Genomic DNA, 144,179 nt, shown 5'->3' on the forward strand with positions numbered 1-144,179 from the left:
CCGGCCAACGTGGTTATAGGCCCGTATTTGTATACTGACATTTTCACAATAAAGGTTTTTAAAACAAAACATGGTAGTAGTATTTACATTGGTAAAGTTTTTAATTTTAGTCACTGTTTTCTAATCAGTAAAAGGCAAGTGAAATAAAGCAGTCCAATTACATGACGGATAAAAGGTATAATACGCAGGAACGCAGTAAAGATAAATGGTCAAGGGCAGTTGTGTTTTCCACTCCTGCAACATAAAGTGATCGATAAGAATCTGATAATCAGGCGTATCGGCGACTAAGACAGCAGGCCGAGCCTCTTTTACTCAACGGCTCCGTCATGGGACGAAGAAACGCCCTTTTTCTCGAAAAAGGAATATATTTTACTTGCAGGACAGTTGTAAATTTTCCGGGAAAGTACATTAGCCTGGAACATTATAACATATATGTTTAAGAAAAAATAATGTTCGAAACCAATAAAAAGCGTAATTTTTAGGTCATATAACCAAGCTTTTCATCATTCAAATAACAAAAGTAAAATGAACCAATGAAAAGTTTTATTAACAAGTCACATGACCTGTTATGCTTACGTTACGCGCTGCGCGCCGCGCCCCGGATCGCTTCCGGGAAGCTGCGCTTCGCGCACCGGAGCACTTCCGGGTGCACTAACGCGGCGTGTCATAACGCATTACGCGACAACGTAGGTCCAGAATATAGTCAAAATGTCTCCACCAACCAGCGTTCGGAACACAACCCCTTTCAGCTTTCTAAAAAGTTCTGTTAAATGACAACAGAAGGGACAGGCAACAAGAACCATCAGTCAAAGAGGGGAGGGCAAGTTCTTCTCTACCGGGTCATGTTGGGGCGCTACCGGAACTGATCGAATTGCTAGTCTACAGTGTTTCTGGATGTTTCAGAGTGAAGCTGGCATCAGCATGAGAGCACCACCATCTCGTAGCTCAGTCGTGGCCATTCCACGAGCAATCATGGCAGCCGCTCCCCACCAGAAGCCTGCGGGAGTCGGGGGCCCCCAAGACTTTTGTAGAATCTTCAAGGCTGAGGGGACGCTTTCGAGAATGGGACCCAAGCCCTATCAGGCAAGCGTCCGAGTTCCAAGGTGTCCCAGGGCCATTTTAGTGGACCACGCCCAAATCTGAAGAGCCGGCCGCCATTTTGAGAGTCCTGTGGCAGCCGCCTATCGTTGCATCGCAAGAGCGGGAGCAACTCAACTACATGGTGAGCGAGACGCTGTAGTCGCAAGAGCGGGCGGTAAACAGCTGAATGGCGGAAGAGGCACAGTGTAGCAAAAGCGGGCGGAATGGCAACTGAAATGGTAAAGGGGCACCCCACTACAGCGTGTCTTCAGGTCAAACGGATTGTGGGACAAGGTCCAGAATGGAAGAGTCATCAAAAGGCAAAAAGTTCCGCCGGACCCCGGGAGCCGGCCGCCTATGTCGGGGGCGATCTCAGGCTACACCAGTGCTATAAGACTTGGGGAGGGGGTCGGAGCCAAGCGTCTTCTCCGAGTCCGTGCCATCACACCGCCCCTCGGGGGCCTCCGTCAAGCGGTTTAGGGAGGTACCATATCACATTGTTTTCAAATTCAGTCAGGTCCACAAACGGCCCTCACTTACTTTGAGAATAGTGAAGCTGCAGTAGGTGCAAATAAGCTTCAGACAGTGTTACAAGCGCTGCTCAGAACTCTGAACTATGGCACCCAACATCCAGAACTTATGCCATTTGAGCATGGCAGTGACATCGAAGCAACTCAGGGACCAAAACCATGAACGTACACTCACGTATGAAAATCTTACTTGGGGAGGGGGCAGGAGCCATGCGCCCCCTCCCAGTCCGCGCCACCACACCGTATGTTGAAAATCTGAAGCCATCGTTCTACAAACTCAACCAGCCTTGGATGGAAAAATCTAGAAGAATGTACAAACTGAAAACCAGTTTTGGTCTGCATAGCATCAGCAGCAACGCTTGCTATCAGAGTGCATGAGTTTCATGCTCGATCGATTGAGCTAGCCGGATCGGGCAACAAAAAGTATAAAATAGTTATGCAAATAGTTATTTAATAAAATGTTTTACCCTGTTACTTTGCTGGTGTGTTGTATATATTTATAATATTTGCATAGGGTTTGCCGTTATTTTGGGTGGGGTGGGGTGGGCGGCGGAGTCGAGCTGTCTTGCAGCCATCATGGTGTGGAGCTAAGTTCATCTTACTAGTTTCGTATTTCTCATGAGGGGTTGTTCTTAATGTTTCTATTTTAGCGAGGTCAAAAACAGATCCCATTAGTGGCCTACTGATTTTGCTCGATTCCTTTTGTTTTTTTTTTACTATTTTTCACTATCTGCAAAGACTAAACAGAGTATTGCGACTCTGTGCTTGTTTGTAAATACAGAATGAACCAAAGAGAACCAATTCTAAAACAGTAAATGCTTGGATAGCAATCAAATAGAGAGAGAAGCAGGCACGACGGATTACAACGGGGGCAAAGGCCTGCGTTAACTACCCTTCACTATCTGCAAAGAGAGAGTACTGCTAAGAGAAAAGAGGGGGGGGAAGGGGGGGGCAGCGTTCAAAGCACATCAGCGTGCATAAACACGAAAATGTTTTTACCTATCATGTACTTGACATTTGACAGCATTTGATATTTGGTATTAAAAAACCATTGAAATTCACAGAAGAAACCATAGGTTTTAGGCCATATATAGTTAGGAATTAGCATTTACAAAACCTTGAAAATTCACTGAAAAAACCATAGGTTATAGACCATATATAGTTAGGAATTAGCATTTACAAAACCTTATTTTACTCACACAAAACCATTGAAATTCCATATATAGTTAGTTGCACTAACTATATATTGCGCACCCGCAATCCACTGCTGATGTCACATATTACATCATTCATGACATGGTCAGTGACATCACTGATGACATCTCAAATGGGCAGTGCATTGCAGGCGCGCAAGTTATAGTGAGTCCAACTAACTATAACGTGGGAATTTCAATGGTTTTATGTCAGTAAAATTTCCAGCTAACTATAACTGGTGTGAAACCTATGGTTTTTTCAGTGAATATATATATATATATATATATATATATATATATATATATATATTACTATTTTATGTACAGTGGGACTCCCACTTCGACGAAGGGGAATTATTCAAGCATGTGAATCTATGAAAGATACCCTAATACTGAAGAAACTTAGTATCTGGGCGTTTACTTCCAGCCTGTGTAGGACGCAAAGGGTGATAAACCTAACTAGCAGGGTTTAGAGTCACTTAGAGGATTTGGAGATAAGCAGAGTATCATCGACAAAGATCAAGGCTGGGAATCTCTCCCCAGCAAGTGCTGGGGCATTAGGTTTGCAAACAGACAAATGTATGCAATTCACTGATCGGAAAAAAAGCAGGGGCTAGTCCCTAGTTCCCCCCCCCTCCCCCATTTTTATCGGAAGACACGTGAGAGCACAGAATACTAGAACATTTGCAACCAGTGTACAGGAAAAAAAGGTGGTAAAATACTCTCTAAATCCTTTGCTAAGAGCAGGTACCAACAAATTCAGAGATGTATAAAGAACTACTGCGGCTAAATTTGATATCTTGTGTCTATTTCAGAAATGTATAGGTTTCCTTAACACCTGTTTTAACCATATGAATTGGTCTATACCCCATACACAATGGAAACAATTGTATGGTGCAGCTCAGTTGTTGGCTCTGGGTACCTTAGTTTCTTGGAGAACATACAAAGTCTATACATCTCCACAACTAGAAGGGTCTAGAGGACGTAATGATATATTGCTTTTGTAAATCAACCATTATGATAAAAAGTTACAGATGAAAACCTTGTCACAAATGCCCGTTTTTTCCTATTCTTTCTCAATATTTATTTCAACAGTTAGTTTCTTTGGGAAAACCTTGAGGGATCTACACACATGACCGATTGCTGAAATCCGAATTTTGTCTATTTTTCAGAAACCTATAGATTTCCTGGATCACAGATAAATTTCACACTAGTTTCCACCACAAACTGGAAGTAGATTGAGGGGACAAAAAAAAAAAAAAATAGGAAAATGGGCTTTCTCTTTGAAAAATGCCAAAACTGTGGTAAAAAAATAAAACATTTTTGTTCATGTTCCTGAATGCTGAGATGATAGTGACTTTAGCACAGCAAACCCTTTGCTGGTGCCATTTTCAGAAGAAAAAACATACACTTTTATCCAGAGCACATTTTTCCTATTCTTCCCCAAAACCTCAAAATCTTGTTATATTTTGTTTTCGCTGTCCCCTCCAGAGGAATCCAAACCCTGGGTATTTTTATTTTATTTATAAAGTTTAATATAGCGCGAAAAAGATCCTGAAGGATATCAGAGCTCTTTACAGTATGCAGAAGGAAAGAACAGGGGGGGTTATATAAACATCATCATCAATTGGGAAACCGCAGCAAAAAATTTAAAAAAAGGAAGATAGTACAGTATACAAGTGTCCACATGTGGGGGGAAAAAAACCCCAAAAACCCAGAGGAGATGATCCACTGCAGCTGGAGACACCAGGGTGAAAAGAACAAAGCCAGACGATTTGGATGAACCTCCTCCCCTTATGGAAAGAATTTGCTCATCAAGAATCTTTTGGCTTTCAATTTGAACGCCGTCGTCGAGGAGAGGCTGCGTACTTCAGGTGGCAGAGTTCCACATTTTTGGGGCAGCCCCGGAGAAGGGCCTGTGACAAGATGTCTTTTAGTTAAGGACGAGAGGTTTCAAGAGGAATGTAGAGGCGCTTCTTGATGCCCTCTCACCACAAGATAGTTCAAGTTTTTGCGCCAGATACGTAGGAGTATTGAGGTGAAGGGCTTTGTGTGCCAGGACTGCTATCTTAAGCTGAATTCGGGCCTCACAGGGTAGCCAGTTGAGAGATTTAAGGACTGGGGATATATGCTCATTTCTTTTGGTGCCTGTAACCAATCTAGCAGCGGTGTTCAGTGATGCCCTGAGTGGGGCCAAGGCATATTTGGGTAGGCCAGAGAGAGTAGAACTGCCATAGTCTAACCTTGGCAAAAGAAGCGCTTGGACCACCTGCTTAAAATCACTTAGAGGCAGGAAAGGTTTGATATTTCTGGGGGTTCTCAACAAGTGGTTTGCACCCTTACATACATTGCTGATATGAGACTTCATATTCAGGTGCTTGTCTAAGGTGACCCCGAGCGATTTAGCTGAGTCAACGATGATTAGAGTGCAATTGAAGGCAGTGAGGTGAGGGTACCTTTAGAATCCCCACAATGATGGGAAAAAACATAAAAAAACGGAAATTTGGCATGGGCATCTTATGTCCAAAAACAGTTATGGAGCGCTTAGCACAACTACCACCAAATAGCCAAAAAAGGGCTCAGCACACGGGACAGCAGTTAAGGGGGTAAGCTCGACTGCTCAACCAGAATCTACTAGGTGCCATTCCTCCCTTGTAGATCACTGTACCTCCCAGATCACCTGAAAAAAGTGTCCACTTAATATTTGGGGAGCACCAACGAGTAGCCAATGATTTTCAACTGAAGTGTCAGCTACCGATAATCATCTTTCTTTTAGTCGTATTCAACATCTGCAACTGTCAACCTGGCAGTTCCCGAACAATCTACCATCTATAGCAACCGAGATCATAGTCAGTCATAACACTGACAACAGCAAGGATGATAGTGTGATCAGCGAAACAATAAAAAAAGAAAAACTGTAACATACCATAAACAGCTAAGACTTCAGTTCCAAACAAAAAGGTCCAGAGAGCAGTATATTAATTTCAAGAGGTATTGTGTACTGTCGCCCGTTATGCTGTAAAACTGACAATTCTCCTTTCCCCAATACTGCTACAATAATGATTGATAAAATGGCTGGGTGTGTTAAATTTAAGTCTATCATGTGACAGCTTCGACTACAACAATGCAAATGATTTTGACACGACCCAAAACACTAATACGTACTACACACACTTAATATGCCTTCAAACGTTGATTAAAATGCAACTACAATACTATAACTCCTTCAAATTAAATTAGCCACGTTTAAAAACAAAAAATATTCATTTAATATGCAGATTTGATACCACGCGAGTCAACTCGCACTGCCAGAAGAAACCGTCTGCCAGTCTAGCGAAAGCACAATTTAAAGCTGCAACACAGGCTTGTGGCGTCGACACAAGTTTCATTTGAAATTGTGTGACATTGAAATGGCAACTTTATACAGAAAAACAGTCTATACATTGTTAACAAATTTTGCATTTTAGGGAGGTTGTTAGCACAGGTTAAGGACAAACAACCACTAGAGAAGATGAGGATTACTTCATTTTATTCCAGGTTTTTTCAAATGTATGTACAAAAACATGTAATCTGGATTGATTTAATGAAATATGTTCCTTTAAAATATCTCAAACTGTTCAATATTAGTCTGGAGTTTTAAACCTAAAGTGTAGACGACATCCTTCTGTGTTCATTGCTTATTTGGGCTACTTTTATTTATTTGTTTATTTTAAATCTTTTTTATTGGTATTTACAGTTTACATTAACATGTAATCACCAGCCATCACCACTACCTCATGTCAACACCACCCGTTCAACACTTTGCACCCACCAATGAACAGATGGATCCATACACGCTCAAACCACTCATATTCAGTAAATCACTGAGGAAAAATTAGGCATTTGGCGCAGAGTATTTGCACACCTCCACCAAAAAAAAGTAAAGGAGCACATATACTGGACTCCTTAATTCACATTACATGCCTTCAAGAACCAACCCACACCTTACATTGTAACGAAAGGCCGAAATTAACGGCAAAGTGTGGACCTGTGAACAATTAAGCTAAATTTAACAGGAGGGAAACCATTTCCAATTATTTTCTGTAGAAATATAAAGAAGACCCTATTTTAGCCAGTACCGAAACCAGATTTGCTTTGTATTATTTGCTCCAGAAAGGTTTAAATTGTTTTGTAAAAGTTAGAGATCATGGTTAGGAACAGCGCCATCTTTGCCACGTGGGTGATGCATAACAGTTTGCTTCCTTTGCTACCTCTGCGCTCCAATCAATTTCAGAGTAAGGGGTGAACTGGAAGGCCTCGTGGAATCATTAATATAAGTCTGCTCAAAGCAAGTACCAGGCAGTCGAGAAGGCAATGTAACAGTACTCACTGGATTGTCAAACACTACTACAATGCTATTAGATGTCATTCAAACTCACAAGAGGCTGGTCATGTATTAAAGCAATTAAATAACAGATAAACAAAAATGTGTTCTAGAGTGTCCTTTTATATGAAGTCCTTGGCAGAAAATCTGCATATAAAATCACAACCATCTCAAATCACTTCTGAAACCATTTTAACAGAAAGCAAACCAAGCACTTAGGGGCTGATTTACAAGCCCCTTGCGCCACCCGTACGTCATTTTTCCCATATTCAAAATGTCGCAAAAGTGCCGCAAGAGGCTTGTAAATAAGCCCCTTAATTTCCATAAACGGATCCTTCCCTATAACAAAGTTTGACGGCCATAAATAAAACAGAGAACATGTCTTTGTATATGAGCAACAGAAAACAAGGAAACCAATACCCGCATCTCTTTAAATACAGTCTTAAAGTTGAAGGGTGAAACTATTAAAATATTTCCTTATTTAATAGCATGTGTAAAAAAAAAAATATATATATATATATATAAATATATATATTAGTCCTGTCGGTGGGATCTGTACTGAAAATTAGTGGTAAAAGAAGTTAAATGTTCTTTAAAAGAAGGAGATGAATCATACTTTTTGAAGGAAGAACTGGATGAGAGCAATATACAACCTGCAATAAACACGAACCACTAGTTTGATGATAAACTTGGAATTACTGATCAGTTTTTCACATTACTGGAGATTATGGAATGGTGCTTTCCTACTTACCGGGAGCTCTCATTGAGAGCACCCAACAAGTTTGTGAATAGACTAACCAACACGGCCAGATGATAAACAGAAGTGCTCAACTGTGTTCGTAAACACAGTAGTAATAAAACTACCAACAAGCCAGGCTTATGTAGTAATGGCGGCCATTTTCCCAAAACGTATCTATGGCACAGCAGATAAAATGTAAATTAAATCTTATAAAGAAATCAAGAGCCTTGACAATTAGCATAGCCACTACAAGTGAGATTTGTATAAAAACGTAAGAAAAAAATTCAAGTCGTACCTAAAATGACATGTGAAAAAAGCCAGTGCAAAATACATTAATTTTCTTTTTTTTATGTTGCACTGATATTCATGAGAACGGAATTATCAATCTTAAAAATATGAAATTAGTTTGTCCCTCTCCCACCTCCTGAATCCTTTCTCCTCTAACAGAACACGTCACAAACCTGCAAAAGTCTAGGGCGAGTAGCTGGTTCTGCTGATTTTGCCCACTCACGATAGCAATAGGAATCAACACCCACGCGTCCCCTGCACCAACACAACCTCCTCAGTAGCCACACTGAATACCTTGGTGCATTTTAGTTGATAAATTGACCAGGCGCTCTCAATGCATATCCCAATTCAAAATGAACTTACTCCCCAAAAAATGATTACAAAATGATAAACTCAATAGAACACAATTTTACATTTTATGCACAGACCTGCAAAAGGATGTGATGTTGAAGTGGACGGGTTGTAGTTGGCAGGCTACTTTCCATATGAAAATACATTACAAATGTCAAAAATAAACAAAGATAACTACGTTCCACAGTCATAATCTCCTCGCAAAAATCAAGGACGTTTCCATTACATAATTATTCAGATGTCTTAACATTTTGGTCATCAACAATGTGTCTGGTTGTGTGTATACAGTTTGTAAACCTGTAAACCAGGATTGACTTCTCATGGCCAAAGGGAGACCTGTTTAACCGTTGCAGCCCATCCTTTACAAATGGGCACTTGTGCGCACACAAACGCTGTTCTTCGATTGGAAGGAAGGTAAGACACTTTATTTCGTTTTTTGGATAAATTATAATGGCCATAGCATCGGGCTCGCACGGAACAAATGTGTAAACATCAGAAACAGTGTCCTGTCCATGGCAGCCTTGGCTAGAGTCTCTCTGATGGCGGTTACTTCCCCAAACGCTGTTCGCAGCCGGCATAGCGACGCAGGGCAGAGTTGAAGTCATCGTAGCTGAAGCTTAGATGTGAAGGCAACGAACTGCAAGATAAAAATCAAATAATGATTAAACACAACTAACATCCTGCTACCCATCGCTGAAAACAGAATTTGCCTCCTCTCCCCATTAACATAATGTGATTTGCTCTTAACCAGCAGATGATAGCGTTCATTCCGATAGATGCACATGCTCACAGAGTTAGTCAGTAGCAACCAAACCAAAGCAGGACTTTTTTTAGATTGAGCCTGGGCAGTGCATGCGCTGCTCTGCAAAGCATGCTGTACTCTGGTATGGGCATGAAGCTACTCCCACTCTCCAACAATCTTTTCAATTGGCTCATATTGCTGTCCTTTCTAAATGGTTGCTTCAGATTCGTTTATACTTGTTAGTCACTCTTTAGTAACGCCTTGTCTGCATTTGTAACCTCCCATGAGGACTATACTTTCTACTGGTTTGGTTCAGGGTATGTTTATTTAGTCTGTGAGCACCATTTTCTTTAATTATTTTGTCCTACTGCAGACATGACATGCGTTCCGTCAACGGCTTTTCAGACGCTTTTATTTAACCACCACGGCACATACCGGGTGCCACAAAATGCTTTTCTCCTGCTTGCTGTTGCAAGTATCTGCTGTTGCAGGCAGGAAACGCGTTGTAAAAATATGTTTAACCAGCACTGTACATATCGCGCAGCATGCCTCAGTTGGATTAAAGGAGGCTGCACGTATTCTTTTGTTCCCTGCGATCCGCAAACATGCAAGCATGTGTTTTTTGTTGTTGTTGTTGAACTTAAATTAGTGGAGCAGGGGCTGGAGATAAAGTAGTTTACCATTACTGAGAGGTTTTTTTTCTTTAATTAAAAAGCACTTCACAATATGCTAATTTAAAACACACCTCCCTGTGTCTCTCTCAATCCCCTTCACCCGTCCCACAACATTTGCGGCCCGCCCCTGCCTCATCCCAAGTGAATGCGTCCAGCTGCATTGTGGCGACATCTTTTTTAGATCCCTGGAGTAAATGGTTTGTATGGAGCAAACTGTGCTCCAGGCAGCATAAAATGCTTTTCTCCTGCATCACAACGCCTTAAAAAAAAAAAATTAAACCAGAACGGCACATCCTGCTAGTCACGCCTCCGCTGGATTAAAGGTTCCTTAATAGGTCTTACATTTGCAACAGTTCGTTGGCATTGTAAATAACAATGCCTTTAATTTATCTGTTTTAAGAAACCAACACATAAATAAAAGGCATTGTCATTTATAATGCCAATAGCGGAAACCCTCGCAAATGTGAGACCTATTGCATTGCAAGTGCTTGTTTTCGGGGAGGCGTGGAAGTAGGGAACAATGTCCATTCCACCCTGCACCACAGACTGGGTGGGGAAAGTAGGCTTGGTTAATTGTTAGGCAGACTGGGACAATCAAACATAAATCAGCCCAGCCTTCTAAAGTGGGCATGATATTCAGAGGAGCACTGAGGGGTTGCCGTAACAGGAGTGTGTGTGTGTGTGCATACATACAAATGTACCCATGCTCTCCTTCCTCCTAAGAGCAATGAACCAAACTTCAGATATTGGATTTTGCTGGTGCCTCTCATTGCAGAGTAATCAGTGCTCCCTCGACCTAGTTAGTGTCTGTCACTTGACAATCAGTGCACATTTTCTCTAGCCTCTGGCAGCAGGGCCTCCATGTTAGTCTGATCGTAGAAATAACAGATACATCAGTTAATGATTAGGACAGTGAATCCTACCAAAAATCAGCACCCACACGGATACACGTCAAAAGAGCCAGCGGAAAGGAAGTCACTTCTGATTTAAACAGGAGCTCAACAGTTCTGAATGTGTTGAGGTAGGGCAGCCTTCTAATGCTTTAAGGCAGCTTGTAGACATAACCCCCGCACTGTGCCCACTCCAGTGTACATGCACACTCGCATGCTTGTATTCCCTAATAAAACAGCCAACATGCGTTGTGGTTCTAGTGGTCATTGTTGGCCCTAGTTTTATTAAGAATACGTGCATATACTTTGGGCATGATGATTTATGACCAGAGGTCAGACATCATTTGTGAACTGTCATACTTTGGGTCATAAATCATATTCTTTGCATGTCATACATATTGTTTGCCGTAAATCGTATGTACATCACAAATTCGTAAATCGCACAGACAGTTCTTTGGTTAGTTCTTTTGTAGTCTGATCTCCTTCCTTGTCCCTTCTGGGTCATACAATTGTTCAGTTGGTTTCTACACTCTTTGCATGTTGGGGGTAGCTCCTCCCTAGAGTTAGGCCCCAACTCGCTACCTTGTCTTTTGTGCCCTGCCGTCCGGCAGGGTCTGGGCTGCAAGTGCAGACTCAGTTTGCAAACCTCTTTTTGCTAGGCCAACTCACCCCTGCCTTGAGGCAACCCAAGTGAGTGGGCCAACTCCTACACACCAACCTGTCAGTGTGCATTCATACCCAACCATTGTAACATTCCTTCTCCACCATGCCGGCAGGGAGGCTGATGTCTTCCTGCGGCTCCCCCTCGCAACCTCCTTTTTTTGTTTTTTTTACTTGCAACCTGCCAGGGCCATGGCGTCCCACAGGTTGTCTCAGAAAACATGCATCCCGTCCTCAGATAGATGCACCGCATCCCGCCCATAGAGCTCTGGGCAGCCTGGGTGGATGAGCCCATGCATGATGCTTTCCAGGCAGTTGGTTTTGCAGAACTTGTTAACCACAATGTTCAGTTTTCTTCCTCGAGTTTGACTGCTTTGTGTGACGAGGCTCCCGGCCACGCCATTCTGCTGATCACTTCTGAATAAATGATGGTTGTACTCCCAAAGCACCTTCCTGCCTCTGTTGGGTTCCTCTGGTTGACTCGGAGGAGTGCCTTCCTCCCCCTTTGGGCCAGGTCGTTACCCCCCACAGCGGATGCATGTGTTGACTGGCCTTCTTGTCTGCCTATGGCCCCCCGCTGCCACCAAGCCTGCATCCCGTCTATGAAAGAGTGGCCCACTACCCACACAAGGCGGGGTGGCCTTCCTGCTGAAGCAATGGTCACAAATGTCAGACGGCCTCTTATACTGGAGGCTGCGCCCCCTCCCCATGTGGCAGCACCTATGCCTTTACCAAGGGCTTCTACAGGAGCTGAGGACTCACGTAGGTCCTGTTTGCCCGGGACCACCATCTGCCTACTGCTTGTATTCCTGCTTCGGTCATACCGTGTTTCGCTGCTTAAGTTGCTGTGCCAATACTAAATGTGTGGGAGCCAAAGGCAGCTGGGGGTAGCCCTGCTTTAGCGACGGCCTAGCACATTACTGCTGTGAACTGAAATTTGCTTAGGTGGCTCCCATCTCTATGCTTGAAAAGTGGACCCCCCCTTGCTGGTCGCGCCACCATGTATGCAAGTGGGCAGCAGACGGCGCAGTATCTGTGGCCCTTGATGCACTTTAGCTGCACCACTGCTCCCTTGCCAGCCTGATAAGTTTTCAACCGCCTCAGCAATAGCTCAACATCCGCTAATTTGGGTTTGACATTGGCTGCCTGTAAGCACCGCCCACTGGCCCATCCCTCCTGGACGCTATCAGCTCACTGAGTCGAAAAGGCCCCAAAGAATGCGGTAGAGAAGACCGCCCTAAAAAGGTGGAGCTCGAAGGTATCCCTCACTATATCCACTAATGTGTCAATCTCGTGAAGTCTATGGGTCGCCTGCTGTCTGCCCGTACACCCTCTGACCGCTTCCACCCTTTCCTCGCTGCTTTGACGTAGTGGGAGGCCGTGGGATCCTGGCCTGCGTAAATTTTTGTGAAGTGGGCAACAGCAGACAGGTGGGCCTACGCCCACGATCTAGACTTTTTGATGGTGAATGCTCACTGGATGAATCGCTTGATTGCTCTTCTGGTTTCATCCATGTTGTCCAGTGTCTGGATTCCTCCTATTTGCATCACTGTCCCTGTATATATTTTGTAGCGCCTTGCCGCTTCCAGGACAAGGGATTGGTTCACTGGCGCCGACAAGTTTGTCCCGTCAGGCCCCACAGCTGTTCTGGAATTGGCCAATTCCCTGAATCTGCTCATCTATGCTTGAGAAAGGGAGTCCACCACTGCTTTCTCCACCCCTGGTACTTGACGGGCCTTCAGGTCTACGTTCCCCTCCAACTGTATTTTAACCAATTGCCGCATTAGTCTCAGCGTATCTGGGCACATGGCTGAGCCTCTATTGATTGCCTGTACCACCCTTTGTTGTCTGACCAAAGCGTCAGCCTCTTGTTCCTCAGTTCCCGCTTCCAGACAGTTAGGGCCACTATAATGGGGAACAGCCCAAGAAATGTAATGTTGTTGGTGATGTCCTGTTTGTGCAACCTGCTCGGCCATTGACCTGCCCACCATCTGTCGCCCAGGATAGCCCCAAAGCCTGTGCTACCTGCTGCGTCTGGGAGCAGGGCTATCTGCTTGGCTGTCACCCAGCCTTCTCTCCAGATTAGAACATCATTAAAATCTGCAAGGAATGTGTCCCATATATGCAGGTCCAGCTTGACCCCTGCCCCCAGCCTGACATGGTGGTGTTTGTGAGCGAGTCCTGCTGTTAGCCGAGTTAGGTGCCCAGCGAAAACCCTTCCCACGGGGGGATGACCCGGGCAGCGAAATTGAGTTTCCCAATCAACCGTTGGAGGTCGCAGAGCATTGCCTTGTCGTGGTTGCAGAGGCTCCTTATCTCCTCCCTGAAATCCCTCACTTTCTCCTCTGGTAATCTGGATGTTCCCGCAACGGAGTCTAGTTCTATCCCCAGAAATGTGATTTTTGTTGCTGGGCTTACTGTCTTCTCAACTGCCAGCGGGATCCCTAGCTCCAACTCTTGGAATGCTGCCAGAGCGTCACGACACTCTGCTGACTAGTCATCTAGGTAGTGGAGTTTAACCCCCGCGGGGTGCCTGTCATGCAGGACCCATTCCAGAAAGGTGCTAAATTGTTCGAAGTATGCGCATGAAACTGCGCACCCCATGGGCATTGCTTTATCAATGTACAGGGCCCTTTCCCACTGAAACCCCAAGAGGTGGAAGCTTGGAGGATGCACTGGTAGGAGGCGGAAGGCTGACTATGTCTGCTTTCGCCATGAGGGCCCCTTGGCCGGAGGACCATATCAAGTCGGTGGCGTCGACAGTAGCGTAAGCCACAGAGCAAGCTTCGGCACTGATCCAGTCCTTTACTGACGTCCCATCAGGAAAGGAGAGGTAGTGAATTGGTCTGAACTGACCTGGTTCTTTCTTGGGGAACTACCCCCAGGGGCAAGATTACCAACCCCTTATGTATGTGAGGTGGCAGGAGGTCTCTATCCTACCCAAGGATTTCTCTTTTTCCAGCTTTTTGCGAACCACCTCAGGGTGGTGTAGTGCCAATTTTAGGTAGTTTGCACCACACAGCAGGAGTTGGCCCTCAAATGGTATGATAAACCCTTCCTCAAAACCTTGCATGAGGACTGCGGTTTGTCCTGTTGTGTTATTCATCGGCTAGCCTGCGGAGTTGCTGTGTATGGATGGGGGACCTGGCTAACCCGTAGTTGTGTAATCAATCTCATTGCCCCCCATCCTTCCTTGACTAAATCACTGTTTTCTTTTCTTCTCTTTCTTGTCCCCTCTATGCTCTTTCTTGCGTGGGCACCCTAGCGCTGGGTGCCTTCCGCCACACACGGAGCATATATGTTGGAATTTGCATGAAGACCTGAAAGAGCATTCATTAGAGACTTATTTCCAGCAGATTGCTGCCGGCTCATTGGGGGAGGGGGTTTCCATGCATTGAATGTTTTGGGCCAATGAAAGGACTTGCCCTTCCCTTTATAAAAGGAACCCCGAAAGGGCTGCTCGCTCTTTCGTGCATGTTTTTACTTCCTTGGCTACCATCATTTCATGTATAAAACCAGACACATCTTCCTCATTCCACTCCATTTCTGGGCGTGGCTGCACCTTTGATCTGAAACCTTAGTCATATTCTAACTATGCATCCCCAGGAAATTGCCTCTTTGCCCCATGGATGTTGGCCTCATATAACCATAGATCTACCTCGCAGCGCGTGAATTTCTCAACAATTATGCATGCCATTATTCTAAATGCGTCAAGCCAATTATCAAAATTCCTTTCTTTCCGTTCCCTTCTCCTTCATCTTTTATCGTCATATTTATTGTCACACACCATCAGGTCCGAACCATCTAACTGGATCTCTAGTAGTAAGAAAATGTCAATAAATTCCTTCCTCCACATCCTCTCCTTCACTGCCAAGGGTATATGGCTCGCTAGCCCTATGGCCCTTGTTGTCATTGATGCCAGGCCTGGCAAGGGTCTAGTGTACGCTTCTGGGGCTAAGGCTATTCTAGCTGGATCGCTTGCGCTGCCCCATGCTGCTAAGGGGGACCCTAGTTCCCCACGTGCCTCCTGTGAGACCTGCCATTGCAAGCGTTCCTGTTGCGTGCAGCCCGGATCTATCAAATGCCAGGGTAGCACGGATACTCCTCCTTTAGGTTGTGATTCTGTTGTCCCTAACCCCTGTGAGCCCAGCCCCTTAAGCAACAGAGGTGCCATTGATTTTAAGCACTCTTGTAGTATTGCACCAATATGCTCACCCCTTGTAGCAGCGTCACTGTTGGATCCTGCTGACGCCATGATGGCTACAGGCAGCATGTCATTCCTCTGGCATCCTTTTTCAGGTGCCACTGTCTGCAGTAGTTTAGGCGCCGTCCTTCGTCTCTTCCTGGGTGCTGGCATGGCGGCGTTCTCAGGAGGCAGGTTTCTTGGCCCTTCTCCCGAGTCTTGGTACAAGTGTGACTGCAGCCAGCTGGTCCCAGGGACCTCTGATACAGCCCGAACTTTCGAAGCAACTCACTCAGGTCTTCTGGCTGCCCATTTCTGCCTTGGCCCTCCTTCGGGTGTGACTTTGAGCGGGGTGCTGCCGCCCTCCTTACGCACCAAGCCTACTAAACTTCTGGGTGTTGCTGTGTATCGTTACCAGTCCTTCCACTCTTTGGAGGGGTGCTGCCGCTGTTCCTTATGCACCAACAGAAAGATTAACAGCCTAGACTGGCCACTGGAATAAGAACCTTGATCTTCGCAGCAGCGCAAGTCTCCGTCGAGCTCCCTCTGCAGATTTCGGGCCTCTGGGAAATTGACTTTGCTTGTGATTGCTTGTTACTGCCTCTCTGTTGAAGGACGCGAAAAGAAGCTGATAATTGGGAGCCCAGCAATGCTCACACCGTTCTCCAGTACCTTCTGGGAAAAATGTATAGCTTGTATCTATGGAAAGGGTGTGGTTTCCTCTCACACGCAGCACGAGTTGAGTGCTGCTACCTATTGCGCAATGTCCTTTGCGCAACAACTGCTCCTGTGCTCCCTGCCGCAACCGTAAACCAGAGCTCACCACGCAGCTGCCGCTTGATCAAATTCACCTCCCCCAAAACAGCAGGTGCCGAATCCTGCACAACTGGGATGGGCTTGCCGCTCGAAGCGGGGCACGCGCTGTTGACTTCCCCAGGAGGAGCAACCAGGAGTTTTCTGGGACCTGAGCAGCCCCCACGCCGTGCAGAGCAAAGCCCTGCACTGCGGTGAAGAGGCCGCGCCGCAGAAGAGCTGGGGGCGGCGGGAGGTAGGGGGCGACCAGCGTTCTGGGGGCAACTCTCAGGGTTGTGGTTCGCCTTCCTGCCCTTTCCACTCGGTGCAGGGCTGTTGGGCGCGGTGAGCTGGAGTCCTGGAGAAGGAGGGGGGTGCACAAAGAAAAACACCAAGCTGGGGCCAGACGCTCCTAGGGAACACTACGCTGTAACAACTCGATTGGCGAACAGACGCTTGTGTTCCTTCTTACGAGCCTGCCTAACTTCCTGCTTGGCCCCTCGCCACAAAGCCTCTGCCCTTCTGCAGCACAATCTCGACACTGCTTCAGGGCTTCGCAAGGCTGATACCTCCCGGCAAGGTTGCTCAGCGCACATGATCCTGGCCGGTACTTCCAGCAGTCCAGGCGTCCGAAGTCCCCACTGCAGAGTTTCGCCTCAGCAGGCATTGTCAGGTACAAAAAACATTGCTGCGCCACACCCCTGCCCCAAAATGATAGGAGCTGCATGAGCTGAGGAGCGATTTATATCCCCCCAACCACTTTCCCGCCTCTACCGGCGGTGTCCCCCATTGGGGGGTACCTCACCCCCCGCCCCAATTCGCTGGTGGGGGGGCTGGTGCCTCTCTGGCGCTCGTGGGGACGCTGGGCTACAACAATACCGCTTCTGGGCACTTTAGGGCACCCAGAAACGGATTCTTCCATGACACTGAGACGGTATGGCACCAGCCCTCGAGGCCCCCTTTGGGGGCGGCCTTTGCAAAATTAATCTTCTGCACGTATGAATGCCCTTCAGACAGAGAGCACTTTGTCGACTGGTGGTGAAATGCATTTCTGTGGGGGTAAATTGTGTTGTAATAAGGAACCAGTAGTAGCCCATTTACTGAGCTTGGAAAGGGGAAAACGCTGAGCTGGTAGATGCCCCAAACCAGTTTCTTGCAGGTTGCATGGTCATTGCAACGCGATATGAAACCGGCAAACTATATTTATCGTCTTTCGTGCAATGAATATTACAAAGCTTTCTTTTCAATTTCAGATTTTTATGAAAAAAGCACTTTGCGTCCTTTCTAGAAAGGACACCAAATGTTAGTTCTGAAGCGGCTGGCACAGGACATGGATCATGCTGCTGCTACAGAAACCTGTTGCAACAAGCATTTACAATGCAATGGTCTCGTCTTTGTTAAAGTTGGAGCTAGTGGCATTGCTCATGACACTTTTGTTTATGTTTTTAAAACATATAAATAAATGGCATTGTCATTTACAATGCCAACAGCTTAATCTCTCGCAAATGCGAGACCTATTGCATTTGCACCCACACAGAGAGCCCCCCACACACAGAGCCCCCCCCCCACACACACACACAGGGCCCCCCCACACACACACACACACAGAGCCCCCCCACACACACACAGAGCCCCCCCCCACACACACAGAGCCCCCCACACACACACAGAGCCCCCCACACAGACAGCGCCACACACAGACAGCGCCACACACAGACAGCGCCACACACAGACAGCGCCACACACACAGACAGAGACAGCGCCACACACACAGCCACACACACAGACAGAGACAGCGCCACACACACAGCCACACACACAGACAGAGACAGAGCCACACACACAGACAGAGCCAGAGACAGAGCCACACACACAGACAGAGACAGAGACAGAGCCACACACACAGACAGAGACAGAGACAGAGCCACACACACAGACAGAGACAGAGCCACACACACAGACAGAGACAGAGCCACACACACAGACAGAGACAGAGCCACACACACAGACAGAGACAGAGCCACACACACAGACAGAGACAGAGCCACACACACAGACAGAGACAGAGCCACACACACAGACAGAGACAGAGCCACACACACAGACAGAGACAGAGCCACACACACAGCCACACACACAGACAGAGACAGAGCCCCACACACACAGACAGAGCCAGAGCCCCACACACACAGACAGAGCCACACACACACACAGACAGACCCACACAGACAGACCCACGCAGACAGAGCCACACACAGACAGAGCCACACACAGACAGAGCCACACACAGACAGAGCCACACACAGACAGAGCCACACACAGACAGAGCCACACACAGACAGAGCCACACACAGACAGAGCCACACACAGACAGGGCCACACACAGACAGGGCCACACACAGACAGGGCCACACACAGACAGGGCCACACACAGACAGGGCCACACACAGACAGGGCCACACACAGACAGGGCCACACACAGACCGGGCCACACACAGACAGGGCCACACACAGACAGGGCCACACACAGACAGGGCCACACACAGACAGGGCCACACACAGACAGGGCCACACACAGACAGGGCCACACACAGACAGGGCCACACACAGACAGAGCCACACACAGACAGAGCCACACACACAGACAGAGCCAGAGCCACACACACACAGAGCCACACACAGACAGACAGAGCCACACACACACAGACAGAGCCACACACAGACAGAGCCACACACAGACAGAGCCACACACAGACAGAGCCACACACAGACAGAGCCACACACAGACAGAGCCACACACAGACAGAGCCACACACAGACAGAGCCACACACACACACACACAAACACACACACACACACAGACAGAACCACACACACACACACAGACAGAACCACACACACACACACACAGACAGAACCACACACACACACACACAGACAGAACCACACACACACACACACAGACAGAACCACACACACACACACAGACAGAACCACACACACACACACAGACAGAACCACACACACACACACAGACAGAACCACACACACACAGACAGAACCACACACACACACAGACAGAACCACACACACACAGACAGAACCACACACACACAGACAGAACCACACACACACAGACAGAACCACACACACACACACACACAGACAGAACCACACACACACACACAGACAGAACCACACACACAGACAGAGCCACACACACACACAGACAGAGCCACACACAGACAGAACCACACACACACACAGACAGAACCACACACAGACAGAACCACACACAGACAGAACCACAGACGCAGACAGAACCACAGACGCAGACAGAACCACAGACGCAGACAGAGCCACACAGACAGAGCCACACAGACAGAGCCACACAGACAGAGCCACACAGACAGAGCCACACAGACAGAGCCACACAGACAGAGCCACACAGACAGAGCCACACAGACAGAGCCACACAGACAGAGCCACACAGACAGAGCCACACAGACAGAGCCACACAGACAGAGCCAGCCTAATGGTACTAATAAATAACACTCTTACTACTGCTCTGAATGCATGAGTAAATGTGCTCTATTTGATGTATGTCCAGCGTTGTGCGACACGCGTGGGTCATAACAGAAAACTCAAACAGAGGCACTAAAATATTGGCCATTGCCCTGCTTTACTTACGGCAAAGAGTGATTCAATGAGTCACTCATTTGTAATTTAAGAAACAGAACAGAGGCAGCACCAAGGATGAAGTAGCCAGGACCATGTAGTATCAAAAATAAATTCTTTTATTTTCTCATTTATAGGACAGCCAACGCGTTTCGCTCCCCAACCATGGGAGCTTCGTCAGGGCAAGGGTGTTGGTCAGAACTTGAAGCGACGAAAATGACGTCAATGGAATCGTTTGATCCGAACAGTACAGATGCCTATGCCAAAATTCCGATATCCGGATAATGTTTTTAGCCACGTCAAGGGTTTATACGTAAAGGACACAATTAATCCAAGAAGATGATGTTCCAAAAATTAGTGTAAAATTTCTGGCATCCAAAGAACAGCACATGCGCAGACCATAATAAGCTGCCACCAAAAATGCTGTGGCAGCCTGTTAGTGCGGTGTCCCCATGACGGATTCGATCGAATCCGTCATGGGGACACCGCACTAACAGGACGCTTTTTAGCATTTTTGGTGGCAGCTTATTATGGTCTGCGCATGTGCTGTTCTTTGGATGCCAGAAATTTTACACTAATTTTTGGAACATCATCTTCTTGGATTAATTGTGTCCTTTACGTATAAACCAACACCCTTGCCCTGACGAAGCTCCCATGGTTGGGGAGCGAAACGCGTTGGCTGTCCTATAAATGAGAAAATAAAAGAATTTATTTTTGATACTACATGGTCCTGGCTACTTCATCCTTGGTGCTGCCTCTGTTCTGTTTCTTAAGTCTTTGTCTGGATTTCCAGTAGGACCAAACCGCAGCAGGTCCTGGAGGTTATCAGCACAACATTAAATTGGACATTAGAGGGACATCGGAAAATAGAGGTGCTGGCTGCAAGATCCGCTGTTGAACTTTTTTCTTTGGACTCATTTGTAATTTGGCTGATACTGCTGGCAAGAGCTGGTAACACCAATAGGTGCTCTATTTGATGTACGTACAGTGTTTTGTGACATGCGTGTGCCATAACAGAAAACTCACACAAAGGCACTAAAATACTTGTCATTGCCCTACTTACGGCAAAGAGTGATTCAATGTGTCAAGCATTTGCCAAAAGATTGTCACCCACTCACACTAAGGCAGCTGATAGTTCTGCCATCTTCCTTTGCTGTTGCACCCTCTACAGGCTTGCTATAGCTCCCCGGGTACCTCTTGCCTATTCTGTGCTCTTGCCTTATGTGTATCTTTCTCCTATGCCCTCATGATGCTCCTGTGCCTCTATCTGCACTTGCGCCGCGGTCCTCGCTAGAGCTGCTGTTCAAACCCTTCCCAAGCTGCATCGCGACGGTAACGGCTCTTGGGGGAAGCGAGCGTGCATCGACCACCGACCTCGCTCCCCAGCCTCTAGCACGCACCTCACCAGGTGCCTGCACCCTCAGACCTTACCACTGAGCGCGTGCTCCTCTCTCCGACCACCTGCAGTGCTCTACTACACAGTGAGAGCACAACAGCTCTCGTCTCGCCGCCCCCTCCCCCCGCCCACGAGCTCCCGTGACCCGGAAGCGCTACCGACCTGAAAGATGGCGAACTCGGATCAACAGCTACCGCCCACCCCGAGCCGGCACGAGAAGAGTCTGGGTCTCCTAACTACCAAGTTTGTGTCCCTCCTGCAGGAAGCCAAGGATGGCGTGCTGGACCTCAAAGTGGTGAGAGAGAGCGCAGCGTCAGGTTGCAGCATGAAGAGCGCAAATCATAAATGGTGAAAAGAGAGCACGGAGAGTATTGAAAGTGTTGAGGAAAGTCTTGAACGGAGACAGGTGATGAGGGGCATGAAGAAGACTAGCTCCAAGACAGTGAAAGGAAAGCAAGCAAGGACATGCGAGATACCAGAGGCTTTTGGGGCATCAGGGAGACGGGCAGAAGGAGTCTGTAAGCCCGTCCTTTTCAGACGGGGGGGGGGGGGCGTGTTTTTTTGATTGACTGAAGACGTCACAGAGAGAAAGAACCGAAAAAACACGCCCCCAATCCGAAAAAGACGGGTTTTAAATTGACAGACAAACCTCTTCTCCAATAGCTGGCCGCCGTTTAGGAAGCCAGCCAATAGAGAAGAGGGGCAGGTTTAAGCCCCACTACTAGAAAACATAAAATCTTGCCAGTGAGACTGCGCAAGCAAAGCCTACGCTAGCCGAGACCTAAAAAATAAAGCAAATAGGGTTTACCAACTAGGACTATGAATCTGTGATAGTAAATCAGACCGGGTTAGACTACGACTTGAAAAGGTCAAACGTGGCACGCAATCAATGGCATGAAAGAAAATAGCGGCACTTACTTTTCGAGCTGGTGCATGAACGGCAACACCAAGTTTAAATCAGCCAACACTGGACTAGTTATAAAACTTTTTTATATGGTTTGTGATTTATTAGGGCTAAATTCACAAACTCAATGGCCAGAGATTCTGCTGTTAGTCCGTTTATTGAATTGTAGGTTAACAACGTTTTGTTCGGTCAAATGAAACACGAGACAAGAAAGAGCCTTTGAGGACGGGCGGATATCAGTGTCTGTAGTTTCCTGCTCAGTTTTTTTTTATCACCGATCTACAAGCAGGGCTTTATACACTACTGCCTGTGCCAAGGAACAAAGTAACCATTGTAGTTCAGTCATTTTTTAAATGTAATCCTCTGGTTTATTTGCATTGCTCTAATTCTTTTTCTCAACCCCCCGGGATGTTTGCTTTAGCTACTGGTGCGCGTGGCAACAAGATGAAGACAACTATTTATTCTGATTAATATTGGTCTACAACAGAGGCTACTTTTTAAAAGCTGCAACTTATTGCTAACTGGCAGCTAAGCTAAAAAATCAGATTTATAAAAACGTGCTTTTACAGAGGCACTTCTTATCCAACTTCTGCCGTTCTTAAACGCTTAAAGAGCGAGAGAGACAGAGAGACAGAGAGAGAGAGAGAGAGAGAGAGAGAGAGAGCGTGTGCAATGGGGGCGCAGAGACATCCTTAGAGACAAAAAGAAACTGACAGCGAGAATGTGAGAGAGAGCAAGAGACGGATATGTGAGAAAGGCACTTAGATAGAAACCTTGATATACAGAGCAAGAGAGAACAAGAAAAACGAAGAGAGAAAACAAGTGTAAGTCTTTCAGAGGGCAAACACCCGAGTTCTGAAAAAGATTACCTAAACAAAGAGATCCAACTGAGAGAGCATAAAACACAGAGAGAGTATCCCAGAGATACAGAGGGAGGTGAATGATGTAATGAGCAATGATATTTCCAGGGTTTAAAGACAGCGAGTAATGGGTGCGGCACTTTAAGGCTACATATACAACTACTGCCAAGAACTGCCCGTTCAATGCAACAATGCAAAAAACAATTACATCTTGTGAACCTTGTTGCAACAAGCAATACATGAAACTATCAAACGGGAATTGGTGGCACGAGGTGAGATCTAACAAGAGAGGGAAATATGCCACGATGTACATCACAACGCTTCAGAAAGGCTTGCTTCAAGTCATAATAGATGAAAACATTTATTTCTCTACAGAAAAATATAAATTGGTTTTCATAATTAAAAGAAAAAGCACTCACACCGTACTATTACACATTTCCTTAACAAAACATTACATCGTTTTAAAACAGACAAAGCTGAACGTCATTAAACTGTTTGTAGTCAAAAACACCATTTGAGACTTCCAAACAAAATGCTTTAGGTATGTGAAAAAAGTAGAATCATTCTAGCACAAAATATTCATAGACGAAAACTATGGGGACGCTCAAGAGCGGAACAAATACACTTTCCACCATAGACTTCCTGCAGTTTAAGTAGCACCTCGGGTAACTTTGGAGCACAAACATCCAAGTTGGTTGCTTTAAACTAAATGGCACAGAATCTGCAGCAAAGAAAACAAACAGCCTTTCCCTGCCAAAGAAAACAAGCATTGGAAATGCAATAGGGCTCGCATTAGGAAAGTTTGAGCTATTGGTGTTATAAATGAATTTTTTTTATTTATGTGTTCTTTTTTTTAATAGCTAAATTAATAGCTTTGTCACTTACAATGCCAATAGTTATAACTTCCGCAAATGTGACACCTAAAGCATTTGTAATGCAACATGTTTTGTATTTACGTGACTTAGATGTATTGATATTACAAATAACAATGGCTTTTAATTTTTTTAAATAATTAATACTTAAATAATGTATTTAATTTGTAATGGCAATAGCTTAAACTTTTGTAAATATCATTTGTGAAGATTATGTTCAGTGTTTTTTATTGTGATGAAAATCCAAGAACAGAAGTGAAATATTAACATCTTTTTGTGATTTGTAATAAAGCGTGAAAGCTTGAAAACAGCTTGAAACATTGAAAGAACATATTTGAACCAGTGATGCTGTGGTGGTGCTGAGTGATGCTGTGGTTGCCCTGAGTGATGCTGTGGTTGCGCTGAGTGATGCTGTGGTTACGCTGAGTGATGCTGTGGTTGTGCTGAGTGGTGTGTGCATCGGTGGAGCTGTTTGGTGGGTGCATTGGTGGAGCATCGGTGGAGCTGTGTGGTGGGTGCATCGGCGGAGCTGTGTGGTGGGTGCATCGGCGGAGCTGTGTGGTGGGTGCATCGGCGGAGCTGTGTGGTGGATGCCTCGGCGGAGCTGTGTGGTGGGTGCCTCGGCGGAGCTGGGTGCCTCGGTGGAGCTGGGTGGTGGGTGCCTCGGTGGAGCTGGGTGGTGGGTGCCTCGGTGGAGCTGGGTGGTGGTTGCATCAGTGGAGCTGGGTGGTGGGTACATCGGTGGAGCTGTGTGGTGGGTGCATCGGTGGAGCTGTGTGGTGGGTGCATCGGTGGAGCTTAGTGGGTGCATTGGTGGAGCTGTGCGGTGGGTGCATTGGTGGAGCTTAGTTGGAGCATCGGTGGAGCTGTGTGGTGGGTGCATCGGTTGAGCTGTGTGGTGGGTGCCTCGGTGGAGCTGTGTGGTGGGTGCCTCGGTGGAGCTGTGTGGTGGGTGCCTCGGTGGAGCTGTGTGGTGGGTGCCTCGGTGGAGCTGGGTGGTGGGTGCCTCGGTGGAGCTGGGTGGTGGGTGCCTCGGTGGAGCTGGGTGGTGGGTGCCTCGGTGGAGCTGGGTGGTGGGTGCCTCAGTGGAGCTGGGTGGCGGGTGCCTCAGTGGAGCTGGGTGGTGGGTGCATCGGTGGAGCTGTGTGGTGGGTGCATCGGTGGAGCTTAGTGGGTGCATCGGTGGAGCTTAGTGGGTGCATCGGTGGAGCTTAGTGGGTGCATTGGTGGAGCTGTGTGGTGGGTGCATCGGTGGAGCTGTGTGGTGGGTGCATCGGTGGAGCTGTGTGGTGGGTGCCTCGGCGGAGCGGTGTGGTGGGTGCCTCGGCGGAGCTGTGTGGTGGGTGCCTCGGTGGAGCTGTGTGGTGGGTGCCTCGGTGGAGCTGTGTGGTGGGTGCCTCGGTGGAGCTGTGTGGTGGGTGCCTCGGTGGAGCTGTGTGGTGGGTGCCTCGGTGGAGCTGTGTGGTGGGTGCCTCGGTGGAGCTGTGTGGTGGGTGCCTCAGTGGAGCTGTGTGGTGGGTGCCTCGGTGGAGCTGTGTGGTGGGTGCCTCGGTGGAGCTGTGTGGTGGCTGCATCGGTGGAGCTGTGTGGTGGCTGCATCGGTGGAGCTGTGTGGTGGCTGCATCGGTGGAGCTGTGTGGTGGCTGCATCGGTGGAGCTGTGTGGTGGCTGCATCGGTGGAGCTGTGTGGTGGCTGCATCGGTGGAGCTGTGTGGTGGCTGCATCGGTGGAGCTGTGTGGTGGGTGCATCGGTGGTGCTGTGTGGTGGGTGCATCGGTGGAGCTGTGTGGTGGGTGCATCGGTGGAGCTGTGTAGGTGAAGCTGTGTGGTGGGTGCATAGGTGGAGCTGTGTCGGTGGAGCTGTGTGGTGGGTGCATCGGTGGAGCTGTGTGGTGGGTGCATCGGTGGAGCTGTGTGGTGGGTGCATCGGTGGAGCTGTGTGGTGGGTGCATCGGTGGAGCTGTGTGGTGGGTGCATCGGTGGAGCTGTGTGGTGGGTGCATCGGTGGAGCTGTGTGGTGGGTGCATCGGTGGAGCTGTGTGGTGGGTGCATCAGTGGAGCTGTGTAGTGGGTGCCTCGGCGGAGCTGTGTGGTGGGTGCCTCGGCGGAGCTGTGTGGTGGGTGCCTCGGCGGAGCTGTGTGGTGGGTGCCTCGGCGGAGCTGTGTGGTGGGTGCATCTGTGGAGCTGTGTGGTGGGTTCATCTGTGGAGCTGTGTGGTGGGTGCATCTGTGGAGCTGTGTGGTGGGTGCATCTGTGGAGCTGTGTGGTGGGTGCATCTGTGGAGCTGTGTGGTGGGTGCATCTGTGGAGCTGTGTGGTGGGTGCATCTGTGGAGCTGTGTGGTGGGTGCATCGGTGGAGCTGTGTGGTGGGTGCATCGGTGGAGCTGTGTGGTGGGTGCATCGGTGGAGCTGTGTAGGTGAAGCTGTGTGGTGGGTGCATAGGTGGAGCTGTGTCGGTGGAGCTGTGTGGTGGGTGCATCGGTGGAGCTGTGTGGTGGGTGCATCGGTGGAGCTGTGTGGTGGGTGCATCGGTGGAGCTGTGTGGTGGGTGCCTCGGCGGAGCTGTGTGGTGGGTGCCTCGGCGGAGCTGTGTGGTGGGTGCCTCGGCGGAGCTGTGTGGTGGGTGCCTCGGCGGAGCTGTGTGGTGGGTGCCTCGGCGGAGCTGTGTGGTGGGTGCCTCGGCGGAGCTGTGTGGTGGGTGCATCTGTGGAGCTGTGTGGTGGGTTCATCTGTGGAGCTGTGTGGTGGGTGCATCTGTGGAGCTGTGTGGTGGGTGCATCTGTGGAGCTGTGTGGTGGGTGCATCTGTGGAGCTGTGTGGTGGGTGCATCGGTGGAGCTGTGTGGTGGGTGCCTCGGTGGAGCTGTGTGGTGGGTGCCTCGGTGGAGCTGGGTGGTGGGTGCCTCGGTGGAGCTGGGTGGTGGGTGCCTCGGTGGAGCTGGGTGGTGGGTGCCTCGGTGGAGCTGGGTGGTGGGTGCCTCGGTGGAGCTGGGTGGTGGTTGCATCAGTGGAGCTGTGTGGTGGGTGTATCTGTGGAGCTGTGTGGTGGGTGTATCTGTGAGCTGTGTGGTGGGTGTATCTGTGGAGCTGTGTGGTGGGTGCCTTGGTGGAGCTGTGTGGTGGGTGCCTTGGTGGAGCTGTGTGGTGGGTGCATCGGTGGAGCTGTGTGGTGGGTGCATCGGTGGAGCTGTGTGGTGGGTGCTTCGGTGGAGCTGTGTGGTGGGTGCATCGGTGGAGCTGTGTGGTGGGTGCCTTGGTGTAGCTGAGTGGTGGGTGCATCGGTGGAGCTGTGTGGTGGGTGCATCGGTGGAGCTGTGTGGTGGGTGCATCGGTGGAGCTGTGTGGTGGGTGCATCGGTGGAGCTGTGTAGGTGAAGCTGTGTGGTGGGTGCATAGGTGGAGCTGTGTCGGTGGAGCTGTGTGGTGGGTGCATCAGTGGAGCTGTGTGGTGGGTGCATCGGTGGAGCTGTGTGGTGGGTGCCTCGGTGGATCTGTGTGGTGGGTGCATCGGTGGATCTGTGTGGTGAGTACATCAGTGGAGCTGTGTAGGTGGATCTGTGTGGTGGGTGCATCGGTGGAGCTGTGTGGTGGGTGCATCGGTGGAGCTGTGTGGTTGGTGCATCTGTGGAGCTGTGTGGTGGGTGCATCGGTGGAGCTCTGTGGTGGGTGCATCGGTGGAGCTGTGTGGTGGGTGCCTCGCTGGAGCTGTGTGGTGGGTGCATCGGTGGAGCTGTGTGGTGGGTGCATCGGTGGAGCTGTGTAGGTGAAGCTGTGTGGTGGGTGCATAGGTGGAGCTGTGTCGGTGGAGCTGTGTGGTGGGTGCCTTGGTGGAGCTGTGTGGTGGGTGCATCGGTGGAGCTGTGTGGTGGGTGCATCGGTGGAGCTGTGTGGTGGGTGCTTCGGTGGAGCTGTGTGGTGGGTGCATTGGTGGAGCTGTGTGGTGGCTGCCTTGGTGTAGCTGAGTGGTGGGTGCATCGGTGGAGCTGTGTGGTGGGTGCATCGGTGGAGCTGTGTGGTGGGTGCATCGGTGGAGCTGTGTAGGTGAAGCTGTGTGGTGGGTGCATAGGTGGAGCTGTGTCGGTGGAGCTGTGTGGTGGGTGCATCAGTGGAGCTGTGTGGTGGGTGCATCGGTGGAGCTGTGTGGTGGGTGCCTCGGTGGATCTGTGTGGTGGGTGCATCGGTGGATCTGTGTTGGTGGGTACATCAGTGGAGCTGTGTAGGTGGATCTGTGTGGTGGGTGCATCGGTGGAGCTGTGTGGTGGGTGCATCGGTGGAGCTGTGTGGTGGGTGCATCGGTGGAGCTGTGTGGTGGGTGCATCGGTGGAGCTGTGTGGTGGGTGCATCGGTGGAGCTGTGTGGTGGGTGCATCGGTGGAGCTGTGTGGTGGGTGCATCGGTGGAGCTGTGTGGTGGGTGCATCGGTGGAGCTGTGTAGGTGAAGCTGTGTGGTGGGTGCATAGGTGGAGCTGTGTCGGTGGAGCTGTGTGGTGGGTGCATCAGTGGAGCTGTGTGGTGGGTGCATCGGTGGAGCTGCGTGGTGGGTGCCTCGGTGGATCTGTGTGGTGGGTGCATCGGTGGATCTGTGTGGTGGGTACATCAGTGGAGCTGTGTAGGTGGATCTGTGTGGTGGGTGCATCGGTGGAGCTGTGTGGTGGGTGCATCGGTGGAGCTGTGTGGTGGGTGCATCTGTGGAGCTGTGTGGTGGGTGCATCGGTGGAGCTCTGTGGTGGGTGCATCGGTGGAGCTGTGTGGTGGGTGCCTCGCTGGAGCTGTGTGGTGGGTGCATCGGTGGAGCTGTGTGGTGGGTGCATCGGTGGAGCTGTGTAGGTGAAGCTGTGTGGTGGGTGCATAGGTGGAGCTGTGTCGGTGGAGCTGTGTGGTGGGTGCCTTGGTGGAGCTGTGTGGTGGGTGCCTTGGTGGAGCTGTGTGGTGGGTGCATCGGTGGAGCTGTGTGGTGGGTGCATCGGTGGAGCTGTGTGGTGGGTGCATCGGTGGAGCTGTGTGGTGGGTGCATCGGTGGAGCTGTGTGGTGGGTGCCTTGGTGTAGCTGAGTGGTGGGTGCATCGGTGGAGCTGTGTGGTGGGTGCATCGGTGGAGCTGTGTAGGTGAAGCTGTGTGGTGGGTGCATAGGTGGAGCTGTGTCGGTGGAGCTGTGTGGTGGGTGCGTCGGTGGAGCTGTGTGGTGGGTGCATCAGTGGAGCTGTGTGGTGGGTGCATCGGTGGAGCTGTGTGGTGGCTGCATCGGCGGAGCTGTGTGGTGGCTGCATCGGCGGAGCTGTGTGGTGGCTGCATCGGCGGAGCTGTGTGGTGGCTGTATCTGTGGAGCTGTGTGGTGGGTGCCTCGGTGGAGCTGTGTGGTGGGTGCCTCGTTGGAGCTGTGTGGTGGGTGCTTCGGAGGAGCTGTGTGGTGGGTGCCTCGGTGGAGCTGTGTGGTGGGTGCCTCGGTGGAGCTGTGTGGTGGGTGCATCGGTGGAGCTGTGTGGTGGGTGCATCGGTGGAGCTGTGTGGTGGGTGCATCGGTGGAGCTGTGTGGTGGGTGCATCGGTGGAGCTGTGTGGTGGGTGCCTCGTGGAGCTAAGTAGTGGGTGCCTCGGTGGAGCTGTGTGGTGGGTGCCTCGTGGAGCTGTGTGGTGGGTGCCTCAGTGGAGCTGTGTGGTGGGTGCCTCAGTGGAGCTGTGTGGTGGGTGCATCGGTGGAGCTGTGTGGTGGGTGCATCGGTGGAGCTTAGTGGGTGCATTGGTGGAGCTGTGTTGAGTGCATCGGTGGAGCTTAGTGGGTGCATTGATGGAGCTGTGTGGTGGGTGCATTGGTGAAGCTTAGTTGGTGCATCGGTAGAGCTGTGTGGTGGGTGCATTGGTGGAGCTTAGTTGGAGCATCGGTGGAGCTGTGTGGTGGGTGCATCGGTGGAGCTGTGTGGTGGGTGCCTCGGTGGAGCTGGGTGGTGGGTGCATCAGTGGAGCTGGGTGGTGGGTGCATCAGTGGAGCTGGGTGGTGGGTGCATCAGTGGAGCTGTGTGGTGGGTGCATCAGTGGAGCTGTGTGGTGGGTGCCTCAGTGGAGCTGGGTGGTGGGTGCATCAGTGGAGCTGGGTGGTGGGTGCATCAGTGGAGCTGGGTGGTGGGTGCATCAGTGGAGCTGGGTGGTGGGTGCATCAGTGGAGCTGTGTGGTGGGTGCATCAGTGGAGCTTAGTGGGTGCATCGGTGGAGCTTAGTGGGTGCATCGGTGGAGCTGTGTGGTGGGTGCCTCGGCGGATCTGTGTGGTGGGTGCCTCGGCGGAGCTGTGTGGTGGGTGCCTCGGCGGAGCTGTGTGGTGGGTGCCTCGGCGGAGCTGTGTGGTGGGTGCCTCGGCGGAGCTGTGTGGTGGGTGCCTCGGCGGAGCTAAGTAGTGGGTGCCTCGGTGGAGCTGTGTGGTGGGTGCCTCAGTGGAGCTGTGTGGTGGGTGCATCGGTGGAGCTGTGTGGTGGGTGCATCGGTGGAGCTTAGTGGGTGCATCGGTGGAGCTTAGTGGGTGCATTGGTGGAGCTGTGTGGTGGGTGCATCGGTGGAGCTTAGTGGGTGCATCGGTGGAGCTGTGTGGTGGGTGCCTCGGCGGAGCTGTGTGGTGGGTGCCTCAGCGGAGCTGTGTGGTGGGTGCCTCAGCGGAGCTGTGTGGTGGGTGCCTCGGTGGAGCTGTGTGGTGGGTGCCTCAGTGGAGCTGTGTGGTGGGTGCATCGGTGGAGCTGTGTGGTGGGTGCATCGGTGGAGCTTAGTGGGTGCATTGGTAGAGCTGTGTTGAGTGCATCGGTGGAGCTTAGTGGGTGCATTGGTGGAGCTGTGTGGTGGGTGCATTGGTGAAGCTTAGTTGGTGCATCGGTAGAGCTGTGTGGTGGGTGCATTGGTGGAGCTTAGTTGGAGCATCGGTGGAGCTGTGTGGTGGGTGCATCGGTGGAGCTGTGTGGTGGGTGACTCGGTGGAGCTGTGTGGTGGGTGCCTTGGTGGAGCTGTGTGGTGGGTGCCTCGGTGGAGCTGTGTGGTGGGTGCCTCGGTGGAGCTAGGTGGTGGGTGCCTCAGTGGAGCTGGGTGGTGGGTGCCTCAGTGGAGCTGGGTGGTGGGTGCCTCAGTGGAGCTGGGTGGTGGGTGCCTCAGTGGAGCTGGGTGGTGGGTGCCTCAGTGGAGCTGGGTGGTGGGTGCATCAGTGGAGCTGTGTGGTGGGTGCATCAGTGGAGCTGTGTGGTGGGTGCATCGGTGGAGCTTAGTGGGTGCATCGGTGGAGCTTAGTGGGTGCATTGGTGGAGCTGTGTGGTGGGTGCATCGGTGGAGCTTAGTGGGTGCATCGGTGGAGCTGTGTGGTGGGTGCCTCGGCGGAGCTGTGTGGTGGGTGCCTCAGCGGAGCTGTGTGGTGGGTGCCTCGGTGGAGCTAAGTAGTGGGTGCCTCGGTGGAGCTGTGTGGTGGGTGCCTCAGTGGAGCTGTGTGGTGGGTGCATCGGTGGAGCTGTGTGGTGGGTGCATCGGTGGAGCTTAGTGGGTGCATTGGTAGAGCTGTGTTGAGTGCATCGGTGGAGCTTAGTGGGTGCATTGGTGGAGCTGTGTGGTGGGTGCATTGGTGAAGCTTAGTTGGTGCATCGGTAGAGCTGTGTGGTGGGTGCATTGGTGGAGCTTAGTTGGAGCATCGGTGGAGCTGTGTGGTGGGTGCATCGGTGGAGCTGTGTGGTGGGTGACTCGGTGGAGCTGTGTGGTGGGTGCCTTGGTGGAGCTGTGTGGTGGGTGCCTCGGTGGAGCTGTGTGGTGGGTGCCTCGGTGGAGCTGTGTGGTGGGTGCCTCGGTGGAGCTAGGTGGTGGGTGCCTCAGTGGAGCTGGGTGGTGGGTGCCTCAGTGGAGCTGGGTGGTGGGTGCATCAGTGGAGCTGGGTGGTGGGTGCATCAGTGGAGCTGTGTGGTGGGTGCATCGGTGGAGCTTAGTGGGTGCATCGGTGGAGCTTAGTGGGTGCATTGGTGGAGCTGTGTGGTGGGTGCATCGGTGGAGCTGTGTGGTGGATGCCTCGGCGGAGCTGTGTGTTGGATGCCTCGGCGGAGCTGTGTGGTGGGTGCCTCGGCGGAGCTGTGTGGTGGGTGCCTCGGCGGAGCTGTGTGGTGGGTGCCTCGGCGGAGCTGTGTGGTGGGTGCCTCGGCGGAGCTGTGTGGTGGGTGCCTCGGCGGAGCTGTGTGGTGGGTGCCTCGGCGGAGCTGTGTGGTGGGTGCCTCGGCGGAGCTGTGTGGTGGGTGCATTGGTGGAGCTGTGTAGGTGAAGCTGTGTGGTGGGTGCATAGGTGGAGCTGTGTCGGTGGAGCTGTGTGGTGGGTGCATCGGTGGAGCTGTGTGGTGGGTGCATCGGTGGATCTGTGTGGTGGGTGCATCGGTGGATCTGTGTGGTGGGTGCATCGGTGGAGCTGTGTAGGTGGATCTGTGTGGTGGGTGCATCAGTGGAGCTGGGTGGTGGGTGCATCAGTGGAGCTGTGTGGTGGGTGCATCGGTGGAGCTTAGTGGGTGCATCGGTGGAGCTTAGTGGGTGCATTGGTGGAGCTGTGTGGTGGGTGCATCGGTGGAGCTTAGTGGGTGCATCGGTGGAGCTGTGTGGTGGGTGCCTCGGTGGATCTGTGTGGTGGGTGCATCGGTGGATCTGTGTTGGTGGGTACATCAGTGGAGCTGTGTAGGTGGATCTGTGTGGTGGGTGCATCGGTGGAGCTGTGTGGTGGGTGCATCGGTGGAGCTGTGTGGTGGGTGCATCGGTGGAGCTGTGTGGTGGGTGCATCAGTGGAGCTGTGTAGTGGGTGCCTCGGCGGAGCTGTGTGGTGGGTGCCTCGGCGGAGCTGTGTGGTGGGTGCCTCGGCGGAGCTGTGTGGTGGGTGCCTCGGCGGAGCTGTGTGGTGGGTGCCTCGGCGGAGCTGTGTGGTGGGTGCATCTGTGGAGCTGTGTGGTGGGTTCATCTGTGGAGCTGTGTGGTGGGTGCATCTGTGGAGCTGTGTGGTGGGTGCATCTGTGGAGCTGTGTGGTGGGTGCATCTGTGGAGCTGTGTGGTGGGTGCATCGGTGGAGCTGGGTGGTGGGTGCCTCGGTGGAGCTGGGTGGTGGGTGCCTCGGTGGAGCTGGGTGGTGGGTGCCTCGGTGGAGCTGGGTGGTGGTTGCATCAGTGGAGCTGTGTGGTGGGTGTATCTGTGGAGCTGTGTGGTGGGTGTATCTGTGAGCTGTGTGGTGGGTGTATCTGTGGAGCTGTGTGGTGGGTGCCTTGGTGGAGCTGTGTGGTGGGTGCCTTGGTGGAGCTGTGTGGTGGGTGCATCGGTGGAGCTGTGTGGTGGGTGCATCGGTGGAGCTGTGTGGTGGGTGCTTCGGTGGAGCTGTGTGGTGGGTGCATCGGTGGAGCTGTGTGGTGGGTGCATCGGTGGAGCTGTGTGGTGGGTGCATCGGTGGAGCTGTGTGGTGGGTGCATCGGTGGAGCTGTGTGGTGGGTGCATCGGTGGAGCTGTGTGGTGGGTGCATCGGTGGAGCTGTGTAGGTGAAGCTGTGTGGTGGGTGCATAGGTGGAGCTGTGTCGGTGGAGCTGTGTGGTGGGTGCATCAGTGGAGCTGTGTGGTGGGTGCATCGGTGGAGCTGTGTGGTGGGTGCCTCGGTGGATCTGTGTGGTGGGTGCATCGGTGGATCTGTGTGGTGAGTGCATCGGTGGATCTGTGTGGTGAGTACATCAGTGGAGCTGTGTAGGTGGATCTGTGTGGTGGGTGCATCGGTGGAGCTGTGTGGTGGGTGCATCGGTGGAGCTGTGTGGTGGGTGCATCTGTGGAGCTGTGTGGTGGGTGCATCGGTGGAGCTCTGTGGTGGGTGCATCGGTGGAGCTGTGTGGTGGGTGCCTCGCTGGAGCTGTGTGGTGGGTGCATCGGTGGAGCTGTGTTGTGGGTGCATCGGTGGAGCTGTGTAGGTGAAGCTGTGTGGTGGGTGCATAGGTGGAGCTGTGTCGGTGGAGCTGTGTGGTGGGTGCCTTGGTGGAGCTGTGTGGTGGGTGCATCGGTGGAGCTGTGTGGTGGGTGCATCGGTGGAGCTGTGTGGTGGGTGCTTCGGTGGAGCTGTGTGGTGGGTGCTTCGGTGGAGCTGTGTGGTGGGTGCATCGGTGGAGCTGTGTGGTGGGTGCCTTGGTGGAGCTGTGTGGTGGGTGCATCGGTGGAGCTGTGTGGTGGGTGCATCGGTGGAGCTGTGTAGGTGAAGCTGTGTGGTGGGTGCATAGGTGGAGCTGTGTCGGTGGAGCTGTGTGGTGGGTGCATCAGTGGAGCTGTGTGGTGGGTGCATCGGTGGAGCTGTGTGGTGGGTGCATCGGTGGAGCTGTGTGGTGGGTGCATCGGTGGAGCTGTGTGGTGGGTGCATCGGTGGAGCTGTGTGGTGGGTGCATCGGTGGAGCTGTGTAGGTGAAGCTGTGTGGTGGGTGCATAGGTGGAGCTGTGTCGGTGGAGCTGTGTGGTGGGTGCATCAGTGGAGCTGTGTGGTGGGTGCATCGGTGGAGCTGTGTGGTGGGTGCCTCGGTGGATCTGTGTGGTGGGTGCATCGGTGGATCTGTGTGGTGAGTGCATCGGTGGATCTGTGTGGTGAGTACATCAGTGGAGCTGTGTAGGTGGATCTGTGTGGTGGGTGCATCGGTGGAGCTGTGTGGTGGGTGCATCGGTGGAGCTGTGTGGTGGGTGCATCTGTGGAGCTGTGTGGTGGGTGCATCGGTGGAGCTCTGTGGTGGGTGCATCGGTGGAGCTGTGTGGTGGGTGCCTCGCTGGAGCTGTGTGGTGGGTGCATCGGTGGAGCTGTGTTGTGGGTGCATCGGTGGAGCTGTGTAGGTGAAGCTGTGTGGTGGGTGCATAGGTGGAGCTGTGTCGGTGGAGCTGTGTGGTGGGTGCCTTGGTGGAGCTGTGTGGTGGGTGCATCGGTGGAGCTGTGTGGTGGGTGCATCGGTGGAGCTGTGTGGTGGGTGCTTCGGTGGAGCTGTGTGGTGGGTGCTTCGGTGGAGCTGTGTGGTGGGTGCATCGGTGGAGCTGTGTGGTGGGTGCCTTGGTGGAGCTGTGTGGTGGGTGCATCGGTGGAGCTGTGTGGTGGGTGCATCGGTGGAGCTGTGTAGGTGAAGCTGTGTGGTGGGTGCATAGGTGGAGCTGTGTCGGTGGAGCTGTGTGGTGGGTGCATCAGTGGAGCTGTGTGGTGGGTGCATCGGTGGAGCTGTGTGGTGGGTGCCTCGGTGGATCTGTGTGGTGGGTGCATCGGTGGATCTGTGTGGTGGGTACATCAGTGGAGCTGTGTAGGTGGATCTGTGTGGTGGGTGCATCGGTGGAGCTGTGTGGTGGGTGCATCGGTGGAGCTGTGTGGTGGGTGCATCGGTGGAGCTGTGTGGTGGGTGCATCGGTGGAGCTGTGTGGTGGGTGCATCTGTGGAGCTGTGTGGTGGGTGCATCGGTGGAGCTGTGTGGTGGGTGCATCGGTGGAGCTGTGTGGTGGGTGCATCGGTGGAGCTGTGTGGTGGGTGCATCGGTGGAGCTGTGTAGGTGAAGCTGTGTGGTGGGTGCATAGGTGGAGCTGTGTCGGTGGAGCTGTGTGGTGGGTGCATCAGTGGAGCTGTGTGGTGGGTGCATCGGTGGAGCTGCGTGGTGGGTGCCTCGGTGGATCTGTGTGGTGGGTGCATCGGTGGATCTGTGTGGTGGGTACATCAGTGGAGCTGTGTAGGTGGATCTGTGTGGTGGGTGCATCGGTGGAGCTGTGTGGTGGGTGCATCGGTGGAGCTGTGTGGTGGGTGCATCTGTGGAGCTGTGTGGTGGGTGCATCGGTGGAGCTCTGTGGTGGGTGCCTCGTTGGAGCTGTGTGGTGGGTGCCTTGGTGGAGCTGTGTGGTGGGTGCCTTGGTGGAGCTGTGTGGTGGGTGCATCGGTGGAGCTGTGTGGTGGGTGCATCGGTGGAGCTGTGTGGTGGGTGCATCGGTGGAGCTGTGTGGTGGGTGCATCGGTGGAGCTGTGTGGTGGGTGCCTTGGTGTAGCTGAGTGGTGGGTGCATCGGTGGAGCTGTGTGGTGGGTGCATCGGTGGAGCTGTGTGGTGGGTGCATCGGTGGAGCTGTGTGGTGGGTGCATCGGTGGAGCTGTGTAGGTGAAGCTGTGTGGTGGGTGCATAGGTGGAGCTGTGTCGGTGGAGCTGTGTGGTGGGTGCATCGGTGGAGCTGTGTGGTGGGTGCATCAGTGGAGCTGTGTGGTGGGTGCATCGGTGGAGCTGTGTGGTGGGTGCATCGGTGGAGCTGTGTGGTGGCTGCATCGGCGGAGCTGTGTGGTGGCTGCATCGGCGGAGCTGTGTGGTGGCTGCATCGGCGGAGCTGTGTGGTGGGTGCCTCGGTGGAGCTGTGTGGTGGGTGCCTCGTTGGAGCTGTGTGGTGGGTGCCTCGGTGGAGCTGTGTGGTGGGTGCCTCGGTGGAGCTGTGTGGTGGGTGCATCGGTGGAGCTGTGTGGTGGGTGCATCGGTGGAGCTGTGTGGTGGGTGCATCGGTGGAGCTGTGTGGTGGGTGCCTCGTGGAGCTAAGTAGTGGGTGCCTCGGTGGAGCTGTGTGGTGGGTGCCTCGTGGAGCTAAGTAGTGGGTGCCTCAGTGGAGCTGTGTGGTGGGTGCCTCAGTGGAGCTGTGTGGTGGGTGCATCGGTGGAGCTGTGTGGTGGGTGCATCGGTGGAGCTTAGTGGGTGCATTGGTGGAGCTGTGTTGAGTGCATCGGTGGAGCTTAGTGGGTGCATTGATGGAGCTGTGTGGTGGGTGCATTGGTGAAGCTTAGTTGGTGCATCGGTAGAGCTGTGTGGTGGGTGCATTGGTGGAGCTTAGTTGGAGCATCGGTGGAGCTGTGTGGTGGGTGCATCGGTGGAGCTGTGTGGTGGGTGCCTCGGTGGAGCTGTGTGGTGGGTGCCTCGGTGGAGCTGTGTGGTGGGTGCCTCGGTGGAGCTGTGTGGTGGGTGCCTCGGTGGAGCTGGGAGGTGGGTGCCTCGGTGGAGCTGGGAGGTGGGTGCCTCGGTGGAGCTGGGAGGTGGGTGCCTCGGTGGAGCTGGGTGCCTCAGTGGAGCTGGGTGGTGGGTGCCTCAGTGGAGCTGGGTGGTGGGTGCATCAGTGGAGCTGGGTGGTGGGTGCATCAGTGGAGCTGGGTGGTGGGTGCATCAGTGGAGCTGTGTGGTGGGTGCATCGGTGGAGCTTAGTGGGTGCATCGGTGGAGCTTAGTGGGTGCATCGGTGGAGCTGTGTGGTGGGTGCATCGGTGGAGCTTAGTGGGTGCATCGGTGGAGCTGTGTGGTGGGTGCCTCGGCGGAGCTGTGTGGTGGGTGCCTCGGCGGAGCTGTGTGGTGGGTGCCTCGGTGGAGCTGTGTGGTGGGTGCCTCGGTGGAGCTAAGTAGTGGGTGCCTCGGTGGAGCTGTGTGGTGGGTGCCTCAGTGGAGCTGTGTGGTGGGTGCATCGGTGGAGCTGTGTGGTGGGTGCATCGGTGGAGCTGTGTGGGTGCATCGGTGGAGCTTAGTGGGTGCATCGGTGGAGCTTAGTGGGTGCATTGGTGGAGCTGTGTGGTGGGTGCATCGGTGGAGCTTAGTGGGTGCATCGGTGGAGCTGTGTGGTGGGTGCCTCGGCGGAGCTGTGTGGTGGGTGCCTCAGCGGAGCTGTGTGGTGGGTGCCTCGGTGGAGCTAAGTAGTGGGTGCCTCGGTGGAGCTGTGTGGTGGGTGCCTCAGTGGAGCTGTGTGGTGGGTGCATCGGTGGAGCTGTGTGGTGGGTGCATCGGTGGAGCTTAGTGGGTGCATTGGTGGAGCTGTGTTGAGTGCATCGGTGGAGCTTAGTGGGTGCATTGGTGGAGCTGTGTGGTGGGTGCATTGGTGAAGCTTAGTTGGAGCATCGGTGGAGCTGTGTGGTGGGTGACTCGGTGGAGCTGTGTGGTGGGTGCCTTGGTGGAGCTGTGTGGTGGGTGCCTCGGTGGAGCTGTGTGGTGGGTGCCTCGGTGGAGCTGTGTGGTGGGTGCCTCGGTGGAGCTGGGTGGTGGGTGCCTCAGTGGAGCTGGGTGGTGGGTGCCTCAGTGGAGCTGGGTGGTGGGTGCATCAGTGGAGCTGGGTGGTGGGTGCATCAGTGGAGCTTAGTGGGTGCATCGGTGGAGCTTAGTGGGTGCATTGGTGGAGCTGTGTGGTGGGTGCATCGGTGGAGCTGTGTGTTGGATGCCTCGGCGGAGCTGTGTGGTGGGTGCCTCGGCGGAGCTGTGTGGTGGGTGCCTCGGCGGAGCTGTGTGGTGGGTGCCTCGGCGGAGCTGTGTGGTGGGTGCCTCGGCGGAGCTGTGTGGTGGGTGCCTCGGCGGAGCTGTGTGGTGGGTGCCTCGGCGGAGCTGTGTGGTGGGTGCCTCGGCGGAGCTGTGTGGTGGGTGCCTCGGCGGAGCTGTGTGGTGGGTGCCTCGGCGGAGCTGTGTGGTGGGTGCCTCGGCGGAGCTGTGTGGTGGGTGCCTCGGCGGAGCTGTGTGGTGGGTGCATTGGTGGAGCTGTGTAGGTGAAGCTGTGTGGTGGGTGCATAGGTGGAGCTGTGTCGGTGGAGCTGTGTGGTGGGTGCATCGGTGGAGCTGTGTGGTGGGTGCATCGGTGGATCTGTGTGGTGGGTGCATCGGTGGATCTGTGTGGTGGGTGCATCGGTGGAGCTGTGTAGGTGGATCTGTGTGGTGGGTGCATCAGTGGAGCTGGGTGGTGGGTGCATCAGTGGAGCTGTGTGGTGGGTGCATCGGTGGAGCTTAGTGGGTGCATCGATGGAGCTTAGTGGGTGCATTGGTGGAGCTGTGTGGTGGGTGCATCGGTGGAGCTTAGTGGGTGCATCGGTGGAGCTGTGTGGTGGGTGCATCGGTGGAGCTTAGTGGGTGCATCGGTGGAGCTGTGTGGTGGATGCCTCGGCGGAGCTGTGTGGTGGGTGCCTCGGCGGAGCTGTGTGGTGGGTGCCTCGGCGGAGCTGTGTGGTGGGTGCCTCGGCGGAGCTGTGTGGTGGGTGCCTCGGCGGAGCTGTGTGGTGGGTGCCTCGGCGGAGCTGTGTGGTGGGTGCCTCGGCAGATCTGTGTGGTGGGTGCATTGGTGGAGCTGTGTAGGTGAAGCTGTGTGGTGGGTGCATAGGTGGAGCTGTGTCGGTGGAGCTGTGTGGTGGGTGCATCGGTGGAGCTGTGTGGTGGGTGCATCAGTGGAGCTGTGTAGGTGGATCTGTGTGGTGGGTGCATCAGTGGAGCTGTGTGCTGGGTGCATCGGTGGAGCTGTTTGGTGGGTGCCTCGGCGGAGCTGTGTGGTGGGTGCCTCGGCGGAGCTGTGTGGTGGGTGCCTCGGCAGATCTGTGTGGTGGGTGCATTGGTGGAGCTGTGTAGGTGAAGCTGTGTGGTGGGTGCATAGGTGGAGCTGTGTCGGTGGAGCTGTATGGTGGGTGCATCGGTGGAGCTGTGTGGTGGGTGCATCAGTGGAGCTGTGTAGGTGGATCTGTGTGGTGGGTGCATCAGTGGAGCTGTGTGCTGGGTGCATCGGTGGAGCTGTTTGGTGGGTGCATCGGTGGAGCTGTTTGGTGGGTGCATTGGTGGAGCTGTGTTGAGTGCATTGGTGGAGCTTAGTGGGTGCATAGGTGGAGCTGTGTGGTGGGTGCATTGGTGAAGCTTAGTTGGTGCATCGGTGGAGCTGTGTGATGGGTGCATTGGTGGAGCTTAGTTGGATCATCGGTGGAGCTGTGTGGTGGGTGCCTCGGTGGAGCTGTGTGGTGGGTGCCTCGGTGGAGCTGTGTGGTGGGTGCCTCGGTGGAGCTGTGTGGTGGGTGCCTCGGTGGAGCTGGGTGGTGGGTGCCTCGGTGGAGCTGGGTGGTGGGTGCATCGGTGGAGCTGGGTGGTGGGTGCATCAGTGGAGCTGTGTGGTGGGTGCATCGGTGGAGCTTAGTGAGTGCATCGGTGGAGCTTAGTGGGTGCATTGGTGGAGCTGTGTGGTGGGTGCATCGGTGGAGCTTAGTGGGTGCATTGGTGGAGCTGTGTGGTGGGTGCATCGGTGGAGCTGTGTGGTGGGTGCCTCGGTGGAGCTGTGTGGTGGGTGCCTCGGCGGAGCTGTGTGGTGGGTGCCTCGGCGGAGCTGTGTGGTGGGTGCCTCGGCGGAGCTGTGTGGTGGGTGCCTCGGCGGAGCTGTGTGGTGAGTGCCTCGGCGGAGCTGTGTGGTGGGTGCCTCGGCGGAGCTGTGTGGTGGGTGCCTCGACGGAGCTGTGTGGTGGGTGCCTCGGCGGAGCTGTGTGGTGGGTGCCTCGGCGGAGCTGTGTGGTGGGTGCCTCGGCGGAGCTGTGTGGTGGGTGCATCTGTGGAGCTGTGTGGTGGGTGTATCTGTGGAGCTGTGTGGTGGGTGTATCTGTGGAGCTGTGTGGTGGGTGCCTTGGTGGAGCTGTGTGGTGGGTGCATCGGTGGAGCTGTGTGGTGGGTGCATCGGTGGAGCTGTGTGGTGGGTGCATCGGTGGAACTGTGTGGTGGGTGCCTTGGTGGAGCTGTGTGGTGGGTGCATCGGTGGAGCTGTGTGGTGGGTGCATCAGTGGAGCTGTGTAGGTGAAGCTGTGTGGTGGGTGCATAGGTGGAGCTGTGTCGGTGGAGCTGTGTGGTGGGTGCATCGGTGGAGCTGTGTGGTGGGTGCATCAGTGGATCTGTGTGGTGGGTGCCTCGGTGGATCTGTGTGGTGGGTACATCAGTGGAGCTGTGTGGTGGGTACATCAGTGGAGCTGTGTGGTGGGTACATCAGTGGAGCTGTGTAGGTGGAGCTGTGTGGTGGGTGCATCGGTGGGGCTGTGTGGTGGGTGCATCAGTGGAGCTGTGTGGTGGGTGCATCGGTGGAGCTGTGTGGTGGGTGCATCGGTGGAGCTGTGTGGTGGGTGCATCGGTGGAGCTGTGTGGTGGGTGCATCGGTGGAGCTGTGTGGTGGGTGCATCGGTGGAGCTGTGTGGTGGGTGCCTCGGTGGAGCTGTGTGGTGGGTGCATCGGTGGGGCTGTGTGGTGGGTGCATCGGTGGATCTGTGTGGTGGGTGCATCGGTGGAGCTGTGTGGTGGGTGCCTCGGTGGAGCTGTGTGGTGGGTGCATAGGTGGAGCTGTGTCGGTGGAGCTGTGTGGTGGGTGCATCGGTGGAGCTGTGTGGTGGGTGCATCGGTGGATCTGTGTGGTGGGTGCATCGGTGGTTCTGTGTGGTGGGTGCATCAGTGGAGCTGAGTAGGTGGATCTGTGTGGTGGGTGCATCAGTGGAGCTGTGTGGTGGGTGCATCGGTGGAGCTGTGTGGTGGGTGCATCGGTGGAGCTGTGTGGTGGGTGCATCGGTGGAGCTGTGTGGTGGGTGCATCGGTGGAGCTGTGTGGTGGCTGCATCGGTGGAGCTGTGTGGTGGCTGCATCGGTGGAGCTGTGTGGTGGCTGCATCGGTGGAGCTGTGTGGTGGCTGCATCGGTGGAGCTGTGTGGTGGCTGCATCGGTGGAGCTGTTTGGTGGCTGCATCGGCGGAGCTGTGTGGTGGCTGCATCGGCGGAGCTGTGTGGTGGCTGCATCGGCGGAGCTGTGTGGTGGCTGCATCGGCGGAGCTGTGTGGTGGCTGCATCGGCGGAGCTGTGTGGTGGCTGAATCTGTGGAGCTGTGTGGTGGGTGCCTCGGTGGAGCTGTGTGGTGGGTGCCTCGGTGGAGCTGTGTGGTGGGTGCCTCGGTGGAGCTGTGTGGTGGGTGCCTCGGTGGAGCTGTGTGGTGGGTGCCTCGGTGGAGCTGTGTGGTGGGTGTATCTGTGGAGCTGTGTGGTGGGTGCATCGGTGGAGCTGTGTGGTGGGTGCATCGGTGGAGCTGTGTGGTGGGTGCATCGGTGGAGCTGTGTGGTGGGTGCCTCGGTGGAGCTGTGTGGTGGGTGCATCGGTGGAGCTGTGAGGTGGGTGCATCGGTGGAGCTGTGTGGTGGGTGCATCGGTGGAGCTGTGTGGTGGGTGCATCGGTGGAGCTGTGTGGTGGGTGCCTCGGTGGAGCTAAGTAGTGGGTGCCTCGGTGGAGCTGTGTGGTGGGTGCATGTGTGGTGGGTGCATAGGTGGAGCTGTGTCGGTGGAGCTGTGTGGTGGGTGCCTCAGTGGAGCTGTGTAGTGGGTGCCTCGGTGGAGCTGTGTGGTGGGTGCATCGGTGGAGCTGTGTGGTGGGTGCATCGGTGGAGCTGTGTAGGTGAAGCTGTGTGGCGGGTGCATAGGTGGAGCTGTGTCGGTGGAGCTGTGTGGTGGGTGCATCGGTGGAGCTGTGTGGTGGGTGCATCGGTGGATCTGTGTGGTGGGTGCATCAGTGGAGCTGTGTAGGTGGATCTGTGTGGTGGGTGCATCAGTGGAGCTGTGTAGGTGGATCTGTGTGGTGGGTGCATCAGTGGAGCTGTGTGCTGGGTGCATCGGTGGAGCTGTGTGGTGGCTGCATCGGTGGAGCTGTGTGGTGGCTGCATCGGTGGAGCTGTGTGGTGGCTGCATCGGTGGAGCTGTGTGGTGGCTGCATCGGTGGAGCTGTGTGGTGGCTGCATCGGTGGAGCTGTGTGGTGGCTGCATCGGTGGAGCTGTGTGGTGGCTGCATCGGGGGAGCTGTGTGGTGGCTGCATCGGGGGAGCTGTGTGGTGGCTGCATCGGCGGAGCTGTGTGGTGGCTGCATCAGCGGAGCTGTGTGGTGGCTGCCTCGGCGGAGCTGTGTGGTGGCTGCCTCGGCGGAGCTGTGTGGTGGGTGCCTCGGCGGAGCTGTGTGGTGGGTGCCTCGGCGGAGCTGTGTGGTGGGTGCATCGGCGGAGCTGTGTGGTGGGTGCATCGGCGGAGCTGTGTGGTGGGTGCATCGGCGGAGCTGTGTGGTGGGTGCATCGGTGGAGCTGTGTGGTGGGTGCACCGGCGGAGCTGTGTGGTGGGTGCATCGGGGGAGCTGTGTCAGTGGAGCTGTGTGGTGGGTGCATCGGTGGAGCTGCGTGGTGGGTGCATCGGTGGAGCTGCGTGGTGGGTGCATCGGGGGAGCTGTGTGGTGGGTGCATCTGTGGAGCTGTGTCAGTGGAGCTGTGTGGTGGGTGCATCGGTGGAGCTGTGTGGTGGGTGCATCGGGGGAGCTGTGTGGTGGGTGCATTGGTGGAGCTGTGTCAGTGGAGCTGTGTGGTGGGTGCATCAGTGGAGCTGTGTGGTGGGTGCATCGGTGGAGCTGGGTGGGTGGTGCATCTGTGGAGCTGTGTGGTGGGTGCATCTGTGGAGCTGTGTGGTGGGTGCCTCGTTGGAGCTGTGTGGTGGGTGCCTCGTTGGAGCTGTGTGGTGGGTGCCTCGTTGGAGCTGTGTGGTGGGTGCCTCGTTGGAGCTGTGTGGTGGGTGCCTCGTTGGAGCTGTGTGGTGGGTGCCTCGTTGGAGCTGTGTGGTGGGTGCATCTGTGGAGCTGTGTGGTGGGTGCATCTGTGGAGCTGTGTGGTGGGTGCCTCGTTGGAGCTGTGTGGTGGGTGCCTCGGTGGAGCTTTGTGGTTGGTGCCTTGGTGGAGCTGTGTGGTGGGTGCCTCGGTGGAGCTGTGTGGTGGGTGCCTCGGTGGAGCTGTGTGGTGGGTGCCTCGGTGGAGCTGTGTGGTGGGTGCCTCGTGGAGCTGTGTGGTGGGTGCATCGGTGGAGCTGTGTGGTGGGTGCATCGGTGGAGCTGTGTGGTGGGTGCATCGGTGGAGCTGTGTGGTGGGTGCATCGGTGGAGCTGTGTGGTGGGTGCCTCGGTGGAGCTGTGTGGTGGGTGCCTCGGTGGAGCTGTGTGGTGGGTGCCTCGGTGGAGCTGTGTGGTGGGTGCATCGGTGGAGCTGTGCGGTGGGTGCATCGGTGGAGCTGTGCGGTGGGTGCATCGGTGGAGCTGTGTGGTGGGTGCATCGGTGGAGCTGTGTGGTGGTTGCATCAGTGGAGCTGTGTCGGTGGAGCTGTGTGGTGGTTGCATCAGTGGAGCTGTGTGGTGGGTGCATCGGTGGAGCTGTGTCGGTGGAGCTGTGTGGTGGTTGCATCAGTGGAGCTGTGTGGTGGGTGCATCTTTGGAGCTGTGTGGTGGGTGCCTCGGTGGAGCTGTGTGGTGAGTGCATCGGTGGAGCTGTGTGGTGGGTGCATCGGTGGAGCTGTGTGGTGGGTGCATCGGTGGAGCTGTGTGGTGGGTGCATCGGTGGAGCTGTGTGGTGGGTGCATCGGTGGAGCTGTGTGGTGTGTGGCACTTTTTATAAATCATTAGTAAAAGAGATCAATGAAATTCAACTAAAACCCATATATAGCAGAAGAGGAGAAAGCTCTAGTAACGGGATGCAGGATGAATGTATTCCTTTGAAGCAAATCGCCAGCATGTGAAAGGTGTAAAATAGCAATCCGCATAAAACGAAAATGCCAGCAAAAGACTTTATAAGATTCTGTGTGGCCCTGATAAAATAATTAGAGCGTTTAATTACATCATGACCAACAACGGGATTGTTTATATTGCAATATAAATAATCCCTCGGCATTGCTGTGGTGGGAAGGGGGGGGGCGGGGAGAGGCAAGAAGGGAAGAATAGGGGCCGGGAGCAGCAGCCTTTGATGTGCCGGCCGGCCGGCCGGCCGGCCGGCCGTGTAGTGAATAATTAGGGGAGGAGAAATGCTGGATGGGGGAGGCTTGAGATGCCTGAGGAGGCTGGTGGCTTTGATGTGCACGCGCTTCGGGCACTGCAACAAATCGCCGAGTTAGGTAAACTTTGTTTAAGCTGCAATATAGCTCCCCAGCTATGCGCATGCGCATCAGCAGGCGAGCCCTAAAAAGCCCCAAGCTCTCTTTTTTTAACAGGATTATATAATTTAATGTTGTGCAACATCTGCACTGCACGCAGATTACATTTCTTATAAACCAACCACCAGAGATCATGCTGCTAGAGATCTTGCTGGTCTGATGAGTGGTGGCTCTGATCTTTGACAGGTGAGTGGAAGAGAATACATTGGCTAAACTCAAAGATTCGAAAGGGTAGAAGAAGAGCAAGTGTGCATTGGAGATGCTAGATGAAACTTTGAGGGAGTGTGAAGTAGTAAGGGATGGTGAGAAAACAAATAGACTTCGAAAGGTAAGGGGTTGTTAAATATAACCATCTTGGAAGTGTAATGGACATTTTGTTGTGTGAGACACCTGAAGCAAGTATAAAGAACACATAACAATAGAGCGCTATGTATGCAAGCATTCAGGCACATTTGCACTGAACTTGGAAAAGCACTACACACAATGCACTAATGAGATTTTCTGCTAGATCAGGCGGGAGTTTGGGAAGAAAGGCTTTAAACATACTAAGTACCATTTAGTTTGTATATCGTAATACTGAATTGAATTCCAGAGAAATGCATGCTTCGTTTACTGGTGGTCCCCGGTAGGCAAAACAACCACAGAATCAAAGTATACAAATCTGCAGGAGAAGTCGTAGTAGGCTTTTCCAAATAGTCATACATCCAAGAATTGATTAGTAAGATGGCACTAAAGCAGGGGCTAGTGAGGGAATTGACCAATGCATGAGAATCGGAGAGGATGCAGCCTTACGGCAGGAGCGGTCGACCTCGAAGTTGGGGAACCGGGTTCGAGTCTCAGCAACGACGCCCAACAACGTGTGATTCTGGGCAAATCACTTAATCTCACCGTGCCTAAAAAAAGTGAGTGTGTCCTTGTGTAACTAAACTGGTGCTCATGTAAAGCGCTCTCATACCAGATGTCTCGGGTCTAGTTTGCGCCTGTATCATTAATATAGCCAGTGTCGTACACAAGGGCACCCCCTTACATCGGCACCTCTCTTTTTTTTGCTTAACAGTTGGTATAACTATGCTGTGGTCAGCTGAAAATAAAAGCTGTAGCTCAAACCTGAATGAGGCCTGGGCACTGGTGAAGTGAAGCAACCGATATTCTAACATTACTACATTTAAGCAACACAACCTTCATGATTGGTATATTAACAGATCACTAATTATGAAGCATTGTATGTGGGGAGATTATTAGCCAATGGTAGCCAGAATTGCTGTACAATCCAGTGCACATAGTTTGCTTTGCTGACTACATCACTGTGCTCATAAGTTATTGAACAGACTCACCGCTGTGTATCCATATGAAGAAGAAAAAAAACACACTTGAGTGGACAAAGATGGTTCCTGACCCTCATCACCAGTAGAAGGATCTTCCAAAGGCCTTTTCTTCTGGAGCAACAGAAGAAGCCTGGTCTCCCTATCTTTTAACGGTCTCAGATGAAAAGGTACATACTTTTAAAAAAAAATAAAACTGCAATGTTAGGTGATAAATAATTTGTGTTTTAGCAGCTTTGGAAAACCTCCTCGATCTCTACTCAATGGACACTAACATTATAGTTGCGGGCGACCTAAATCCAACTTTTGAACCACTCGCCATCCCAGAATGGCACCTTACTGATGAAGAAGATGTCCAATGGGGAGTCACAAAACTAGAACTCGACCCAGTAAAAAAATGGACGGAAGTGGTCATTCAGATTAATACCATCTGTCTAGAAAAGGGGCTAAGGGCTTTAAATGGTAGGATGCCCCAAGATAGACTGGGGGCTAACGCGTTCAATAATGGGCATAGCAAGAGTAGGATAGACCATATCCTCTCTAGTGTGAAATTTTGGCATACAATTGATGATATGGTGGTAAGGGACTGCTCTGAAAGTGAGCACAATCCCTTGTGTGTAATTCATGGATGGTGGAAGTCTGAGCCACCGCATGTTGGGGATAAGACTTTGGCCAACATCATCAATGATGTTGATAGCACTATACTATAGACAGAGCAGATCCTGTCCTCCAATGGGGACTTGGAGCTTCTAACACAGGAACATGATAGATTCTTTACTCGCATGAGATCCCACTTTGTTATGCGCTTCAGACCCAAGAAACAAGCTGACCTGAAACTCTGCGGCGGTACAACAATGAATGCAGGCAGGCAAAATGTTTCCTTGGGAATGCAATCAAGGGTGGCAAAACGGATATTGTACGCACTGCCAGGCAAGAATATAAAAGCACCATCCTGAAAGCTAAACGCTCATGGGATGAGCAAAGATGGCAGGACCTTAAAGAAGCTAGCTCACAGAACAATAGTAAACTATTCTGGAGCATCATAAAATTGGGCAGAGGGGGCCAACCTGACCAGCCACAAAGTCATGTCTCGCAGGAAGATTGGGTCAACCATTTTAAACCTCAATATGCTTGTAGTCCTACCGAGAAATATAGGGAAGTCCCTATCTATGTATTTTATCCGGATGAGGCTTTTAATAATAAGGATGTTTTATTAGCTCTTGGAGCAGTGGTAGGAGGCAGAGTGCCGGGACCAGATGGTGTTTCCGCTGATGTGTTCCTCCATGACAAATCAAGATAGGGTAGATATATTGTGCTGGTGGCTAATGCAATGGCCCAGGGTCCAGACTCCTGGAAAGGGGCTGAAATAATCCCTGTATACAAAAAAAGGAGACCACTCCCTCCCAGGGAATTGTAGACCCATCAGCCTGATAGACACAAAACAAAAGATAGTGGGCAGGCTGATCCTAAATAAAATCCAAGTTTGGATTGAAGACAGTAGTATATTGTCCCCTTTCCAAGCAGGCTTTTGAGCATACACTAGCACCATCGGTCAAGTGTTTCGCTTTATCCTTTTACATTGGAAGATAGTTACCCTGGGCAAAGGCAGCCTGTATGCTGCCTTTGTTGATCTAAGAGCAGCATTTGACCTCGTTCCCCGCTCCAGTCTGTGGGTGACGTTGAACAAACTAGGTCTCCCCAAAGAGTTGCTAACTCTCACAATGAGGCTACATGAGGGCAACTATGCTAGAATTCAATGGCACACAGGGCAGGGTCACCAGTCAGTTTCCAGTTGAAAGAGGGGTGCGTCAAGGTTGTGCCACAGCACCCATGTTATTTTCTTTGTACATCAACAGTATAGTTGACTGTATGTTGCCAGTGAACACGGACGCCCCTACTCTAGCAGGTGTAAAAATTCTGATTTTAATGTTCGCGGATGACACATTAATAATTCCAAAGACTCCTAGTGGCCTCCAGCAAGCTTGATCAATCTTTGAAGATTTATGCTCTGCTCGTGGCCTTGAAGTTAATGTGACAAAAAAGAAATTTATGGCTTTTAACCCGCATAGAACTTTTAAAGGTAGTATTTTAATGAACAATCAACCACTAGAACAAGTTAGGGCTTTCACATATTTGGGGGTGAATATACAGAGGGATCTAAAGTGGAATTATCAAACTGACATGGCTGCATTAAAGCATCGACAACTTTCGGGAGGGCTAAGTAATGAACATAAAAAGTAACTTACAAAACCAATAAAACCTGTGTTCCAAGTTTATGATATGAAAGTTGTCAGCTCGGCCCTTTATGGTGTAGAACTATGGGGGTTTGAGAACCTATCTAACCTAAACATTTCAGAAAACAAGTTCCTGCGTAGCATTACTAACCAACAAAGTACTCGATTACGGTCGTTAAGATATGATCTTGGTAGAAATCCCATATCGGAAGTTGCCAAACTGCACCCTATCCTATACTGGTGCAGGTTGTGGACAACACCTGAATTGTCATTGTACGCAGAGGGTTTCTTGATGTAATAAAATCCGATGTCTTTCATAAAATCGGTTGGCTAAGGGGAGTTAGAAATATACTAGTGGGTTTAGGCATGAAAACGCTATGGGAGAACCAAACAGAGGTCTCTTTCCCCTCAAAAAAGATCTTAAAAGAAAAGTATTGGGAGATGGTTTCCTATAATGTTTTGAGTGACACCGATTCTGCTTCTTTGGCAGGAATCTTCTAGGAATCAAAACTTATTCCTAGCCTTGAAACCTACTGGCATACCATTACCAAACCACTGGACAGGAAATTGTACTTCCAGTTGAGGGCAGGTTCACTGCCTTTAAAATTTTTCACTTCTAGGTGGTCTCCCTCAAGCGATAACAAGTGCCCTGCATTTGTGACCTACATAGAAACGGTTGCTCATATGCTCTTTGCCTGTCCTGCCTATGCAGCCCCAAGACTGGTCTGGCTGAGCCCCATATGCAAATTACTTGGCACTAGGAGGAGTGCAGAAGCCGAAAGTCTTATACGCACTAGCACCTTTCCACTAATTACAACAGCAGTTGCAAAATGCCTAGGGTGGATGTGGATAATAAGGCTGAAATCATTACCCGGGTAAATCGGTCTTGTGAAAAACGACCAGTTTGAACACATCAAATCAACAATGCAATTGTTTCCATGTCACCCAAATTCTTCTAGTTCTACTTGGATTAGATCTTAATCATCTGTAATTAAAAGAAGTGAGCTGTATGAAATTTGTATCAAAATGTTTAATACTTGCAGATGGAAGTTTTACCCAACTTTTCCACCAACAGGACTATTTTATGACCCATCTACGACATTTTTATGTATACATATCTAAAATGTTTTTTTGTAATGTGCTTTTAGGACTATCTGTTGAATAAAGCTTGTTTGGAGTACTTTTGGACTAACAGTGTAGTCGTGTATGTTGCTTTTGCAAAGTGGATTTGATTATATTACAACAAAAGGCTGGGTTTGTAAAGGTACAGCTGGGTAACCAAATAAAAGGAGATTTGTGCTGTATGCAGGGTTATTGTGGTGAGATGTAACCTAACACTTTTTGACAACTATACAACAGACGCTAAATTCACTAATTAAACATTAGAAATGTACTGTAAGGAGGATGTATGAAACATTTTAAATGAATGAAAAACGAACTATAGCTTGCAAACTAATTGTCAATGTAAGACAACAATGTTTTTGAACATTAAACATTACTTTGTCCTCCTCTATCCCCCGCGCAATCATTTGATTCAATGATGAAGTTTGACATAGGTTTTCTATGCATCACCAACTGGTAGGTTTCAATTCACCCACAAATTGTCAGTTTGTATGCCTACGAGTCAGAGACTTCTGTGAGTGGTTCTTCGCGCCCCAAAGGAGATTTACTCTCTTTTTTAAAACAAATGAAAATAGGATGACATTTTCCAGTTCAATTCAACTAGCATACAGGAGCCCTCACTTGGTGGAACTTGACTTGTCTTTGAATGGCACCATGCCTTGTAGCCGTGTAACAAATCGATGTTGTTAAGATACAAAATAATCTGTGTATGCAGCTGTAGGCTAAGAGCACACCCTTTTCTTACAACTATTTTCATTGTGCTTCTATGAATACCTACATTAGTAATTTGTGTGGTAACTGGGTATTTGCTTCAAATCAGCAACTGGTGCTGGACTTAGTCACTGCCCAAGTTCTTCTATTTTTGTAGTTTGGTGCACTGGGCACATGTTCTCCGAGTTCCAGTGTTAAGACTGCAGAACAGTTCATACTTCATGTGAAACTCAATATTTTCAAATCAGCATCTAAATACCCCCCCCCCAAAAAAACAAAAGAGAACCATACATCTCAATCTTCTAAAGCATCCAAAAGTGTTTCTAATCAGGTAAAGAATGTATTGCTGCTTGCAGTAAAGATGCACTGCAGGTGGGCTGAACCACAGAACCCACCTCAGTAAATCTCACACAAAATTCTTTCGAAACCTTTAAATCCTTCTTTTAAAATCACTCATTCCCTTCCTGTGCAATGCTTTATTCTGAATAATCTTTGATAAAGCAGTCAGTTCCTTCATTCTAAAGCTAGGTATGCCAACTGAAACCATTATTAATTCCCTTTTTTTTTCTTTCACCGGTTGAGTGATTTTGATTAGACGGATACCGAATCCTCGCTCACAATGAATTTCTGCAGGGGTAGAATTTAAATCTGCTAAACTACCAAAACTGAACCAGTGGGGACCTCAGGAACTCATGGCTCTCATTTCCAACTTGGGGCTTCAGCCCATTGCCTCACCTGAGCTCCCTCTAACAGAAGTGTTAGTTGAATGTTTGCACAAGTAATTACATTTTTGTGTTTTCTTACTTTTTGACTTTGTGATTGGGTTGTCCCCATTTGGACCCGAACCATAGCTTTACCATTCATATTGATACACTAAAAATATCTTACTTTATTGAAATCACTTAAATTGCTGCCAAAGTAATATTGTTTCAATTTAAGACTTGTTGTAAAGTTCAACGATAAGCAGTAACCCGTATACTAAAATACCCCATTTCATAGGCGCTATCTAGATTGGCTACACCATAACAAAATGAGAAAAGTAACTCCACAGCAAAAATGAGAAGCCTTTGTAAACTCAAATGTATGGCCTGGGATCTCTGTGGCGAGGATTCAGCGTTTTTGCCACATTATTCATAGTTTACACTAAACATTGAAGTTCTGATACTTGAGTAAATCACTTCAGTAGCCACGTGAAAAATGATGACTAAAGTACTCACATGATCTCAGTCAATCTGATGTGCCAAGGTAAAAACCCCAATGTGCTGTCCACAGAACCAAACTTCAATATTAAATCAGGGTCAGGAAAACCTTTATTACCTGCAAATAAAAACAAAAAATAGAAGTTATAAGAAAATGTATACATTTAAAGGTGAACATAATTGTAAAGAAGCTTTTCATAATTGTTTCAGAGAAAACAGTCGAATTAATATTTAGTGTAGACAGAAAGAATCCACAAGATGGATTTTTGGAGAATACTTTAGAATGGAGGGTTTTAGTTACCTAATAACCTGGTCTTTAAGGAACAGACATTTCAGAAGAGTCAATATATGTTGCTTGTAACCCTCTCACTCTTTTTAATTAAATCGCCAATAAAAATAATTGCTGTCAATGTGTGCAGCTTTAAATTTCAATAGTTTCCAAATAAGCTTTCATCAGGAAAAAAGAAAACTCAATATCAGCTCCTATTAGCTAGGTGTGTTTTGACAGAAAACAAATACCTAGCACTCCTCTAGATGCTGTGCTACAAGAAGTAATGTTAAAACAAGAGCCACACTTGTGAAAGCTAATCAAGCCTGAAATAAATTGATGTGTAGACATTCATGCACTTTAAGCAATGAGTTGACAAAGCTGGTAAGTAACTCACGCAAGACCAAAATGAGTTACTTGATATTAAAAAGACATCTTTCATCCAGAGAAATCAATTTCATGCCTCGCCATGTTAACCTATGCCTTATGTTCAACTCCTCAGCTCACAACACATCTTGCAGAGGGGTGTCCAAATTGCCAGATGACAAACCACAATCCATCTAAATCAGCTACCTCAGTGAATCAGTTCCCATTAAGTACAACCCCATATCTGTGAGCAAGTAGGTTCTCTATTGCATCCTCCTCGAAACAGAACTCCGTACTTGCAAATAAAACCTATAGAATTTCCTGATATCATTCCAGGCTAGTTGGCAGAGAACTCATCTGAAACCCTCTCCAGAAAGTCTGGTCCAGATGCCTGGAAAGTGGTTATAGGTGATACTTTCTATAGCGATTACCCATAAAGGCTTCTGGATCTGAAAAATATCAATCCATGTTAGAGTTGAGGTGGATCAGCTACAAGATAATATAGATAAGTTTAGCTTTTTGGATCCATTCATTCCACTTTTATGCAATGCAAAGGAATGGAGACCATGCTCTGAAATGCGCTACAGGTTCAGAAAATGCATATATGCTCCGATGCTGGAATCTCAGATAATGGAGAAAATTACATTCTGCTGCAGCAGGTTAACAGAATAAAGAGTATCCGGATGTGCCATCTCAAGACATCCTTTAAATAAAACACTAAGCATTTATTAGGCAAAGTGTAGTGCCCATGTGAACCAAAGAACAGTCCTAAACAGATTAACTTGGAATTCAACCTCTGTGGATCTTTTGCAATTTAAGCCTGATGAGTTCATCACATGCTGAGGTCACCAAGATCTACATTATGGTGAACGGAGAGCCCAGCCAGAATGCACAAATTATACATATGGATGCAGACAGGTGGCTCAAAATGGATGGAGGGTGGAAGTTATAGCTTTCAGATAAGAAGGGCTCTTTTGATCAGAAGTCAAAAACTGGTTTGAACCAAAAAAACGTTTATGAATTAAGTTTTCCCATTAAAAGAAGCCTTGTGTCCGAACATTAGTAAATAATTCCCTTATTTTTCACAATTGTAATTCAGTCTTTGGTACTCTACAGGCACAGATTGAATGCAACAATGGAACATTCAGACCTTATATCAAATTACTGTGCATGCCTTGAGTGTACAGTTTGAAGACAAGTACGACTGGTTGTCCAAGTAACCACTGCACATTCCTCAGCTTCGGATTGTTTTCCCCCTGATTTTTCAGTTTCAGAGCTACAAAGCAAATAAGAGAACTCTTGCAAACCGTATCAACCCGATGAGAAGGCCTAATCCGTAATACTAAACAGAACAAAAACAAATAACATTTTAATGCACCCCTCCCACCCCTGGAGCACACCAAATATGGTACTGGATGTCTTATAGGGTAGTTCAGCCTTTTGAATGCCTCCAGGAATGATCTAAAGGCAACAGTGGTAACTTATATTTAGCATGGTTTGAAACACTGGATGATTCTAACAAGTTAAATACTGTTTATATTACCATCATGCGTTTATCATGCATGTACGTGTACATGTAGAATTAACCGAGGTCCAGGCAATAGCGCGTAAACAATAAAATACAATTTATCTTTTGTAAAGACTACGTTAAAACTACACGTGTACAAATCTAACACTGCAGATGCTATGAATGCTATCCACTTAAAACCACTAAAACATGCCATTTATAATTTCTAGAGGACCTAGCAGCACCCAAAGCGTAAAAAGTGTTTCCATAAATCAGATTTTTAGAAAACTACCAAATCCCGGAATCCCTGCAGTCTACCACCACACACTTTGGAAGAAAAGTAAATTGTCATTCCATTAAGATCATGTGATAAAGCACTTCAATGTAGATATTGCAGTTAAATAGAAAAAAATACGTATGATGCACACATTACATGCTAAATTACTGACCCAGGACAATAAGCGGTTTAGAAATGAACCAAAATTAAAAGGCTAAATGCATGGTATTACAATTTTCGATACACGTGAAGTACAAAAGCATTACTTTTGCAATATAAGAATTATTCTAGTTTTACTCCACCAACTATTTTCTCATATGTCTTGGATTCTACTGTAGAAACTAAATCATAGAAGACAATTCTCTGGCACAGCATAAGGCATAAAACTAAAAAACTGACCGTGACAACTACATCATGCACTAAGTGAGACATCCAGGGCAATGAGGTATGAAAGCAGTTGCATCAATTTCAAAAATTAAAAAACTTGGAATTATAACTTTCTGCAAGATAAAACTATGGTGTAGTACATCCTATACATCTATTCACAACATGTGAAGTTACACTTAAGTTTAGTTGATTGCTTCCGTTTTAGTAGCATTTTTCAGAACAGGTACTACAAGGATACGTAACCATCATAAAAAAGTACACATTAGAAGAATATGATCCCTTAATAACGTGACACACAAATGCTGTACAAGGATAACCTAAGTATGGTGGACAGTCAATATATGTGTTGAATAACACACACGGGTCATTTAATAGACAGCACATGTACTCAATATGAACCACAGTGTAAAGTAAACTGTGTTCACTTAAACGTAATCAAACTACTTTGAAAAATAAATTCACTGCAACAGTGATGTTTTCAATCCATAATCTCAAGAACAACAATTCAGTATCAAACATAGGTTAGTATAGACTTTATAACATGTGCAGCTTACTTTGTAGTAAATTGTCTAATACATCTACATCCATATCTGTCGGTCTTCTTTGTTGCTGTGATACCAATTGGCAAAAGTTTTGAGCAGCTCGCACAATATCTCCCTTTCCGTCATCGGAGGATAGCATCTTCACCGTTGTTCGCGACTTTAGTGCTGCAAGATAAAATGCAGAGATTTATAGGGAAGATCAATGGAACATAGTCTGACATGTTTCATTATGAATGGAGTATGATCAGTCAAGAAAAACAAGAATTTTGCCCCTCAGCACTCACAAATTATTGTACCGGCCTTCAAAAAACACATATCCCAAGAAAGATTCGGTAAAATTCCGTTCTTATCTTGTGAACACTGATGGCACTCAATGAAACTGCTCAAGTGCTTCACAAACAAGGGGCGAGAGGTTTACCATAATGACATTTGAGCTTGTCGCACACCCCTATTTTCACGTATCCGATGCCTAAAAAGTCAAAAATAATCCATGGGCAAATAAAAAGCAAAGTTTCATGCACTTTCCCTCTTCAGCTGGATGGATCAAGAAGGACACCGCCACCCCAGATGACATGCACATGGACTGTGCATTTTATTCTTCACAATGAGATCAGTAAAGTGTGACAGATTTGAGATCGTGTGAAAAACGATACCTATCTTTCAAACCAGACATCATCTGAGACGTGCTCTCTCTCCCATGAGCAAATCACCATTACTATTAATGTACCTTTCTTGCAGTATCATGTTGTACTGCCCCACCTCCACCTACTCCAAGAATCTTAAAGGATATTGTAGAAAAATCCCTACTATCCACTCCTTAAAAAAGAAACAAGGTAACAAACTTGGACCTTAATAATCCACACTTTTCAATCAGTGACTGTAAAACAAATCACATTTTCCAAAACACACGCTCCCTATCCACTTCAACAATCCACTCATCCCATTCTTGTACCCGATTTATTCACTACCTACCAGTCCTGTCTTTCTACCAATAACGACCCTCCATAATCTACATGCCCATCCAAATATATTTAGTTTCATTTTCCCTACAAATCTTCGCATCCAGATGTAAAATCCCCAATGACTATGCCTGATCACCTAGATCCACAATAAACAGGCTCCATGCATAAGCAACACTGCTTTGATTCTTATCAAATAATTCACTATAACCGCTCAGTCGGCAGCACATCTGTATACTTCACACTGCCAGTGCCTCATGTGCTACCTTCTCACATTAAAATAGCAAAGCATTTGCCCTAACAAGCAAAGTGCTCCGTCACACTTCCATGTTCAATCAGGCTTTTAACAGTGGATGTAACTAAGCACTACTTAAATTACAATTTATCCTGTCCTACCTAAGAATTTTTTTTTATGTAAAAGAACAGCAACAACTGCATTTAACTAACTAAAACCACAGCAATGTGGGCTGGAAAATTCCCCACCACTAAAACCACCCATACTCATGTCTAATATTCTCATCTCTGGCTTTAACAATAACATCCCTTCCATTCTCAATCTCCTTATGTATTTAACCAACTAAAACCACAGCAATGTGGGCTGGAAAATTCCCCACCACTAAAATCACCCATACTCATGTCTAATATTCTCATCTCTGGCTTTAACAATAACATCCCTTCCATTCTCAATCTCCGTATGTATTCTTCTGTGTTCAACACAGGTGACCCCCTTCACCATGCTCATGTCCTTTAATCCAAGTTACAACAGGCAATCAACCAGACTGGTTATGCATTAGAGCCATCCACTCCCAGTCTCCTAGAATAGTTTCCTTTCTTTAACGACCCGTCTACCAGTTAGTGCTACAAGAGGCTCAGGCCTGGGATCTCTTGCTTTTGTCCTCTGCTCCTCCTCTGTTGGCAACCGTCTCCTCCTTTGATTTCTTGTAGCACCAATGTGCTGATAATATCCAATTGTATTTCTGCTTTCATACCTACTCTTTGCCAGCAAAACCATTTCTGGCAGACGGCTGTTAAATGGCTCTCGGCTCACAACAGGTGAGCTCCTCTAAGACGGACATCCTTTATTTTATAGCCAGAGAAGCACCTACCTCTCCGTATTTCCAGAAATCTCCTACATTCTAGTACCTAGGAGCATGATTTAACTGTGCTACACCACTTCAATCCTTCATCGCATCCACCACCGGTGCCACTAGGTTTAACTAGTCAGTGAAAACAAAAACAGAAAAACAAAAAAGGATGCTCTCGTTTGGATAGTGGATCAAGTTGTGAACTAAGCAGAGCATGGAAAAAAAGCATAAAACATTCAAATTCAACTAAGGAGCCCAAAATACGCATAGCCGTCCTGTCCTGCCTTTACTATGTACTGCTGCAATAGTTATTTTGGTCTTTAGTTCAAAGTACAGTAAACCAGGGGTTGGCGGGGAGGGGGGGGGGGGGGGGGGGCACTCAAGCTTTGGGCCAAAGATCCAATACACCTAGTCTACTTGTAAATGTTCTAAACATCTACCAGACAATTGCCTGAGTTGCCTGCTCTCTCAGTATCAGTTGTCCATCACCAGAGAGTACAGCAAGTATGAAAAGATAATGTTAATTTATATAGAACAAAGCAATGTCAATTAAAAGTAGGACTCTTTGCATATTGGAGAAATATCTTTAAAGGCAAATTCTATTGCCCGCCACTCCATACACTAATACAGAAGGTTCTGTCCTACAGGAAATCAAACTAGTTGAGGCGGTGAGACGAGCACCTTCTCTACACCGAAGCCATATTTCAAGGATTGCAGGCAGCTCAGGCTCCGTCACCTAGAGAGGTGCCCTTTACAGGAGCAGGTACTCTCTGCTCTTTAAATCATGACCCTGCAAATCATCATGAGCTTACAGTCCCTCCTAGATCAAGCATTTTGGAAGCTGGTGTTGTAGCTCATAAAAACCTGGCAGCAAACAAATCCTGCAATGCAAAATCATGAGACATGAGAATCTGACACCATCATGGTGTGCTTGCCTGTTGACTCCAAAAGTGGAAGATAGCCTCTTCGATATTCACTATACATTCTGGAGTATAATTTCCCAACAATATAGGTACAGAAATCTTGAAGAACATTCTTTAGCGTGCTAGATTCAAGCACCCTTTCCATGTATTATTTATTTGTAATTTTGACATCACAGAACGTGGAGAAAATGCATAACTAGGTTAGATTTTTAGCAGTTGTACTTCCAGGTAGAGTAATAGAAACAGGATGTCCACATAAGGTTGAATATGGGACTTTAAACACAAAAAGGTGAAACAGTATATACAAGCCTTCCTAATAGTTTCTCCACAACTAATACGGACACCTACATTTAACACTCAAATTACGTATTATTTTGTGCGTTAAAAGGGGAAGTGATCTCTCCAATTAAAAATGAAATATATCCTGCAGGTGATGAAAACATCAATGTGCCACAACCAGAAAGGGCTAGATTTTCTGCTTGGTAATCGTCTGGTTTTATGCATTTGTACTATATGCTATGATTTATGTAGGCATGGATGCAAAGCTATTAAAATGTTCATTGATCGCAGTACAAGAGCCCCTGTACGAAAACTGTAGGCATAAGCCTATGACTTGTGATGTTACTGGTTATGGGACTCTAGCATTCTGAGAATTGTAAATTCATCAAGAGAAAAAAACCTGCCACTCGAAATTCAAAAAGAAAAAGAAACAAAAAGCACCTATGAAAGGCAGAAAAGTACAAACAACCCCGGAGATTCCTCCAGGACAAAAACTCTATCCAGCAAACTCGGAATCAAAATGAGATATACATGCGATGGGAGGACGAAACAGCCTCTTTGTCTATCTAGAAGGGTAAGTGTAATATTAAAATTATGAAGCACTGCAATAATATGCATTTCCCTAAATTAATTGAAGAGTCGTCAAATAGATTACAGGAAGAGGTCAGAGGCTTGGTTCACATTATTGGAAATGAGAAGGCGTGGCACTCGTACCAAATCATACCTTGCACTGCTTTGTTGTTACTGTTATTGGCAAACTCCACAGAATACTTAGAACAGTCGAGGCCAAGGAGCTCCTGCTGTTGTTTCAAAATTTCATCCATCAACCTGGCGTTGTTCCGCTTGAATATTCCTGCAACACAACACAAGCACTCATGAGCTGGTCTACTTTCTGTAAATATCACATGTTTACCAAACACAGCGAGGACTGTAGGAGGAATAAAGACAGCTTTTTCTAGAAGCAGTCACCCTAGACCAGCAGAGGGCTGTAAGATGCCGGGTGAATCTGGCTACATGTTAACCTTGAAAGGGAATGAAGAACCAGGCTTGTACTGCAATAAATATCATGCTGGACTGTTACCCATGTGTTTTTGCAGAGCTTCTAAAACGAGGCAGTTAGTTTTGAAATGGTTCTCTCTGCCCATATCACAATAAAATCTAAGGCATAAGTAATTATTCTTACAATAGGTATGTATGGCGAATAGTGTGTTAAATCAGGGTATCTATTTTTACCTGCATAATAATCAGGGCCCAACACTGAGCTACAATAGTTCAGCTTTACAGTTTCCTGCTCATGGCAAACCAGAGTTTAACGCCCTCTCTAGCTGATGTTACCTGCTGTTATCTGCAAACACTGCACTTGTGAACCGGCACCAAAGCTAAAGCTGCAATTACCTGGAATCACATGGGATAGAGGGATATAAGCACTCCATTCCCTAATGTTACTCAAAACAATGAAGGCAGCTGCAGATGGGGACAGCATGCAACACCTGCTGGGTTTGGGCTCTCCGTGCAATATTGCAAATGACAGTGCAGTATAGGGGACAATCAGTTAGAGGACAAGCAGTACTGTTGTAGCGTTGGGGTTGATGACACTTACATGGGGTGGGGTGGCAATGCATACATGTTTTAAATCCATCGTGTGGGGATGTATTTTACAATATAGAAATAAAGTTGGTTAGAAAGATATGTCAATGGAGCATTCTTTAGAGTTTAAAGTAGAAAAAATAAGTGTTTTCTATTCAGTCATCCAGAGGAAAGTTTGTTCTCCACATTTATTCAAAAGTACAACTTCACTCAAAGCATGTGTTTCTTGCGTTTTGACGTAACTCTGTTCGGCACGTTTTCATGTATTTGCGTTTGAAAAAGGTCTCTGGTGGTTTTGAAAGGGCTGATACTATTGAATGTGTTGTCAGGTGACTTCACAAACACAAACTTGTGAATTCGGTCAGTATTTGAGTTTCATGAGCTGTAATTGGCTGACGAAGGGGATGAACTCTTTTTTCCCGGCAATGTAGAAAAAAAATTGCACCAACAGTCATGATAACTGGTTCTTATCACTAAAAGGGTGGGGACGGGGTAGAGATATGAGCACAATCGAAGAAAAACTGAGTTAAAAAATGTTTACAAAATGAATTTACCTTACAGAGAATGCCTAGAGGAAAAGGGAACAGCGTATAACAATAAGCTGCGCACAGTACCAGAGATGTGCTAGCTAACAGCTGTCCCGGTACCACACCATATCAGTGGAATCAGGATGTCTGGCTGCTTGTGGCGTTATGTAGTAGGGCTCCAGTACATACTAATAACTGTTGCTTAACGATACTGCTCGTTGATATCACTGACCACACACAAGTGGTGCCTACATTGTGAAGACAATTAAAAAAAGGTTTGCAATCCCAACAAATTTAAACCATCTTCAAAACAAAAAAAAAAACAAAAAAGAGGAAATCGCCCTTCCTGGAAAACAGGATGGCTCATCAGACAATCGCGAAACTTAAAGCTCAGAAAGCTTGAACCGATCATGATTAACACGAGAACATCACGAGGAGATCACATGACTGTAGTACACTCAAAGAATCAGTCGAACCTGGGCATTATCGGAAACAGTCTCGAGGAGCAAACGGATCAGTGGTAATAACAGAAGGGGCACGTGCAAATGAATGAAATACTAGAGCCCCAAGCACGCCTGCAGTGACCTACCCCAGTGTCATTTTGCAGACTACATTTTGCAGACTACAATATACACTGGGTATAGTTTCTGCTGCTCTGTTTTATAAAAGCCCTCGACAACTTACAGAAGCATGTAGTCTGTTAAGGTTCACATATCAGCATGTAGCAATAAATAATCATGGGTTGATCTAAAAATCACGTTTACAAAAGGTAGCCTGAATGCAAAACCAAAACGAGGCATTGGCAAAGCCAAAAGGTCTGGTTTAATAGTGTTATTTCATGCACACTGACTTTGTTGCATGTATGTGTTACGTGTCACTCATTTGGTTTCAGATTAAATATTTTTAAGTGTGCTTCGGTGAATCAAAAAATTATTGCATTATGAATACAATGCATGCATGAGATAAAAAGAGATTGTTTGGCATCATTTCCAGATGTGTAACAGTCCTTCGTGGATTCCAATGCAAAAATTAGAAAGAGCAAAAAGCTAGATCATCAAATATCCAATTGCATGAGGCGAGAGAAATATTCTTTGGGTAGAGCCAAAGCCTTCTACGTAGATTTAAAAAAAAAACAGCAACAAAAGGTAAGTACAGATAGATAAAGCCAGTCACAATAACTCAACAAAAAAAGCCACAGTAAAGTGGTGTTAAGATAACACGTAGCACTCACGAAATCACTAAACTACAGAAGACAAAATCATCCATAAATGACAAGGAGTGACATTTATCTACACTCCCTACTATTAGTGCCTCAACCAATTAATTGTAATCCAATTAGCTTGCTGTGAAGCTCTTACCACTGTAACGAATGCAAGTAAAACAAATTAAACTGCCTTGATTTCAAACTGTGGCTAACCCTGGGTGGGTGATCACAGCTACACAACAAACAAATGATGGACGGAATGCTGACAATGCAAACATTCTCCACCAGTCAAAAGATCTGGGTTAAATCCATCGTTCTTTTGCTCCCCATGCCACCCCAGTTTAGGCCCAGCTTGACCCTGTGCCTCATTGATCACAGGTACACAACCACTACCTTTAAAGATTTAATGCCGGGAGTTACAGGGGAAAAGTACAAGTGGATCAGATTACATTCAGGACACCGAAAACTTTCCTTCATTTACTCCAATCTTCAACGCTTTATACATATTCAGATCAGAGCCACAGACTGCCCAGCATTCTTCGAAGCATAATGCAGAAGAAAAAAGCAATTTCATCACAAGCAGGAATTACTACTCCAATCACGGACAACTTGAGTAACGCGTAACAGGAGGCTCACAGAGAATAGACATGTTCGCATCCGCTAGAGAAGACTACAAAATGGATTGTCTGCCTCATGAACAAAATCAGGTCACACATTTCTGAAGTAGGTTTAACTCAGTTAATGCCACATTGTACAACTGGCAAACATCTCCAAAAACATGAGAACTTCACCAGATGTATGGACATTTTTCTAAAAATTTATTCTGCAGGAAAACCTAAAGGATTGTGAGTCTCCCTCAACTCTCCAAACAGAAGATATGAACCCGCAGGAGACAAGTGGAAGATGGTGCCCCTCCCCATGCATACACATAATTAGATCATTGCACGTGTGCATTTCCATGGTTCTGTGCCACTGTATCCCCAACTGCATGAGGACGGCACACCAAGGAGGCAATAATCACTTTTAAACTGACCCGTGGCACTGTGGTATTTGTTCCATGATACATTGCCTTGGGACCCAAGGATGGGCTGTTTGAGGTTCAATAAGAAGTGGTGGTGAAGTAGGTATGAGTGAATGTGGTACAAGTGGAGTCAGGGCTGCGGAAACATGAATTTAAAGGTTTTGAACAAAGGAAGTTAAGGGAAAGCAAGTTGAAGTCAGGTTGCACGTTAAGCATCCTGGAACTGGACTGGATTGCGAGTAGGGCGCAATAAGTGGGGAGGAGCAGAAGGACGCAGTAGGAGTCTGGATAGAAGACTGCCAAACAAATTTTAAGACTTTGCAGGTGCCAATATGTTGGTTCTTTTTTCCTTTTCATTTTCACTATGGTAATTATGATTAATTGTTATGTATACCTTTCTATGTATGCGCTGAATTACGTCCAGTCTGCTACATATTACAGAATAGGGTTGCAGCGGTTTGAGTCCTTATTTTCTTTGTCAGTTGCAGAGGAGCAGCCTGCCTGTCAGTAGCTTTGCATGCTGGCTAGTTTATAAATGAAACCTTTCACTTGTGGCTATGAGCAGTACTTAACAAGAATGTAAAGTTAGTGGCTGTGGCTATTACCAAACAACCATCCAAGGGAAAGGTGCATCACAGAAGCAACTCGGAATAAAACCATAGGCACACAGTTTTGACAAACTTGTTAATCAGGATAATTGAAAACTAGGGAAAAAAACGTTGCCCCACCCCAAACAAGACTGGTTGAAGACAAAACCAGACAAAAAATGTGTGCGATTTACTAGCTCAGCACCTAATTTTAAGTGTTTCATGTATGCACTAAATGTGGATGTGGGGGCGTGGCTAGCGGCCAAGTGTGATGGCCGCAGCCTGAGCGAGCTCCCACCGACCCGTGGCTTGCACTGAGGACACAGCCGGAAGATCTGGTCTAGCCTGGACGGGAACGACGTGATCGGATGACGAAGACCCTCCAGAGGGCTCCGATATGAGATTTGCGGGGCCATGACCCCGGGGACGCGGCTGGTGACTGAATACCTGGCCCGTAGATAATAGCTCTGCAAAATGGCGGTGCAGGCACGGGCGTTGGATTGAGGAGCGCCCGATCCTGTGGGGAACGTCCTGTACCTCTCAACGTGTGGCCTGGACTACGCTGGCTCCCCGAATGGGGGAGCGCGACGCTAAGGGCAGGAAGACCTAGCCGTCTCCTGTGGAGCGGGGCTCACCGAGTTGTGGTCTGGTCGGCCCGGGAGGCGGCACTAATCGAGGCCCCGGCTTTGGGGCTTGTCACTGATCGGCACCGGAAGGTGCGCAGCAGACCTGGTGTGGGCCCTCCCCCCTTTCCTTCCCCCCGCATCTGCCCGCGAGGCTTTTCACCTGGGTCCTTTGGGAGCGGAGGCACTGCAGCAGAGAGCTGCGAAGACGGTTCCTCCGGAGGGACCGCCCCCCTGCAGTCAGGAAGCACCCACTGAGGTACGGAGCTACTCAGGGCCCCGGCTTTGGGGCCTGACGGGGCCTGGTGCTCAGTGTTGGACGGCAATATGTGGTGGCACACATGAACGCGCAATCTTCCCTGAGGGAGGACAGCAGCAAGTGTGTTCGGCGCTGGCAGCGCTGCGGAGGCCAACCCCCCCCCCCCTCAATTTTGGACATGGAGCTTTGGAAGGCTTGTTGCTACGGGGGGGGCAGACATTTACTGTGCCGGGCCTCTGGGCCCCCTCCCCCGGCACGGGAACTGGAGCTGCATGGCCATATAATTGTCCAGGTAGAACGAGATTCGGCCCTTGGACGAGCGGACCGCGACGTTGTGTTGGGGGGGCAGCTGGTCGCTCTGCTTCCCCCCCCCCCTCCCCTCCATTGTCATAAAAATTTCTCCCAGGGGGCACATTTGGCCCCTCTGTTTCTATAGGCCTTCCAGCGGTCGTGATGGTCAGTGGATAAAGACTGGTCCTGCTGGCATAACCCGCGGTGCCCATATACGGAGGGTGTTGGAACTCTTGGTTCTGTGTTCTTGGCGTGCCCTCTGTGGGAAATTGCTGAATATAAGTGCGGCCTGCATTGGGGTGCTGCCTAGTTCGCATCCCTCCCGTCCTCGGGCAGCTGAGGGTTTCAGTCTGCCTTCCTGAGATCTTTTGAAGCCGGTGGTTGGTGCTGGTAGATTGGGATTGCTGCCATCAAACGTTACCGGGTCTCCTCCCTATGCCGTCTAAGAAAATGGCTACAGGAGGCAGAGGTTTATGGGGCAACCCGTAGGCACAGTTGTCCAAGTTCGCTTGGACCAAAGGAACGGACAAGGGGGACTCGCCGAGAGCGGACAAGACAGGAGCGGGGGCGTCGTCCACCCCGACCAAGGAGCCAACACTTCACGACGTCCTGGCAGCCATTGGAGATATGCGCACATCCATGGATTCTGTCACTACTGAAGTCTCCCTCCTCCGTGCAGACTTCAAGCAAACAAACGAAAAAGTGAAGGAACTCAAGGTGGTGACAGCAGCGCTACAAGAGGATACCTCTGAGTTACAGCGGCGAGTGCTAGACCTGGAAAAGAAACAGACTCGCATGGCGCAACAACTGGATGACTACGAAGGGAGGGCCCGCCGGAACAATATACGAATCCTTGGAGTTCCGGAAAAAACAGAGGGGCCTACTGCGGACCTTTTCGTGGAGGAACTGATCGTGAGACATCTGAAGCCTAAGGCACTCTTCGCCTTTTTCTCTGTCGAGCGCGCTCATAGAGTGCCAGGCGGGCGACCTAAGCCCGGGGCCCCACCGAGACCCATAATTGCGCGAGTTTTTAATTTCAGGGACAGGGATAGTATCCTACAGGCCTCCAGGACTGGCCCGCCGCTGAGGATAGACAACTATGAGGTCTCCTTCTTTCCAGATTTCACGGCACGGGTCCAAGCGCAAAGGCGCAGTTTTCAGGCAGTCAAGCAGGAACTCTGCATCAGAGAAATCAAGTATGCCATGCTCTTCCCTGCCAAGTTTACATGGGAATCTGGACGGTAAGCCTTGGTTCTTTGACTCTCCAGATGCAACTTGGGAATGGCTGGAGGGATGGACAAAGGTCGGCGACGCGGGAGGAACCAGACGAAACAGGTCAAAACGTCGGGAGGGTGAGGAGTCGGATTCCCCGGTGGTGGAGGCTGGGATGAAGGCCAGTGGACTGGACGAGCAGGAATGACCAGTAGCGTTGCCTGCCTGATGAACACCCCCACGATGACATTCACAAGTAACAGGTGGGGGGGACGACCATGAGGGGCGCCTGAGTTGGATGTCCAGATTGTGTAACAGGCCTATTTTCTGTCCTATAACGATAAGCAATGACTTCCTATGTTCGAAGTGTTAGCCACGGGTTGGTGGGGACTGTTTCTCCTCAGCGTATTTAGCACGGGTTGGGGTAGTACAGGCTCTCTGCCTTGTTGGGGGGTGGGCAGTTTGAGGTCCACAGGCAAAGGAGCAGGGAGGGGGTGGAGGGGAGTTCGTGGGGGGGGGGGGGGAGGGGGGGGGGATGTTGGGGGATTGAAGATCCTGATTGCAGTAACAATGTATGGCTTGCATTTTCATTGGCAGAAGAGGGATGGGGATTATTGTGCTTTCTTTCTTGTTTAGGCTTTGGGCTACATTGTGTGCTTCCTTATGACAGGGTACAAGATAGAGTGAAGGGACTTTGCGGCGATGTTGACTGTAATGGCAGACGATGCCCTTCCGGATATTCAACTGTACTACTGGGCGGCACAGTTGAAGATTATAAATCACTGGCTCCATGCCCCGCAGACTGAACCGGTGTACAAAGCGGATAGGTACGACTTGGGACGCGGAGGGGTACTGGCAGCGCTCTATGATGTTAAGAGCGGGGCGGCCCTGGTGGGCCCTACGGCCCACACAGTGAAGCTGTGCTACTTGGCCTCGGCTCGCCTCAAATGTAAAGGTAAGATTACACAGATGACACTGCTCTGGTCATCGCGCTGACTCTGCCGGCTCTGCAAGAGTAAGGGTTTTGAGGCCTGGGATATGATCGGCATCTCAACGGTTGGGGACCTTTGGTGGCGGGGCACAACCCTCAATTTTGACCAACTAGTGGACCAATATGATTTGGCACCTACAGAACACTTCAGATACTTACAGATTAGCCATGCTCTCAGATACTTACAGATTAGCCATGCTCTCTGATCGGTGCTTCCTGCTGGTGAGGAACTGCCTGAATATACGCCGCTGGAAGATAGACTGCTTACGGAGCATATGCCTAAAAAAGCGACCTCGCTGGTGTATCGTACGCTGGTCAATAACTTGCCCGACATCACTCCGAAACTCAAGGCAGCCTGGAGAGTTGAGGTAGGCGATCTGGATGAGTCTGACTGGAAACCGCGTTATCATCTGCTAGGGAGGTGGCTGTATCGTCTAGGCTCCGATTGGTGCAGCTAAAGATCCTACATCGAGTGTATTATACTAGGGTTACTCTTTACAAGATAGGGAGAATTGCACATCAGTACTGCTTGCGGGGGTGCGGGGAAGAGGGAACCTTCTTTCATACCATTTGGGACTGCACATTAAATCGCTGGTTTCTGGGCCCAGGGTCATGCGAACCATATCATAAGTGGCGAAGGTCACACTGGTTCCGGAGCCGCGCTGTTGCCTGCTCAATATTTGGGAGCCTAACGATCTGAGTCATTCCATGCAAGATTGGGCCACGCTCGGTCTTATGTACGCTAAAAGAAACGTGGCTGAGACTTGGAGGTCCCCCTCGGTGCAGACGCTCAGGGATTGGTGTGCAGATCTTGACTTTGCGATGGTGGCAGAAAAAGCGGTGTATTTGAATCAAAAATGCCCACGGAAGTGGGCCAAAATTTGGGGGGCTTGGAATGAGTATAGGGGATTCATCTGTGACCCACCACAGCTAGATAGTGACACTGATTCCGATTGGAGGGGGGGGGGGAGGGCTTCGGGACTAGAAGAGCGGGGGCTGTTGTATTACCCTACTCGTATTTTGCTTTTTGCAATTGTGTCACTGTATTTGTTTATCTTAGTCTTTTTGATTTGCCCTTGCGAATGTATGACGTACATGCCTCTCAAATGCCAATGTTTAATTTTTTATGTCAATAAAAAACGTTTAAAAAAAATATGTGGATGTGATGGAGAGTTGTCGGCAAGAATGCCCTACTCCCCTTGTTGTTGTTCTCGTTATGCATGCGTGTTGAGATTGTGTCCAACTGGTTTGGATGGGGAGTAGTTTGCTTCTGGTCCTGGGGATGGGAAGTTGGGTTAGTTATATTAAATGTAAGGTTTTAGGTAAAGCGGCGCCTGTATGCTGTTCCAGGATGGTCAGCCAGGGCACCACTGTGTGGTCTGTAGTGATTTGCTCCTGTGGTCACTCAACATGGCGAACTCCCTGAAGGTACAACTTTATCCCCGGGAACGTCCGGGAGTTTAACAGAATGTCCAAAAGATACATGGTGTACTCCTATCTTAAAAGGCTGGGTACTCATATTGCCCTATACTAGGAGACCTATCTCACTAGATCTGAAGGGTTGGCTTTGCAAAAGAGATGGCTTTTGCAACAAGTTTTTTGTTATGGGTAAGACCGGAGGTACCCTTCCAGAAAACAACTGAGTATATAGATCCGAAGGGCAAGTATGTGGTCATCTCTGGAAGATTGGCAGGTCACGAATTAAAATGGTCGGTATCTCGCTCCAATGTAAAGCAAGGGCAGTTTCTCGTAGAATTGTCTAGATCTTTGGGACCATATTTAACTCAGACTATATTATTCCCACACCCCCCTGGGAGATTCCGCGGTATACTGAACAGCTCATACTTTTTCTGAATGGTATCGGCAGCAGGGGTTAGTGGATTCTTGGAGGTGACTACACCCTGGGACACGCAATTACTCTTTTTATTCTGTTCTGCACAAACCTCAAGTTCGTCTAATAACCTTTCTGTGATCCCAGACTGAACATGGTGTAGTTCAGTGTTGAATGCAGAACCATTTCGGATCATAATTAGGGCTCCCAGTTTTCTATTTTTATGGATTTTTACAGATACACAGACAGAAAACATTGCATTTCCTGTCTGTATTTATTTTTAAAAGTGGAAAATACTGATAATTGGCTTCTTTTAGGTGACTCTCTATGCTGAGATTATGGACTTTCAGGCCAGTAGCTGAACATATTGGCAGCATAGGGAGCTATAAAGCTCAATGAAATTAATTGCTGCATATCTCAACATCTTTTTGTGCTATTATGCCAATTGTTTGATGTGTGTATTTTATTTTGGGTTTTGTAATTTGCTAAAATGCGACAGGCATCAAAGTATGCATGTCCGTTTATCTGTTAAATAAATGTGGAAATATACGAGTTATCACATCATCTGTTGACAAAACACAAACAAATATGGATATATACCAATAAGATGGGCAAAAAATAAATATGGATAAATACAGACGGAAATGTTTAAAAAATATATACCATAAAACCGGGAGCCCTAATCGTAATCCAGTATTAGTCTCCCTGAATTAGGAATACAAGCGTACTCCCATTCCAATTTGGTGTCTATATGTAGAGGCCCTGGATGATCAGGTCTTTGAAAACAATATTGGAGAGGCAATAACTGTATTTTGTGGATAACAAGGGGACTGCTTAAATCCCCTTTGACTGAGTGGGGTGCTTTTAAAGTAGGCGTTAGAGGTTGCTGTATTGCAGAAGTGGTTGGGGTGCGTAAAGCGTTAGTAGGTGAAGTAGAATCACAGGAAAAATGACTCCGGGATCTTCAGCAGAGGAGACCAGGAAATCCTGCTCCTAAGAATCTTTTTCTAGAGACTAGGGAGTCACTGACTGTGCAAGTTGAGAGACTTTGTTGTTTTGATTATATAGAGTATATCAGATTCGGGTCCATGCTGAGCATGATAAAACTGGCTTGTCAAACTAAATATCAGGGATGTGTTTGTTTTGGAGCTAGATTCAGACACAGGTGAACCCCTAGATAGCCAAGCCGCCACAAACGCAAGACTTTGAGAGTACTATACTTCCCTCTATGCAGCAGCTCCTAGGTTCCCTTTGAGCCAATGATGAGTTTCTGTCCATTGGGCTACTGCAGGTACTTTCAAGAGAGGTTTCAGATTCTTTGAGGAGTGAAATTAATGTGCAGGAGGTGAAAGCGGCAATTAAAAGTAAGGCGCAGGGATAAGTTCCTGGAGCGGATTGACTGTCTGGAGTTTTTTGCAGCACATGGGGATAGCTTGTCTCCAAAACTTGTAGAACTTTACTCTGCTGCTCTGGAATCAGGTCACCTGCAGAAGTTCACATGCAAGGCACTGGTCATCTCGCTCTTGAAGCCAGGGCGAACTTCCACAGATGTAAGAGCCTACAGACATTACCCATGCTCAATGTGGACTATAAAATTCGAAGTTGAATCTTACTGAATCGCCTTCAGCCCAATATGCCCTCTTTGATTCATATAGATCAAGCGGGTTTCATTCCAGGGCGTAAACATCGCTAAACATCAGAAGACTCGTCTCACTGATGAAGGAAGAGTTTTTTGTTAAACAGTTGGCAGCCTATATGGAAATAGATATCGAAAAGGCCTAGGATAGTCTAACTTGGGACTTCTTGTATCGGGTAATGGCTAAAATGAGCTTGGATCCTGGGTTTATTCGATGGATTCAGCTCCTTTTCACGGGTCGGGTTAGCTCAGTCAGAATAATATTTCAGCAGCATGATTTGGGACGTGGAACTAGACAATGGTGCCCAATTTCACCGCTATAATTTGCCATTATAATGGAAATTTTGGCCTGTTGTGCTCGCACAGAATAATACTTTTGTGGATTAGAGGTTAGAGAGCTATCCCATTATTTAGTGTGATATGCTGATACCATTGCCTTCCTAAGAGATGCTAGAGTGGACGTGCCATGTGTAATAAATGTATTAGAGCGTTTTGGGGCAGTCTCTGGCCTGCACATTATTTAGCAGAAATCCCATGTGTTTCCACTCAGTGCAGATATTAAACCTACTCTGAATCTGCGTGGGCTTGCATGGAGCTCCACTTGTCTTAAATATTCAGAAGTTCAAATATACCATAAATCAACAAGACTTCTCTTCTACACTACCGCTGGTAGTGCCTCGCCGGCTGTTCAAAGATATGGAAACTCTATTGTTGGATCTAATCTGGGGGACGGGTAGGTGTACAGTAGCCCTGGCTAAATTGCAGCGCCCTACAGTGGAGCGTGGTCTAGCTGTACGTGATCTTGAATCTTATTGTAAGTGGCCCGACCCCAGTGATTAAATCAGTGGGTTTATATTAGAATAAACCATGGTGAGGGTATAGTTGGCACACCGCCTATTTTGCGGGACTTATTGCAGGTCCTCTTGGTTCCTCCGAGGTAGCTCCCAATGGCTTCTCAGGAGCTCTTGGAAATGCGGCAATGATGGAGGTGCGGTTTACAATGAACCCTTACCTTGTGCCTTATTAGTTGGAGGAAGTTGGTGACTGGTGTAGGTGCATTGGGAGCAACTAAAAGGTGGGCTAATTGTGGGGTTAAATCGTATAGGTGATTTATACCTGGATGGAGTATTACTTTTTATTTTAAGAGTTTGCAGAAAAGCTTGATGTTTCTAGTGGGCATTTTTTGTTACTAGGGCTGTGGTCGCCACGATTGAGAGTCAATGGGGGAGAATGGAGGGCATGGGTTATAACGCACAAAGCGTGTCAACTACTCTGTACTACGACGGGCCGTGTAAAAGCGGTTTCATACTTCTATGGTGTAATATGTGCTGGTATCCTCGCTTCCCTCGCTGAATTGAAAGGGAAATGGGAAACGGACCTAGAACTCAAGATATGGACTGGGAGAGGAGTCTAGTACATATGCTTGATGTCCCACATAATGCCGGGTTTAAATAATTACTTTTTACATCTTACATAGATCAAACATTACACCTAGCAAGATTAACCGGTTTTATTTGGCTGCTGCTGCAAAGTGTCTGATATGTGGGGTATCTGGGGTAGAATTGTTTCATATGATTTGGTCCTTCCCAGCTTTAGCTGGATTCTGGGAAGCAGTTATTGACTGTAAATGACTTAACTTTTCAGGCGATTCCTTGCACACCCTTAGTCTTCCTCCTTGGGGGATATCCTCGTTTTAAAAAGACAAATACCACTACTAGATTTACCGATTTGGCATTGATTCTGGCAAAACGTGAATGGACAATGCCTTGTCAGCAAACCTTGATTGATTATATGGAGAAAATAACTGTTTTAATGGGCAGGACTGGAGAGTGATGTGTTTTGGGAACTGAAGAGAGGGAGGGAAAGCTTGAAAGTACACATGCAAGGGAATACCTTGTGGACTGTTTGCTGACCCCAGACTCAGACATCTATACACCAAATAGCTGCAAACGCTCCAATATCTCAGGAGGATTTAGAAGATATCATGAACTGTCCTTTCATTGGAGTTCATGGGTGGGACTTCGAACTTCTGTGGTGTACATTGAAATACTGGCCATTATGGAGTCCTTTATTTGGCAGCTTGGCATGGGGCAACTGTGGGTAGGGGTGTTAGTTATTATTAACTGCTAGTTGTAAGCTGGAATGATCTAAAAGGGATGTTGCAATAAGTTGAATACCATGATTGTATTTATTGCACTAGCTTTTCCCGAATTTATTAAACGTATATGCGTACTTGTCAATTTAAATCTACATTCTGAATCTCATTTATAACCAATGTATTGTATGTATTGGCTGGGGTATCTTTTTTCTGTACACTTGCAGCTTCTGTTTTATGTTCTATATTGAAAAAAATAACATTCTTTCAAAAATAAGAATGGCCCTACTTTCCTCTCCATCACAAATATCTAGCAATGATGTAACAGATGTGTCAAAAGTCACATTATAAACTGTGCAGCTACAGCTGGCAAAAAAAACGTAATTGCTTAATAAAGCTTGCATCAGTTTTATCAAGCACATCAATTGCATCGTTATGATGAGCACATTTCAGAGGTGTGTTGCTTTTGCTCCAACTAAAATTATTAGAAGATACCCATTTCAAGTCAGTGAAAGCTCCACTGAAAGAATACTTTAACCCCTTCGATGCTCATGACGAGCCCAGCTCGTCATGAACAATGGGATTCAAAGATTATCAGCACAGGAGGAAAATATCTCTAGCAGCCAAGGTGTTAAATAACATATCCTATATCAAACAAGCAAGCCTCAGATTCAATTTACTGAATTGGACTTACCTTGACATACATGACTTTTGAACATTGTATTAAGCTGTCATTAGTGAATGCTGCAGGTTTTTTAAATTAGCAAAATGTGTAAATCAAATTAGAAAGGCTGGGGAAAATAGTGAACCTAGTCAGCTCATATCACTGTCTGCCTTCCCACACCTTACAAAACATCCATTCAACATTTAATGGAAAGCTTAAGTGAGACCATTATTTCAATATGGGAAGATACTAATGAGATATCTCCGAGGCTTACTGAACAGTTCCTTGATCTTTCTTATCCAAGCTACGAAAAACACTTACAAATTAGACAACTCTTGAAGAATCTAGACCCATTCCACCCTGCAACCAATATGCCAATCTCCAATGGCCTATTCCTATATAAACTATTTGTAAAAAAAATAATAAACTCTGTGTCACCAGGTCACGGACTCTCCTTTGTTATTCCCCGTGACTTTGACTCCACAGGACTGGAGTGGGCCCTTTAAGGAAAGCCTGGACTTCCCTGAAACCGCACCTCCCTCGATGACGTCGGATCTGGTGGGCCTATCAGTTGCGACTTCCTCACTTGTAAGGCGGAACCAGGAAGCATACATCGTCGAGTCCGGGAGAGCAGGACGCCGGCCGGAGGAGAAGACAGGACGCCGACCAGAGGACGAGACCGAAGACGACCTGGAAGGACTTCAAGCCTGTGAAGACCAGTTGAAGACGGGCCGAGAAGAAGAGGTTACGCTCCGCGATCGAGGAGCACTGAAGGAGAAGCCAGGAGGCCAACGATACTACGCTTCGCCCAGCCACGCTCAGGAGGAAGCGTGGCTAAGCAAGGTACGGGGCCGAATACGGGCTCTTTTTACATTTAAAGGTGGGGCGGAGTAACAAGGAGACAGGAGGGTTCACTTCACCTCTTCCCCCACGGGTCGTGTAGCGTTAAAAAGGACCAAACTGGTGTTGGTGTTACCCTCTCACCCGACATTCTCCTCACTCCCTTCCCCTTTCGTCGAATGAGCTAGATCGTTAACAGTGACCTAATAGCCACTTCCTCTTTTGTTTTCGGGGCTGAGACGGTGCGAGGAACCTCTACGGAAGACCCCAACCAGAGGAGTGGAAGCCAGACGTGTGTCCTCAAGTTCGGGACATTCTACTTTAAAGACAATCAGTTATTGGAAAAGCATTCTGTATGCCCGAATAAAAAGTACTACCTTATCCCACTACCGGCTCCTTCCCTCCTTGTCAACCTTATGGTTACACTCTGCTTTTACTCAACTCTTCAATTTTACTACGGAATATAACTTGACATTGGATAAACAATATGGATTCAAACCAGGAAAAAGCAAACAGTCATCCTTTTGTATCTTTATGGAGTAACCTAAACCTCAGTGAACAAGAACAGCGTGGCCTTACTGCCTTTTAACTCAGCACTTGACAAACTCCATCGCCAGAGCTACTACACAGACTCCATCACTGGAATACACAAAATAACCTTAATATAGATTGTCTTATACCTGTCCCTCTTACCCAATATTGTGGAGACCCTCAAGGGTCAATCATCCCTCCTCTTCAACACACTAATCTATCCTTTTACTGGTACTAAGTAGCTCACTCAATTTTACAAGTTACAACTAAGCAGAGGATATGCAAATCATTATGAAAAATGTAAGGCCCAGAAGACCTCAACAAGTTGAGATTTGGTCAATGCATTCACGCCTTAGAGGTGTGGATGATCATTAATGGCCTAATACTCCTCACCAAAATCACAAGGGAGTTACCCTTCAACCGGAAAAGGGATGGGTTACAATGTCAACAAACAGCAGGTTTCCCTTTTCCTCACTTTATCAAGGATAATGATCCTCATGGGTCACTAGATCTTAGTGCGCCCTTCCCACCCAACATGAGTATGGTCAATGTGAGAGTTACCAAATGTACAAAACTATTTTGGGACAATTCTTCAACAAGAGCACATTCTCACACATGAGTTTAAAATTTCAATGATTTATTGAAAAAATGGTTAAAATATCAGTATTCTATTTGGGTCATGGTGTACATTATTTCCAAATCAGTAATCACAATTAAAAAAAACATTCCCATTAAAATCATAAACAAACACAATTTATTGCAAACAATTCTTTTGGTCACTTTATAGTTAAAAATAAAACAAACACCACACACATGGAGATCATAAACTGTAGACACTGGCCAAAGCAACAACTCACAAACATGTGGCTCAAGAAACTCAATCTCCAAACAGGAAAATAGAAGTAACCATGGACTGTACCTCAGATCACGTGATAAAGCCACAAGAGGCGTCTTTTACACAATGAAAACACTGCATTTTCCCATAGCTCTGATGGCAACAAAAACTGCAAACTAGCCTCACTTGTGATTGCCACGGTCAACTAAGCCAATAACCTATACCTTTGCACTCCCTCCTTCATAATAGGACAAAATGTAACAAATACAAAATGACACAGAAAAGCTTCTCCTCCACCTTTATCCCTCTCCCACCAAGAGAGTACAATGCCAGTCCTGCAAACACTTTAATAATAGCATTTATATATCAGAAGAGCAATGACAACATGGCTGTTCCTAAAGAAATTACATCAAGCGCAGGCTCTGAGATAGAATTCTGGGACAGAACTCAGAATGATTATCCTACCAACGTAAGCACGGTTGAGAGCGGTGGGATAGTACAGACCCCCACCTATACAAAGAGAACAGACACAGGCAATCAATCCAAACTGGGGAGCTATAACCAGCATAACCTTACAATGACCGGAAATAAGGATGGCATATGACCGTGGTTCCCAAACTGTGCGCCGCGGCACCCCGGTGCGCCGTAATGAGGAGCCGGGGCGCCGCGACCACAGTGGGGAAAAGTGAAAGCAGCCTCCGCCAAAATACGTCCCACCTGCAAAAACCGGGGACATGGTTGGCGCCATACGCTCCCAAGATCCAGTCAGAAGCAAGCTTTCTTCTTCCAGATTACCATCTTGCTGAGGGAAAGTAGTGTTTACTGCAATAAAGGTACATTTTGCCAGAAATGTGATGCTAAGCCTCTTAACTTTAATGCCCAGAAATGGTCGGACTAAAAAGGTAAATATACTTAGTTTAAAATGCAGGAAGTCAATTGTCCATAGGTCAAACCTCCGGTTACCGCAACCGCAGAGCAAGCCTCAGACGGCTGCTCTATTTCCCCTCACAGGCTCCTGTTGGCTTTTCGCTTTCTTAGTTGAAACTGATATATCTTGCGACCACTTTAAGGGAGTGTGGGTACTGGGAGAAAACCGAGTGTGGAGATATACTAACAGAGAGGACAGGAACACGAGCATGGGAGGGAAAGACAGAAAAACAAAAGAGCACAGTGGAGTGAGAAAGAGATTAGATCGATAGATTGGCGGCCATCAGATAGATACCTGGTGCTGAACAAATGCAAGGAAGGGAGGATGAATGAAAATATGGAAGGGTGAATGGATGGGTGCACAGTCGGAGTGAGAGAGGCATAAGAGAACACAAATTAGGCGGAGGGAGGTGATGGTAGGGTAAGAACAGAAATGGATAAGGAGAACACAAGATCTACAAGTGGTAGTGAGTCAAAATGAAAAAGGAATAAGGAAAACAGAGAGGCGTCATTACTGAAAGAACAAGGTGACATTTGGCAAAAGAAAGAAGTAGAGAAGTACGAGGGTGTGAGCAAGAGCCAGAGGATGAAACGGAGCAGTTGAAAATGAAGGCAGGGAAAGAGAGATAAAGATAAGAGCGAGCAAGAGACATAACAAGCATTGGAAATGCAATAGGTCTCGCATTAGGAAAGTTTGAGCTATTGGTCTTATAAATGACTTTTTTTTTTATTTATGTGTTGTTTTTTAAAATATCTAAATTAATAGCTTTGTCATTTACAATGCCAATAGTAATAACTTTCGCAAATGTGACACCTATAGCATTTGTAATGCAACATGTTTTGTATTTACGTGACTTAGATGTATTGATATTACAAATAACAATGGCTTTTAACTTTTTTAAATAATTATTACTTAAATAAAAGTGATTGTAATTTATAATGGCAATAGCTCAAACTTTTGTAAATAACTTTAGTGAAGATTATGTTCAGTGTATTTTATTGTGACAAAAATCCAAGAACAGAAGTGAAATATTAACATCTTTTTTGACATTTGTAATAAAGCTTGAAACATTGAGAGAACATATTTGAACCAGTGATGCTGTGGTTTGCGCTGAGTGATGCTGTGGTTTGCGCTGAGTGATGCTGTGGTTTGCGCTGAGTGATGCTGTGGTTTGCGCTGAGTGGTGCTGTGGTTGCGCTGAGTGGTGCTGTGGTGGTGCTGAATGGTGCTGAGTGGGAGATGGGGAGAGGGAAAAAAAGGAGAGCAGGGAGAGGGAGAGGGTAAAGAGGGGGAGAGAGGAGAGAGAGAGGGAGAGAGGGAAGTGAGGGAGGGAAAAGGAGAGAGGGTAGAGGGAGAGGGAGGGGAAGAAGAGAAGAGAAGAGATGGAGAGAGGAAAGAGACAGAGGGGGAGAGAGAGGGAGACTGGAGAGAGGAGAGGGAAAGGGAGAGAATGAGAGGGAAGGAGAGAGGGTAGAGGGAGGAGAAGAAGAGAGGGGGAGGACAAGAGCAAAGACGGAGGGGAGAGAGGCGAGGGAGAGAGAGGAGAGCAGGCAGAGGGGGAGAGGGAGAAAAAGGAGAGCAGGGAGAGGGGGAGAGAGGAGAGAGACGGAGAGAGAGGAGAGGGAAAGGGAGAGAGGGAAGTGAGGGGAAAGGGAGAGAGGGAAAAGGAGAGAGGGTAGAGGGAGGGGAAGAAGAGAGGAGGAGGAAGAGAGCGAAGGACTGAGGGGAGAGAGGAGAGCAGGCAGAGGGGGAGATGGGGAGAGGGAGAAAAAGGAGAGCAGGGAGAGGGAGAGTGAGAGGGTAAAGAGATTGAGAGAGGAGGGAGAGGAGGAGAGAGGAGAGAGAGGGAAAGGGAGAGAGTGAGAGGGAAGTGAGGGAAAGGGAGAGAGGGAAAAGGAGAGAGTGAGAGGGAAGTGAGGAAAAGGGAGAGAGGGAAAAGGAGAGAGGGTAGAGGGAGGGGAAGAAGAGAGGGGGAGGACGAGAGCGAAGGACGGAGGGGAGAGAGAGGTGAGGGAGAGAGGGAGAGAGAGGAGAGCAGGCAGAGGGGAGATGGGGAGTGGGAGAAAAAGGAGAGCAGGGAGAGGGTAAAGAGAGGGAGAGAGGAGGGAGAGGGGGAGAGAGAGAGGGGGAGAGAGAGAGGGGGAGAGAGAGAGAGGGGGAGAGAGAGAGAGGGGGAGAGAGAGAGAGGGGGAGAGAGGAGAGAGACAGAGAGAGTGAGAGGGAAGTGAGGGAAAGGGAGAGAGGGAGGGAAAGGGAGAGAGGGAAAGGGAGAGAGGGAAAGGGAGAGAGGGAAAGGGAGAGAGGGAAAGGGAGAGAGGGAAAGGGAGAGAGGGAAAGGGAGAGAGGGAAAGGGAGAGAGGGAGGGGGAGGACGAGAGCGAAGGACGGAGGGGGGAGAGAGAGAGAGAGAGAGAGAGGGGGAGGACGAGAGAGAGAGAGAGAGAGAGAGAGAGAGAGAGAGAGAGAGAGAGAGAGAGAGAGAGAGAGAGAGAGAGAGAGAGAGAGAGAGAGAGAGAGAAAAAGGGGAGCAGGGAGAGAGGAGGGAGAGGGAGAGAGGAGAGAGAGGGGGAGAGAGGAGAGAGAGACGGAGACGGGGAGAGAGGAGAGGGAAGCGAGGGAAAGGAAGAGAGGGAAGTGAGGGAAAGGGAGAGAGGGAAAAGGAGAGAGGGTAGAGGGAGAGAGGGAGGGGAAGAAGAGAGGAGGAGGACGAGAGCGGAGGACAGAGGGGAGAGAGAGGGGAGGGAGGGAGAGAGAGGGGAGGGAGGGAGAGAGAGGAGAGCAGACAGAGGGGGAGATGGGGAGAGGGAGACCAAGAAGCGAGTTCCTCCTGCAAACTAGCTTGAAAAGCCAGAGCTCGGGGTGTGGTGGGTTGAGTCTGCACGGGCACACCATGCCGAGCAGCTGCAGCCCTGGCAGGGCGATGTAGTAAAAGTCTGTGCGAATCCTGTAAATATAGTACCTTTTCAATTCCCCTGGGACTGTACTTCATTACATGGTGTTCACAGCAACAAACAATATGAGAGTGGGGGCCAGTGACGGACGGCACGCTGTTTCTTTAACCCCTTCCACGCTGATGACGAGCTGGGCTCGTCATGGCATAGCCTCCTCGCACGCTGATGACGAGCCCAGCTCGTCACGTAACATGCGCTTTTGAAAATCTCAGCGTAGGAGCGGAATTTCGCTAGCGCGCATGTGGTTAAATCCTTTAAAAAAAGATTTTATCAGTACTAGCCTTCAGAATGTCAATCCAAGCAAACCAATTTTGTGCAGCAATAAAATCAGGGTTTAGGAGGATGAAGAGGAGTGAAACTCCTAGAGTGTGAAGTCTCTGTGCATGCACTGTCCAGACACCGCAATGTATTTAAAGAGTAGATCTCTTCATTACAGCTGCATGCTGCAGAACTCTTGTAGGCACAATCACAACTAATGAAAAAAATAAATAAGCAAGTGCAGCCGAAGCGGACAGCGCTTGTGCAACTAATTAGATAAATAAATAAATATACAAGCACGGCCAAAGCAGAGCACGCTTGTGCAACTGATTAAATAAATAAATAAAATAGGGCAGTGCAGCAATAAAATCAGGGTTTAGGAGGTGAAGAGGGGTGAAACTCCTACAGTGTGAAGTCTCTGTGCATGCACTGTACAGACACAGCAATGTATTTAAAGAGTAGATCGGTTCATTACAGCCGCATGCTGCAGAACTCTTGTAGGCACAAACACAACTAATGAAAGAAAAAAAAAAACGAGACACGGAACCAAGCGCATCCGAAGCGGACCGCGCTTGTACAATTTAGTAAATAAATAAATGAATACCTCCGTAGGTAGGAACGCTCCAATGGCCAGGGCAGTGCAGCAATAAAATCAGGGTTTAGGAGGTGAAGAGGGGTGAAACTCCTACAGTGTGAAGTCTCTGTGCATGCACTGTCCAGACACAGCAATGTATTTAAAGAGGTCTAGCTAGCGTCCGACAGCCTCTCAATTCGTGTATGGTGGTTTGGGCGGGGGGCGAACACAATGTGAAGCAGACAGATCTCCAGCAGTTTAAGCAGTGAATGAACACATGAATCCCCGATCAATGGATGAGAAGGATTCTTAGCCAGGTGCAAGTGCACATGCAGCCAGAACACCCTATACAGAGGCTGGGGCATTTCACAGATGTCCACCATGCCACCACATGCCAGCATACATTAATATACAGGTCACCCACTAGTACGAAGCAAAACGCAAACAAGACTGAGGGCATAGCTGTGGGGAGGGGGGAGGAGAAATGCGACACGGCGGGCAGGGGAGGGGGCGGAGCAGCAATGAGGGTGTGAAGCAGCAGGGGCCTTTGAAGTGAAGCTAAGCTTCACTTCAAAGGTGTGGGAGGAGTGCGGCTGAGGGAACAGATGGCGATTTGATGATGTGCACGCGCATTTTAGATCAATGCGCTTGCGCATTGACCTAAAAGCGCACAGGCACAGCACCAAATCGCCAGTTAGTTAAAGTCTGTTTAAAGCCCTATAGTCTCGCTCCGCTCAATGCGCATGCGCATTGATAGGTCACGAGACCTAAAAAGCAGAAGAATAAACAGATGAAGGGGAGAAAAGACAGAAGAGCAAGGAAGGAGCAGCAAAAGAAAGAGCAATGCAAAATGGAGAAAGGAGACAGAAGAAAAGAGAGGAAAGAGACATTGAGAGCCAAGAACTGGCAATTCCAATAAGCATAGCTTATGACTGAAGTGCTTCTTCAGTCACTGATTAATTTAGACACTCAATAAGTCAACCTACACACACTGTCTCACTCATCTCTGCACTCTTATTCATCCACCCACTGACCCACTCATGTATTCATCCATGTACCCACCTGCAATAAACAGACACACAAACATAAGCACTTGGAACAACAACTAAAAGAATTAAAGTGTAAAAAAAAACATGCCACCATATACACCTGTAAGGTATTCAATTACTGTTCAAAAATTACATTAAACATAGCAGCATGGCTGTCTTCAGGATCGGACTGAGAGAAAATAGGCACAGGAACCAAAATATATACAACCCCCTTTAGCGAATCTGATTGCTAAAAAGCGTGCCCATATTAGCAAATTATGGCAGTTTTGAAGGTGTGAAGACACACTATGTAGGTGTTTTGCACTATACACGAGTCTTCCAACCTAGATTGCCATTTGTGCAAAACTGGTACCTAAACTATTCAATGTAAGTAAGAAGTGACACCAAAAACCATGGGGTACTAATCTGCGATAATGCTTACACTGACAGTTTGACAGCAATCAAGCTTTTGTTAGTCATTAGTCTGGCCTACGTGCTAATTATCTTATATTATCTGATACCTCCGGGTCTAGCCAGTGCTATATAAAACTTTTCAAATAAATAAAAATAATTAATCAAAGTTGGAAAAACAAGCGCATCCATCTCACTTGGATTTTTAAGGTAAATTTCGGACTCTGTTTTACCTGTTCATTGAAAAGATGTTATTGTACAGAGGTTTTTGAACTATTGTGTCGTTGAAAAAAGTGGAAACATATTTGCGTATTAATCTTGTATCGTTTCACACTTAACGAGTTTTTATTAAACAACTGTTATCTTATTTTGTTACAAATATTAATATTATACCTTCATTGCATCCCAATTAATTTAAGGAAGACAACAGGAAGTACTCCAGAGGTCGGGCTTAAATCCTCCCCCACCCGCAAAAAAAATGGTGGGGAGCCACGGCCAACTGCCAATTAGGTCAAGGGAGCCACGGGTCAAAAAAGCTTGGGAACTACCGGCATATGAGAACCAAATATCTCTTGTCAACACAAAGGTACCTCAGCCACTCTGCAACTGAAGACAAGTAAGCTACAGGACATGAGACTCCAACAACAACTCCCCCACCAGATTTAGTAAACTATGTAAACTCTACCTTATACTTCTAACCATAAAATGAAAGATAATTAATCTACACTGTATGATAGTACTCACAGCATCAATGTAATCCTTGTCACCATATCATATACACACCAATAGATTACCTGATCCCAACACATCAATGGGACTGGCATAACGTATGGAAGGGTGTGTTGAACCTTACTTGCAACTGGACGGCACAGATGCCCTAAATACCAGCAAACTTAAATAACCACTCTAAACTAACAAACAGGCATGCTAAACCAAAGAGATCTGTAACGATCGGATGGTCAAAAGAGACTAACATAGTCCACTGTGAAGGTCCCAAATATTCAGAGAGGCTAAGCACTCATGTTGTAATGTTACTTCGCATAGAGTGTTAGGTATGTTTTCTATTTCTATTATGTGCACGTCATGACGGTCATCTCCGAATGTTCGGAGATGATGTAAGTGACGTCATTGCTGTCACCGACGCAGATGCCTTGATCACTCTGTTATTGAGTGCGTTCCTTATGCTGGCTCCCTGTGGGCCCTTTATCTAGACTAATAAAAGTAATTTAACTTAAAAAAAAAAAATGTACTAACGGATTATTATTCTAAGTGGATACATTACAAATTCGTTAATACTGTAACAGATGTGGTAATAAAATTCTTGGAAAAGATCTTTGCAAGTGAAGGGCAACCAAAGATTCTAGTCTCAGACAATGGGGCGCAGTTAGTTTCGCACAAAATGACAGAATTTTTAGCAAACGCTGGAATCAGACAGGAGAAGACACCTCTGTATAGCCCTAAAAGCAATGGTCAGGTGGAGAGAGTAAATAAATTCATCAAAGAAGGTATCCAGTTTGCCATCGCATCTAAGAGATGTGTGAAAGAGTTCATAAGGGAGAAAATAAATGCATACAATAACACGCCCAACGAAACTACAAAATATACACCTTTTCATCTGATGAGAGGTAGAAAATGTAACTCTATACTTACGCCTAAGTTCAGGGAATGGTACAATGAAGAGATAAATTCTGAAGTAATAAATGACAGTGAAGTCAAGGTCAAAGAGCGCATTGTAAACAAACAAGAAAAGACAAAGATATTCAGACATGGTGAATAGAGCCAAAGAGAAGAACGTAACACCCGGTGATTATATTCTAATAAGAAAACCCACCGCAGTCACTAAGGGGGAGACTAAATTCAGTGAGCAAGACTACAGGTGGGGCAGTTTTTGCTAATGGAAAAGGATGGTGGAGCAAGGACGACATTGTAACATTTAAAAAAGGGCAGGAAAAGATCATATTAAGAAACATGGAAGAAGAAAAGAAAAGGTTAGACAAGAGTATACTTGAGTGGGAGAATGGGTCAGGCAACGAAAGTTATTCAAGTATTGAGGATGTCAACAAATCTTCTGCTAAGAAAGGAGAGAGAGCAAGGGGTTCTATAGCAAGGTCAAGTGCTAGGATTGATGACAATGATAGTACAGAGACACTACTGTCAAATGAGCATGATAAAACTTTTGGTGTTTCTATGACGGACAATGAGTGTCCTAGTACCTCAGGTGTTCAGTCAAAATGTGGGAGAGTGGTCAGAATCCCCAAACGCTTTGAGGACTATGTAATGGAATGAAAATGTAATCACTATGTATATCCTTACTTGTGTTACTGTTGGGAAAAGGGAGATGTTGTAATGTTACTTCGCAGAGTGTTAGGTATGTTTTCTATTTCTATTATGTGCACGTCATGACTGTCATCTCCGAATGTTCGGAGATGATATAAGTGACGTCATTGCTGTCACCGACGCAGATGCCTTGATCACTCTGTTATTGAGTGCGTTCCTTATGCTGGCTCCCTGTGGGCCCTTTATCTAGACTAATAAAAGTAATTTAACTTATCCAGCCTATCTTATCTATTCTTGCGCTCCCACAACAACTCACTTCCTAAATTAACAAATTAATGACAATAACGCAGTCCATCTTGGTAAGTTTCAAATTACACCTCAAATGGCAATCATATAAAAGAGGACTGCAAAACAGATCTGGAAAGATATCTTACTCCCTTTCAGTCTATTGACGCCTGGTACCTCTTGAGGATCCATAAGATCACAGAATGGACACAAGCCTACCACAGGCAGCAAAATAAATCGGATAGGCATAAAAGTTCAAACATCCCAACCCAATAAAGAGACCACCAGAGCTATTCGTAGTGGTCAGGCTAACAATGTAGGCATGTGCGTCTTTCACACTGGATCATCCATCACATTAATGACAGGAGAACACTTCTCAGATGGGCTCACAGCGAACAACCCTGACTTGCATACATACACGCGTCATAGTGCGATGCAGACGTTGCCAAAGGCTACAGCGCCCCACATGCTATGAAATAAAACAAGACCAGGGTCAGAACAAGCTTTATACATAAACACAGAAGACTAGTACACTTGGGAGGACAATACGACAACGGTTTAGACGTAATGTGACGACGTAAAGTTGGTTTAAGAAGGCGTACCCCTGCGGGCAGTCATAGATATGCCCAACTGTCAATCTGATAGTTTAAAGTATGGCCCAATTAAAATGCCCCACCATTATCAACGTGGCGTCACGGCTTACCTTGGCTGTCGTAGACGCTCACGTAGGAGATGCCCACGGCCACGCACCACAGCACCAAGCTTGCCATGTCCGGGAAACTTTGCTCATCTTCCGCTACCAAAAGCCCCACGTGAAGCGGCAGCTTCTCGGGCAGCTTGTGCCCGTTCTCGAATCGTAGCGCCTTGTGTCCCCGTCTCCTGCCGGGCAGCGCCCTGCCCCCACCGCCATGAAGCGGCCGAAATCCCAGCGCACCCGGGACAAGCAGGGCAGTCGCCACCCGCACGAGCCCTCGCGCCCAGCCCCGGCTGCAGAGCGCGCGCCAGGCCAGCAGCAGCGCGTGCAGCAGCTGCCAGCCCAGCGCGAGGAGAGCCGCCAGCGCCGCCATGGCAAGAGCGTAAGTATCCTTTAGGACAGCATTGCCAGAGACAGCCCACACTCCTTGCACGGGCTCCCAGGTCACCGAAGGAAGCGCCAGCTGATCAATGCCAACGCCGCAGTCTGTCTGCCGCCATCTTGGATGTAACCTTTCAACTCTCACCCCTTGCTCTGGCACATGGAAGCGGCTCATTGGACGGCAGGAGAAGGGGCTGAAGTTTAGTAACCAATGAAAGAGCTACAACGGAGGTCTTACCAGAAGGGAGACGTACTGGTTGTGTCTGGTGCAATCTCTCAAGCGACCGCTCTTCTTTCAAGGCAGCAACAACTGGGATGTTTTAAGTGTGTGACAGTGTAGAGGTCGTCTTTATTTTATTTTATTTTATTTTATTTATGCATTTTTATATAGCGCGGACTTTACCCGAAGGTGTCAGAGCGCTTCACAAAAGGAACAGAAATGAAACAGAATAAGAAACATTACAAAAGAACAGACTACAAAAGCATACGTTACGTTACATAAGGTAAAGTGACAATTGTGAGCAAACAAAATACATGAGGTAGTAAAAATTGTGAGCAACCAAAAATACATGAGGTAGTAAAGGTAATAGTGACAATTGTGAGCAAACAAAATACATGAGGTAGTAAAAATTGTGAGCAACCAAAAATACATGAGGTAGTAAAAAGTGCACAAGAGGAAAAAGTGACAAGTGTGCAGTTACAAGAGAAAACAAAGTATAATTTGAGGTATAATACTGCAATAAGTATATAATAACTCAGGCACAAGAACAAGCGTTACGTAGGCAAAGGTGGCACTTGTGCAAGTATCAAAGGTAAAAACATGTGAGAGGTAGCAAACCGTGTGTTACAAGGGCAAAGTGGTGTGTGCATGTTACAAAAGGGCACCAAACACAAGTACATGGAAAATACTGCAAAAAGGCAGACACTCCAACCCCAGGAATACACTGTGAAGGCACTTCCATGGTCATGGAAAGTAGAATTCATCAGTAGTGGGAAGTCTTCCTCCAAATAACAAGAGGACGTGAATTACTTTTGGAGGTGCCTCTGGAGGAGGAGAACTTTGAGGTCCCTTTTGAAGGCCTGGGAGGAGGCGGTGGTCCGGAGCTGAGGCGGAAGGGAGTTCCAGATTCTCACTGCGTTGCCTGAAAAGGAACGGTCCATTGTTCTCTCCTTCTTGAAAGTGGGAGGTTCAAGCAGTAGATTCTCTGCATTGCGTGAAGGTCTAGAGCCTCCAGAGAGTTTCAGTTTATTCGCCAGGTAGCGAGGAGAGGAGGAGTGCAAGGCTTTGTGGGTGATACAAGCGGTCTTGTAGATAGCTCTATCCTCGAAGGGAAGCCAGCGGAGGGTGGATAACAACGGTGTGATGTGTTCGCTTCTTTTGGCCACATAAATTAAGCGAGCTGCTGAATGGAAAACAGACTTAAGTGGGGGCAGGTGAGATTTGGGGAGGCCAGTAAGAAGAGAATTGCAGTAGTCTAGTCTGGAGAGGACACAGAAACAATACATTTTATTTTATTTTATTTATGCGTTTTTATATAGCGCGGACTTTACCCGAAGGTGTCAGAGCGCTTCACAATAGGAACATAACTGATAGATGGGAACATTACAAGTGAGCAAAATACAAAAGCAAACGTTACATTAAATGAAGCAAAAATGACAATCGTGTGCCAACAAAACACAAGAGGTAGCAAGCGGTGCATTACAAAAGGGACAATCGTGAGCCAACAAAATACAAGTGGTAGCAAACGGTGCATTACAGGAGGAAAAAGTGAGGAAAAAGTGACGTGTGCCGGTTACAAAAGCCTACAAAATAAACATAGAGGTGTAATTCTGCTATATATGGTGGACACTCAAGCACAAGAACAAACGTTACGTAGGCACTGGTGGCACTTGTGCAGGTATCGAAAACAAACAAATGTAAGAGGTAGAAAACAGTGTGTTACAAGAGAAAGTGACGGGTGCATGTTACACATGAGTACCAAACACAGGTAGAAGGATAATACTGCAATTAATGGCAGACTCTCAAACCACAAGAACACACTGAGAAGACACTTCCATAGTCATGTAAAGTAGATTTTTCTATAATGGAAGAGTTTCTTTCAGATAATAGAGAGGGCATGGATTACATTTGAAAGTGTCTTTGAAGGAGGAGAACTTTGAGGTCAGTTTTGAAGGCCTGGGAGGAGGTGGTGGTCCGGAGCTGAGGCGGAAGTGAGTTCCAGATTCTCACTGCCCTGCCTGAAAAGGATTGGACCATCGATCTTTTCTTCTTGAAAGTGGGAGGTTCAAGCAGTAGATTTTCCGCATTTCGTGATGGTCTAGAGCCTCCAGAGAGTTTCAGTTTATTCGCCATGTAGCGCGGAGAGGAGTAGTGCAAGGCTTTGTGGGTGATGCAGGCAGTCTTGTAGATAGCTCTAGTCTCGATGCGAAGCCAGCGGAGGGTGGATAACATGGGAGTAATGTGGTCGCTTCCTTTGGCCCCAAAAATGAAACGAGCTGCTGAATGGAGAACAGACTTAAGGGGGGAAAATAGCTTAATAATACAAACTGATATATATGTCTTTGGCATTCTAATGCACACTGCTACAGCATGTCCCTTTAGAAAATCAGGAAAACGTGAATAGAATAAAACAAAACCTGACACATTTCGTATAAAACGAAATATCCTGAAACTTTGAAGCCGCTTCCACAACCTTCTTCGTAACATGCTCGAATCCGTCTACACAGCGAGCATTAGATGCACTAGCATCCTGGTCAGTGATGTTATCCTCACCACCGTTTCAGCACTGATGATAGAAAAATAATTATCTTTTTTTTTAAGGATTATTGACACAAGTTCCAAACAAGTACAATCTTGCCATTAAGAAGCATCCACACATGTTTTGTCCTGGCGCAAAATGTTCTCTTGTCCGCGTTTGAAAACACCAACAGAACTGTTGTTCCACCACCATTTATTTTTCAACAACACAGCTCCAACTGATACCTTTATAACTTGAACTGGATCAGTGAACTTGGATTCACCTTTTAAAATATTAGTGGGCTTACGTATAAGTAATGGCGCATTGGCTCGCATTTACAATTCTCATTCGAGTGACTTTTGTGGTTGAGAGGCAAAGGGTTTAAATCAATAACATTTAAAATTCATGTAGGCCATTTGACCAAACAATAACGACCAGAAATCGGTAACTAAAGTTAAGTGGTCTTAGTACACATTAATAATCAATGCAAATTAAGCATCATTTGGATACAGAATTTAAAAAAGAAGCATTAGTCAATGCTGTCAATTCAGTCTGATAGCATTAGATATGCGACAATGTAGCCAATTAAGTACAAATGGTGAAAACCAGAAGTTCTCCTTCTCAACATGTATAAATCTTAAAATCATCTAATCAGGGCTCTAAGTTTAGATTGTGAATGGTTCATTATTGACAAATCTCAGAGAAATTTAAGAAGCAGGAAGTTGAAATTTTAGAAGCAGGAAGGTGTCAGCATAATGAAGATTTCAGTAGAAATCTTCAAATAGGGAACAAGTGTTTAGCATATAGATTTGCCGTCTTTGCGGTCCCCGCTCCGCGGGTGCCGCTCGTGAGGGAGAGACCTTGCAGCTGATCGCGGGGAGGAGGAGGAGACTTACACCGGACCCCAGCGGGACCGGCAGGACCAGCGGGCAGTGCGTTGCTAATCTGCCTCAGCTGGTCCTCTTCCTGCCCCCACCTCCCGGCTCAATAAACTTTCCTTGGGCCCTCACCTGACTGGATTTGCCGTCTTTGCAGAGGGGTGTTGCTGCCCTTGACCTGCGGGTGTGTTCTGCCTGCCGATTCTGACCCCTGGATTTTGCCTGCTTCTCGCGGCCCCCGCTATGCTGGGGCCACTCATGAGGGAGAGACCTTGCAGCTGATCGCGGGGAGGAGGAGAAGACTTACACAGGACCCCAGCGGGACTGCGAGGACCAGCGGGCAGTGCGTTGCTAATCTGCCTCAGCTGGTCCTCTTCCCGCCCCCACCTCCTCTTCTACTTTAATTGTTCTGGGCTACGCGCACGCTGGATGCGCGCGGGACGGAGCACGGGGCGAAGCCCGGGCAAAGGGCGGGCCGTCTGTGGCCGTCAGGGGCTGCAGGAGGCTGGGCTGGGCCCACTCCCCAACATTTGGGCCAGGACCTCTTTCTGATTTATTGCCTCTGACACAGTGAGTAGTTACTAGATTGACTTCATTAGCTGTCACTGGCAAAAGACTATTATACTTTTGGGACTTTTTGCGTAGCGGTTCATAGTGACTAAGTTTCACGCTACTATTGATTGTTGCCTATAGCATGTCTACATGTACTCCAACTCCTTTACCCTCGACTGTAGGGGTTTCGATTCTGGGACCCCTAGACAAATATTTAGCCAGGGCTACACGGGAGATATGTAGAGAGATTGCACTGGCTGAGAGACGTGCTGAGCGTCGGCTATCCATCGAACTTCTCAAACATACTCCTGAGAGGCGGTCGCCACTGGGCTCCACGGCGCAAGCTCTTTCTCCAGCATGTGCAAACGATCCAGTGGTGTATGCTTCTCTTCCCTTAGACCATCCACAGGTTGCCGCTCCAAGGGTAGTAAATAGACCTGTCCTTACCAAAAGGAAAAGAACTGCCAGCCCGCGCAAAGGTTGTCATCCCAAACCCTATAAGAAAATTAGGAGACTTGGCACTAGGGTGGGTGTGATCCACAAGGGCGCAGGGGCAGGTGCATGCTGCGCACAGGGGGTCCTGGGGGGTGTGCTCGTCGGCGCTACAGCAACAAATCCAAGCATTGTTTTGACTCCAGATTCTGCCGAGTTCCCACCCCATGAGATCCCCTTGACTGCCCAAATAGAGAAAATGCTGAAATCTTTGCTGATCCCGGTTTTAGAGAGAGTTAAAGGGCTGGTAGAGCGGTTGGACAGGTTCGAGCAAGTGACCCTGGACAGTTTCTACTCCACAAAATCTCTTATTAAGCTACACTCTAGAATTAGGGAGGATGAACCAGGGGGGGAATCTGTTGTCCGGGCGACCCTTATATCCCCACAGGACCCATCTATTGTAACTGGCACAGCCGAAGGAGTGGCAGTGGAAAATGCTCACGCTGTCCTAGCTGCGGCCTCTAAAGGGGGTGTTCGGAACCCTGGGTTGGCCACAATGAACGTTACAGAACATCCTAATATATCAAAGGCTAGTAATGTCCCTGTTAAGAAGCCTGTGCGTTCCAAGGTTTCTGGTAGAAACGGCCCTATCAAACCCAAAAACCCTGGCACTAGCATAGGCCCTTGGCAAGTACATCCGAGAAGAACCAATCTCATCCCTCTACCCGGATTCCAGCCTGATGCGCTCCCTCCTAAAGAGGCCCCTAGAATACCACTAATGGACTTACCACCAGACTGTCAACCCTATGTTGCCATTCTTACTAATGTTCCGCCCTTGAAGGCTGACCAGCTAGAATCCTACCAAATGCTAAAAAACAAAACTATGCATTGGTTAAGGACAAATAGACCTCTCCCTAGGGAACCTGATGGTTTGATCTTAGGTGTCAGAAGGGTAGGGTGGGTAGGCCACGGGCACAAGCACTTTGAGGGTGATTGTGTGGTGGTAACTTTTCAGGATGTTAGGGTTGCCCAAACAATTTGCAATCAGAATCAGGGGTTTGGTGGTGCTGGCTTCGGGGTAGTAGACTTGACCTACTACTACCCGAGAGCTGTAGGTAACCAATGCGGTATCCACCCAGGAGGAAGATGGAGGTATAATTTTACCCCTCCCGAGACTCAGTTCATCTCTTTTCCTCCCCAACCAGCCGCATGGACAGGGCCATATGGGAGGACGCCAGGATATTGAAACAACATTTTCCCGGGGGTGGGTCCCGTGCCCCTGAGCCCTGGATTTGTGTTAGAGCCTTATGCCCCAGGCCCTGGTAACGCCAGTCCGCCACTCTCACCAGCTGTATGTAGCCCCTTAGTTCAGGATCTTAACCTGGTTGTTGAGATTCAACAAGGAGAAAGAGCACCTTGGATACCCACTGAGAGGGAGAGGGCACCTCGCCCCAAACCCCGCGGCGAGCCTGCTGTGACGGATCCGGATCTAAGGATTCTCAGCTGGAATGTTGCAGGCATTTTGAGGAAGCTGGCCCTACCCGACTGGAACACCCTTGTGGAAGGCTACTCTATTTGCATTTTCCAAGAAACTTGGAGTAGGGAGCCTTGTCACAAGGTAGGTTATTCATCCTTTTTTGTACCAGCAGTGCCCCCCCCTTTCGGGGAAGGGCCGCCCTTCAGGAGGCCTCTTAATATGGATTGCTATCTCACTTGGCTGTCAAGTCACCCAGCATGTGTCTAATTCACCAGATCTTCTGAGCATATCAATCAATGGACAGCGGAGAGGGCTGATCTTAGACATTTTTAATATCTACGCCAGGGGCACGAAGGGTGGCTCGCATTCACCCACAGTATCAGGGTTGGAATCCTTGCTTAGACAGTGTTCAAATAGCTCTCATGTCCTAGTCGCAGGAGACCTAAACTGCACGTTTGAGCCCCTTGGGGTGGAGGACACCTTGGGAACCGCCGATGAAGACATTAGGAGAGGGATACCAGCCCTAACTCTACCTCCCATTAGGAGATGGTCTCAAGTGGTGGTCCAAATTAACTCCCTAAATATGGAATTTGGTCTTAGGGCTGTTAACGGAAGGACGACATCAGATCCTTCTGGAGCCCATTCCTATAATAGGGCGAACCACACGTCTAGGATAGACTATATTCTCCTTGACGTAAAACTCTGGACCTTCTTGCAGGATATGGAGGTACTCCCTTCAGTCGAGAGTGATCACAATCTCCTCTCTCTTGCCCTCCGTCCTCTGTGGATCGGGAACCAGGGGGTGCTTACGTCTCATTTAGCGTCTACCGCTCAGGAAGTATATCCTTCCAACTGCGGCAGACAATTGAAATGGAGTAAGCTTATCATAGATGAAGAGAAAGTGCTAGCTATTGGGGCAGTCTTAGATATAGCTCAGTCTAAATTGGATTAGTTGATTCCTCAGCCTGGGGAAGTCACAGTACTTTTTTGTGACACAACCAAGGCCCTGTGTAACCTATTCATTCTCCCAAATAAGGCCTCTCGAACTGGCAAGAGTAAGAACCTGTCGAAACCGCCGGGTTGGTATACTTGAAAATGTAGGGGGGAGAAAAATGCCCTGATAGATGCTGTTAAAAGCAAATCCCAGGCTGCAATTAGATTGGCTAGGAAAGAGTATTCCCAGACTACTTTTTCAGCAAAGAGAGAATGGGAGGACAGGTTCTGGGCGGACCTCATGGAAGCAAGTACAGGCAGGGATGCCAGAAGCTTCTGGAACCTTATAAGATCTAGGAACAGGCCAGTCAGCACTCTGATGACGTGTAACATCCCTGCCCAGAACTGGTTCAATCACTTCTCGTCCCTCTACACCCCTACTGAGGTGGCTTCAAATACCACCTTCCCTTTGGTTGATTGCACAGGGGGTACCGAGTGTGTTCCCTTTACTGCTAGAGAGGTGGAAGGTGTAATCTAATCATTGGTACCTCTAAAAGCAGCAGGGCCCTATGGGATACCGGGCGATTTGCTACGGGCAAATCCCAAGGAGTGAGGGAAGCTGGTTTCATCATTGCTCAACGCCATTAATAGAGGTGCGCCTGTACCAGAATCCTGGAAGGGGGCTGAGGTTTTCCCGATATTCAAAAAGGGGTGTCGGGACAACCCAGCCAACTACAGGCCAATAAGTCTCATCGACTCATCCCAAAAAGTGGCAGGGAAGGTGGTTTTGGGAAGGGTGCTCCAGTGGGTGGATGACAATAACATCCTGTCGGACCTCCAGGCTGGTTTTCGCTCTGGTACCGGAACTATTGAACAGGCCTTTAGACTGGCTCTCTTGTATTGGAAGGTGGTCGTGCTGGGCAGAGGCAGTCTGTACTTGGCCTTTATTGACCTTAAGACTGCCTTTGACCTGGTACCAAGGGAGGAGTTGTGGAAGGTTTTGTCAGAACTGGGGTTGCCTCCGTATATCCTCTCCCTCCTCGTGAGACTACACGCCGGCAATTTTGCGCAGGTCCGATGGGGCACGAATGGCGAAAAAACCGACAGGATTCCTGTGGGAAGGGGTGTCCGTCAGGGATGTGTGCTAGCCCCCACTCTGTTCTCTCTTTATGTAAACGGAGTGGTTGAGCATCTGTTAAGAAACCCTTCTGATGCTCCTTCCCTGGCGGGCAAACGGATCCCAACGCTGCTTTTTGCAGATGACATCCTTCTCATTTCACAGTCCCCCATGGGTCTCCAGAGTCTCCTGAATAGCTTTCAGGAGTTCTGCTTACTGAGGGCATTGGTAATCAATACTGATAAAACTAAGTATTTGATTATGAATCCCCCCAAAAAACCTGGGCGACCTCGTGTTTTGAATTCCGTTCCATTGGAGAGGGTATCCGAGTTTGATTATTTGGGTATCCGCCTTAATGATTCATTTGGCTGGAACTCACACATTCAAAAAATGCTCCTCAGTCAAAAAAGGGTGGGTGGAGCATTACTCAAAGAACAACGCTCCTCCACAAGCAAACCTATAGCCCCAGTTGTGGGGATATACAAAGCTAGAGGGGTTAGCGCTGGCCTATACGGGGCAGAGTTGTGGGGTACTTGCAACCTGGATGTACTAGCAAAATCGGAGAGCAAATTTTTGAAAGATTTGATGGCTCTCCCGTTGAGTACTCCTACTGTACCAGTGTTACTAGATCTAGGTTGCAGATCAATCAAGGACCAAGCGCAACTCCGCCCCCTGCTTCTTTGGGCTCGGTTGTGGTGGGTGCCCGAACTAGCCTCCTATGCAGAAGCGCTATCAGAGGTAATGGCCATGGAAGGCTGGTCTAGGATCAAATGGTTGAGGGACATAAAATGGCTATTAGCGGAGATAGGGCTAGGCGATGCATGGGCATTGAGAACCGCCCCACCTAAAGCCACGATTAAGAAACTGTATTGGAACTGGGTCTCCTCTAAACTACTTTCAGACCCACGGTACTGTAATTCCACTGTAGCTTTTGTGAGGATCAAAGATGTGGTGGCCTATGAACCTTACTTAGATATGATTTCCATCCCTTTCGACCGCGCCTTGTATTTTAAGTTCAGAGTGGGGACCCTACCAGTAGGCGAACTAGTTACCCGTTGGAAATCCTCTTACCAGTTTTCCCCCTTTTGTGCGCGTTGTCCCACTCGAGTAGAGTCGGTAGCCCATATTCTTTTTGAATGCCCGGACTACTGCGCACCTAGGAGGTGCTGGCTTAAACCCTTATGCAGACTCTTAGGTACCCGCCAACACATAGTGGCGCTACGCATTTTAATGTCTGACACATCCACTCTGATTGTTTGTGCTGTGTCAACATTTTTAAAGTGGTCATGGTTGATTCGTGCAAGAAGGCTTTCTTTGTCAATTTAATCCTGTTTTAATTGTTTTAACATTTCTTCCTTGTTTTCCCTTTTTCTGCTATCGGGAAGTGATTGTTACAAATGTTGTGTTTTATACTTGTTGTACAAGCTTTTATGATATTGTTATATCGAAATAAAGCCATCAATCAATCAATCAATCATATAGCTTTACAATTGCGAGAATAGGGTAAGCAGAGAGGTTTGTACCTCTCAAAGTCCAAAAAGGGTCTGCCATAAACTCTAACAGTGAATACATTAATTAAAACATATAGACACATTCTCATCATCCGATCCTCACACCACCCTTCGAGGGACTGGTATTGCACTTCACATAGCACATTGGCAACATCTTCAGATTTTCTCATGCCACAAAACTTGGAAGTTTACCCGACCTTAGGTAGTACACAGTTACTGATACGTGATGAATAGGAGGCCTCCTCAACTTATTAGTTGTTCAAGTCTATGTCAAGATTTTCTTTAGCCCTCACTGTCTCCAAAACACATCACTCCTTTCCCTAGCTACTGAACCTTTGAAACCACATCTGCAGAGGAGAGAACATGCAAGGCAAACAAAATGCATTTCAGATTCAGGCCTAGTTAAATTATCTATGGTAAAGCTTCACAATGTGCACTTCAGGTAAATGATTATATGTGCATGTATAACTTCAAAATAAATCAAGCAAGCTAAATGCGAACATAGATAAATGAATTCATGCTTACATACGTGGTGTATTTCAAATGAATGCAACACAACTTGAGACATGAGTGTAAATATGTATGAGAACTACACTTCATTCATGGTTAAGCTAAATATAAGTGTGCACAAGTTTATGAATCTATGATGTTCTACGGTGAATGCTTTTCAGTAATACATTTGAATACTTCACTTTTCATTAATAAAGTTCAATAAAACAATCAATCACTGCATTTCTAAAGCGCGCTACATACCCGTGAGGGTCTCAAGGCGCTGGGGGGAGGGGTTGCTACTGATCGAAGAGCCAGGTCTTGAGAAGTCTTCTGAAGACCAGCAGGTCCTGAGTCTGTCGTAGGCTGGTAGGGATAGTGTTCCAGGTCTTGGTGGCGAGGTAGGAGAAGGATCTGCCGCCGGCGGTGGCTTTACAGATACGAGGAACTGTGGCGAGGGCAAGGTAGGCTGAGCAGAGGCTTCGGGTGGGGGTGTTGAAGCTGAGTCGGTTGTTGAGGTATGTAGGTCCGGTGTTGTGTAGTGCTTTGTGTGCGTGGATGAGGAGTTTGAAGGTGATCCTCTTGTTGACGGGAGCCAGTGCAGGCCTCTCAGGTGGGGTGTGATGTGGCTGCGTCGGGGGACGTCGAGGATCAGTCGTGCCGAGGCGTTCTGGATTCGCTCTACTCGTCTCAGGAGCTTGGTTGTTGTTCCTAAGTAGAGGGCGTTCCCGTAGTCGAGTCTGCTGGTGATGAGGGCCTGGGTGACGGGTTTTCTCGTGTTTCTGGGGGGATCCATTTGAATATCCTGCGGAGCATTCGGAGGGTGTTGAAGCATGACGCGGAGACGGCGTTGACTTGCCTGGTCATGGAGAGGGTGGAGTCGAGGATGACCCCCAGGTTGCGTGCGTGGTCTGTGGGTTCCGGGGCTGTGCCTAGCGATGTAGCAATGTGGGCCACCAAAAGTCGTCCCCGGCTGATGGGGTGGGTCCGAGAATGAGGACCTCTGTCTTGTCTGAATTCAGCTTCAGTCTGCTGTCCTTCATCCAGTCGGCTACGGCCTTCATTGCTCTGTGGAGGTTGGCTTTGGCGGTGTGGGGGTCTTCGGTGAGGGATATGATCAGCTGGGTGTAGTCGGCGTAGGAGATGATGTTGAGGTTATGTTGTCGTGCGATGTGGGCGAGCGGTGCCATGGAGATATTGAACAGCGTCGGGCTGAGGGAGGATCCATGTGGTACGCCGCAGTTGATCTCGGCGGTTTTTGAGCGGAAGGGTGGGAGGCGGACGCTCTGGGTTCTGCCGGAGAGGAAGGATGTGGTCCAGGCCAGGGCCTTCTCTGAATTCTGGCGTCATGGAGGCGTGCTGATAGGGTTCGGTGGCAGACTGTGTCAAAGGCTGCTGATAGGTCCAGGAGGATGAGGGCGGCTGTTTCTCTTTTGTCCATCAGGGTCCTGATGTCGTCAGTGGCAGCGATGAGGGTGGTCTCGGTGCTGTGGTTGCTGCAAAAACCGGATTGGGAAGGGTCCAGGATGTTGCTGTCTTCGAGGTAGCGGGCTACCTGTTTGTTGACAATCTTCTTTGTCACTTTTGCCGGGAACGGGAGCAGGGAGATGGGCTGGAAGTTCTTGAGGTCTTTGGGGTCCGCCGTGGGCTTCTTCAGAAGGCCGTTGATCTCAGCGTGCTTCCAGCTTTCCGGGAAGGTTGCTGTCTCGAAGGAACTGTTGATTGTTTTCCGGAGGTGGGGTGCGATGGTTGTGCTGGCTTTGTTGAAGACATGGTGAGGGCAGGGGTCGGATGGGGATCCAGAGTGGATGGAGTTCATGGTTTTGATGGTGTCTTCGTCGCTGATGTGGGACCAGGCGGTCAGGCAGCTGGTGCGGGTGGTGATCGCAGGGGTGGTGGACTCGGTGGTGGGTGCGGGTGTGTCAGAGTTGAAGCTGTTGTGGATGTTGGCGATCTTGCGATGAAAGAAGGTGGCCAGAGAGTCGCACAGGTCTTGTGATGGTGGGATGTCGTTGGTGTTGGAGCTGGGGTTGGAGAGTTCTTTCACGATGTTGAAGAGCTCTTTGGTGTTGTGTGCGTTGTTGTCTAAGCTGTCCTTGAAGGCGGTCCTCTTGGCGGTCCTGATGAGTTGGTGGTGTCTGCAGGTGGCGCTTTTGTGGGCTGTGTGGCTGTCTGGTGTTCGGTCATGGAGACATTTCTTCTCCAACTTCCGACAGGTGCGCTTGGAGATCCGGAGGTCTTCGGTAAACCAGGCGGCTTTCTTGTTGGTGTGGTTAGTGTGGAGGTTTTGAGAGGGGCGAGAGCGTTGGCGCAGTCGTTGATCCATTGTTTGAGGTTGGTCGCGGCGGTGTCTGGGTCGGTGGGGTCGGCGGGTGGTCTCAGGGTGAGGGTGGTAGTCATTTGGTCCTTGGTGACCTTGCCCCAGCAGCGGCGTGGTAGCTGTTGGGTGCGGTGGTGTGTGGTGGGTTTCCTGAAGGTGAAGTGGACGCATCTGTGGTCGGTCCAGTGGGGTTCGGTTGTGCGGTTGAAGGATACGTGGGGGCTTGTGGAGAAGATGGGGTCCAGCGTGTGTCCAGCAGCGTGGGTGGGTGTCGTCACGAGCTGTTTGAGTCCGAGGTTGGCGAGGTTGTTGATCAGGGCGGTGGAGTTGGCGTCGTTGTTGTTCTCGAGGTGGAAGTTTGGGTCCCCGAGGAGGATGTAGTCCGTGGAGGTGAGGGCGTGGGTGCTGACGAGGTTGGCGATGGTGTCGCAGAACTATGGTCGTGGTCCGAGTGATCTGTAGACGAGTGTTCCTCTGAGGGTGGTGTTGGGGTCAGTGTGGATCTGGAAGTGCATGTGCTCGGCGGTGGTGAGGGTGTTGTCGGTGTTGGTCGAGACTCTGAGGGTGTCCTTGTGGATGATGGCGATTCCCCCTCCAACTCCGTTGGTGCGGTCCCTGCGGTAGATCTTGTAGCCGTGTGGGATGGCTATGGCGATGTCTGGTGCTGAGGTGGTGTTCAGCCAGGTCTCTGTCAGGAAGGCGACGTCAGGGTTGGTCGAGTCTAGGAGGTCCCAGAGTTCGATGGCGTGTTTGCGTGAGGAGCAGGTGTTGAGGAGGATGCAGCGGAGGTGGTTCGGTTCTCTGGAGGATGGTTTGGAGGGCTGAATGCTGGTGAATCTGCAGTTCCGGCAGGCGAAGGGCCCTTGGGTGCGCTTCAGGGTGGCCCGGTAGCAGGGGTGGTCTCGTCCGGTGGTGAGTGCGTGGACGGTGCTGGAGTCGTAGTGCAGTCTGGCGTTTTGGGGGGCGCGGGATCCAGGGGTCCTGGCGCTGGGCGCAGTCCAGGCGCAGACGGGTGCAAACGGGCTTGCCTTTGGCGCGCCGGGACGGCTGCTGCGCATGTCCGCTGCGCGGCCACGCCGCTGCCACCATAAGAAGGGGAGGTGGGAGGGAGGAGCAGCTGGGAGGTGGGAGGGAGCCAATGGGGTGGGGGATGGAACCGCAGGGACGCAGCGGCGGGAACGGGCAAGGGGAAACAAGCCTAAGGCAAGGCAACAGGCGAGCGGAGCAAAGAGGACACAAGCAACAAAAACGGTCAAAATTATGCAGCGAACTGGGGCACAAAAACAGGGGCACAAGGGCACAGAAAAAAAAAACAGGTGGCAGCAACAAACCTCTGACCCGCTGGCCACCAGGGATGAGGCGCAGGTGGAATCCTGCGGGTGGAGGCGGGCCTCGAACACCCACAGCACCGAATCAGCAGCACAGGAACACACAAGGCGCAGTCAGGTGGAGCTGCGCGGGCGGCGTGGGGAGCGACCTGCATGAAGGCAGGGTCAAGGGTCGCTCTCACGTCCGCGCCGCAGCTGCAATAAGAAGGGAAGGTGGGAGGGAGGAGCAGCTGGGAGGTGGGAGGGAGCCAATGGGGGGGCGGGGCCGCAGGGACGCAGCGTCGGGAATGGGCAATGGGAAACAAGCCTAAGGCAAGGCAACAGGCGAGCGGGGCAAAGAGGACACAGGCAAAAAAAAGGTCACAAATAATGCAGCGAACTGGGGCACAAAAACAGGGGCACAGAAAAGAGAACAGGTGGCAGCAACAAACCTCAGGCCCACTGGCCACCAGGGATGAGGCGCAGGTGGAAGCCTGCGGGTGGAGGCGGGCCTCGAACACCCACAGATCCCAATCAGCAGCACAGGAAGACACAAGGCGTAGTCAGGTGGAGCTGCGCATACGGCGGTTGGAGCGACCTGCCTGAAGGCAGGGTCAAGGGTCGCTCTCACGTCTGTGCCGCGGCCGCCATAAGACAGGTAGGTGGGAGGGAGGAGCAGCTGGGAGTTGGGAGGGAGCCAATGGGGGCGGGGGCGGGTCGCAGGGACGCCGCAGCGGGAACGGGCAAGGGGAAACAAGCCTAAGGCAAGGCAACAGGCGAGCGGAGCAAAGAGGACACAGGCAACAAAAACGGTCACAATTAATGCAGTGAACTGGGGCACAAAAACAGGGGCACAAGGGCACAGAAAAGAGAACAGGTGGCAGCAACAAACCTCAGGCCCACTGGCCACCAGGGATGAGGTGCAGTTGGAAGCCTGCGGGTGGAGGCGGGCCTCGAACACCCACAGATCTGAATCAGCAGCACAGGAACACACAAGGCGCAGTCAGGTGGAGATGCGCGGGCGGCATGGGGAGCGACCTGCCTGAAGGCAGGGTCAAGGGTCGCTAGACACACAGAGTATATGGTGCTAAAGGCACATATATATTACGCTTCTGTGACATGTAAGGGTGGAGCTAAAATTGCGCTGCTCCATTAGTATCAATCACCCTTAACTACACTTTTGGCTTTGGTTCTATTTACAACATCATGATAACCTTTATTGATTATCCGCTTAGCGTGCAACCTCCTCCCTACCACACTAATCTCCTTTTTGGTATCAGTATCTAGCACTGAAAACTTTGACAAATTTGGATTCAGTAATATTCGAGCTTCCCTTCCCCTCATCAAACAATATGAAGAAAATCCAGTAGTTGAATGTGGAGTGTTGTCATAACTCAAAACTTTGTCTCTCGAAAACTTAAAAACAAATGTGTTATTAGCCAAAGCAGTTTCTATGCCTTCTTTTATAAACTTGTCCATTTGCAGAGGGATAATACATAGAGACTCTTTCATGTTTGATATAACAAAACTTTTTTAAAAGCTCACCATCTTGTTGGAGACAAACTATACCCCATTATCACACATAATATGGAATCTTGTGCAAAACTTTGCAGACCAACTATTATATTTCTTTTGGGTGGCCATCCATCCTTCAAATATTTGTGTTGCAATCGTGAATTGGCTGTCTGATTTACTATACATCTAACCACTCTATTTCACAAATAGCACCATCACACATGTCAACTGCATACAGAGCTGCAACTATGCACTCCTGTTGATCCAAACAAGCGCATCCATGCAGGAGTTATATGACAGTCTAGATAAACAATCAGTATGAACGTTTTTGCCACCAGTAATGTGCCTAATTTCAAAATGTAACTCTTGTAGATTAGAACTAATCTAATCTACAAGATGCCCTGCTGGAATCTTTGCCTTCATCATATAAATCAACATTTTATGATCAGTCATCAAAACAAATGACTTTGCCCACAGAAATGTCTTTAGTTTTGCTGCATCTCATACACAAGATACAACCTCTCCTTCTATTGTGCTGTAGTGCAACTCTACCCCACACAATGCTCTAGAAATGTATGAGGCTGTGCTCTCGCTGCCATCAGCAATTTGACTAAATCAGCACCAAATCCAAAGGAACTCGCATTAACAGTCACAAAGCTTTTGCCAAGTAGGTCAAATGGTTTGAGAGCTGGTGCCTGAACAATTAAGGACCTAATTTTCTCCAAAACCTTTACGTGGGATTTTGTGCCCAAGATATTAGTTATTTTTTAAAGAAATGTACTCTTTTCAGTGCTGTCATGCCCTTGTGTTCAAAATATGTTACACTTTACCAATAAATTGTGTCCCTCAAGCTTTTTGGCGAATAATATTATATCGCCTTGGAACATTTGTCCTCCCTTTAGACCTTGAAAAGGCACAATCATACTTTTTTGAAGACACCAGCTGCAAATGCCAGGCTACAAGGTAGCCTTAAATACCTGTAAGATCCAAACGGAATGACAAATGTGGTAAGATCACACGATTCCTGGTTAGGGCAACCTGGTGATAAGCTGACTTCAGATCAATTATAGAAATAATTTTTGCACCATTAAAAACAGTCAACATTTCTTTCTTTTTTTCTTTATTTTGATATGTGTTAGACCTGGCACCATTGGCGTAGATCTCACTTCCATTTTTGCTGTTGCTTCATGTATTTTTGCTGGTGTTAAATGATTTGGCCACTGTGCCACTGCTGTCCAGTACCACAGTGTAAGGGTTTCCTATTGTAAATTGATGCATTAATCAGTGGTTCCATGTTTGGCTATTTGGTTTAATTGTCAGACCCTAGTCTAGTGCACTGAGTGTGCCCAGGGCGTGTACATCCAAATGCTGCTGGTGAGCCTGCAGCACTGGTTGTGCCACCCACAGAAGCAGCCTTGTATAATGTGTCTAAGGTCTGCCATTGCAGAGCCTGCGTGCAGTCTGATACTGTCATGCTGACTGGGCAAGTGCACCCACTTGCCAGTCCCTAAACCTTCCCTTTTCTTCATATCAGTCACCCCTATGGTAGGCCCAAGGGCAGGGTGCATTGTAAGTATAGGGTAGGACAAGCCCTGATGTGTGTGGCATGTCCTAATAGTGAATTACAGCCATTTTCTTTTTTCACTATTGCAAGGCTACCTGTTCTCCATAGGCTAGAATAGGATGTTAGAATTGTTACATCTTATGATCCTAAGAGACTCAGAGGACATGGTAGAAATTCGACTTTAGTATGCCTGAACTCAGAATAATAAAATACATCTTTTAGTGAAGTTTATTTTAATATTCTGTGTTTGCAAATACCACTTTTAGAAAGTAGGTATTTGCTTGTCTAACCATTCAAACCTGCCTCTGCTAGGTTGTGTATTCCTTTGTCTGGTTTTTTGAGTGACAGGGCTGGGGAATTTCAAGAGACAGGCTGAGTAACCCAGTGGTGAATAGAGAGATCGGCATCTAGATGGGGGGGGGGGGGGAGTTGTACCTGAACCTTGAATAGGGGTGTGCCTGCCTTCCACAATGCTGGCTCCAGCCCCTGGGGAGCGGCTGATGTCTCTGCCCTGCACACTGAAAGAAGAGAAGGAGTCCTGTAAACAAAGTGCTCCAGGACTGTACTTGTCTTCCACAATGCTGGCTACACCTCCTTTGGGGCGTCTGATGTTTCTGCCCTGCACTGTGAAAGGAAAGGAGAAGTCTTGTAAACAGAGTGCTTCAGAACTGGTTTCGACTGGGCAAAGGCCCCTCTCCCCTCAGAGAACAAATGATTTTGGGGTATAAATATTGGGACCCTGAGCCCAAAAAATTAGATCACTTTTGGACTACAAGAAGAAACCTTCACTGAGGAGTGGAATCTGAAGAAACTGAGGAGAGACTATTCCCAAGCTGAAGTGCTGCTTGGGGGATTGGCCTGCAGTGGTTGCCTTACTGCCAAAGGAAGGAGAAAGGAACTTTGTGTACTTTGCTTTCAACTTGTGAAGGATCTCCAAGGGCTTGGAAAACAGCTTGCCTCCTGCTGAAGTCTCAGGGACAACAGACTTCAACCCCCAGCTCCCCAGAGTTCTTTTGGAAGTGCCTGCTGCTGTTTTGGGCCTTCTGAGGAACTGCGTGTCGCAAGGAGCTGGAAGCTCGACTCAACGAGAAGAAGCGTTTCGCCGTTGCTGGGCCTGCCGTCGTAACTCCGAAAAAGTGTGTCGCCGCTGGAACTGTCGCACTGCACTGCATCGGAGAGAAGCGTGGCACAACGAAGAGGAAGCATGACGCCGTCGCTGCTGCTGCCGTCGCAACTCCGAAGGATGGTGTCGCCGCTAGAACTGACACACTGCACCGCATCGGAGAAAAGAACCTTGCATCCCAGAGAAGATCGCCGCCATCGGAGCTGCTGCTGTCGCATCCTGGATGTCGCCGCTGTAGTTGTCGCATTGTGCGGAAGCTTCACGCATCAAGGAAGAAGAGTGTCACCACTGGAGCTGCTGCCGTCACATCGCGGAACAAGGGTGTCGCTGCTGCAGTCCACGCATCGAACCAAGAACTTCTCGCATCCCCGAGAAGCGTGCTGCATCTGGAAGATCTTCACACCTTTATTTCTTTGTGTCTGAACTTTGCCGCATTTCCCATCACTGCGACATTGCTTGTCATGGAAGCACAACGAAACCTAAGGTACATTGACGCAAAGTGTCACATCTAAGAACTGAACTGAACTAAGCTTAAATCTACCATCTTAAAGTAATAGTATGGTGTATTTTTGTCGTTTATGGTCTTGCGGTAACTCTATATAAAGTGTACTTATTTTTTTTTATAAAACCTGTGTGGTGTCCATTTGTAGTGTTGTCACTGGGTTACTGTATGTGGTCACAAATGCTTAACTTACAACGCCTCTGAAGTAAAGCCTGTCTGCTCGTGCCAAGCTACCAAGAGGGTGAGCAGGGGTTATTTTGGGAGTGTAATCCCCCTTATCCTGACTAGAGGAGAGGGTCCCTATTTGTCACAAGTACCTACCTGTGCCAACTAGAGACTCCAAATCTAACATTGGTGGTCAGCGGAAGGGATTCTGGATTTGCATTTGTGACTCATATACAGTGATTGGTGAACACTACTTAGTGAGTGCAGACCATAACAATACCACATACTTTTTGGTAGATTCCTTTTTGGATTTTTGGTTCCATTTTTGAAAGATGCCTGAATTAGTTATCATGGGAGATACAGAATCTGTGGCCTCCATTGATTGTGAATGGGAGGAAGAAAGGCTAGAAAGCTACAAAGTAAAGCAGCTGAAGTACTTTTGCAAAAAAGTCAAGGTTTCCACTGTTGGGTGCACCAAGAAAGAAGAATTCTACAAGGCGCTGAGGGCCTGGGTAGAAGCAAGGAAAACCCCCAAAATTGAGGAGGGGATGACCATGCAGAAGTACAACAGGAAGGGCCATTGGGCCCAGGAGGAGGGAAGGTACCTTCCCCCGCATGTAGCATTGGTTCTGGCAAAAGTCTGTCTCCAGAGGAGTTGGAGGACAGAGAGAGAAATAGAAGGCATGAAATGGAGCTGACAAAATTAAAGTTAAGTGGGCAGTTAGAATTTGATATGCAAACCAGGAGGTTAGCCCTAGATGAAAAGAAAATGCAGTATGACCATGAGAAGGTTTTGAGGGAACTGGATTTAAAAGCTAAACATTTGGAAAGTACTCCCTCTGGTGGCAGCATACCATCAGTACATACAGGAAATAGAGTATACATTCCCAAAGATGTGGTGAAAGAGTTTTACAAAAATTATGATATTGGTCAGTGGTTCAGAGCCTATGAGGTAGCCATGTCTTCCCACCGGGTCCCTGAGAGAGACTGGGGAGCGGGGTTGTAGGGAAGGTTCCTTATTGAGGGACGGGACACATTGTTAGACTTGCCTTCTGATGTCCCCAATTCATACAGCCACATGAAAGATGCATTGATGTCTAGATATGGTTTGACACCTGCACTCTATAGGCAGAGGTTCAGGAAATGCAAAAAGTTAGACAACAGTACTTGCGTTGAATATGTCACTTTCTTTTGCAGAGCATTGAATGGTTGGGTAAAGGGCATCAAGGTTAATGATTTTCAAGGTCTCTTTGATTTGATTGCATGGGAGCAGTTGTCTGATAATTGTTTTCCAGAGCTGGTCCAGCATCTGATAGACAGCAAGCTGATTAACCCTAGGAAGCTTGCTGAGGAGGCGGACCGCTGGGTGAACACCCAGGTCCACAAGGGTCACATGGGAGACTCAGCCAAGGGTGGGCAGGGTCCCCAGCAGAAGAGTTGGGGGACAAGGGTAAACAGAAGGAGTTCCGCAAAGGGCCCCAAAGTAGTCCCCAAGGGAAAGGTTCCCAGCCTCCCCCTGAGAGAAAGCAAGGGGCCCAACATGTAGTCCTGTTCCCCAGGGGCCCCTGAAATGTTACAAGTGTGGTGACCTGGGTCATAAGGCGAATGATACCAGGTACCGCCTGTTTGGTAAACAAGCACCCACCGGGGCTCCGCCCTAGCAGATGGCTAGTGTAGCCTTGGGGTAGGAGATTGAAGTCTAAGGTGGGTGGGGTCCCGCACAGATGCCCCTAGTCTCTTTAGGAGACTGTGAGATGGTCTCAGAAGCACAGCTGCCCAGGAACATTAAGAAATATGGGCAGCGAGTGACCGTCAATGGCCAAAGGATGGAGGCTCTTAGAAACATAGGAACCAGTGTGACAGCTGTCAGGTATCACCTTGTGTCTCAAGAGCAGATTGTCCCTCATGCATTTTTCCGAGTTGTTAAAGCAGACAACACAGAGAGTCTTTGTCCAATGGCTCAGGTTCCCTTTGAGTGGGAAGAGTCTCTGATACTCTTCAGGTAGCTGTGAGGCCCGCCATGCCTGTTCACTGTTTGTTGGGGAACGATTTGGAGAGCTCCCCTTGGGAAAAGGTGGAGAAAACAACTCATTTGAATATGGTTGGACTGCCTGACTGGGCGTGTGTGACCACCCGGTCAATGCCAGCCAGTAGGGGTTCTCAGGAGAACCTGGAGCCTGAGAGGGAGGCCCAGGAACCTGCCTTAGAGAGAAGTGGCGAGGAGCCCGGGAAACCATCCCCCGAAGTTCCCACGGCCCAGGAGGAGGTAGACCCTGAGGGGGATGCCCTGGACCCTACCGGCGAACAGATAGCTGGACTGGGAGACCTGCCTGAGCTGATCCACTGGCAGCAAGAAGGAGGCCCCTCCAGGGAAGAATTTTGCAAGGAGCAGAGAGAGTGCCCTTCTATTGTGGGCTTGCGGCAACAGGCTGCAAGCCAGGCAGCAGGTGATCAGTCAGGGTCACCTTGATTTACTGGGAGAATGGTCTCCTGTATAGTGAGCCTAAGGTTGCTGAACCTGGGTCAGCCCGTGTGCTGTTGGTACCCCAGAAGTTCAGAGCCTTCCTACTGGGGCTGGCTCATGATGTGCCATTAGCAGGACATTTGGGGCAGGACAAGACCTTTGAAAGGTTTGTCCCCCACTTTCGTTGGCCCCAAATGCGCAAGAGTTCAGATACTCATTGCAGAACTTGTCAGACTTGCCAGGCAAGTGGAAAGAGTAGGAGGAAGCACAAGGCTCCCCTCCGGCCCTTCCCTGTGGTCAGTACCCCCTTTGAGCAGGTGGGGATTGACATTGTGGGGCCACTGGACCCCAAGACAGCCATGGGCAACAGGTTCAGCCTGGTCTTGGTGGACCATGCCATCCGGTACCCGGAAGCCATACCTCGGAAGACAGTGACGGCCCCCGTGGTGGGACGAGCACTGATGGGAATTTTCTCCTGAGTGGGATTCCCTCGCAAGGTAGTGTCTGACCGGGAGACCAACTTCATTTCCAAGTATATGAAGTTCATGTGGCAGGAGTGTGATGTAACATACAAGTTCACCACTCCTTACCACCCCCAAGGAAATGGGTTGGTTGAAAGGTTCAACTGGACCCTAAACGGCAATGATAATGGGTTTTGAGGAACCCATGAGGTGTAAGTGAGACGTCCTCTTTCCATGCCTACTGTTTGCATACCGGGAGGTGCCACAGAAATCTCTAGGGTTCAGTCCCTTTGAGCTTCTCTATGGACACCCGGTCAGAGGACCTCTGAGTCTGGTTAAAGAAGGCTGGAAGCAATCTCCCAGTAAATCTCCCGAGGATGTATATAGATACATGCTGGCCTTCAGGAATCAGACCAGGCGCTTCAGTTAACTCGCTCAGGTGAATCTGGAGGCCAGCCAGCAGGAGATGAAGTGCTGGTATGACCAGGATGTCACTCTGGTAGAGCTTCAACCTGGATAGAAGGTGTGGGTCATGGCCCCAGTGGAGCCCTGTGCGCTCCAAGATAAGTGGACCAGACCTTTTGAGGTTGTGCAGCACAAGAGTCCAGTTACCTACTTGGCGGACTTGCGGTCTCCTAGGAACCCCTTGAGGGTCCTACATGTCAACCGTCTTAAGCCCCACTTAGAGATGTCTGAAGTGGGCATGCTCTTGGCAACAGATGCTGGAATGAAGGAGGAGACTGAGCCTCTTCCTGACCTCCTGCCAGCCTCAGAGCAAGATGGGTCAGTGGATGGTGTTAACCTCTCTACCACCCTGACCCAGGAGCAACAGAAAAACTGCCGCCAGTTGCTGGGACAGTTTTCTGATCTGTTCTCCCTGGTTCCTGGTGTCACAGATTGGTGCGTCCATGATGTGGACACAGGAGACAGCTTACCTGTGAAGCACAAGTCTTACAGGGTAACTGACAGAGTGAGGGCTTGCATCAAAGAGGAGGTCTCAAAGATGCTTGCGCTAGTGGTGATTGAGTCCTCTAGCAGTCCTTGGGCAAGCCCAGTGGTCTTGGTCCCAACGGCTGCAGCTCTGGTGCCACACCCAAACTCTGGTTCTGTGTGGACTACCGAGGGCTCAATTCAGTCACGAAGACTGACACGCACCCCATCCCCAGAGCTGACGAGCCCATAGATCGGCTAGTGGCTACACGGTACCTCAGCACGTTTGATTTAACAGCTGGGTACTGGCAGATCGCCTTGACAGATGGGGCCAAGGAGAGGTCAGCATTCTCAACAACAGATGGGCATTTCCAGTTCTGTGTTATGCCCTTTGGAATGAAGAATGCCCCTGCCACCTTTCAGAGGTTGGTCAAACAGGTGTTGGTTGGACTGGAGGAATTCAGTGCCGCCTACCTGGATGACATTGCAGTGCTCAGTTTCAGTTGGGAGGAACATCTTCGCCACCTCTGGGAAGTATTGATGGCGCTGCGGAAGGCAGGCCTCACGATCAAGGCGAGTAAGTGCCAGATCGGGCAGGGTTCCGTGGTGTACTTGGGACACCAACTTGGGAGCGGCCAGGTGGCGCCCCTACAACCCAAGATTGAAACCATCCTGGCTTGGGAACCGCCCAAAACCCAGACAGAGGTGAGAGCCTTTTTAGGTCTCACAGGGTACTACAGGAGGTTTGTTAAGGGATATGGCAACATTGTTGCACCCTTGACAGAGCTGACATCCAGGAAGCAGCCCAAGAAGGACTGACACCTGTCAGGGAGCTTTTGAGTCCCTGAAAGCTGCCATGTGCACGGCGCCCGTGCTCCTGGCACCCAACTTCTCAAGAGAGTTTATCGTTCAGACAGATGCTTCAGAGCATGGTGTGGGGGCTGTTTTGTCACAGATGAATGAGGAGGGCCTAGATCAACCTATAGCCTTTATCAGTAGAAGGTTAATTCCACGGGCACAGAGGTGGAGTGCTAATGAGCGTGAGGCATTTGCTGTGGTCTGGGCACTGAAGAAGCTGAGACCATACCTGTTTGGGACTCACTTCCGGGTTCAGACAGACCACAGGCCCCTCAGATGGTTGATACAGATGAGGGGTGAGAATCCAAAGCTGTTGAGGTGATCCATTTCCCTACAAGGTATGGACTTTACGGAGGAACACCGCCCTGGTACAGAACACTCCAACACTGATGGTCTGTCCACATTTTTCCGCCTTAGTGAAGAGAACTCCCAGGAGTTAGGGTAGTTCTCCCCACTTTTCAGCTGGAGGGGATACGTGTTAGACCTGGCACCATTGGCTTGGGTCTCCCTTCTATTTTTGCTGTTGCCTTATGTATTTTTGCTGGTGTTAGATGCCTTGGGCACTGTGTCACTGCAGTCCAGTGCCATGGTGCCGGTTGTATGACGTTACAACGCGGGCTTTTACCCCGCATGCCATTACAATGCGGGGATTACAACGGAAGTCGTTACAACGAATTTCGCTGGAGGGCGCTGGATAGTGGAATAGTTTAATTTTCTATTCCAACTCCAGCCCATGTTGACAGTAGGGAAGGTGTTGGATAGAAAATTAAACTATTCCCTATCCAACAGTGCCCTCCAACGAAAGTCATTGTAACGACTTTCGTTGTAATCCCTGCGTTGTAATGGCATTGTGGGGTAATCCCCACATTGTCATGGCTGTTCCCCACGGTGCAAGGGCTCCCTATTGTAAATTGATGTATTAATCAGTGGTTCCATGTTTGGCTATTTTGTTTACTTGTCAGACCCTAGTCTAGTGCACTGAGTGTGCCCAGGGCGTTCAAACCCAAATGCTGCTGGTGGGCCTGCAGCACTGGTTGTGCCACCCACAGAAGCAGCCTTGTAAAATGTGTCTAAGGTCTGCCATTGCAGAGCCTGCGTGCAGTCTGGTACTGTTATGCTGACTGGGCAAGTGCACCCAATTGCCAGTCCCTAAACCTTCCCTTTTCTTCATATCAGTCTCTCCTATGGTAGGCCCAAGGGCAGGGTGCATTGTAAGTATAAGGCTAGGACAAGCCCTGAATGTGTGTGGCATATCTTAATAGTGAATTACAGCCATTTTCGTTTTTCACTATTGCAAGGCTACCTGTTCTCCATAGGCCAGAATGGGCTGTTAGAAATGTTACATCTTATGATCCTAACAGACTCAGAGGACATGGTAGAAATTTGAGTTTAGTATGCCTGAACTCAGAATAATAAAAGACACCTTTTAGTGGTTTATTTTCATATTCTGTGTTTGCAAATACCACATTTAGAAAGTAGATATTTGCTTGTCTAACCATTTAAACCTGCCTCTGATAGGTTTTGTATTCCTTTGTCTGATTTTGTGAGTGACAGGGCTGGGGAATTCCAAGAGACAGGCTGAGTCACCCAGTGGTGAACAGAGAGATCTGCATCTAGATGGGAGGGAGGAGTTGCACCTGAACCTTGAATAGGGCTTTGCCTGCCTTCCACATTGCTGGCTCCACCCCCTGGGGAGCGGCTGCTGTCTCTGCCCTGCACACTGGAAGAAGAGAAGGAGTCTTGTAAACAAAGTGCTCCAGGACTGTACTTGCCTTCCACAATGCTGGCTCCACCTCCTGTGGGACATCTGATGTTTCTGCCCTGCACTGTGAAAGGAAAGGAAAGGAGAAGTCTGGTAAACAGAGTACTTCAGAACTGGTTTGGACTGGGCAAAGGCCCCTCTCCCCTCAGAGAACAAAGGATTTTGGGGTATAAATATTGGGACCCTGGTCCCAAGAAATTAGATCACTTTTGGACTACAAGAAGAAACCATTACTGAGGAGAGGAAACTGAAGAAACTGAGGAGAGACTATTCCCAAGCTGAAGTGCTGCTTAGGGGATTGTCCTGCAGTGGTTGTCTTACTGCCAAAAGAAGGAGAAAGGAACTTTGTGTACTTTGCTTTCAACTTGTGAAGGATCTCCAAGGGCTTGGAAAACAGCTTGCCTCCTGCTGAAGTCTCAGGGACAACAGACTTCAACCCCCAGCTCCCCAGAGTTCTTTTAGAAGTGCCTGCTGCTGTTTTGGGCCTTCTGAGTAACTGCGTGTCGCAAGGAGCTGGAAGCGCGACTCAACGAGAAGAATCACGTCCCCGTCGCTGTGCCTGCCGTCTGAAGGAGGGTGTCGCCGCTGGAACTGTCGCACTGCACGGCATCGGAGAGAAGCGTGCTGCAACGAAGAGGAAGCGTGTCGCCGTCGCTGCTGCTGCAGTCGCAACTCCGAAGAAGGGTGTCGCCGCTGTAGTTGTCCCACTGCACCGCATCAGGAAAAGAATCTCGCAACGAGGTCGGAGCGTGTCGCCGTCGCTGTGCCTGCCGTCACAACTCCGAAGGAGGGTGTCGCCCCTGGAACTGTCGCACTGCACTGCATCGAAGAATAGCACCTCGCATCCCCGAGAAGCGTGCAGCCATCGGTGCTGCTGCCATCGCATCCTGGATGTCGCCGCTGTAGTTGTCGCATCATGCGGAAGCTTCACTCATTGTGGGAGAAGAGTGTCGCCACTGGAGCTGCTGCCGTCGCATCGTGGAACAAGGTGTCGCCGCAGCAGTCCATAGATCGAACCGAGAACTTCTCGCATCCTCGAGAAGCGTGCCACATCTGGAAGATCTTCACATCTTTATTTCTTTGTATCTGAACTTTGCTGCATTTCCCATCGCTGCAACATTGCTTGTCGTGGAAGCGCAACGCAACCTAAGGTACATTGACGCAAAGTGTTGCATCTAAGAACTGAACTGAACTAAGCTTAAATCTACCATCTTAAAGTAATAGTATTGTGTATTTTTGTCGTTTATGGTCTTGCGATAACTCTATATAAAGTATATTTATTTTTTATATAAAACCTGTGTGGTGTCCATTTGTAGTGTTGTCACTGGGTTACTGTATGTGTTCACAAATGCTTAACTTACAACGCCTCTGAAGTAAAGCCTGTCTGCTCGTGCCAAGCTACCAAGGGGGTGAGCAGGGGTTATTTTAGGAGTGTACTCCCCCTTATCCTGACTAGAGGAGATGGTGCCTATTTGTCACAAGTACCTACCTGTGCCAACTAGAGACCTCCAAATCTAACAATATGGAACTCCGAGGGCGGGCCACAAAAATACACAAACTGATTAAAAGAGACATACTTTGCATACAATACAAAATTCTTCCTTTATACATAGCTGCCTCCTAAAGAGATCCTTACATTGAACATACTGTATGATGTGCAAATAGTGCAATAAATACACAAGACAATCAAATATCCACCACCAGGTGTCACGACATAAGAGTAAAATTACTATTAGAAGTTACCTAACTAATAGTCAGAACATTTCTTGATTCCTAGGCAAAGAATGGCAGTCCACAATAAGGTTTTTGTTCAATGATCTTTAAAGAGCACACAGATGGATATTGCCAGAGATGTTGGTAGGTTCAATAATACCCTCTTTACATAACATATCTAGCTGTTTTTTTTTAGTTCAGGATGAACACTAAAAGGTACAGCTGAACTTTCTGTTGAACAGGCATGGTTCCCTTTTTAAGTTTAATTTATTTTATACACAGCACCCTTTACTTGGCCAACTTTTGAGGTAAACACTGCTTTATGTTTCTTTCTTTTTAAAGATGTTTTTATTATTTTGAAAGACATCAGTCACATGTATATCAGCATTTAGTACATTTCCACACAGTTGTTTCCCACAATACATGTGTACCAAATTTCACTGCTGTTCAGCCAGTTATACTTTATCTGTTCCATCAGTTCGCATTCATCTCCATCTCACTAGTCGGTGACATACACAGTTCACACCGGTACATATTCCATTTGCCCCATTTTTTATCCCATTTCTTGGGACATCCTCTAGATTTGAATACCTCCTTTTTTGCTATCATGCATTTATCACGTTCCTTTGCCCAGCTCCTCGATGATGGCACCTCAGCTGCTCCCCATTTCATTGCTATTGTGCGTTTCACCAGCGTATATCCCAGGGTAAACCATTGCTGTTCCTCCACTGTAAGGTCCGTCGCCTCTCATATGTTGAGGAGTCCCAATTGCGGTGTCATTTTAATCTCATTTCCTATGGCACTTTGCATGTGTTGTGTAGCCCTTTCCCATAAGGTCCGTATGTAGGGACATTCCCATATGATATGATAAAAAGTTGCCTCCTGATGACATCAGCGGAGACATAAAGCATCTTGTTTACTCTCATTCTTTTCTAGAGTATCCCCAGTGAGGTAAGTTATGTGCAGGACTTTTAGTTGGATAAGACGGAGAGATGGCAGTCTCCCTTGGGGACATTAACGCCATGCCATTTGCCAGTCGTCATCTTCAATTGGTCCTATATCGCTTTGACACTTTTCTCTGTGGGTTTGGAATGGGTCAGGTAGATTATTACAGAGTTTCTGATATATTAGCAATAATGCCTTCTTTAAAAAAGCAATCTGTCCTCCGGGGGGGATGACTCCGGTATATCCTCATTACCTAAGAGTGCCGCCTTGAGGGCATGGCGGATTTGCAAGTAACGGAAGACCTCACCCTGAGCCAAATCATACTCCTCCTTTAAATCTGCAAACCTTAGTATCTTCCCCTTTTTCCACAAATGGCCTATTGTAGAGATACCTATAGTGTCCCATCTATCAAACAAGGGTTGGTTACAAAATAGACAAATGGCCTACTGTAGAGATACCTATAGTGTCCCATCTATCAAACCAAGGTTGGTTACATAATGGACTGAGATTTTGAGCTGACCACAACCGGGTAGCTTGAGTCAGTACATCCTGCCAGCCAAGTCTTCTATTGTACTGACGCCAGATCCCCACAGTATGGGCCGCTGGGCCCAGGTACCGAGCCCTCCTTACTTTCGAATAAAGGCCACTAAGTAACCATCCCTTTCCATATGATATTTATCTAGGAGATATGTAGGGTTCAACGGGGGCAATACAACCATTGGTTCACCAACACCAGCTGTGAAGCCCAATAATATAGATGCATGTCTGGCAGTGTTATACCTCCATCATAACATCCTTTGGTTAGTTTATGTAAAGCGCTGCAAGGTGCCTTTCCATCCCATATTAGAGTCCTAACCTCACTCTCAATATTCTTAAAATAGATTCTGGGACCCTATTTGGGCAATTGAGAAGTATGTATAGGAATCAGGGGGTGAGCCAACATCTTATATAGGGCAGCTCGACCCAGTAAGGAGAGGGGCAAAGTTCTCCAGTATTTGACATCATTACACAGTCTATCCGGAGGCACAGGTGCATTTTTTATGTAAAACATATTGGGATCAGGGGTCACATAGGTCCTGAGATACCGGAATCCCTCCACAGCTATCTCCACTTCATATCCTAATGAGAGTTTAGGGATCGGTCCTTCAATAGCAAAAATCACTGATTTGGACCAGTTAATTGAGTATCCAGAATTTTTACCGAAATTAGTGAAAATATTTAAAATTCTATGCACTGACTTTGTTGGCAACGCAAGATAAAGCAGAATATCATCGGCATAGAGGGATATCCTGTCTTCCTGCCCCTTTGCCCACTTCAACCCCCTCAACAGTGGATCTCCTCTGACCCATGTTGGCAGTGGTTCTAACATCAGTGAGAAAATCAATGGGGACAGGGGGCATCGCAGTCTTGTGCCTCTTCCCAATGAAAATGTTCTGGACAAGCAATTGTTGACCTTAACTTGGCCTTTGAGATCCGTATGAAGTAGTTTGACCCATCCTAGGAATTTTGGGCCAAACCCTAGGCGCTGCAGCACCTCAAATAAATAGGGCCATTCTATTGAAACAAACGCCATTCTGGCCTCTAGGGATAACACAGCAGCATCTTCCTCTATTATGTGTTTGCGGCCCAAGACACAGTGAAGGCGCCGGATATTCTGCACCATGTTACAGCCCAGCACAAAACCAAACTGGTCTACATGAATCAGTGAATGATAACAGGGGTTATTCGAGAAGCCAAGATTTCCGCGAGGATTTTTGCTTTAACATTAATTAACGAAATTGGTCTATAGGATCCGCAGTTATCAATGGCTTTTCCTGGTTTACGGATAACAATGATAGAGGCCAACCTTTGGTCTTCTGCTAGGATCCCCTTTCTTAGCTTTTGTTGTACATTTTTCTCAGATGTTGATTTTAGGAATTCAAAGGGGATTCCATTAGGCCCCATTACCTTCCCAGATTGTATGTTATTTATTGCAGTGCCAATTTCATAGTCTGTGAGATCTTGCTGCATTGTATCCCCATCCTCAGAGGACAGGGTAGGCATACGCATATCCACCAGTAGTTGGCGAGAGTCCTACGCTGTGGTGTGGACCAAGGGTGTATAGATCCTCTCCAGGTTATTCGCAAAGGCACTTGCAATTGCTTGCAGGTCTAAGAGAGTCTCTGTGCTACTGACTTTTGATCTAGGGTCCCAAAGTCTATTTGTTCCCTTTTTTCCAACCATGCGAGCAACTTGTCCACTCTGTCTCCCATTTCATTAAGCCTGTGACGTGTGGACAGTAACTTAGCTCCAACCCGCTCCCGGACCAGGGTTCTATATTGAAGTTGTTTAATGGTTAATTGATTTTCTGTGGATTTGCTAGGTGACCATGAATGTTCTGTTTCACACGGTTGAAGCTCGCTTTCAAGCTGTTCTACTTGCAGTTGCTGCTTTTTAATTATATCCCGCCTTGAGTGCTAATGCCTGTCCCTTCACTACTGTTTTAAAGGACTCCCATATTATCTGCGCCGAATCCACAGATCCTACATTTGTTTTGAGATATTTCTCAGAGTGTGATATTAAACTCTCTTTTATATCTAGGACCTTGAGCAGCCAGGGATTAATAACAATTGTATTTCGTTGTCTCTGATTATGATGCGTGAGTCCTACCCATACCGGGGAGTGATCAGAAATACCACGTGGTAAACAGCGTGGTTTCAGAAAGGTACCAATGTTTGCTGATTGGGTCAAAAAATGGTCGATTCGGGAGAAGATTCTATGGGCACTTGAGTAATAGGTAGAGTGAGTCAATTTAGGGTGAAAGTAGCGTCATACGTCGATGACGCCCATGGCTGTGATAAACTCTGACATGTGTGTGATCCAGCGGCGTACCAACAACAGATACTCAACGACCATATACTCACCTGGGCCCATAAATACACACACAATAATTAAGTAAACCGCTGGAGTCAAAGTTTATACATTTTCTTTACAGTTTTCAGATTAGTTATCCAAATACTCCTAACTAACCTTTCACTGATCAAAAAGTTCTTTCCTCTGGTCGATGGACCATTAGTTGAACTAGTTGATGGTGAAAAATGACATAAGCTAACTTGTACTTTTATTCCAAGTAAATAACCACAGACTCGGGAAAGTTTGAAATCTTTACTTAAATTTGAAACGCATGCGAACCATCTCAAATACACAGTGAGGTCACCATCATTCTTAGGAGCGAAATTTCAATTAATTCATCAAACAAATACTTTGGACTCATGCAATAATCAATGCTCAGAAAGGGAGAAGACAGAGAGAAAAGAAAATCTGCAAATAGTGTGAAAATATATTTACCAAGAATGGTGTGAAGACCAACCCTCGGGCCAAAGGGCTGGTAAGGATCCCCCGGGACAGATCGGGTGACAAAGACTTCAGGACAGGAATCAGGACAGGATAGTTGACCTCTCTAGAATACCAACAATTTCGTAGCACCCCTCTCTCACACTCTCTTCCTCCTCGAGATTCTTCTGCGATCCTCTGTCTAGCCCAATTAAATTAGGATAGAAGGTTTGTAGTGTAGTTACTATATTCCCAATAGGCTCTGCGCATTGGAATAACATAAACGATAGTTTAGACGTAGGACTGAAGTCGACTAGGTCTCTATTGAGTATGTTAGACTTAATTGTGAATGCCAGCTAGCCCACTAGAAACTTTCTCGAATAAACAAGAAGGGATAACATGACAACTTTGTTCCCTAAGAATAAGGAATAAATCTCCAGATTCGCGGAAACAATAGATGGCTATTTCAATCAGTCATTCGTGCATGCTTTGTTTCACCAGAAGTGCAGAGAAATAGAGAGACTGGAGTTTTCAATAAAAAAGGTTATTTATTGAGCAGTCTTCTTTCTCATGCAAGAGAAGTTAATTACAACAATCGAAATACTTGCTATGAAGTAAAGTGTGTACAGTAAAAAGAGTATTATGAAATAATACTGTAAAAGCATGATATGGTTTCTAAGCCATAAGATACCTAAAATAGATAACATACATACAATGATAAATAATGACTAAAAGTACTCAACTGGTGCATATAAAATACGCTTACCCCGGTGTACCTAACCTAAGTCTAGTACAAGGGAAGAAGTAAGTGAGGTGTAGCTTGAGTTAAATAGTTCCTGCCAAGAATCTATCCAAGAATTCTCTAAGGGTCAAATCAGCTTCATACCTTGGTTATAGAATGAAGGAGGTCTTGTATCTCTCTCTCAGGACTCGATCTCCCAGTAACCCGCAAGGGTAGCAGGGAAACACTGGAGCTGGATTTCTCAGCAGGAGACAAGACAGCGTCTCTGTCAGTGCGTCAGCAGGAGGGTCGGCTTCCTTCGGCACTCGCTACAGCAGGGCGTCGGGCAAGTAGTTAGTCGATCTGCTCCAAACCACCGTGTGTTTGCTAGGGCAGATGTGGGCATATTTATACCTGGAAGGTGCCAAGTTTGACGTAAGGGTGGACATAATAACGTCACTAAGAACTCGAAGTTCTTTACACGCTCCAGGAATTCTGGGACAAATCAATACTGAAGCAGGGGGAAGTCCCGTACTGCTGAAGGCTGGTTGTCTTCAAGAACTCGTTGTACTCTAGGAGCTTAGTAGCCATGCCGTATTTGGACTGCATTGGCTGTGCCTAAATATGGTTATGATTCTTATGCCTGTATAAGGATATGATAAGTTATACCTATATAAGGGCATGAATCGGGAAAATTACACTAGAGCCCTAGATACGTTACAACACCCACCCCGCGTAGAATGTCCATCTTTACTAAATACTAAGCAGTTATAACATTTCTAAGCATGTGTTTGCAATCCCACCCCAAAAATACATAAAATGCATGTGAAATGGTTTGTACACGAAAAAACTGTACGTTTTCTAAGCAGTGGTATCATTCAAATAATGCATATAGTTTTACATTTGAAATGCTGGCTGAATGATTCACGAAATTACATTTGATGAAATGGCTCTTAATACAGAAGAGAAGGTCGAAACCATTTCATCACAGATTTATATAATACTGCACATGTGCTAGAGACTAAGTTTAAATATTGTCTCTAGGTTTCAAAAATAGAAATCTTGTTCTCTAAGAATAGTTCTACATTAAGCAGATTACTTTGTGCCAAAAAAAGGTAAATATTTTGGTATTGAGAAAAAATAATTTAGTTGTAGTGAAAAATAGTTCCAAATTTTAGAAGTTCTGTTTATCAAAACTGAAGGCCGAAATCAAAGTTCAGGGAACGCTGTGTGCTTGTTTCTCAAGAGCTATTCTCATTGTTAGGAGAAAACATTAACTCAGATAGGCTGGCAAAGAATTCGTCTACCACAGTAGGTAAAAGTTGGGCCATTTCCGAAAAAGTAGAAATAGTGCATATGTGAGATGCATTACCGTCAGCATTATCTGGATCAGCAATGTTCATAGAAGGTTGTTCCTGTGTGCCGCTTTCATCTCGTACCTCACCGCCACCTAGTCGTAATGGTGAGGTCTCAACGAATGCCGTCATCACAATTGGTAGCCGCTGGGGACAACACGTTGCATGAGCTGTTACCGAACCAAGCAAAGTATCAGATGTCTAACACACATTCTTCTCCGCAGAGCAGGCATTGTAGAACAGGTAAGATGCAATCTTGCCAGATTGGTCTGAAAGATAGAAACCATGTGGTATTCAGATCTCTTAGACGAGCCAAGCCGAGAACCTGTGTTATCCTATTTCGGTACCGCTGTTAAAAAGGGTTCCAAAGACAACCGGTAACCAAAGACCCTTTTATGTTGCCCGGCGGTATCGCCTCTATGACCCACCAATATTAATCAATGAAGAAGCAGGCGCTGGAGACTGGAAGGCAGGAAACGAGGATTTTATTCTCTCCGGAGGAGAACACATCAATTCAGACAGCAAGTATCGTCACGAGGTGCTCTAACCACATCTCTGAGGCCTGGCCTCTTATACTAGGGTTTATGACCTTTATTGCACATAACACATTCTCGCAATACTTTAGTACTTGAAAGAACATCCTCGGAATCTCCCCTTCAGACCCGTTCCCACATACATTTACAGTTGGATTCCCCACCCCGGTCACAACAGGTGATGGTTGTCGCACAGCAGGGCATTCCGCCGATTCACGGAATGCATGGGGTTGGTCGGATCTCATGGGGTGGGGGCTTTGATCGATTCGGGGGTCTTTTGATGGGGAGGGGAAGCTTCCTACTGTACGGGGTAATAAACAGTATCCGCAGAGCCAGGTGGCGGCCTGGGAACAGGGAAGACAAACGGGGACACAGGAAAAGGGGGTTTGCATCAGAAGGGTTTGAGGCCATGAAAGGAATGAGGGGAGGTGTCGCGCTGGGAACAGGATGGGATTCCGTGGTGAAGCTGCGCTGAAGAGGGGTTTATGACCCAAGGCATGAGAGAGCGGGGGTTGTCAGCGTGCGGGGGAAATGCTTGCGAGGTTAAGAGAGAGAGAGAGACGCGCTGGCTATCAGCGAGGGGCAGGGAGGCCATGGTGCTCAAAATGGCTGCCGCTTACGCGCACGAATGGGCTTGGAAAGGGGCAAGATGGCGCCGATAATGTTGACGTTTTGCAGTCTAATCTTTAACAGTCCTCCCTTTTCAACATATCTTAGCCAACTTGCTTACTCAATGTCAATCTTCATCAAATTCCTAACCTCGGCATCATATATTGCTCTCATACGTTCGTTTTCAAAGTCCACAGTCTTAGGGCAAATACAATTTACACATAATGTACACAGGGGTGGTAGACATTGAATTCCTAAACATAAACCGCATAGTACAACCACAGGAATCAGGATAATGGTGAATAGTCTCCAGCCCCAGTTTTTAACGGTGCTCCAGAACCACCCACCCAGCGACCATTCTTCTTGTTCTTGGTGGACTTCTGAAGAGAGTCTATGAAGATGTTCGATGGCCTTGTACACTGAGGGTGAATTGTCCGGTATGTACGTACAGCAGCTGGACCCAATAATGCGGCATGCCCCACCACGATCCGCAAGAACCACATCCAGGACAAGGCGGTTCTGGAGGGCCACCAAGCGGACCGCTTGAAGTTCAGCGGTGTTGTTAGCAAGGATACCCGCCGTGATGTTCATTGTTGTCTCAACTGCTTGAGTCAGATGTCGGATGGCACGGCTGTTTGCCATCGGGCCCCAGAGGGGGACAAGTCCTTTCATAGCGTCGATGAATTGCGCTCCTGTTGAATCGGCTTGTTCGATGTCCTTGGCTCGTTTTTGTCTGTGATGATTTGCTGGTGCCACATAAGTCGGAGGAAGGATGAAGGAAATGAAACAAGTGCCCCCCCAGCCTTTGGGGAGCCAGGTGTAAGCCTTCGTGCCGCAGACGAAATACGTGTTTGGAGATGCCACAAAGGAAGGTGGGTCGATGGAGTCCAGAGTTCTGGAAAACCGGCAGGCACTGTGGCCTACCAGCTGAGTCCCAAGCCCTTCCATGCACATGTGGCCGGTGACGTTGATGACTGACAGGGCCACAGTCAGAGTGGCAGCCGTTCGTTTTCGCAGGTAGGAGAAGGTGGTTCTGGTTGGATTATTGAACACTTGCATTTCAACTTGTTCTTTAGCAGGGATGTCCAAGTGGACTGTGTTGTTGTTGGTCTGCGGGCAGAAGTGTGTCTTTGTTCTGTTCCGCCAGACCCCGTGGTAGAAATGCGTTACGGTTTTGCTGGAGGTGGCATTGTCTTTAAAGCTTTCTTGCAGAAGCATCAGCCAGGCAAGACAGGAGCCGTGAACTGAGAAAGGTGAAGGGATGAATGGTATCGAGTGTCCAGTGGCGTGGGGTAGCAACCCACAGATCCAACAGTTGGTGGCATTGGTGGCAAGGTTGTGCTGGTGAAGTAGTTGCACGAAGGAGTTATTCCAAAATTCCTTTCGCCTCTCTCTGAGTTGGGGAGAGAGCGAAATCAGATAATGTTCCTTCATGGTGGTAGGCTGGACAGTGGTCAAGAAGGTTTCGCGAGCAGGTGCATTTTCTTCCACAATCCAGAGTGTGGTCATGAGGAGAAAGCAGAAGAGGATTGTGATGAAGAGCGCAATAGTCTTTGGGCTATGGAGTCTGTCTGCTTTTGGGTTTCTGCGGTGGGTATTTCCTGTTACCTTCATCATCTTCTTATTTGGCGCTTCCATCATCTTCTTATCTGGCGCTTCCATCATCTTCAAGGGGCTCGGTAGCGGGCAGAACCACAGACTTTGTTTTGCTTCTCTCCAGGTAACCCTTGGTAGTGTTTAGGTCACCGTTCTGAGATTTAACTCGGTCCGTGGTCTACTTAGCCGAGACTCCCCCCTTTCGACGCAGGAAATACCCTTCTTTTGATGGCACTGTGGGATCAGAGAATTTTGAAAGTTCAAGTGTGTTGGTATCAGGATAGCAGGTTAGTGACGGTCGGTCCTTGTTCAGGAGCTCTTCTTGGCTGTCGATGTTTTCAGTCGAGGTCAGGGTCGAGGAGATCTTCTTACAGTGGTGTGCATGCAGCCAGTTGCGTTTTCCCTCCACCCGTAGTGCTGTTCGGGTGGTGATGAGGACTTGCCAGGGGCCCGTCCACCGGGGTTCCAGACTCTTGGCACGCTGGAAATTCCGGATCAGGACAAAATCCCCAGGCTGAATGGTGTGTCCGGGACCCCTGGAAGTGTCAGGGATGGCATGCAGCACCTGTTGATGGATAACAGACAGCGTTTTAGTCAACTGACATAAGTAATCAGACATTAGGACGTCCGGGACGTCATGAATGGAAGTTGGTTTCGGTGCAGACCAGACATTCATAGGCCGGCCGAAAACAACCTCGTATGGCGCCAAGTGGTGTTTGGTGGGGGTGGAACGCATTGAAAGCAACGCCAGGGGGAGTGCGTCTGGCCATTTCAGTCCTGTGGTAGCTATTATTTTGGCCAATTTTAGTTTCAGTGTGGCGTTATGTCGTTCAACTAGTCCAGCAGATTGGGGGTGGAAGACTGCGTGGAACTTTTGTTTTACACCCAACCCCTTCAAAATGAGTTGGATAACTTCGGCTACGAAGTGGGGGCCATTGTCGCTCCACAAAATTCGACAAAGGCCGTAACGGGGGAAAAACTCCTTTAACAGTACTTTTGCTGTGGCCATAGCAGTGTTGTCACGGGTTGGATATGCTTCCACCCATTTGCTAAATGCGCATACCACCACAAGTACATATTTCAGGCCTTGACATCTGTCTAGTTGGATGTAGTCCATCTGCAGGACTTCAAATGGGTGATTCGGGACCCCGAACCCTCCCCGGGGTACTACAGTTCCTTTCCCGGGATTGTGTTGCAGGCATATCAAACATTGTTGGACCAGGCGTTTGGCGGACTCTGTGATCTTATCATTGTGCCAAACTCTGGAGACAAGTTCAATCATGGGGGCTGATCCTATGTGGGCAGGGGAATGTGCCATAGTCAGTATGGGAATCAGATATGAGTCAGGTAACAACCATTTGTTTGTGTCTTTTGTCCGCCAGCAGCCTTCGTCATCTTTCAATCCCACCCGTGTCCATTCAGTCAGTTCGTGTTGTGTGCTAGCCATTTGAATGTCTCTGATAGTGTCCCTAGCGTCAGACCATTTTTCTGCTTGTGACCTGGTCACGTACATGCGTGTTGTCGTCCTATTTTCAGCTGTCGTTCGGGCAGTGATGTCGGCTAGTGCATTCCCCTGTCCAATAATGTCTGTCACCTTTTTGTGTGCCTGACATTTGATGACTGCAAGCTTTTTGGGGAGAAGGACGGCTTCGATCAAGGCGGAGACTAGATCCCCTTGCAAAATGGGGGTGCCGTGTGAGGTCAAGAATCCCCTCTCCCTCCAAAGGAGCCCAAAATGGTGAACCACCCCAAAGGCATACTGGCTGTCGGTGTAAATGTTTGCTGTGGTTCCTGCTGCTAGAATACAGGCTCGTGTCAGGGCAATCAGTTCCGCTGCCTGGGCAGATCGTTGCGTTATGCGGGCTGTCTCGACTACAGTTCGAGCCGTGGTGACTGCATAGGCAGCTGAAGTGGTGCCATCGGGGAGTTTGATGCAAGAACCGTCCACCCACAGCTCTCCGTCGGGGTCGGGGAAAGCCGTGTCTCTGAGGTCAACCCTACTTCTGGTCTGTTCATCTGTGAGGGTCACACAGTCGTGTACAGGGTGCGCATTGGGATCGTTTTCTGGTAAGGGCAGCAGGGTTGCTGGGTTCAGTGTGGTGCATCTCTTCAGAGTGATGTGGGGTGCGAGCAGAGTCAGTTCGTATCCTGTCAGTCGTGCACTCGTCAGGTGTTGCGTTTTGGTTTGGTTTAGGAGGGTGTCAACTGCATGGGGTACCAGTACTGTGAGGGAATTCGAGAGCACGATCCCCTCACTCTGTCGGATAGAGATCGCAGCAGCAGCTACGGCTCGAAGGCAAGCAGGCAGGGCTCTGGCTACGGGGTCAAGAGTGGCTGAGAAGTAAGCGCATGGTCGTTGCTTTGGGCCGATGGACTGGGTCAGGACAGATAAAGCGCACCCCTCCCTTTCATGGGTGTAAAGGGAGAAGGGCTTTGTGTAATCGGGGGTACCCAACACAGGGGCCGAGCAGAGGGCATCTCGTAGTTGCATGAAAGAAGCCTGACACTCAGGGGTCCAAGGGAGTGGGAGAGGGATGTCCTTTGCTAACAATGAAAGCAGTGGTTTTACTACAAGGCTAAAGTTGGGCAACCACTGTCGGCAGAAGGAGGTGAGGCCTAGTAGGGAGCGGACCTGTTTCTGGGTCTTAGGGACGGGGGTGTCGAGAATGGTTTGGATCCGGTCAGGAGTCAGTTTCCTTCCGTCTTTGGACAAAAGGTGGCCTAGGTAAGTGACCTGGGGTTGGCAGAATTGCAACTTCTTCTTAGAGACCTTGTGGCCATTTTCTGCAAGGAAATGCAGGAGTTGAATGGTGGCTGTGACAGCTAGTGGAGTGGTATCGGCTGCCAAGAGGATGTCATCGACATATTGTACTAATACCACTCCATCGGGTAACTGGACTTGATCCAGTTGTCTCTTGAGGGCCTGGCTGTAGATGCTAGGGCTTTCTGTGTAGCCCTGGGGTGCTCGGCAGAACCTATATGAGCGGGCTTTTAGGGTGAAACCGAAGAGATATTGGCTGTCTGGGTGGATGGGGATGGAAAAGAATGCGTTTTTGAGGTCAATGACAGTGAAGGTGGTGGCAGTGGAGGGAATCAAAGTCAGGATGGTGGTAATGTCCGAGACCACAGGGTACTGGGGTACCACCACTTTGTTGATCTCTCGAAGGTCAATGATGAAGCGGTATGCTTTCTCATCTCCTTCTCCCTGTTTCTTAATGATGGGCAAGATTGGGCTGTTGCAAACGTTGCTAACTACTTCCTCTACCACTCCTGCGTCTATCAGTGATTGGATGATTTCTACCAATGCCTTCTCGCCCTCGGGCGATATCCGATATTGTGGAAGTTTTGGGAGTGTTGCATCTGGTCGAACAGTGATGTGCACTGGGTCAATCATCATGCGCCCTACATCCGAATCCGTTTTGGCCCACAGATACGGAGGCAGAGTGTCAAGCAGGGAAGTGTCAGCGTCGGTGATGGAAAACATGTGTCTGGGGGGGCAATGTCTAAGCAGAACAGGATTGTCGTAAAGGAAAACTCGGACTCCATCTTGAGAACATCTAATCGTTGCTCGGAAGTGTTTCAATAAGTCGAGTCCCATAATTGCGTCAGGGCTATTGGAGGAGAGCAAAAACGTGGTGTCAGTGGTGTTGTTTTCTAAGTCAAAGAGGATTGGGGCGGACAAAGGGTTAGTGGAGGGCGTCCCATCGAAACCTGTCGATGTTATTAATAAGCCAGACAAGGGTGCCCTTGGAATCAGTCGTTTAGATAATGCACTACGTGTTGCGCCAGTGTCTACCAGGAATGGTGACTTTGTACCCAAGACCTTAGCAGTGACATAAGGGCCTTGCTGGTCAACATGGAGCTCGACTGGATCCCTCCCTTGCCCTAGGCAGTCCTATGCAAAGTCATGAACGTCATCGTAGTCAGATTGCTGGCATTGGTTCTGTCGGGGTCGATCAAACGTGTTTGGTCTACTGGATCTATCATTAGTTGCGTTGTTTGGGGGCCCTCGCTGTGGTCCCCTATTTCTTGGTTCGTTTGCTGAATCTCTAGGATCTCTATTTCTGGTGAGTTCCAAAAGAACCGGGCACTGAGATTTCCAGTGGCCCGATCCTTTACAGAAGGCACACTGGTCCTCCCTAATGTCTGTACGTCCAATGTGGGGAGTTGAAGCACGGTCTTTGGGAGGTGCCGTTTTAGGGACGTTCATCTGATGGTTTCCCCGGTATTGGTCTCGTCCCAGAGTCACCCCTTGCAGTTGTGCTATCATCACCCTCTCCTTTAATTCTTTCTTCTTCCTCTCTGTTGTTCTATCGTTTTCGTTTTTCTGATGTTCATAATATTGGGCCATCTGGAGGATAGCCGTAGGTTTGGAGGCTGCCCAACTACTTTCACTGGCCTGCAGTTTCTGCGAGACCTCCGGTGATAAGCCCTTAACGTAATTCTGGACAAACAGATGGTGTCCGGTTGCAGTGGTCAGGTCCTGGCCGCTGTAATCGGAGAACACCGTTTCAAACCGGGAGAAGTATTCCGATACGTCCTCCTGAGGTTTCTGGCGACAAGCCGTTACTATCGACCAGTCCACTTTCTTTTCTGGGATCAGGGTTTTTAATTTCTGCACGATTTTATCCGGGAGGTCTAAAATGGCTTTTAAAGGCTTTTGTCCGGGTTCTCGTTGTCTGTCTATGCCATCAAGTTGTGACCAGTTATGTCCAAACAGCTCAGAGTGGTCGACTTTCCGGATTTGCTTCCACACATCAGCTGGTAGACATAACCCGAAAAACAAGTCGATGTCAGCTAGAGTCATAATCGTCGAACCTAGGGCCGTACCCAACTCAGTATAGAAGGCAGTGGGGTTTTTACGTAGGTCAGGCAGAGATTTCCGGAAGGTCAGAATCTCTTGCCGGTCCCATGGTTGGTAGACCCAATTGTATACTACCCTTCCCTTTGCATCTTTGTTGTTTGCGTCATCGTGAGTCCCTTCACCTCGTGGAGGAACCCAGTAAGGGGCAGCCTCTCGTATCGGCATCATAGTGTTAGGTCGTTCGGTTTGTGGGTCGGTTGCTACGGAGGTAGTGGATTCGGTTTTCGGCTTTTGTTCAGTGAGGTGGCGGAAAACCTCAAGCGTACGCGTAAGGAGGTCCGTCACATCACTCTCACTCTCATCCCCGATATCAACCTTCCGGTACAGAGTCGTTAGGCTCTGTGGACCTTTTTCTTGATATCGGTCCTCGTATGCATTTAAGACGTGGTAACACAGTTGTACAGTAAAGTGTCGTCTGTGACTCCCAGTATAAGAATTAAACACATCCGTGACGGACTCTTCATCCTCCCTCTTCTCTACCAGTATCTTTGCTATCTTGTCGACCCCTGCTCGTTCATGTTTGCTTAGTCTATATGCTCTAACAGGACCAACCCTTCGGGCTTCTGGGTCGCCCGGCGTTGTCGTTTGCGTAACATCTAATACGAGGAGTTCAGCCGGCACGGAGGCCATGGGGGCTGAAGCCGTGGTGCTACTCCCGCTGGTACCTGGGGATAGTGGGTGCTGGGCTAAGGGTTGGGAAGGGGCATATGGAGGGGGCATGTGGATGATCGGAGGACCTAGCAGCAGATCATCGTTGGTTCGCTGTTTTGAGTGTAAATCAGGGTAGAGCGTGGAGGGAGTTCTAACCAGGCACTGGCTTGATGTTTCTATTTCTAGCTTCTGTTTGGTATCCTCTCTTTCTTTTATCTCTTTCTCTAGTTTCTGGGCTGCTAGGTGGGCTGCTTTCCGCAGCTCTTTTCCCAACCTACTCTCAGTTCTCTTCTTGCGTTGTTCGGCTTCTTTTCGCCACATGCCGAAGCTGTCAAGCATAGTGGACGTCGTCTTGTTTTTACCAAGGGCTGTTTCTAGTGCGATTATTCTATCATTTTCGAAGGATCCTATCAGTGGCCACTGACTTTCTCGATCCTTTTTCGTATATTTATGCCACAGCTGGCTATAGGCTATAGCGACTAATCCATGCTTTGTGAACATGTCCTTATTAGGGGTGCCTTCCAGCGGAGCCGGATGGTTCATCTCTAATAAGCGGTCCGGGCTAAACAGGCTACTAACCAGTGGGGAGAAGACAGGCATGACGGATCACAATGGGATAATAGTCAGCACTACCTATCTTATCACTGCGCGCAAAGACTAGACAGAATATTTCTATTCTACGTTGTTTGCACGTAGTGAATACCTCATGAACCAATTCTGAGCAATCAATGTTAGGTCAAAAATAAAAAATCAATATGGTCAATGGGGAGAATAAGTAGGCTCGCAAAAGTTCGCGTCACCTACCCTTTCACTATCTGCAAAGAGGGGACCTATTCTTCCCTGTTTGCAGACAGAGAATCTCCAGAAAACAATCTATAACAGTTAATCAATGGGGGGAAGGGGCAATTGTTCAGTGGGGGAGAAAGATAGGTCCGACGGGTGCGTACCTATCCTTCGCTGTTTATAAAGGGAGAGCCTGTTGTTTCTCCGTTTGTAGACAGTGAATCTCCAATAAATTAACAAAAAGTAATACTAGTATTTTCTCAACAATTATCAATCACTTTCAATTATCTATCACTTTCGCAATTCGTCGTGTTTACACGACCTTACCCGGACCGCATGGACAGTTTCTCGTCTTCCGAATCCAGCGCCCGATCGTCCTCTTCTCTTCGTACTTCTCGTGGCACTCCTGATGGTTCCCAGTCAGGACCGCAGATCACTCGAGAGAGGTCTGTTCGGAACCAGTGAAGTTCGGATGATCGGCTGTCAGACGAGGGTCTATCGGACAGGGTACCTTCCGATCGTTGCAGTCGTTCACTCTGTCGTCGGGACCTCTCCCACTGGATCCACGAGTCGCTGATGGGCCCCACGTTTGGGACGCCAATTGTTAAAAAGGGTTCCAAAGACAACCGGTAACCAAAGACCCTTTTATGTTGCCCGGCGGTATCGCCTCTATGACCCACCAATATTAATCAATGAAGAAGCAGGCGCTGGAGACTGGAAGGCAGGAAACGAGGATTTTATTCTCTCCGGAGGAGAACACATCAATTCAGACAGCAAGTATCGTCACGAGGTGCTCTAACCACATCTCTGAGGCCTGGCCTCTTATACTAGGGTTTATGACCTTTATTGCACATAACACATTCTCGCAATACTTTAGTACTTGAAAGAACATCCTCGGAATCTCCCCTTCAGACCCGTTCCCACATACATTTACAGTTGGATTCCCCACCCCGGTCACAACAGGTGATGGTTGTCGCACAGCAGGGCATTCCGCCGATTCACGGAATGCATGGGGTTGGTCGGATCTCATGGGGTGGGGGCTTTGATCGATTCGGGGGTCTTTTGATGGGGAGGGGAAGCTTCCTACTGTACGGGGTAATAAACAGTATCCGCAGAGCCAGGTGGCGGCCTGGGAACAGGGAAGACAAACGGGGACACAGGAAAAGGGGGTTTGCATCAGAAGGGTTTGAGGCCATGAAAGGAATGAGGGGAGGTGTCGCGCTGGGAACAGGATGGGATTCCGTGGTGAAGCTGCGCTGAAGAGGGATTTATGACCCAAGGCATGAGAGAGCGGGGGTTGTCAGCGTGCGGGGGAAATGCTTGCGAGGTTAAGAGAGAGAGAGAGACGCGCTGGCTATCAGCGAGGGGCAGGGAGGCCATGGTGCTCAAAATGGCTGCCGCTTACGCGCACGAATGGGCTTGGAAAGGGGCAAGATGGCGCCGATAATGTTGACGTTTTGCAGTCTAATCTTTAACACCGCAGTGCCTGGATCGCTTGTTCCATGGTAACCTGGGTATCGCTGGTGACTGGACTTGCCATATCGGAGCAGAAGAAATAAAAATAGAATTCCTGCTACGAGTCCCAAAATGAGAGGCAGACTGCCAAACACAGAGTGCACGAAATTTGGAAAAATGCTCAGGACTGCTTCAAAGGGTGCTAACAGTCCCGAAAAAAGTGTCTTAAATACATGTTCGATGCCACTGGTATCTGACATGTTTAATATTTGACCTAACATTTCTACGAAATGTACTGGGCAGTTTGTTGATAATAATGTATGTATCTCTGCTGAGGTCCTTGCAACTTGCAGATCATACGTTTCTCTAGACGAGGTCAAAGGCACAGTTTTTTGTAAAAGAACGGCTTTCATTCTGGTTAATGTATCAATTCGAATAGAAGAGATATTCAATGAAGGCCAAATCGTTGCCTCCTTGTCTGGTTTGCTGTTTGATACAATACTTGCATACAACAAGTGACCCTGGATGTAACACTGACGAGATAGGCCGTTCCTGGCAACATGCCACAACAGCTGTGGTCACTTAACATAACGTAGCTGCCGTTGGAAAGCTGCCTGAAAATAGGTTCTATTTGTGTGGCTGGGGTGCCGTGCAAGTGCCAAGAAAGGTCATTAGATGAACCCTCACAGGCTCCATGTAAATTAATTTCTTGACACAGAAGTGTACCACTTAGCGAGTTTTCACAATTTTTTCCACTAAGAAATACTTCTTTGTTACCCCCCACTCCAACATCTATGTGTGTGTAAGGTAAATTCCAGGTCGACTTAATGTATCCTTTACCCAACCTTCCATACAGGCCCGCTGGTATATGCTGTAGGCAGTATTGAAACTGGAATGTCGTTATTGGTATTGTTATGGTACCATGTATTATCCATTCAATGACAGACCTCTCGGAAACTCTTAATGGTAATCTTTCTAGTTTTTCAATGCTCAGCACCGTATAGTCTGCTCCTCTTTGTGCCAAAGAGATTTGTTTATCAGTAAGGTTAAAGATAGAAAATAATGACGTTGTGTTGATTAGACGCCAAGGCACGTAGCCTGAACGCAGATTTTGTAAAGTCCAGCCTAACTGTACAATAGAACGTAATTGGGACTGGCCATGTTGTAACATTAGCATATCCTGTTCTATTATATCAATAGCAGATGATACAATGCTGTCCAAAGAATAAATTCTGGCGGATAGAGTCGTTAACCCATTGTCATCTACAGACAGTGATTTTTCCAAATGAATACGATCAATTTCTTGTATTTTTTCAGCAGTTTCAATTTGCATTATTTTCCAAGCTTCGTTGTAAGCAGCATATATACCGGCGTATACGAAACGTTTTTGACGCTGTTTGTGAGGTCCCAATAAGAAATCCCGCAAGTCAGCACCTTCTTTAACTAAGGTCAAGTGTTGCTTAATTTCAGGTAGTGTGGATTTCTGTAGCCATTCGAGGCATAGTTTTCCTACACTGTATGTTGGTATTATCCCTGGATGTTGTCTCTGGGAATATCTTGGGTCTGGCCTGTTCTGTTTGAACCACTGTGTTTTGTTCAGCAATCTATCTTGACAGTTATTAGTGTCTGTGGGCCAAATCAACCATTTTTATCCAATCAGGATTACTTCTGTTTTGGTGTAAAATATGGGACATGTCTAACCCCTCATCTGTAGTGCTATTTCTATCAGGCATAGGCTTTGGTTTAGACGGGTTGGTTAAATCTTTTATCTTGGCTAGGCCAAGCCATGTAGTTTGTCGAATGGTGTCATTCAGGAACATTATTTGTTCTGGGATCATGCAGGCTCTGAATAATGATTCTAATCCCTGTACTTGCCAAACTTTTGAACCCCAGATTGTTTTTGTTTCAACGTTATCTTTCTAGAATTCAAAACCAAATGTAGACAATTGTTCATTAAAGTTTGCAGAATATATCTGTTTTGTATTGGTCAACATATTTTTCATTCCTATCTTATTCACATTTTTTAAATAAAACATTTCTTGATCTGTGACATTAAACCCTGAGAAGTATGGACATTTCTCATAAAATGTTTTCGAGCTGCCTTTTGGCGGTTTTGGACAATGTTCCCATTGATTATAAGTAAAAACATTTCTAGGTTTTGCAGATTTATGCAAATAATGGTGCCCAAAATGATTAAAGCAATACATTTCTTCATAAGCAGATGAACCTTCTAAATAATCACGATCTGTACATTTTGCTGACATTTCTAAATCAGACATCATATTATTAATAGTCTCAAAGTCCCAACCATCAGAGAAACTGCTCAGTGAGACAAAGTCACCTAATGAAACCTTGAACTGATGTGGAAACTTCAAGAGTTCAACCGGGCCATAGATGTCGTAATCAGTAGCGTCCCACGCTACACCACCAGGTATAGGAAAGGCTGTGATGTTTACTGATGACAGGTCACTTTTTTCAACATGAGATGACTTGTGAGGTTTTAGGACCAAGTTGATGTTCTGACTTGCTGTGTCCATTGTACTGTATTTTCCATCAATCATTCTTCCCAGGCTTAAAACTAAAATGAGCCAGAGCACGAGGAAAAGTACACCTAACACAGTCCACAATTCAATCCATGGTGAAATCAGATATTTTTCTCCAAGTTTATGAAAGAGTTCTGTTATTTTTTCTTTGAGTGTCTTGTTTGCTGGCTTTTCTTCATGTTCACTAGGATCTTCAGAAAAGTCATTGAAATTGATGAAATAGCCAGAGGCAGTTCTGTCAATTATTGGAATCGCATCAGGATTGTTATTAATCTTTGTAGTTGCTTCTTCCTTTTTTTATATTAGTATAGTCAGAGGCTGCATCATTGTAGACAGGTGTTTCTTGACGAACTGTTGCAATTTGGGTTTCAAGAGGCACAAGTTCCATGGCTTTGATGCATAGTCCTTCTTTATTCACTGTAGGTTTATCAAATGTGATTACTCTTTCAGTTTGAACCTCTTGAATTGTAGCAAGGTTTGGTCTTCTGCTACATATTGGGAGTCCAGTGGGCCTACTACTTATTATTGGCCACATGGTTGTGGTTTTACCAGGTTGATTGATACAAATCTGTTCTCCTTTTTACCAGCAAGGGGCGGTAGTACTACTGATCTTGTTCCGTTGATTGCTAAGACAGGTACTGCTTTTCTGTGAGAAGGCCCAAATTCCTTCTTCACCGTAATCTTTTCTCTGACCAGATCCACAATCTTTGGAATCCAGACAGGTCTTGCTGGGACAGGTGGTTTTTCTTCAGTGGCCGTTGGCTTTTGCTTTGTGTTACTCAGACTTCTTCTTGTTTCATTTAAGTCCTGTAAAACAGCCAAACGATCTTTGATATCAAAGGTTTTTTGTTCCACCACTGAAGTCTGACTATCGAGGTCTTCGATTATCCTTCTAGTACCAAACAAAAGTTCATGCTGAACGATTCCACCCAGAGAATTTATTGGCAGATTATTAAGACTACGTTGGACACTTATTAGATGTTTGACCCACCCATCATCCGGACCTAATACCTTCGCTGTTATAGATTGCTTTATGTCTCATTTTTTTCTTTCCACTACCACATTACCCTCAGGATAGAAGGGACTAGAGTACCGCAATGCAACGCCCAAGCTGGCCATGGCCTCCTTGTAAGCCCGAGAGCTAAACGCAGGACTCTGGTCAGAATGTAGAGTGCCGATTGCGTATGTGCCGATAAAGACTCGCAAATCTTTTATGACAGTTTGGCGTCAGCCGAGCACTGGGGCCACATCCAAATGAATCTTGTCCTAGTAGTTGTGGGGCCGCATGCATCTGTGGGGACGTCTGTGTGTAGACAGTCTAATGCTATCTAGCAGAGGTGTCCGGGCTGGACTGACTGTGCTATTGTCAGTCGCCTGGTCCGGTTCATGACTGCGATCTCTCTTGCAGTTCTGACAATCCATTGCAAAGTTATAAATTTGCACGCTCATTCCCGGCCACCAGTACTTCATTTGTAATTCTATTGGAAATGTTACGATCCCTTGGTACCTCGGACCCTCTCCCATGTGTGCTTCTTGAATCAAGAAAACTCTCCGCTTCCTGTTTGGTATTACTCTGTCAACCACTCCAGGGATTTGAGCAAAAGGAACGGAGTTTGCATCAAATATGTATGTATTTCCGAGTGGATAGTTTAGAGGTAATGCCGCATAATTGCCTTCCATTGAGGCTTTTACTGCTAGTAGCGTTTCACCGTCTATTCATTTTTTTCAGAACACTTAATTGTATCTACGGAAGCCGTGTGGACAGCTGCTTTCTCGGCTTCATCAGCCAATGAATTCCCTGCAACGTGAACGCCATCACGTTGATGACTCAGTGTATGGATCACGTGGGTCTTTTGTAGTTCTTTCTGTAAAAGAATAACTTGTTCCCAAAGCTTTTTGTGCTTGATTGTGCCACCTTTTGCATCTTTGAAACCGTTTTGAACCCAGTTCTGCAAGTATTCATTGTAAGACTGCACACAGTAATACGAATCGCACACTATTAGTGTGGGGAATTCGCGATCAGCATTTTCAAGCGCCATCTTTAAAGCCTGTAGTTCAGCTACAGGCTGAGTGATTGAGTTTTAGTGACCATTGGTCTGAATTTACCTATGCACCAGCGACCTTTTACAATTGCACATGCCGCATTGTATACTTGTTTTTCCACAATCCAATGTTGCGCAGATCCATCTGTGTAGATTACACAGACTTACTGTTCAAGAGGCAGAATTTCGGTCGGCAGACGAAATTCGTGTTCATATTCTAGATATTCTATTTTTTTCATATTGGGATCAAAAGTGTGTTCAACGTCTGTTGCAGCAAGAGAATTAACCCATTGGATGTAAAGCTTCAGCATTTGGAATACTCGCTCTTGTCACTGCCTCTAAGGCAGGTACAGGTGTAACGACCGTTATGCGTTTTCCCTGTGCGATGGCTCTTTCTTTTGCTATAGCAGTTTGAACCGCTGTCAGAATTTTCTCAGTTGAAGTGAATTTTATTTCAGCTTGTGTGTATAAATGTGATTTGTAAGCTATTGGTACCGTTTCACCTTCGTGGGATGACTCGGATTACAAGGTTGCGTATGTTTACGCGTGTTTGCAGCTTTGTTTTAGCTAACATTTCTGTTTGTATTGAACGTAAAATTTCTGTGTGTTTCTGAGTCCAATTAGTTGGTTTGAAATCAGGTTTTATTAATTCGTAGAGAGTTTTAACCCTCTCTGCATAATTCAGAACATAAGTTCTTCCAAAATTCAGGAAACCTAGAATTGATTGTAAGTTTTTCAGCATTTTTGGAGCTGGGAGCAGCCCACATTTCTCTAAGAAATTGGCTGCTAGGCTTTTCTCTTCACTTGATAACTCATACCCTAGAAATAGGACAGTGAGGTGGGCAACCCGTGATTTTTTAAAGTAGAATTTGTAACCCTTCAGATGCGAACCCAAGTATAATGGTGTTCACTCTTTTTAAGTGCCTGTCCAAATCATCGTCTGTTAGATAGATATCATCTGCATAAAATAATGCCTCATCATCATACATTTGTAGTAACTCTGTTACTCTGGCTGAAAATAATCCTGGGCTATTCTTGAATCCCTGGGGGAGACGGCAAAATTGCCTCTGGGCCCCCATAATTGAGAAAGCGGTTAAATACCTGCTTTCTGGTGCAATGTTTTGACAGAAGAAACCATTTGAAATATCTAATGTTGTTTTATATTTTTTGCGCACAATGTTATTCATCAGTGCTGCACTGTGTGAATTTTGTACTGCAAATGTTTTGCAACACGAGTTTAAGTGTCTGTAGTACAATACTAGACCATATGAATTGTCTGGTTTGGAGACAGGAAACAAAGGATTGTTCATTTGTGAGGTGCATGTTTCAATCACCCCCTGGTACTCAAGTTGATCTAAGATCTCCCTGACTTGTTTTTTAACTTCTTGCTTAACAGGATACTGCCTTTGTGCAGTAGGTTGATTTTTTAACTTGATTTTATGGTGAGGGGATTCCTCATCCCATCCTACATGATTTTATTATAATGCAGGGGCTTGGGCTACTGCCCATTTTCTTGCATATGTGTACTTTTTATGAATTGGAATATGATTTGAGAAGGCAGGCATAATCATTTCTTCGCCATGTGGGCACTCAAATTCTGGTGGCCAGTCTTTCTCATTTAGAAGATATCCTAGCCTTTAGATAGCTTCTTATCTTCCTAGTTATGTCCCCTTCTATACGCAATGTCATTTCATATAATTTATGGGGTACACTAACTCTGGTGTCTGCAGTTTCCACTTGAATGTACTTATTCGTGTCCACTGTCTCCAGAAGATTTATCAGGATCTTGCGAGCTATGGTCACTTCTGCTGCGCTGCTAGCATTGTTTGGGCCCGCTCTCTGTTCTTGAGTTGTGTCCTCAGGATCCTCTGCATGTTTTATTTTTATGCTTGCTACCTTCTTTTTGGAAAATTGAGATTTTTTACTTTGGTGAGCGGGTTCCTTGTCTTTGGACTTGACGCGCTCTTCTTTATGTTCTGACCGTCCTCTTCTTTCCGATTTCTGTGAGGAAGTCTGAAAAGATCGAGAGGGACGTGTATCATTATCTTGATATCTGTCAGGTTTTTTCAAATTATCCCTATTTCTGAGGTTATATCTTTTCTCAGAGGGCTCCCGTTGTGGAGACCTACACCCCCCGTTCTGGAGATCTATCTCTCTGTTGGGGAGACCTTCCTCTGGACTGAAACTGTTTCTCTTTAGGAAGAGTCTGTCTGATAGTTTACCATTTCTTTTTAGGAGCAATTAAACTATTTTTATGAACTTTTTTTCAGGATTTTCTTTAGTTGTGGTTTTAGTGGTTTCCCACCCAAACTATCTTTACCTATTCTTCATAAGATTTTTCAATTATTCTGGCAAGTTCAAAAGGCTGTTCTGTTATATCTGTTTCTTTTAATTTTTGGCGGATCGCCACTGATGCTGCTTCTCCTTTTATGTTGGCTAGTAGTATAGCCGAGACTTGTTTGAAAACTTTCAGTAATTTCATACCTAGATTTAAAGCAGGCTCTGGACCGTATTCATTTTGAATCTGTCTTAGTACGTCTGGTATAACCGCCATAGACGGAACACCATGTGTTTTTGTGTAGATTGAAGCAAAGACTATTCTCCAAGTGTCATAGTCTTCCACATGTGGTGCGATCCCCATTGGTAAACAGATTGTCAGAATTCTGTGTTTTTCATGAGGTGTACCATCAGGGAATACTGCCTCTATTTGAGTAATCTTCTGAGCTAACCAGAACGGAATTTGTTCCTGTTTTGCGGGTAATTTACCAATGACTGATTGTATAGTCTGTGGTGTAATTTTGTTTGTGTTCCCCTGGTGAGGGGTGTGCTGTGGAATTTTTATTGCTGGTTGGACTGTTAAAGTCCGCATGACATATTGGACTAATTGTGTATGTATTTTAATTAATTGTTTTAGTTGAACTAACAGTTCTCTGTCTGACATTTCTTCAATGTCAGGATGTGGTGTATAGCTGGCTAGAACCGGCCATGTGGCTCCTGGTCTACCTAGTGGACCGAGCCTGGTAATGTGATTTTGATATTTAGGGCACCATTAAACCAGCGCTGATGCTCCTGGTAAGTTAGTGGAATTTCAACGTCCTCGAAAGGAACTTATTCCGCTGGAGTTTCCTCTGCTTTGTAGTAGTGGAACTCGCGTGTCACATCATTTGCTGCTGGAAAAGTTATCCATGAATAGAACACCTCTGCCTGCCGATATTCATGTGCCTCTACCACAAATATGACTGTACCACCTCTCGATGATACTCCATTATTTATTAGTTTGTAAGTTACACTCTTTCTTACATTTATCTGGATGATTATTGCATCCGGGTCATTTTGCTGAAGACTTGTGTCCTCTGCTTATAGTTCAGTTGCTATTCTAGCTCTCTCCCTTTCGTCTTCACTCTCTGTCATTTTGCTGACAGAAAGTTTGCAGAGCAAGTTTCAAGGAAACAAAGATAGGAGCACAATATTTTGGAACACTGTATCCTTCAACGTTGAATAAACCAAAAAACGAATACACAGGATTCTCGTCCTACTTAGTTCTGGCGGATACTAACCTTTTACCCACCCAGACGTCTATTGGAGTTTTTATGGAAAAAGGGGTCTGCGTGAAAAGCACGACTGAGTTAATCTAGTATGTAGCGTTAAATTATCGCCTTACCAAACGGTGGGCGCCATGTAGTGTAGTTCCTATATTCCCAATAGGCTCTGCGCATTGGAATAACATTAACGATAGTTTAGACCTAGGACTGAAGTCGACTAGGTCTCTATTGAGTATGTTAGACTTAATTGTGAATGCCAGCTAGCTCAGAGGTCACTAGAAACTTTCTCGAATAAACAAGAAGGAATTTGTTTCTGACAACCATATAACATGACAACTTTGTTCCCCAAGAATGAGGAATATATCTCCAGAGTCGCGGAAACAATAGATGGCTATTTCACTCAGTCAATCGTGCATGCTTCGTTTCCCCAGAAGTGCAGAGAAATAGAGAGACGGGCGTTTTCAATAAAAAAGGTTATTTATTGAGCAGTCTTCTTTCTCATGCAAGAGAAGTTAATTGCAACAATCGTAATACTTACTATGAAGTAAAGTGCGTACAGTAAAAGGAGTATTATGAAATAATACTGTAAAAGCATGATATGGGTTCTAAGCCATAAGATACTTAAAATAGATAAAATACATACAATGATAAATAATGATAAAAAGTACTCAACTGGTGCATCTAAAATACGCCTACCCCGGTGTACCTAACCTAAGTGTAGAACAAGGGAAGAAGTAAGTGAGGTGTAGCTTGGGTTAAATAGTTTCTGCCAAGACTCTATCCAAGAATTCTCTATGGGTCTAATCAGCTCCGTACCTTGGTTAAAGAATGAAGGAGGTCTTGTATCTCTCTCTCAGGACTCGATCTCCCAGTAACCCGCAAGGGTAGCAGGGAAACACTGGAGCTGGGTTTCTCTGCAGGTGACAAGACAACTTCTCTGTCAGTGCGTCAGCTGGAGAGTCGGCTTCCTTCGGTACTCGCTACAGCAGGGCGTCGGGCAAGTAGTTAGTCGATCTGCTCCAAACCACCGTGTGTTTGCTAGGGCAGATGTGGGCATATTTATACCTGGAAGGTGCCGAGTTTGACGTAAAGGTGGACATAATAACGTCACTAAGAACTCGAAGTTCTTTACACGCTCCAGGAGTTCTGGGACAAATCAATACTGTAGCTGGGGGAGGTCCCGTACTGCTGAAGGCTGGTTGTCATCAAGAACTCATTGTACTCTAGGAGCTTAGTGGAAGTAGCCATGCCGTATTTGGACTACATTGGCTGTGCCTAAATATGGTTATGATTCTAATGCCTGTATAAGGATATGATAAGTTATACCTATATAAGGGCATGAATCAGAAAAATTACACTAGAGCCCTAGATACGTTACAACAGGTTCTGCATTCAGTTTCTTTATCAGCATCTCACAGCTTCTCTCCCAGCATCAGCACCTCCCGCAGCAATAGTATCCCAAATCCCACTAACTAACTAACTAAGGCTACCTCAATTATACCTTTCGTTCTTCATGTACCACACGCTAAAGTTTCAATATCGTAAAAGTACAAATTCTAATTGGTCAGGCAAAGGGGAAGATCATCACACCATGCATACATGTCATCTAAATCAGTTTGCACATTATTTACAAACCCAACCCCTTAATTTTTATTCATAATTTTATTTCCCACCCGCATTCATGTCTTATTTACAACAAAATTGTATACAGTCTGAATGCAATTCCACATCATTGAACTTTTCACTGTCCTTTCCCAAGCTAGGACAATTTGCGACCTTGGCTTTCATTCAACATCCAAATCATCATTCCTGGTTAACTTCCAATTGTCATGTGCAGTCGTCACATGACTCAGCTCACTTCAGTTATACATGAGAGGCCCAAATACGCACTAGTGATAAAGTCAAAAAGACAGATGTTACTTTAAAAAATAAATGGTTTCACTGTATACCACCCACCTCTACTCTATCCCGGTTTATTTAATTAGGCTTATTCCCGTGTTAGCATTAGTAAAAAACACTCGATTTAGTTCAAACAAGCAGATGCCAAGCATGCGAATCGTCAAGACTCCATTTTAGTATCTTCTGCTCATGCGCAAGAATCTCCCTCCAAGCGACAGCTCTTCATACTGCGTAGATGCAGTTGACGCATGCGCAATAAATATTTCCAATTTAAAGCAATTTTAGTCCTTCATTCATGCTATTATCGTTAGTAAACACATAAGCAAGCTTCACTAACCCGCGTATTTGTGTGGTGCGCATTCATTTTGACACAAAACAATTTTAATAACTTGTTAGTGAGTTAAAGGAGTGGATTGCTTCCGAGCAAGTCTCTTTTCTACGAGTCCTTGCTCCATCATGTGTGTTGGAGTGTGTCTTGGGGTGTATTGGTTGTCTGTCTACATGGTCATTAAGGGTCATATTGAAGTCTCCCCCTAGAATTAGTGTACCTAATGGGAGGTCTAGCAAGATGCTCCCCAGGTCGGTCAGCGTCTCTTTCCCTAGTGCTTGTGGGATGTATATTGAAATAACATTAAGTGACCTTCCCTCCCTACTTGCCTCTAAAACCTTGAATCTACCTTGGGGAGTTGCCCATGTACATATCGGAGTGAGTGCAAGACTTCGTTTTACCAATATACCTGTGCCTCTGGATCCAGAGGTATATCCCGCATGGACAAGAAGTTTATATCCCCATCAGGTCAGGGCTTTACACTTGTTCCCTACCAGCTGTGTTTCTTGTAGCAGGACTAGATAAGGGGCTTGTCTTTTGAGATATCATAGCACGATGCCCTTTTTTATTTTGTCCCCAATCCCATTGACGTTCCATGTTAGAACAGAGAGTGATGTCTCTAGAGAGTTGTCCACCATTTAATCGTTGGAGGGGATATATGAGCCCTGGAACAGGCAATACGGGGCAGCTATGACGATAGCCAGCCCCCCTCTTACGGTGCTAGATGTTGAGTAACGTATAGGAACACAAATCATAGAGAACTACAGGAACCCATTCTGTTCATGAGTGAAAATATAGTCTGTGGCTGATTCCAGTGAATCAAACAGTGTGACTTGAATACAAAAACATAATAAACCCCTCCCCAACCCTTCAGCTGCCCCCAACCCCCTTCCAGTGGATTTAAAACTACCCACTCCCCAACAAGGCAGGGTGCCTGTTGCCCCCCTCCCTATTAGCAGAGGTGCCTGGTTCGTAGACTCTCACTCCCGCCCAGATCCGAACATTTCAATAGTCAAACTACATGGTACGATTAGACCACAGCCGGAGAGGGATCTTTCGACATTTGTATTGTACTTATTAGTCCCCCACAGCTCTGGTAATATTTATTTAAGTGTATTGGACAAAACTCTCCTAGTGGTGACCCCCGTGCAATCCCTTTTTTTACTTCTCGATACAACTAGATCCACTTAGCTGTAGTTCATGTTTTCCAATGTCTACTTAGTTCCTGGATATTGAGTCTGCTTCTTTAGTAGCTGAGTCACCCAGCATCCACTGTAGGGATCTGTTCTATTGCTTGGTAGCCCAGCATGCCCCTCTTTGATAGGCTTACCCGCTTGACACCTCCTTCCAGCCAGTCCCATGCTTCCTCAGGAGAGGAGAAGAACCATGTCTTGCAATCCACTGCAATACACAGTTTAGCTGGAAAAATCATTGCATATTTAGTGTCTTTGTCTCGCAGCGCCTTTTTGACCGCAAGGAAGCTGCGCCTTTGATTTTGAACTTTCGTAGTGAAATCTGGGAAAAAAGGAAATCACACTGTTTTCCAGTTTGATTGGTGGGCTTGTGCGTGCGGCTTGGAGTATTACATCTCTATCTTGAAAATTAAAGACTCTTGCCATTATTGTCGGGGGAGCTCCTGGCTTAGGCCACCCCCCAAGGGACTCAATGAGCCAGTTCAATGGGAAAATGGTTTGAGAGTCTCTTTGGTTGCAGGCATTTGGAGATTAGGTCTGTCGGTGGGACCTCCGTCCATTCTGGAACCCCAAGGATACGCACATTATTCCACTGTGCCCTTCCTCCGTATTCGTCTAGTTGCAGTTCCATTTTGACCTGGCTGTCTCATAGTTGTTGAACGTGTTGTTTAAGCTGGGAGGCATCTTTTGTGAGCTCTGAAGTGACATCTCCCACCTTCTTAACTCTGGTGTCCATCTTCCGAAGGTCGGCCCGGATGAGCGAAACCTCGATATTCACTACATCCAGTGAAGTGCGCACCCCATTAATGGCAGCCATAATATCTTGGAGTGTTAAATCCTGTTGAGCAGGGGGGGTTATTTCTTGTCCTGGACCTCCGGTTGGGCATCTTCTTGGTCCTCTCTGTTTTTGGTCCATGCAAATTTATCGAGTTTAGTTTGCAGCGTCGTCTTAGTACCTTCCCCTCCTGCCATGCTCCAATCGTCACTGGATGGATGATAGTTGGTGTATTGAGGATCAGATCCGGTAATCCAAGCCGCCTGCCCAGTGGACTCTTGTCTCCAGCGGCCTGTCGGGTTTCCCGGTATATTACCAACCAGTGGCTAGATGCGCTCTTGGTGAGGGCCCAGTCACTGTATTGATGTGTATTTGCTGTATTTCAGTTCCACAGTGGCCACTCCTTTCACCACTCCCCTTTGTGGCTAGGGGGATTGCAGGTTCCTGGTGGGCGAAGTGCAACAAAGGGTCCTCTCCCTGCAGCTGTTGTGTGGGCACCCCCACTTTCCTGTTGATACTATGGGTCATAGGGCTCAACAATCAGTGTTCTGTTCTAGGGGGGGTTACCATCCACTGCCCATAGGCCAAGTCTTTATTTCCCCCCTAGGTATCAGTCCGAGAAATTGTCCCACTTGCCTCCTGAAGTGTTGGCAGCCACGTGGGCACTCTCCCCCATTCGTTACTCAAGCGAGCAGTCCCGGCTATATGACCCCCTCCTCACAGGGCTCACCTTGACTCACCGGGCCTGGGGCCCACCGCTCCTCCCGTGCCTTACAAGTATGCTCCCGCAGCCCGCATGAGGTGATTTCCCCGGGTCTCCATCCAAGGTCCGTAGGCGTCACCTCTCACTCACCGCTATGCCAGTGCAGGTCGTAGTTTGCCACCTCTTGGCTTCCGGAGCGGTCCCCGCAGAGAGGTTACCTCCTGGAGCGATGTGATGGCACCTTCCCCTCCGGGCCAGCGCACCAAGACTAAATTGCGGATAGCCACGCACCTCTTTTGTTATTATGGCCCCGCAAATGTATGATATTACGTAGCATGCCATTACTTAGCACGCTTTTCTTTACAATGTTTTTACTTAGCAAGTGACATTACTTAGCAGTATTTTAAAACGCATGCCATTACTTCGCAAAATCATTGAAAACCATTAAAGTGGCATTACTTAGCAGTACATTACTTCACAGGTTTTTACTACGCATACAGATTATTTTTTCTTTTTTTTCCCTACACACCAACACTACCCTCCACGACCACTACACTTCCCTAAACCCTAAAACACTACCCAACACTACACATACACTACAGCACTACCCTAAACCCTAAAACACTTCCCCCTACACTACACATACACTACAACACTACCCTAAACCTTAAACCCTAAAACACTACCCCCTACACTACACATACACTACAACACTACCCTAAAACACTACCCCCTACACTACACATACACTACAACACTACCCTAAACCCTAAAACACTACCCCCTACACTACACACACACTACAACACTACACTAAACCCGAAAACACTACCCTACACTGCATGTACACTACAACACTACCCTAAACCCTAATACACTACCCCTACACTACACATACACTACAACACTACCCTAAACCCTACAACTCTACCCCTACACTACACTTAGACTACAATACTACCCTAAACCCTAAAACACTACCCCATACACTACACATACACTACAACACTACCCTAAACCCTAAAACACTACCCCCTACACTACACATACACTACAACACTACCCTAAACCCTAAAACACTACCCCAAACACTTTACATACACTACAACACTACCCTAAACACTAAAACACTACCCTACACTACACATACAACACTACCCTAAACCCTAAAACACTACCCCTACACTACACATACACTACAACACTACCCTAAACCCTAAAACACGACCCCCTACACTACACATACACTACAACACTACCCTTAACCCTAAAATACTACCCCCTACACTACACATACACTACAACTCTACCCTAACTACACTGCCCCACTTACCTCTCTCTCCTTGTGGTCCCTCTAAATAATAAATAATAAATAATAAATAAATAATAATAAATAATTTAATTTGAGAAGTAATTAAGCATGGGAGAATTTTGCGAATCTCGCGTTCGCGAATTTTGCGGATTTGCGAACTCGCAATCCGCAAAATCCGCAAATTCTCGCGAATTTGGGGATTTTTTTTTTGTGTTCGCGCGGGTTTCTGCCAGTTCGCGAGGGTTTTGTACAATTTTGCAAACGCGAACTTACCTGTCGGGTCGCAAGTTTTGCGAACTTGTTGTTTCTACGTGTCCAGCCTGTTTGGGACACTCTTCTTCATCACTGCCACTCTCTGTCACCACTGCCACTCTCTGACTACTCATGCCACCCTCTGGCCTACCCATGCCACCCTCTGTTTCATCACAGCACCCTCTGGTTGTCCTGTGTACATTATTGTGGCAAAGCAAAGCACACCTTCCCTGCCTCAAGTGACCTGAATTAATTTGGGGCTGATTAATGTGTCACAGAATATTTTTTTAGCTGGCACCTGCTTCCTTAGTGCTTCCTGATTAGTGATCTTTTGCACTTGCTAAGTGCTTTCATTGTTGCAAAATTAGTTACAACACCTGCCCTGCCCCAACTGACAATAATGAATTAGGGGCTGATTAATGTGTCACTGGATTTGAACTTCCAGCCTGGCTCCTGCTTGTCTGCCTTAGCTGTAATTCAGGACCTTTGTGTAACTATTCTGAGGGTCAGAGCAGGGTCACATAATAGTTGCAAGTAGGCAACTGAACTCTGGAGGGGCCCCTCAGGAAGCACTACAGGAAATGGCTACTAATGATGAGCTTGAACTTTTGAACCTGGTAAGTAGTTTCAGTTTTGCTAAGATCGTATTTCTGCAATTTAGCGCTTATTCGCGGGGCGCGAAGTTGAACTGGGAAGCCGCGAACTCACGCAAACAGTGCGAGCAAGCCATAAAATCCGCTGCTCGCGGATTTGCGGATTTTGCGGGAAATTCGCGAATCTCGCGGATTGCGAATTTACCGAAAATCCGCAAAATCCGCGAGCAGAACGGATTTTCCGCCCATACTTAGAAGTAATGGCATATGCGAAGTAATGGCGTATGCGAAGTAAAGGCATGCTAAGTAGAAGCATGCATAGTAATTGACTATGCGAAGTAAAAGTTACTAAGTGAAAGAATAGCAAAGTAAAAGTTGCTAAGTAATGGTTGTTTCCCTGGCCGCGGGTCTCACACCCTCGGCAGTCAATCTCCTTGTTGCGGCAACACCCTGGGCCTCCAGGTGTCCCCGATCTCCATTGTGGGCAGCCGGTGTTAGCTTATAACACCGCCGCCTCCTGACACACTTGCTTCCTGAGGGATCATCACAGCCGCACTGCCGCCATTGTGTGCCGTCTCGCTGCCGTCCGTGCTCAGAGTTCTATCTTCATTCCGCCGCACCTCCAGGCACAGAATTTAATAAGCCACAGACGCCTGCTGCTACAAGGGCCGGGGTCCACCTTTTTTCTTTTTTTAAAACTTTTTTTATTGACATTTTCAATAATCAAAAATACAATCAGCAATCCACA

At 48.0% G+C, this 144,179-nt stretch overlaps 1 protein-coding gene across 1 annotated transcript; it reads right to left on the minus strand.

Annotated features, from left to right (window-relative positions):
- Positions 1–8,484: 8,484 nt before the first annotated feature.
- NUS1 (NUS1 dehydrodolichyl diphosphate synthase subunit) lies at positions 8,485–84,789 on the minus strand. The gene is made up of 5 exons (XM_086926737.1): positions 84,243–84,789; positions 58,819–58,947; positions 54,861–55,013; positions 51,520–51,619; positions 8,485–9,181 (listed from the first exon to the last, which is right to left on the minus strand). The coding sequence occupies exons 1-5, from the start codon at positions 84,787–84,789 to the stop codon at positions 9,091–9,093; spliced, it is 1,020 nt and encodes a 339-aa protein (XP_086782863.1). The 3' UTR covers positions 8,485–9,090.
- Between the last annotated feature and the right edge of the window lie 59,390 nt (positions 84,790–144,179).

The sequence above is a fragment of the Lissotriton vulgaris genome, chromosome 6, assembly GCF_964263255.1.
Source record: "Lissotriton vulgaris chromosome 6, aLisVul1.2, whole genome shotgun sequence".
Taxonomy (NCBI): domain Eukaryota; kingdom Metazoa; phylum Chordata; class Amphibia; order Caudata; family Salamandridae; genus Lissotriton; species Lissotriton vulgaris.

Excerpts from the sequence above, each read along its gene's own strand:
- NUS1 (XM_086926737.1), bottom strand. The coding sequence starts at position 84,789 with ATGAGCCGCTTCCATGTGCCAGAGCAAGGGGTGAGAGTTGAAAGGTTA. Across the intron at positions 58,948-84,242 it reads GAGCGTCTACGACAGCCAAG|GAATATTCAAGCGGAACAAC; the intron begins GTAAGCCGTGAC and ends GTTGTGTTGCAG. Across the intron at positions 51,620-54,860 it reads ATTAGACAATTTACTACAAA|GTAATAAAGGTTTTCCTGAC; the intron begins GTAAGCTGCACA and ends TTTTATTTGCAG.